The sequence below is a fragment of the Cervus elaphus genome, chromosome 20 (genome assembly GCF_910594005.1).
Source record: "Cervus elaphus chromosome 20, mCerEla1.1, whole genome shotgun sequence".
Lineage (NCBI taxonomy): Eukaryota > Metazoa > Chordata > Mammalia > Artiodactyla > Cervidae > Cervus > Cervus elaphus.
The window spans coordinates 37,352,670-37,483,260 of NC_057834.1; the positions used below are offsets into that span (position 1 = coordinate 37,352,670).

General features: G+C 48.4%; 6 protein-coding genes and 1 long non-coding RNA gene across 18 annotated transcripts in view; 2 read left to right on the forward strand and 5 right to left on the reverse strand.

Moving 5' to 3' along the window:
• BCAN (brevican) overlaps nt 1-5,160 on the reverse strand; it is a 17,836-nt gene extending 12,676 nt beyond the window's left edge. Inside the window, exons 1-3 of one of the 3 annotated variants that reach the window (XR_006335717.1) lie at nt 4,834-5,160; nt 807-917; nt 1-117 (exon numbers count right to left, since the gene is read on the reverse strand). The exon at nt 1-117 is cut by the window's left edge and continues 258 nt beyond it. Coding sequence is in view for 2 of the 3 variants with exons in the window: in XM_043876972.1 (XP_043732907.1) it covers nt 1-117; nt 807-897 (208 nt within the window). In the remaining variant the exon portion in view is untranslated. The remainder of the gene's footprint in view (nt 118-806; nt 918-4,833) is intronic. The other 2 variants (XM_043876972.1, XM_043876971.1) reach the window with 2 other exon arrangements.
• A 12,620-nt stretch (nt 5,161-17,780) lies between these two features.
• Nucleotides 17,781-23,203, reverse strand: HAPLN2 (hyaluronan and proteoglycan link protein 2). Of its 3 annotated transcripts, none has more exons than XM_043876977.1 (7): nt 23,050-23,203; nt 22,439-22,500; nt 20,014-20,124; nt 19,456-19,700; nt 19,143-19,259; nt 18,818-19,000; nt 17,781-18,406 (listed from the first exon to the last, which is right to left on the reverse strand). In XM_043876977.1, exons 1-7 carry the CDS (start codon nt 23,176-23,178, stop codon nt 18,126-18,128), a joined length of 1,128 nt encoding a protein of 375 aa, XP_043732912.1. In that variant the 5' UTR covers nt 23,179-23,203; the 3' UTR covers nt 17,781-18,125. The 3 variants fall into 3 exon arrangements, with proteins under 3 accessions (XP_043732912.1, XP_043732913.1, XP_043732914.1); XM_043876978.1 differs by having other exon boundaries at nt 22,439-22,497; nt 23,050-23,197; XM_043876979.1 differs by lacking the exon at nt 23,050-23,203 and having other exon boundaries at nt 19,456-19,809; nt 22,439-22,502.
• A 996-nt stretch (nt 23,204-24,199) lies between these two features.
• On the forward strand, nt 24,200-47,818 carry GPATCH4 (G-patch domain containing 4). Of its 3 annotated transcripts, XM_043876975.1 has the most exons (9): nt 24,200-24,206; nt 26,375-26,380; nt 43,153-43,233; nt 43,682-43,755; nt 43,863-43,955; nt 44,050-44,136; nt 45,758-45,849; nt 46,082-46,132; nt 46,632-47,818. In XM_043876975.1, the coding sequence occupies exons 3-9, from the start codon at nt 43,155-43,157 to the stop codon at nt 47,368-47,370; spliced, it is 1,215 nt and encodes a 404-aa protein (XP_043732910.1). In that variant the 5' UTR covers nt 24,200-24,206; nt 26,375-26,380; nt 43,153-43,154; the 3' UTR covers nt 47,371-47,818. The 3 variants fall into 3 exon arrangements, with proteins under 3 accessions (XP_043732910.1, XP_043732911.1, XP_043732909.1); XM_043876976.1 differs by lacking the exons at nt 24,200-24,206; nt 26,375-26,380 and adding an exon at nt 38,904-38,909; XM_043876974.1 differs by lacking the exons at nt 24,200-24,206; nt 26,375-26,380 and adding an exon at nt 40,102-40,210 and having other exon boundaries at nt 43,120-43,233.
• On the reverse strand, nt 44,458-50,572 carry NAXE (NAD(P)HX epimerase). 2 transcript variants are annotated; one of them, XM_043876981.1, is made up of 7 exons: nt 50,345-50,572; nt 50,107-50,215; nt 49,861-49,971; nt 49,670-49,783; nt 48,789-48,936; nt 48,252-48,460; nt 44,458-46,108 (listed from the first exon to the last, which is right to left on the reverse strand). In XM_043876981.1, exons 1-6 carry the CDS (start codon nt 50,524-50,526, stop codon nt 48,258-48,260), a joined length of 867 nt encoding a protein of 288 aa, XP_043732916.1. In that variant the 5' UTR covers nt 50,527-50,572; the 3' UTR covers nt 44,458-46,108; nt 48,252-48,257. The 2 variants fall into 2 exon arrangements, with proteins under 2 accessions (XP_043732916.1, XP_043732915.1); XM_043876980.1 differs by lacking the exon at nt 44,458-46,108 and adding an exon at nt 47,704-47,940.
• Nucleotides 50,573-54,264: 3,692 nt separating this feature from the next.
• Nucleotides 54,265-61,902, reverse strand: TTC24 (tetratricopeptide repeat domain 24). The gene is made up of 10 exons (XM_043878971.1): nt 61,197-61,902; nt 60,803-61,006; nt 60,044-60,172; nt 59,795-59,907; nt 59,357-59,455; nt 56,545-56,642; nt 56,297-56,397; nt 55,602-55,698; nt 55,279-55,434; nt 54,265-55,182 (listed from the first exon to the last, which is right to left on the reverse strand). Exons 1-10 carry the CDS (start codon nt 61,900-61,902, stop codon nt 55,101-55,103), a joined length of 1,785 nt encoding a protein of 594 aa, XP_043734906.1. The 3' UTR covers nt 54,265-55,100.
• A 4,641-nt stretch (nt 61,903-66,543) lies between these two features.
• IQGAP3 (IQ motif containing GTPase activating protein 3) lies at nt 66,544-105,816 on the forward strand. 2 transcript variants are annotated; one of them, XM_043878972.1, is made up of 38 exons: nt 66,544-66,623; nt 68,822-68,909; nt 72,698-72,854; nt 73,491-73,568; nt 74,791-74,867; nt 75,615-75,682; nt 75,773-75,886; nt 76,119-76,297; nt 76,740-76,827; nt 77,393-77,556; nt 78,313-78,400; nt 79,943-80,106; nt 81,530-81,687; nt 83,382-83,503; nt 83,606-83,769; nt 85,085-85,175; nt 86,286-86,453; nt 86,547-86,686; nt 86,795-86,965; nt 90,341-90,424; nt 90,589-90,660; nt 90,762-90,831; nt 93,602-93,810; nt 94,509-94,661; nt 94,955-95,118; nt 95,452-95,676; nt 96,525-96,665; nt 98,101-98,185; nt 98,615-98,847; nt 99,208-99,340; nt 99,442-99,544; nt 100,090-100,216; nt 101,473-101,560; nt 102,330-102,542; nt 102,994-103,160; nt 103,451-103,552; nt 104,003-104,111; nt 104,791-105,816. In XM_043878972.1, exons 1-38 carry the CDS (start codon nt 66,587-66,589, stop codon nt 104,902-104,904), a joined length of 4,908 nt encoding a protein of 1,635 aa, XP_043734907.1. In that variant the 5' UTR covers nt 66,544-66,586; the 3' UTR covers nt 104,905-105,816. The 2 variants fall into 2 exon arrangements, with proteins under 2 accessions (XP_043734907.1, XP_043734908.1); XM_043878973.1 differs by having other exon boundaries at nt 76,749-76,827.
• A 15,303-nt stretch (nt 105,817-121,119) lies between these two features.
• Nucleotides 121,120-128,501, reverse strand: LOC122678331. 4 transcript variants are annotated; one of them, XR_006336058.1, is made up of 5 exons: nt 128,465-128,501; nt 128,185-128,266; nt 126,887-126,984; nt 123,171-123,258; nt 121,120-121,627 (listed from the first exon to the last, which is right to left on the reverse strand). It is a non-coding gene; the product is annotated as an uncharacterized LOC122678331 (long non-coding RNA). The 4 variants fall into 4 exon arrangements; XR_006336057.1 differs by having other exon boundaries at nt 128,185-128,491; XR_006336056.1 differs by lacking the exons at nt 128,185-128,266; nt 128,465-128,501 and having other exon boundaries at nt 126,887-127,335.
• Between the last annotated feature and the right edge of the window lie 2,090 nt (nt 128,502-130,591).

Here is a 130,591-nt window from a genome sequence, read left to right on the forward strand (position 1 = left end):
CCCGGCGGCTCGGCGACGGCCGCAGGTAGTGAACGTGGCATGGGATGGTGAGGGCGCCGCCCAGCACGCCCTGCAGCGGCGCGTCGCCCGCGATGCGCACGCGGAAGGCCCTGTCCTCTGTGGACGGGCGGAGCCGGCTGGAACTTCGCGCTGTGGATCTGCCGCGCCCCATCCCGGGGTTTCTAAGCCCCGCCCCAGGATCCCGACGCCCCGCCCTCGGGTTTTCGTAACCCCGCCCCCCAGGAACTCAAGGCTTGGGCCGTGAGTCCTGCAAACTCACCTGTAGGTCCTCCAGGCCCGCCAGGCCCACCCCTCAGGGTCGACAGACCCGTCCACAAAGTCTCTCAGCTAGTTTTGCCCCCAGAGCCTCCCGGTACCACCCTAGGATTCCTGGGCCCCACTCTGGGTCCTTAAACTTCACCCCTGGGTCCTGCAACCCTCTTCTCAAAATTTCCCTAGTCTGTTCCCTTGAGTCCCTTTCTGGATTTCTCCCAGTTCCATCCCTGTTCTGCCTCGCAGCCCCACTCATCGTGCCCGGAGGGTCCCCCATCCTCCACCCTGGAGACGACAGCCTTGTACCTAGTGCCCCACCCCAGCCCTACTCCCCAAATTCCATCACCCTATCAAGGGCCCACAAATCATCCCTGATTTTCAAGTATCCCTGCGTAGGCCCTCCTCCACAGTGCTCCCAGTTCCTCCCTGGTCCCTCGGGGCTGACAGAGGTTGCTTAGGGCTGGACAAGAGGCTCCTTCCTATCACAGGGGAGATGTAGGAGACAAACAGTGACCCTGAGTGGGGTTGCTTACCTGAGCTGTCTCCTTCCAGAGCATCAGCCAAGGCCGCAGGGATCCAGGCCAGAACCAGGGTTGCCAGGAGGGGCAGGAACAGTGGGGCCATGCTGCAGGATGAGGGAGGGACTGGAGGAGGAAAGACGGGGTTAGACCTCAGGATGGGCTTCTGACTCCCCACCGGATCCACATGGATCATACATATCCTGACTCCAGGAGCCCACTGTCCCCACCTCACTATTTATTAACACTACTTCTGATCCCTGTCTCCCCCCAGGGGATTCTTATTCAGAACCAAGACCTGGGTGCTGTCAGCTCACCATGTGACTTCAGGCAAGTTCTTTACTCTCATTAAGCATTTATTTTCTTACTTGTAAAGGAGAACCATTTTTACCACTTCACAGGTTGTGATGAGGATATGTGCTTTGAGAATGCTTTTCATCGAAAAAGAAAAACAACAAAAACAAATAAACCCTGCATAGAGTAAGAGCTCAGTAAATGCTTACGGCATATAGCATAATGGCAGATACTAGTATGCTTAGAGTCCCCTCTGTCCTTCCCAGGGCCAGACTTCTTTGAACCCTCCTCCTCCCACAATATCCATCCAACCTTTCCTTCCTATACCTTCCTCCCTGAGTACTCTACCCACCTAGCTTCCTCCAGGAAGAGTTCCTAGACTAAACCCAGGCAATATACAGCTTCTCTCCAGTCTAACCCCTCCTTGACCTCCCCCCTCTACACTGCACCATTACTTATAAGGCAACTCTTCTCTTTACCCCCCAGCATCCTCCACCCCCTCCTCCTTGGCTGCCTTCTCTCTCCTTCCCAGCCTTTCCTTTCTGCCTGGCACGGGCTTTCCCACCGGATCTCCTGGCTCAGAAACCAGCTGGGACAAAGCCCCTGTCTCTGCTAGTCTGGCCTCCATCCAGCCTCTTCCTCCCCCAATTCCAGCACCAGGCTAAGGGGGATGTGTGAGAATAAATGAGAGGGACCATTTCCCATCTGCTCTTGGCCATCAGAAGCTCTAAGAACTCAGACTATTCCTCCGAAGATCTCAAGGCACTTATTACACTCTCATAATGGATGGATGGGGGCGGGACATTGAGAAAGGGGCTCAGAGAGGGATAGGGTTGAAACTGAGTCCCCAGTGAAACCAAGTCAAGTACCAGGCCAGTGTGCCCCAAGGAGGGAAGGCTGCAGAGCCAACTTCATTTTTAATGGTTGGCCTAGCCTCAAAAGAGCATGGAGTCCCAAACTGCCATGGAATAGGCCAGGGGTACAGCAGGAGAGATGAAGGTTAGACTACAAGCAAGACTTCCTAGACATCAGGCTTCTTCCCACCGGCTACTCTCATCTTCCCTGACCAATCAGGCTCTACCCTTGTATATATATCCCATTTCCTGAGGCTGAGCTGATAGGAAATTACCCTCTTCTCCCAGATCCTCCCAAAGATCCCAGATCCTCCTAAGGACACCTCCCCACCACTGTGATCTCCATTTTCCCCAGTGTGGCTGGGCATCATTTCCTTGGGGTCAGAGGTGGGGGTGGAATGGCAGGAGCCAGATACCCAGAGCCTCTCTTTGACCTTTGAGAAGGAAGAGGTTCTTGTTGGGACCCAATCAGAGGATGCTGGGAGCAGCTCTGGGCATGGGAGCACTTGAGAGGACTGCTTTCTGGGGTTGGGGTGGGGACCATTTGGCATGAACAGGCAGTGCCTGCCGGGTGCTTGGGAGACTCTTTTGCCATGCCTTTGAGCTGTGCCAGGTCCTGAGCTAGGCCCCTCTCTGGCGCCTTCCCTCCCCTCTCCCTGGGCTAGAGCTGGAGCTGCTCAGAGCTCTTTGACGGGCGGCCCAGAAACCCATATAGTTGGAGCCACTCTGGGACCAACACCCTAGAACCTCCTTTCAACCCTGTTATGTAGGTGGGGGAATGAAGGGAGAAAGTCTGAAGCTGATGAGGACCTGGATGCGCTGAATCATGGAGTGTATCCCACCCCTACCTCCAGACTGGGAGTCACTGATTAGCAAGGCCAAGAGGTGGCCCTGATTGTGTGGTTCTCAGGAGCAGAGAGTTCTACACACCTCCCACCCCCTCACCAGTCCCACTAAGCTTGGGCCTCAACCCCTTCCTGGAATAGCTAGGAGTCCTGAGAAAACTTAAGCATCCCCTCTTTTGGTCCCAGACTTAGACTCAGGGATCCAAGCCTTAGTCTCCATCCCACACATCCTCCCATCTCCATTCCATCTTCTCATCCTCCAGAGCTGGACACACCACTCCATCTCTAACCTCAGGAGCTCAGCAGTCTTCCTGTCCCTTCCCCTGATGCCACACCACTCCTCTGCTCCAGCTTCTGGATTTCTGCCCTTGTTTTGAGTTTCCCCAGCTGTTCAGGAAACTTCCCTCATGTTACATTACCATTCCTGTCTGACTATGGCTGTCTATCCCCTCACAGGCTTCATAAACCCAGTCCACAGAGAATCAAGACCAGGCTATGTGTGCTGTATGTGTGCACCCAACGCCCACCATCTCCATGCTGAATGTCCACCGGCTGGCAGTTCAAGGTCTGCCCCAAAGGAACTGAGCTCCAGGGCTCAGCAGTCAGCAGGGATGCACAGGAGGCCAGAACTTTGGTCACCTCAGGAGGGAAGCTTTCTGCTATCCCTTTTGAGGCCATGTGAGGGGCAACAGGAACCTACACAATATCAGCGAGGCCTTAACAGGGCCTACAGGAGTAATTGCAGTTATTGTAAAAAATAGGCCTATTTATTGGAAGCACAACTAATAATATGATTAGCAACATCACCAGCTGAGCTACTGTGTAGTATAAAATCTGAATTGTGGGTGATGCTGTTATCAACGGCGAAGTTAGCCATGACAATATAGGCACCGGTGATACTTGGGGAGGGTCTGTGGGCAACAGTGTCCCTTGATCTCACTGGTATTATCTGGAATAGGAATAACACAGATACTAATGGTGCTAATAAAATTGATGGCAAATCTTAGTCCTGTTAGAACCCAGTGGGCTGAGCTATTCCGATAGGAAGGGAGTATGGAAGTACTTGACGGGGGAGGGGGGTGCTCCCCAGCCCAACAGCAGTGCTAGGAAGGAAAAGAGGAGTGGTAACTGGAGTTCCAACTGACAGTTTCTGACCATCTACCTGAGCCAGGCCTCTTAACTAAATGCTTCCCATGTATGCCTGTTTGCGTGCTAAGTTGCTTCCAGTCCTGTCTGACTCTTTGTGACCCCATGGACTGTAGCCTGCCAGGCTCCTCTGTCCATGGGATTCTCCAGGCAAGAATTTTGGAGTGGGTTGCCATGCCCTCCTCCAGGGGATCTTCCCCACCCAGGGATCGAACCTTTTTCTCTTATGTCTCCTGCATTGGTAGGCGAGTTCTTTACCACTAGTGCCACCTGGGAAGTCTTTTCCATGTATAACCTCAACTTTAGGAAAAATACTCTTTAGGCATTACATCAATGAGGAATCCGAGGTTCAGGGAGGTCAACTAACTTGCCCAAGGTCACTTAGCAAGTAAGTTGGGATTCCATTTCCAGTGGACGCCAGGACCACCCAATACAGAGGCTCCTGTCGGCTGTCGCGCGAGCTACCAGGAGGTACCCCTAGGGTGGCCCGCCTCGGCTTCTCCCGCGCTGCTGCCTGCACCGTGGGTACCCAGTGGCGGGGGAAGAAGGTCGGAAGTCTCGGCCGTGGTGCTGGGACTGGAGCCCGCAGCAGGGAAGACGCGAGAACCCAGAGGGGCGTTCCCATGAGCCCGCGGAGTCGAGGGGGCTGCGGGTTAGACTGCAAGCAGCAATGGGGGTGCCAGCGGCAGAGCTGGAGATGGCAGGATGGCAGCAGGGGCAGCGGGCGCTCCGAGCTGGCCGGCAGCGGACCTCGCCGAGGAGTCAGGGGTCTGCAGGGTGAGTGCGCCGGGGCCGCGGGAGGCAAAGGCTGAGGGGTTGGGGGCGCGGACCACAGGGCAGCCGCCGGGAGCGCCCTTCTCTCTCCCTCCCCTGTCTGGGAGGCCGGGATGCCGTCACACTCACCTACCGGCAGGCAACAGAGGACCGGGGTGGGGGTGCGGCACCCGCGAAGTTTGCCGCCTCCCCTGGGGGTCTCCTCTGGGTCCACGACTCGGTCCTGCAGCTGCAGCCGAGACTGCGGCGGGGACTGCGCGGGCGCGAGGAGAGGCTGGGCCCGCAGGACGCTCGGAAGAGGGCGCCGGGGCCGCCGGGCGCCGCACAAAACCCCCTTTCTTTCCCCCCGCCCCCGCCCCGCCCTTCCTCGAGGCCGCCCCTGCCCCCAGGCTGGGAACGCAGGGGGCTCGGAAAGATCACGCGACCCGCTGCCTTCTCTGCAGCGGTTCCCGGCGGCGGCAGCCGCGAGAGCAAGGACGAGCGAAGTAGGACATCGTCCTGGGGATGAGAATCCGAAGACTTGGAGTAGGGAGGGAGGGAGGGAAGGCAGAAGGGGCGGGCAGGGAGCGCTCGCGATCTACAGGATGATGTTGCAGCTGGAGGGATGGAAGTTAGACTGTCGGAGGGACTTCCCGTTTTTCAGGGGGAGAGGAGGAGGGATTCAGCCAGTAGAGAAAAGGATGAAGGGAGAATGGGAGGGAGGCTTTGCTCCTGGAGAGACATCACACGTATAAGTGGGGGAGGGAATCTCTTTTTTGGAGGCAGGATCAGGTGCAGGTGACCTTAACCACCTCCCTGGAGGAAGCTCTGATTGGGTTTTGTTCTCCGTGATGCTCCCACTCCCTGCACAGAGGAGGAGCTGACTTTGCAGCTGGAGGGATGGAGGTTAGGCAGCAGATTCATGGGTTAAGGAAAGCAAGTCAGGACCTCTCTAGACATGGAGGAGGGGACGTGGCACTGAGCGGACATTACTGGTCATGCAAACCAATGTGCAAAATGCAGGCGTTGCTGGGAGCCCAGAGGGCCCACAGGCCAGAGCTGTCGCTGATGAATGCACAGCCTGGTGCCAGGGGGTGGGCCTTGAGAGCTGCCCAGCGGCTGGGGACTCCTCAGCGCCCAGAATACCAATGACACCCCCTCCACAGCTCCAGAGCCTCTGCTTCCCTCTTCTTTCCCAGGCTCTCTCTCCCCTTCCCTCCTCCCTCCTGGGATTCCAGGCAAAGTCCATGGTACAGACTGTGGGTAGGACAGCCAGATGCCTGGATTCTGTCCCTTGGATACCAGGGATGGCATCGAGGATAGATTGTCAGGGGCTTTGATCCCCACAAACTCCAGCAGCACCTCCAAAATATCCCAAGGAAAGTGGGCTGCCTGTAATGCAAATGCAACCTCAAGGCAGGTCCCTTGCCCATCCAAGTCACTTCTATATGGGATTCTGGACTGTACTCTATTGGATGCCCCAAATGCCCCACTCATCACTGCCTGGGCTGCCATTCTCTGTGCTGTGGACTTGGCTCCAAAGGTCTTGAGAAACTCACAAAACAAATAAACAAAAAACCCTCAAACAGAAAACCCTCCTCTCCAAATCCTTGAGGACCTAAAAGGTATTATTTTAGCCCTTCCCCAGAGACCCATCTCCTGTAGAGACAGGGCAAGAGAACCAGGCCGTAGCGGGTTGTAAGGTCCCTCAGTAAGAGACACACCCCAGGCAGGGATGCAAAACTGATGGGGACACAGCAATGTACCTGGGGAATCTGGGGAGAAAGAAACCTCAGTTCATCCATTTCATTAAACAAATACGAACTGAATGTCCACTATGGACCAGGCACTATTTTAGGTCTTGGGAATGCTGTCCCTTGTTTTCTAGTGGAGAGGAGGGGATCTGAGAAGGCCTCTGGGAACAGATCTGGGCAGCACCTGGGTAGTCCTGGGACCTCCTTTTGCTCTCCTCAGACCTTGCATCCCCGAGCTGAGAGACAGTCTCAGCACTGGTGCCTGCATCCAGCCTAACCCCCACTCAGGCTCATCTCCACATGGGGCTTGTTGGAGCTTGAGCACAGTCAGGCAGAGCCAGGCAACTGAGTGGCTGAAATTCAATCCCGGTGGTGGCTCACATGTAACCACAATTCTTGCCTCGGGGAAACCTGGCTGTGACCAGAGAAGGCAGAGAAAGTGACCTTCCTCGCCACCTACCCTTGTGACTAGAAATGTGGGCACACATTTTGGTGCCCTGGAGGAGTCCAACCTCCAGCAGCACCTGGGCCTGGACAAGGGCTGGAACCAGACAGTCTGTTCCAAGAGGCAGACCCCTGGTGGGAAACCAGACCTGGTGAGAGAACAGTCGGCCACTGCTGTAAAGATCTTGATGAGAGCAGCACTCTGGAGTCATGGGCACTGAGGTCAAACTCCTGTACCACCATTTGCAGTGAAACCTTGGAAAGGTCTTTGTTTCTGTGGAACATTTCTTCTTGTGTACAACAGGCTGAATGGTATCTACTGCACTGGGTAATATCTACTACATGGGATGGGTAAGGGAGGCACCTGACCCATAGCTTAGGCTCAGCAAAATCTAATTTTTTTTTTCTTTTTTAATTGAAGTAGACTCATTTTACAATATTGTGTTAGTTTCAGGCGCACAACAACACAATCTAAAATCTAATTATTTTCCTTTACTAATCATACACATAAACTGTGTTCTGCACCAGATCTCCTGGCCGGGAGGTCAGAGGGCCACTCCCCTGCGAATGGGGTAGAGGGCTCATTATTTGAGAGAGGAGTACTTTCCCAGGGGAGGAAATGTGCACCCTCCCAAGACTTTCCATTATTTCCAAATGTGAAAATTCATACCAAAGTCTAACCTTGCCCTTGATCTGGCAATTTTTGATCAGGGACTTTCTTTACCTGCATCTTGAGCCATGGCCATGGGACAACCACCCCCCCACCCACCCTGCACCTACTGCCCATTTCTATCCTCTTTCTAAGAAGAGATGAGAACCAGGACTTCCCCTTCTAGGAAGGGGAAGAGAGGGATCCTCAGGGACTGACTGGAAGCAAACAGGATTAATGGAAGCAGGAAGACTGAAAGTCAGTTTTCAGGTAGAACTTTCTGCCCCAGTAACAGGAGGAGCATGTCTCCGGTAACCTTAGTATCTTCTGATGAGGAAACTGAGACCAGAGTGGTGAAGTAACTGTTAGGGTCACAGGGCATGTACCTGATTTGACCAAAATCAAGTCTCCAGACTCCCAGGCCCAAGTTCTTGCCAGAAACTGCAGCTGTCTCTCTCAGGGGAGGGAAAATGGGGGAGGTAGAGAGAAGAGAGAAGTGAGTGGGGGGCAGCCCTCCTCCCTGTCCCACGTGCAATCCAGCTGGCTGTCTCCCAGACTCCTGGACCCTGGAGAGTTTTCCAGTCTCTCTGGATGAGAACAATCTCCAGACCACTCCCCCCAACCCCACCCCACCAATATCCTCCATCCAGGATAAAGCTGAGGCCATGACCCAAGTTCAGGAAACAGAATCTCCCCTCTCCTCTCCAAGTTCTAGCATCTCAACTCCCCCCATCTCCTGTTAGCCCTGGGCCTTCCTCACTGGACTGTCAATCACAGTCACAGTGGCTACTGAGAGAGCTTGTCCTTCCAGCTTCTTGAACACCTGCCCCCACTTTCCCAGACTTGGGGGTGGGGGCCCAAGCAGCTTGGTTCCTCTCTGAGGCCCTGCACATTGCTCGGGCACCTGGATCCTGTGCCATGGGGACATGGGAGTGGGGCTGAGACGGGGGACGGACACAGTGCTGAAGGCTGGCACAGCTGTGTTTGGAGAATAGGGGCTTTGATAGCTTCTGAAAAGGGCCAGGAAGCACGGGACCCCAGCCCTAGCGAGGGAGGGCACAGGAATGGGCTCCTGAGGGCTCCTGCAGCTGACTGTGGCTGGGAGGGGAAGTGGGGTGGTGGGGAGACAGTGCGGGGACCTGCAAGCTGACAACGCTGTGGGAGAGACCCTGCGACGTGAGCAGGAGCCAGCTGTCCCCCCTGAGTTGACGGACCCTCACTTTGAGGGCTGCAAACTCGTGTTCAGAGGACACCACAGCTGAAGGAACTGGAAGCCTCAACCCTGAGTACTTCCAAACCTAATTCTCGAAAAAAAAGTCCATGCCATCTGCAGGCTCCCCGCTTCCCCTCTCCCACCCCTGATGGGGAGAGACAGCTCACTTTTTCTATTCTGGGGCAGGTAGGTACTCTCTGAGTCTCAGTTTCTTCACTTTTAAAATGGTAATAACATTTTATTTTATGGTTTTGATGTTGGAACCATATAATTTATATATATGCTTTATATAATTAGAACAAACAAATTAAACTGGAAGGAATTAATTTTAAAGTAAATGGAGGAAAAGTGATGCAATCCCTAAAATTTTAAAACAAAATGAAGCAAATGCACCTAATTATATATATGAAGTTGGAGGCAAAACTACATAGAAGAATTTTCTTTCAAGTGATTATAACACTCAGCATTTTCTGTAGATCCCCAGGAACAAAAAGAACCATGGAGATATCTTACTGTTGGCATTATTATTTTGAAAAGTGCTATTTATGGTGATAAAGCAAACAAGTAATTATAGTAATGGTGTTCAGAAATAAGATTTTCAGTGTAAGAAAAGGAAAATTAAGCAAAAATTGCTCATCTTAAAACCGAATTGAAAGAAAAAAAACCGAATTGAAAATAACAGCATGAGCTCATGATTTACATATCTATCTTCTGAGAGAAGTCTCCTGAAAAGACTCAGAAGCAATGACAAATCAATAACAGTGAATACCTCTTATGTCCAGACTGTGGTCTCTAAATAGTACTTTTCACTAAAAGGAACTCTTTGGAGAAATTCCAGGTCTGGGGCAGGAGAGTTTGTTATACTTGAGAATAAGGAAGTTATAGGGCTCAGGTCAAGTTCATGTGAAAAGGAGCCAGTAGCCAGCTTGAGAAGATTCCCACTGGCCAGAGACGAAACAACATGGGCACTAAGCTGAAATGGCTGGAAGAGGTTGAGACACGTGAAACAGACAGAGTCTGTGAATTTATAATGATGCTGCAAAATAGGATCACTGGTCACCTCTGGATTGTGATAAGACATCAACTCAATTTTGAAAATGAACAGGGTACAGCAGATCCTGTTGGTGGCCCCATCCGTCTGCCCTTTGCAACCACCTTGATAGGCCAAAGGCTGCTGACTGCCTAAGGATTAGTTTCTGATGCGCAGGTACGCCTGGCTAAGTTCATCGCAAGTCAGAATGGCCCTGGCAACCGCCCTCCTTCAGTGACAGAGGGCGAGCTGACAGACTAAAACCCAGCCCCTTGCCTCTCAGGAAGGAACACTGTGAGGCAGGTTCCTCCCTGAGCTCCCAGCAGCTGTGAGCTTCAGCTGTCCTCAGTCATCACCTCCCCAATTGTATTTACTTAATTATTAACTGGATTCCTCCCCTTCCTACTAAGGTTTCCCTTTCCTATTAAGGTCTGGGAATTTTCAGACCCCTGAGTCCTGAGCACGCCTGGGTGGGCACAGCTCCAACCCAGTGGTGCATTTGTGAGTGGGTGTGAGTACATGCAGAGACAGGAGAAAGCCGTGTGAGCCGGAGGCCCGGCCCCACGTAACCTATCTCTGCTGCCTCTCTCTCAGCTCACCCGATCACCTTGTGCGGTTTGTCTGTGATTAGAATTCAGAGGAGCAGAAAACCTATGCCTGGACCATGGCTGGGTCACCGTGACATATTGATGGGAGCTGAACACGGGCTGTCACCACACTGCAGCCCCACCCACGGGTGGTCCTGAAAGACGGTGGTGAGGGAATATCCTCCCAGGGGGTTGTTTCAAGCAGTACACTGGTCATCTACTTTGCGGGGAGAGAGGTGACTTGAAGGAAGTATATACACGGACTCTTGAGCATGGCAAATGGCTTGTTGGTTGATGAGGCCAAGAGAGGGCAAGACTGGAAGGTTGGCGGTAAGGAAGTCTAGGCAAGAGCCATAATGGATGGACCTACAGGAGTGGGCATTGTGTCTGATGGCCGTTCCATCTAAGGGCATTCACTGCAGAGGAGACATTGAAGAGCTAGGGGGACAGAAGGACTCCAGTAGATAACAGCCAGCCTTTGTCCTCCACCATGCCAGGGCTTGCACAATGGGCCTGTGAATGGAGTAACTGTGGTGATGAATATGGAGACTAGATAAGGGCTCACCAGCGTGGGCTCCCTGTCACCAAGGCTGATCTAGCTGCTGCCAATGCTGGATGTTCAGCCTGTCAGCAGCAGAGACAGATGTTAGCTCAACATGGTACCATCCCTCAAGGACACCAACCACTACTGGGGAGCATATTGATTACAGCATACCTCTTTCAGTCTGGAGGTGCGGAGCAGTTACTCCTTACTGGGATTAATGCATATTCTGGATATGGATTTGTTTTTCCTGCCCAAGTACCTTGGCCATCACCAATATCTATATCCAAGGACATAAAGGAAAGGGTTTATCCATGAGACGCCATGTAGTATCACCTCTAACCAAGGGCATCTACTTACAGTGAAGTAAATGTGCCAGTGGGCACAGGATCACAGGGTCCACTGACCCTACAGTATACAACGTCTCTTTGAAACTGCCAACCTAATAGTACATTAGTGTGGCCAGCTTGGGTAAAATGTCCTCTGGCATTGGGGTACTGGCTTTACAATGAAGTATGTGTATTTTGAACCAGTGGCCATTACATGGTGCTGTGTCCCAGTTAGCCAGAAATCGTGGGTACGGGAACCAGGATATGGAGGAAGCAATACCCCCTCACCAGTGACCCACTTAGGGAATTTGTGCCTCCTGTCCCTATAAATTTAAGCTCTGCAGGATTAGCAGTCCTAGTTCCTAGGGCAAGAGATGCAACTACCAGGTGTCACAGGAAGGGTATCACTAAACTGAGGGCTGTAGCAGCTTCCGGGTCAGGTTGGACACCTCATGCCAACTGACCAGTAAGCAAAGAAAGAATTCTATTGGCAAAGATGCTTGATCTTGATTATCCCATGTCCAGTGGTAATCACGAATAGGCAGTTCCAGCAATGTTGGCCTGTTAAGGGCATGATAATGAAAGACTGAGGCCTTCGGGGATGAAGGTCAGGGTTTTTCCATTGTTAAAGCCTCATAGACCAACAGAATGAATGGTAGAGGAGGGAGATGTTGAATATTGATTACAGCCTTGGGACCAACTGCAGAAGCTGTTTGTCCCACTAACCCTCCTGTTGTAAGACTTTCTTTTTAAAAAATTGTATGACCGCACCACAGGGCTTGTAGGATTTTAGTTTCCCTACCAGGGATTGGACCTGGGCCCTAACAATGAAAGCGCTGAGTCCTAACCACTAGACTGCCAGAAGAATTCCCAATACTCTCTTTTTAAAGAGTTAGAAATTGTGATCAGCTACCACCTTGAAGAATCAGTGAAGGAACAAAGTGATCTTGTTATGGAGACACAAATGGGTCTGAACAGTGCAAAGGGTGGAGCGTGGCTGTGGATATCCTTCGCATTCATCCCTGGAGAGGAAGCCTTCTGGGAGAGCATCTGTGACTCTACCTGGGGGTGTTTTCTTCTTTCTGTGGGAGCCTGCCTGTGCTCAGGGCTAGCCAGGAATGCTAAAGGGTTAATGCTCCCAGAAGCAGCCCTCAACTTTCAGACAGGAAGTTGACCAGTAATACAATAAGTCCTCTACATACAAATGAGTTCCATTCGGAGAGCACTTCATAAGTCCAATTTGGTCATAAGTCCAGCAAAGTTAGCCTAGGTACCCAACTAACACAATCGGCTATACAGTACTGTATTGTAATAGGTTTATAATACTTTACACACTAATTATATGTACATAACAAACAAACACAAAAAATAAAGATAACATTTTTAACTTTATAGGACAGCACCTTGAAAAGTACAGTAGTATAATACAACAGCTAGCATACAGGGGCTGGCATCAAGTGAACAGGCAAGAGGAATTATTGACTGGAGGAGGGAGAGGAGGTGGGAGATGGTAAAGCCGAAAGATTGTCAGCAATAGGAGACAGAGGGCAAGCCACAGTTTCACTCTCACCTGATGTTGATGGCATGGGTTCTGGTTCCTCTATGGTGTCAATTCTATCTACCCTCTTGAAACAACAATCCAGTGATGAATGTTTGCATTTTTGAAAGCTTACAACTTGAAGGTTCGTATCTGGAGACTTACTGTACTTTAGTTTCTTTGCCCCTCAGGTGGTATTTCCTGAGACAGGTTCTATACCGCCTTCCAGAATTCCCAAGCAGGATTCAGCCCCAGTTGCTCCACCAGCTCTATCACAATTTTTCATCAACTTTCTCTCTTTTCCTGTCTCTCTTTTTTAGTCTTCTACCCGTGCCCCTTGGCATGACCTCCCAGATAAACTCCTTGCACTCAAAGTCTTGACTCACATCTACTTTTAGGGAACCCTGTTGTCTTAGTCAGTTCAGGCTGCTAAAATAAATTACCATAGCTGGGGTGACTTAAATGTCTCACAGTACTGGAGGCCAGCATATCTGGTGTCTGGTGAGGGCCTGCTTCCTGGTTTGCAGACAACTGTCTTCTCATTGTATTCTCACATGGCAGAGAGCAGAGAGAGGAAACAAGCTCTCCCAAGTCTCTTATAAGGGCACTAATCTCATCATGAGGGCTCCATCCTCATGACCTCATTATCTCCCAAAGGTCCCATCTCCAAATACCAGCACATTTAGGATTAGGATTTTAACACAGGAATTTTTTGGAGCAGGGAGACACAAACATTCACTCCATAACACCTATCTAAGACAAATGAAAGAGAATCAAACTTTTAAAAATGTTTATTTACTTGTTGCAGTGTGCAGGCTCAGCAGTTGAGGCACGTGGTGCGGTGCAAGGGTTTTACTTGCTCCCACAGCATGTGGGATCTTAGTTCCCTGACCAGGGATCGAACCCGCATCCTCTGCATTAGAAGGCAGATTCTCTCTCTCTTTTTTTTTTTTTCATTTATTTTTATTAGTTGGAGACCAATCACTCTACAATATTGTAGTGGTTTTTGTCATACATTGACATGAATCAGCAAATTCTTAACCACTGGACCGCCAGGGAAGTCCTGAGAATCAAACATAATCCTACCCTCCTGAATGGCTTATCTGTCAGGTTAACAAAATACTCGATAAGGGACATTTTTCTTTATAGACAATTCACGGCTGATAAGCAAAAGAGGAATGACAAAATTAGAACATCTCCATTCGCACTCCTGACAAAATAATGGATCTAGAAAGTGACCGTCAGTCGCCATTAGATAAGAAGCTGAGGAGTGTAGTGGGTTAAATGATGGCTACAAAAAGATATGCCCACATCTTAATTCCTGAAAACTGCAAGGGTTAACTTGTTTCGAAAAGGGCCTTTGTGGGTGTAATTCATTACATAAATTCACTCCTGAAATTCGGTTAATGTTTTTGAGAAGGGATCACCCTGGATTCGCCAGGTAAGGCAAATGCAATGACAAGTATCCTAATGAGAGACAGGAGAGGAGGAGACACAAGAACTGGAAAGGGAGGAAGCAGAGAGTTCAGTGAAAGTGAAAGTCGCTCAGTTGAGTCCGATCTTTGCCGCCCCATGAGCTATACGGTTCATGGAATTCTCCAGGCCAGAATACTGGAGTGGGTGGCCATGCCCTCCTCCAGGGGATCTTCTCAACCCAGGTGTTGAACTCAGGTCTCCCACACTGCAGGCAGATTCTTTACCAGCTGAGTCACCAGGGAAGCCGAGAGATTTCAGCGATGCAGCCAAAAGAGCCCAGGAATGCCACCCGCCCCCAGAAGATAAAAGAGACAAGAAAGAATTCTCAGAGCCTCCAGAGGGAGTGAGACACTGCTAACACCTTTAGTTTGGACTTCTGGCCTCCAGACTGTTGTTAAGACAACACTTCTGTTGTCTTAAGCCACGAAGTCTGTGGTAGTTTGTTACAGCAGCCATAGGAAACTAATACAGTGAAGAACTTTATAATGAATGGGTCAGACTCACACTACCTGAATTTACTGATCAATCTTAGCACCACTATTCTAGTCCAACAACCAGACACTATGTGCCTCCTGATGTGATGGAGGAGGAAATACACAGTTGTTGTTCAGTTGCTACGTCGTGTCTGACTCTGCGACACCATGGACTGCAGCATGCCAGTTATCACTTATGAAATATTCCTGGGGAAAAGAGTGAATTTAAGCTTAATCAAACTTCCAAATATAATTACAGGGGGTGGAGGAATATATTTAATGACACTTCAAGGATACACTCAGCCAGATCCAGAATGTGGGAAACTTGACAGGAAAGTGACCTAGTTTCATAAACAAGCAAACAAGATGGCATAGAAAAAAATGAAAGAGGAAGAAGTGTTATGGTTTAAAAGATACTTAACCAAAAAAAATCAAATGCAATGTAGATCCTGGTTTGAGCAAATAAACTATAAAGTTTATATATAAACTTTTTATATATATACTTTATAAAGTACATATAAACTATAAAGTTTATATATAAATATAGTTATATTTTTTAGACATTCAGAAGCAAGTTATTATGAACTAAATATTAGATGACATTAACTTAATTTTATTGAGGAATTTGTTAGTAGAATTATGATTTGTAAGTCACTATATATTAGAAATACAAACTGAGTATTTACAGGTGAAATGATATGCTGTTTAATATTTGCTTTAAAATACTCCAGCAAAAAGCAAACACAAGTGAGAAGACTCAAGAGATAAGAATTTTTAAATCATCAAACTGGAAGATGGAGTCATTTGTTATTCTATTCTCTCTATTTTGTGTGTGTTTTAAATTGTCTATAACAAAAAGATAATAGTAATAGCAATATGAAGAGTAGTTGTAAGAATTCATGGTTAGATATTTTAATGGGCAAAGAAACAAAGCTTTGCAGCAAATGAAAAGCTTCTCCCATGACCATTTCTCATATACTGAAGAAAAGCTATCTTCTTACAGTCTGAGTTGCGAGGCCTCAGATACTGACTTTCTGGGACTCTGACTACATAATGGGCCAGAACTTAGAAACCTAGAAGAATAAGGGAGTGAGTGACTATCAGTATGTCCCAGAATTTAGACTGCTCTCCTTGCTGCTGGTGGTAGACATGGGTGCTGTTTCTGTTCACCAGGTACTTCCAATTCTTTTAGGCCCCCTTGTGGCGGAGCTGGGCTCTGTGATTAGTTCTGGAGAATAAGTTGTAGACAAGACGGGTGTCCCTGGGACCTGTAGCTTTTAATTGCTTGTATAAGACCCTCTAGAGCTCTTTTATTTTTTCCTTCTGGTATGGTGATTGATGGCATATGACATGGTGGCTTCTCTATCAATCCAGATAGATACCTGAATGATTAAAATGAGAAGAGTCCACTTGTTGACCACCACGAACGTGTGGCCCAATTAAGAAATAAATCTTTACGTTTTAAACCACTGAGATTCGGGGGTTGTTTGTTATCAAAGCATAATTTAGCTCATCCTGACTAACTACTGCTGTACAGCGACAAATTCCACAGCGACAAATTCTTACCAGCTACCTGGTAAGAACCTGAATAATAATTATCATTGTTACTCTGTTACCATCATTCATTAATTATTAACGGTACCACTTACTGAGTGCCTCTTATGTGTATCAGGCATGTATACCCAGTCCATGCATTGTCTCAGTTACTGCTCACAACAAATTCAGGAGGCAGTTATCATTATCCCATGACCAAGATGAGAAAATCAAAGCTTAGGCACTGTCACAAATATTTCATTTGCTATATGACAATTATTGAAGATGATATTCATTCAATCATTCTTTGTCCCTCATATAAATTCTCATGGGATCAATTCTCTTATCAATGATTGCAAGAATCCTCTTGGGAAGCCATTTTACAACATGGATCAAGCATCACCGAAAATTCATACTCAAAAAAAAAGAAAGAAAGCTCTACTCTTTGCTCCAGTCCTGATTATTCTCTAGCCCAGGCTTTCTGTGGTGTAGTTAGATTGCTTGAACAGGGAATTTCCTAGCAGTCCAGTAGTTAGGGCTCCCCACTGTTCACTGCCTGGATGGTGGGGGAACTGTGGCATGGCCCAAAAAGAAAAAATTGCTTAAACAGAAATAAGTAAATAAAATACACAATATACGTTAAGGAAAATGAATTAATGACATTGGAGCTTGTCTCTTGAGTTACAGGTATGTTTCTTTTAGCCTGATGTGATAAGAGTGTTCCCTGTTCAGTTACCCCTTTTGCCCTGGCGGCCATGGCGGTGGTGAATGTAAACCAAATGCACAACCCCCTGAAGTATTAGCCCTCTGAGGACCTTATTGTGTCAGAGTGCCACCTCCTCCTTCCGTTTATTTCCTGTCAGTTGTAACAACGGAGTGACTTTCCTGCCTTTAATAGTAGTCATGCAAACTCTTCTGGGAGACTGGCAGGATACAAACACATTTTGAAATATATTTAGGTCCACCTTCTGTCTGTTCTGTGGTGCCCAGGGGCTAGGCCTGGGGGTTTGGAGCGCGCCTAGCCAGTAACCTTAGGTAGGGGTGTGGCGCCCCCGCGTGGTGCCTGGCACAACATCACTTTGAATTCTATCCAAGGGTGGCCGCCCACGGTGTGTCCAACTCTCCTAAGGTCTTGCGGTGCCCTCTCCTCCTTCCAGTAGGTGGCTCCATGGTAAAGAATCTGCCTGCAGCGCAGAAGAAGCAGGAGACACGGGTTCCATTCCTGGGTCGGGAAGATCCTCTGGAGGAGGAAATGGCAACCCACTCCTGTATTCTTGCCCGGAAAATCCCGTGGACAGAGGAGACTGGCAGGCTACAGATCATGGGGTCGCAGAGTCGGACACGACAGAAGCGCGTGAGCACAGCACAGCGCCTCGAAATCCCTCCTCTTGCAGGCTCCTCCCTCGGGGGCAGTAGCCCCTCGTTTCCCTCTGTATTCCGAGGCCCTGGCTCAGCACGCTGGATCCAACGGGATCCCCCTCCACCCCCGCGCCCCCAGCCCCCCACCTCAATGACAGCTTCACCCAACACAAAAAGTCCTCAGGTTATTTTATTGCCGGATAGAAGTCAGTTAATGCCCCTTGGACGCCTCTCCCGTCACCTAGCCGTGGCTGCGTAGTCTGCTGTGGGGTGGGGGGGCGCGAACCGCCTCGAGTCAGAGGTTCGAAGCTGCTCACTACCACCCGGGGCGCCACCACGTCCCCTCCCCGACGCCGGGCCAGCCGGGATCCTTGGCCCGCAGCCTTCGGTCGAGAAGGCGGGTCAGGAGGAGCTGCTCCTCGTCCGATGGAAGGGGAGGCTCTCGGGAAAGAGGCGAGAGACCCCCGCCACGACTCCCAGGCTTTGTCGCGCGCGCTGGAGGGGGTGCGGTGGGCCCCTATTCGGAGTAGCAGTAGGTCCCATAGGCCGCCTGCTGGGGTCTGGGGAAGCCGAAGCTGCGCACTCCGGGATCCGGGAGGCCCCCGCAGCGCGGCCGAGGCGTCGTGATGGGGAAGCGCACGCTGCCGTCCGCCAGCCAGCCGCCGTCGCATTGGTCCAGCCCGGAGAACTTCCAGGCGGCATAGAGGTGCCCGACCTTGGCCACCATGGCCCCGCGCCGTCTGCAGGCCGCGTGGGCTTCAGACAGCGTCAGCCGCCCGGGCACGAAGAACACGTGACCTGGGAACCGAAGCAGGTCACCGACCGACCGAGAGCAGGGCCGGCCGGGGCGTGGCGGAATTCAGACTCCCAGGGCGCAGAGTCGGGATGGGGGAGAGGGGCAGGTGTGGATCGGTGGGTCCGAGCGTGGGTAGGAGGAGTGGGAGTATAGAGACTGGGGGTGCGGGTGAGGTTGTAAAAGACAGGCTGGAGGCTGGGTGGGCAGAGTGACGGAGGGGCGAGGCCTGCAAGGGACCACGGAGTTGGCCGGTAATCTCAAGCCTCTGGCCTTCTACCTTCCCCGCCGCATTCTAGAGGCCCGAGTCCCGGCCCCGCTCGCCCCGCCCCCCGCCTCCTTCTCAGGTGGGATCCTCCTCTGTCCGGCGCGGGTCAGACCCCGGCCGCGGAGGATGGCTCGCCCCGGCCCCTTACCTGACAGCGCCGAGGTGAAGCAGAAGGCGTCGTAGCGGTCGCGCTTCCGGTCGCGGGGCCCGTAGCTGCGGATCCCGGGCCGACCTCGGCCACCGCAGGGCGCGCGCGCCGTGAGGACAGGGTAGCGCACGGAGCCCTCGAGCAGCCAGCCCGCGTTGCACCAGTCCAGACCCTCGGTCCACGCTGGCGGGAGATGGCGGGGGCGGAAAGGGGGTCGCGGGATTAAACGCGTCACAGGCGGGAGCCAGACCCGGAGTTCGCCTCCCCTGGGGTCCAGGCGACAGCTCGGAGGGAGCCTGGGCGGTCCCCGGGCTCGGCCACTCACCCTGGTACAGCTGGGCGTAGGTGGCCAGACGGCCGTCCTGCTCCTCGCACGCCTGCTTCGCCTCGTAGTAATTGAACTGGTACCGGCCCCGGCTGGGCTGGTACGGAAACACCACACCTGGGAGTGGGGGGCAGACAGCCTGGAGAGAGCCGGCAGAAGGAGAGGGGCAAGGAAGGGCGGTGCCGCCCGGGGGAAAGGGCTGGGGGCTCCGGGAACAGGGACAGGGAGAGGCTGCAGAGGAGTCCCGGGAGACCTGAGCCAGACGGCAGAACCACCGCCAGAGAGGAAAGCGGCAGCAACCGAAGGGCCTCACCCTCCAGGCGCAGGGTCAGCGCCACGCTCTCGTCCTCGATGCCGTTGATGAGCTCACAGCGGTACCGGCCCTCGTCTTCCAGGCGCACGCCGGCGATGACCAGGGAGGCGTCCAGCCGATGCCCTCTTCGCATCCTGGCACGCCCCCCCAGGGGCCCGTAGCCCCGGGCGTGCAGTCCGTTGGTGATGAGGATGGGCGTTTCCCGGAGGTCCCCGGGCTCCACTTTGCTCCAGCGCACCTTGTAGCTGGGAGGCGGGGCGCCCAGGACGCAGGGCAGCGTGGTCGTAGCCCCACGACGAGAGTGAATGACCTCGTGGATGGGGGGCAGGAGGTAGTGGGGGCCAGGGTGGGGTGCTGAGCAGAGGGGGCCACAGTGGCAGGAACCCCCTGACCCCCACTGCCCCAAGTGCCTGTCCAAAGCCAGCGTTCCCCAGACTCTCCCAAACCTCTCTCCATTGCTCACTCAGAAATGACTTCTCAGTCCCTGAGGACCTCCAACAACCCTTCCCACTTTCCCCACCACTGTTCTCCAGATTCTGGGCCGAATTAAGGTCTTACCTTGGTCCCCCAGGGCTCTGTGGAAGGTGGCGAAGGCCCAAGGGAGAAGGAAGTGGCAGAGAGAGGGGAGACTGATCCTGCCTTGCATGATGGGAGTCAGCCCAGCACGGTCTGTGGGGCACAAGGTTGGGCATTTCTTAGCACTAAGGGAATGGGGTGGGGAGATGATGAACTCCCGTCGGGATTCCTCAGAGGGGACTGTTCATCTGGAAGCCAGGGCGGCAGATAAAGGGGCTGAAACTGTTAGCAAAGAAAGGCGATGGGGGAGGGGCAGTAACAAACTCTACTCACCCATCCCCACCCCGCCAGGCCTCCTGGGCCCATCCTTTTTCCTCTCTTGTCCCGTCAGTCAGCAGGTCATGATTGAGCCTTCTCTACCTATCCATTTTCAGCACAAGTGCTACTTCCCAAGTCCTCCCTTCTGGATTGCCATCTCTAGTCTCTTATCTTCACCCAACACCCATTCTCCATCTGAAGCCAGAGTAAATATGATCTAGTCACTCTCCTGCTTAAAGCAGTGACTCCTTGTTGCCATGAGGATCAAATCCAGCATCCTAACCCAACTTCCAAGGCACTCTGTGATCCAGCCTCTCAGGGCATCTCCAGCATTGCCCCCCACCCCACTTCTCACCACCTGTGCCCTCGGCTCTATGCTGCAGACATGTTCTGGCTCCAACACAGTCCGAGTTCACCCTCACCTTCCTCTTACAGGCAATCAGTTTGGGCGTCACCTTCTCTGGGAAACCTTTCCTCTCGCCCCCACTTCATCACACTGCAGTGCACTGTGATCTACCACTCTGGTTTTCCTACTGCTCCTGACTTGGAACTTTTTTCCTTAGAAGTATTTCTATTAGCAGCTAAATTAGCAGTGTGAATTTGAAAGTTAAATACATCTGCATATGTAGACTACATCAGTGAGCTTTCCAATAATTATAAAGTTATAAAGTATAAAATTATAAGGCTACTAAAAATTATTTCGAACACAGCCGTCTATTTCAGTAGTTGATTTCCCCCCTTCTTTATCTTATCTATTCTTTATCACCTTGGCCATTTTTTTAAATAATTGGGCTAAAGACCCTTTAACCTAGTTTTATCCCTTTTTAAGATCTACTTCCTGGGCTTCCCTGGTGGCTCAGAGGTTAAAGCGTCTGCCTCCAATGTGGGAGACTTGGGGTCGATCCCTGGGTCGGGAAGATCCCCTGGAGAAGGAAATGGCAACCCACTCCAGTATTCTTGCCTGGAGAATCCCATGGACGGAGGAGCCTGGTAGGCTACAATCCACGGGGTCGCAAAGAGTTGGACACGACTGAGCAACTTCAAAAAAAAAAAAGATCTACTTCCTAATCACATGACTTTGAACAAGTTGCTTAACCTCTCTCTGCTTCAATATCCTCATCAGTAAAATGGGGGGGGGGGGATAGTAGCACACCTACCTCACTGAGTTGTTGTGGAGTTAGACGAAGTAACATACATAAAATGCTTAAATAGGTCCTGATATCTATGGATAATAAGTGCTATGTATATGCTAGTTGTTATCTACAACTGCCGGCATAGATTCTGGCACACAGTAGATGCTAAATAAATATGTGTGTTAATGAATGAGCTCACATGAAGGACTTTTGGGAAGAAGAGCGGGGACATGGCAAGAGGAAGGAAACTTTGAGGAGGACTCGGAAGGCTAAGGAGCCAAGCTCCATCTTCCTGATGGAGCTTCTGACCTTCCAGATGAAGGTCAGAGCCGAGTATGCAGCAGGAGACAGAGGTTAGGTGCAGAAAGGACTTCCCAATGGTTAAGAAGAAAAGCATCTGCGACAGAGAAGTCAGTGAGAGAACATGTCTCCTGTACAGGACAACCTGGTAAGCACCTGGTCGAGATAGTGGGAACTGGTAAGAGAGAGTGGGAACTGAGATCAGTTGAGGGATACATAGTAACCACAGCCAGCACCAACACATTAAAGTTAAATGTGCCTGAAACTGCTCTAAGCCCTTTTCAAGTACACTTTTATATTTACTCCCCTTAGCAATCCTATGAGTTAGGAATGATTATGAATCCCAATTATACATGCTCAAAGGCGCTCCCATGTCAGGATTCTTGAATGAGGTCACACAGCTGTTAAGGGGAGGGGTTTGCTGGGGCTTGAATCCAGGCTTGACATGAGGTTCAAACTCTTAGTCACTGGCCTGTATTTCTGTATCTCAAAGCAAGCACACACATTCCTTCTTCATGTCCCTTACGGAGAATGAGAGAGTGGCCAACAGCGCCAGCGCCTACTCCCTGTTTTGTTTTCACCGATAAAGCTTTATTTAAGAGAAATAGTCAAAATTTTTATGGGATACTTTTAGATATAATAAAAAATCATTTCTCTGATAATTATTTTATGAACATTCTGATCAATAATATGCTGTAAGATACTTTGACACTGACCTGTTAGAAGTGGGCCTCTTCACAGAGATGGTGGGTGCAGTGATTGGCAGCTTTTTGTCCTGCTGGAGAAAGAGTTTCCAGGTGAAGGGGTTGCCTGGGCCCCGGGAGGCCCAAACACTTAAGAGCCTCAGGACTTGGGCCCCTAATCAGTGTGGTCTCTTCTTTCGAACCTTTGAGGAAATGCTTCTGCCCTGAGTTCAAAGAAGCCAAGGTACCGGAAACTCCCCCACTCATCATTCCACTAAGCCACGTTAAGTGACTCGGGTCCAGCTTTGTGACTGGGCACTGTGTCTGTGGAACTCACTGCCCTGGGCCTGGGGGAAGACACAGCATGACAAGGGAACCCACGAAGAGGGGTGGAGTGAAGGAGGCAACCCAGGAATAATTGCCTGAAATATTGCAGACAGTAGGGTGCCTCATTTCTTCTAGATGCTCTTGGACCAGAGAAGGGATGGATTGATTGGTGGGTATAAGGATGTTGGACTGCTGGGCAGGGGGATGAATTACAAATGAGGCTCAAAGATCTATGTGTCAAGTTCCAGCTGCCTCTGCTTTTCTATATGCGACTCCTCTAAGCAGCACCCCTCTCCCTCCCCCAACAGAGTCCTCACCTCTGCCCTCCGGCACCTGGGTGCGCATTGCCTATGGGAAGAGGCTGTCAAGGTGGGAACCAGACTTCCAGGACCTCCACTTGCTTCAAGAAACCTGACCCCTTCTGTCCAGCCCCCTCTGTCTGTCATCTGTCTGTCCTTTCCTTCTCTGTCCCCTCCCCGTCGGAAGCACAATTTCCCATTGTCTCCTTCTTTCCCCCTATTGTTGGATAACAGGGGCCCTTTCTTTATCCTCTGGGTAATGGCAACGAAATGTCAACAGCTGGGGATGTGGGATGCAGGACCGGCTGGCACACACCACCGGAAAAAGGGCCCGGGTAGGGGCGGGTTCAAAACAGGAAATGACATCCCCAAGGAGAAGAAAATGGGGAGAGGGAGAGAGAAAGTTGGTGAGAAGGTTGAAATGGGATCTGCCTTAATAGTCCAGCTGCAAGTCTCAAAAGAGAATTGGGGTAAGGCCAGGGAAGTGGCTGGGTGCCAAGGAGGGCAGAGTGACTAGTTAGCATTGCAATAGGAGAGGATGGAAATTAGAGAGTAAGGAGAATTTTTCTGTCTCTGGGAAGGACTTGGGAATTTCTGAGGATGGAAGACTTTGGAAAGCGCTCAGAGAGGTCATTTTATTTGTTCCCTAGTTCCCTACCTCCTCCTTCACCAGATGGATGAAGTTCTTAAGAGAAGGGAGATCCTTAACTTCCCCGAGTAGAGATTCACTTCTCTAAAATTCCCCTTTTTAGGAAGTTCTTTCTGAAGTCTAAACTCCTACTAGAGCTTAAGCTCATTTTTAAAACCTATTGAGATAGAATTTACATAAAACAAAGTGCAGATCATAAGTGTACAGCTCAGTAATTTTGACATGTGTACACACCCTGGAACTACCCAGGCCCAGGTCAAGATATAGAATCTCTCCAACAACCAGAATAGCCCATTTCTTTTTTTGTATGCTATCAATGCAAAGGGAGCATTCTCTCTGTAAATAGCCATTTCGAAAAGTTTCAAGCTTCAGATTGCCTCTTGGCCTTCTTTTTCCTCTGCCACCCAACATCAATGACTTCAAATGACCAATCCTACACTTTCAAAACTGGAGGGGGAAAAAAAAACTGGAGGGGACCTTGGCATCGTTAGCGTCCTCATTTACCAGGTGGAAGGGAAAGTGACTTGTCCAAGACCACACAATGCAGTTGTTGACTCAAGCCTAGAATGTTCTGCTTCTCCAGCTGATTCCTCTTCCATTCCTTTCCTCAACCTTTGGAGTCAGCTCCCCAGCTACAAGGTCTCCCCTGGGGCCACATTTGACAGCATGGTGCCCGCCAGGATGATGCTTTTTAGGGACTGGATTGACTGTCATCTCCTTCCTCCACCCCTTCCTAAACTCTTCCCTCTTCTTCCCAGAGAGAGGGACAAATGAGAAGAGACAAACAGCTGCCTGTCTCCTCTGCCAGGACACCCTGATCCCGTGCATCTGACTGGCTTCAGCCCAACACAAACAGCCTCCCACAGAGAGGGAGCACAAAAAGGCTCCACAGCCAATGGTTGTGTCTCTATTCTCCAGCTCACCTCTTTTTCCCATCACTTCTGAGTCGTGGTTTGGAAGTCTCTGGTGTATAAATTCGTAAAACGCTGAGTTTGGCAAGGAGGGAGGGTTAGAACTGTGATAGATGCCAGAGAACCCTTTGAGTATGGAATGAGAAAGGAACAGAGCAGGAATAAATATACCCTGAATAACCAAACTGTGTTGAGTTTGCTCAAGGTCACACTCATTCTCAGTTCTCCCGGAAAGACACTGCGAGATAAGAATGGGGTAAGATTCTCAGGCTTGAGATGGCATGTTTTCTAGCATCTTCTAAGGACAGGCCTTTGCCATGCTCACTGCCTACCAACCAGGATGAAGTGGAATCATCTAGGATGAGCCTGGAGTTCTGACACCTCTTTCCCTGACACCCTAGTCTCAGCCTCCACCTTCCAGGCTCATTCAGCTGACCAGTTTGCTGGATCTTTGGTGATGGCAAGCAGGGGCCCAGTTTTCTACGGGATTGTTGCATGGAGGGCTGGAGGAGTTGGCAAAATGGTACTTTAGGGGGCATAGCAGAGAGGGACCAGGTGTGCCTGGCGGGGCTTCCCTCTCCTTCCAGTAGAATTTACATTCACACCCAACCGCTTCCCCACCTCCCTGTCTCCCTGCAGCACTGTCTTCAGCAGACGTTGCAGGGCGGTCCCGTGCTCCTTCTCAGATGGCTGTCACCCTTGTCCTCCTGCCTGGGAGCCCCCAGGCCTCCCTTTTTTCCTAACCCAGGCTCAAGCCATTTGAGGGGCTGGATCCTGGCCGCCCTGCAGGACGTTGTGGGGGGTGAACCTGGGGGACTCAGCCTTGTGGAAAGACATGATTTCCTCTCAGGACACCTCCGTGTACTCTGAACAGTGTTTGTACTATGGTTAGAGTCAAGGGTGGGAAGGAAGGGGAAGATGTGGTCCCTGCAAGGGCCAATCTGAAGGGGGCATGAGGCCACGTGGCCTATTGGAAAACCTCTGGACCATGAATCAGGAATCCTTCTCCATATGCTGACTTCATATGAGGCTCTGCCAAGCTCCCGGAGCTTCAGTCTCTGTAACTGTCAAATGGGCACCACACCTGCCCAAAAGGGGCTGGCTGGGGTGAGGGTGATGCAGCAGCCTTCTACCAAGTGAAAGGCACGCTAGGAATGATGTTCATTGTTATAACAGTTGGTTCAAGTCAGAAAAGGGTTAGAAATGGGGAGAACAAGATGGGAAAGAGCTGAGACCCATTAGACCCACTCATCCTTGCACTAGCCACACTCTTCAAGAACAGGGGGGCCCCTCGTGGGGCTAGGGTCTGCCTAAACAGTGAGGGTGTCCCTCTCTATATTTCTATCTTACTCTGTTTCCATCTCTGTGGAGAATAGGAAGAGATCACCACCATGCCTCAGATGCCACATGGAGCCCTGACTGTGCCTCATCGCAGGCTGCCCAGCCCTGTTCCCTGTTTGTCATGCCAGCCCCTTGATGTGGGGCTCTTGAGAAGTGGACCCCACAAAGCCCACTTCAGTACTGATCAGAACCTGGAAATTAAAAGTGAAGATGTCGAGAGGGGGCAGCTGGCTGACTCTAAAAGATCTTGGAAGACTGCAGTGGGGATGTCTTGGCAAATGCTCAGGTTTGTCAACCACCTCTTTCCTTAAGGTGGTGTGGGTGGGGGGTGGGGCCAGAGTAGGGCTTTTCTGAAACCCCTCTTTTCTGAAGGGCTTCAGGATATAGAGAACTGTTTGAGCAACTCAGTAAATGAACTTATGAAGGTCTCGACCTTATGAAGTGCTCAGTCTAGTGAACTAACACCTCTCCTATCTTAGAGGTGCATGCTCAGTTGCTGAGTTGGGCTTGACTCTTAGTGACCCCATGGACTGTAGCCCGCCAGGTTCCTCTGTCCATGGAATTTCCCAGGCAAGAATATTCTAGTGGATTGCCATTTCTTTCTCCAATCTCAGAGGTAGATGAGGGTAAAATAAAATGATGGAAAGTGCAGTGAACAACAAAAAAACAAATATCTAGAAGCTATTTTCATGGTTACTAAGATTTAACAAGATTTATATTTTGTAAGATTTATATTTCACATATTACTAACCATGTTACCTACCCATCCTGTTTGTCACAGTCACTTCATGGTTGTATTCAAGTGGGCCTTCTTTTTTGGCTGTGCTGAGTCTTAGTTGTGCCACTCAGGAGCCTCGATCTTCATTGTGGCATGCAAGATCTTTAGCTGTAGCATGTAGGATCTTGTTCTTGGAGCAGGGATTGAACCTGGGCCCCCTGCTTTGGGAGTGAGGAGTCTTAGCCACTGGACCACCAGGAAAGTCCAAGTGGGCCATTTAAATTGTGTTTCTGTGGTGCAGCCACTATGGAAAACACTATGGAGAGTCCTCAAAAAACTGAGTTACCAAATGATCTAGCAATCCCACTCCTGGGCAAATATCCAGAGAAAACTATAATTTGAGAATTATAGTTCTCTGCAGCACTGTTCACAATAGCCAAGACATAGAAGAAGCAACTTAAATGTCCATCTACAGATGAACAGATAGAGGTGTGTTACATATATACAATGGAATATTACTCAGCCATAAAAGGAATGAAATAATGCCATTTGCAGCAACATAGATGAATATAGAGATTATCAAACTAAGTGCAGTCAGAAAGTGAAAGACAAATACCATATGTGAAGTCTAAAATATGACACAAATGAACTTATCTATGAAACAGAAGTAGACTCATGGACATAGAGAATAGATTTGTGGTTGCCAAGGGGGAGGAGGGCTGGGGAGGGAAGGATTGGGAGTTTGGTATTAATAGATGCAGACTGTTACATGTAGGATGGATAAACAACAAAGTCCTACTGTATAGCACAGGGAACTATATTCAACAGCCTGTGATAACCCATAATGGAAAAGAATGTGATAAAGCATGTATATATGTGTATAACTGAGTCACTTAGCTATACAGCAGAAATTAATACAACATTGTAAATCAACTCTATTTCAATAAAATAATTTTTTTAAAAAAATTGTGTTTTTGTCCTCTGCAAATTCCTTGAGTTCCCGAGTCCTCATTTTTATCATCCCTTCTCGTGCTCCCGGGCCTCAGGCTTGCTCTCTCAAATTCCTGCTTCTGTTCTCCTTCAAGCCAGCCTTGGTAGGATCTAACTCGATTTTGTACATAGTCTCACTCTCAGTCTCACGGGGCTCAAATTTAAGCCCAGAAGTAAGAAGATTTGCAGGTATTAATCAACCATTCTCAGACTCAAATGTGAATAATTTTGAAAAGTTAAGTCCCTGGACTTCCCTGGTGGTTCAGTGGTTAAGAATCTGCCTGCCAATGCAGGGGATCTCTGCAGGTTCGATCTCTGGTCGGAAAGATCTCACATGCTACGGGGCAACTAAGTCCATGTGCCACAGCTAGTGAGGTTGTGCTCTAGGGCCAGCGAGCTGCAACTACGGAAGCCCCTGCAATGAGAAACCAGTGCACTGCAATGAAGAGTAGTCCCCACTTGCCACAACTAAAGAAAGCCTGCATGCAGCAACGGAGTCTCAGCACAGGCAAAAATTTTAAAAATAAAAAACAAATATAAAAAAGCAAGCACCAAATTATTGCTTTATATTCTGCTACTTGACAGGTATAAATACTCTCACTGTATCATTCCCATTTTATGGATGAAGAAATTAATATCTAAAGAAAGTTACTAAATTGTTAGTAAGTAACCCAGGTAGCTCATCTCTAGAGTTAGTTAAGTTCTTCCCTTCTGTAGAAGAATAATTCCTCCAAACTTAGAAGAGGTAAAATGAAGATTGCTTCTTTTTGTTTTGTTTTGTTTTGATCATTAGGGCTTCCCAGGTGGTGCTAATGGTAAAGAACTCTCCTGCCGTTGCAAGAGACATAAGAGACATGGGTTTGGTTCCTGGGTCAGGAAGATCCCCTGGAGGAGGGCATGGCAACCCACTCCGGTATTCTTGCCTGGAGAATACTATGGACAGACAACCTTGGCGAGCATAGTCCATAGGGTTGCCCAGAGTCGTTTTGATTATTGGGGTTTTTGTTAGTTTGGGGTATTTTTGGTGTTGCTCTAGTGGACTGTCTAAAAGCTTGCTTGACACTCAACTGTTTCTCTTGGAGATTGTAACTTTGCTGTTGAAGTATATTTGATAAATAATCTACAATCAAAAAACATAAAACATTTACGGTCCTGTATAGTTAGTGGTTAGTCTTCCCTGGAGGCTCAGTCGGTAAAGAATCCACCTGCAATGCAGGAGACCTGGGTTTGATCCTTAGATTGGGAAGATCCCCTGGGAAAGGAACTGGCAACCCATTCCAGTATGCTTGCCTGAGAAATGCCATGGACAGAGGAGCCTGGCGGGCTACAGTCCATGGGGCCTTAAAAGAGTCGGATACAACTTAGTGACTAAACCACCACAACCATGGTTAGTGGTTAACTTGCTAAAGTTGATAAAACAATAGGGTTTTATTGCCCAGTAATGAAATTAACCACAAAGGTATTTTGGTTCTATTGTCCTGGAAAATTGACCAATCATATCTAAATTAGCAGCCTTATTTCAGTATTCCTTTTGTTTATTGACTATATAAATTGCCTGTTTCTCAAATGCTCTTCAAAGCAGCACCTTTGTCTTCTTCTAGTTCCCTCACTAATGAGTTAGGTCAATCTTTAATGTGTGTTAACAAATAACTTAGAGAAATGTGTTTTTCCACTTCTCAACTTCCCTATATCGGTGGCTGTTTTCCCTCCAACAGCGGATCCACTTGTAGAACTAGCACAGGATTGTCCTGTTAGCCTGAACCTCTCTGAGGGTAGGCTCCTCTGTTTCACCAGCCTGCAGAGGACCAGCAAAGGCACGAGGAGGAAGTGGCCATTCGCAGCAAGAGTGCCTTCTTGCAGTTAAGGCTACGAAGGCTGCTGCTCCAGTGGGCCACCATTGTTACAGCAATTCAATTTCATTAGGTACATCAGAGACATTATAATGCATCCATTGTGCTTCCTCCAGGAAGTCACCGCCTCCCCCAAATTTAACAGCTTTCTCACATGGCATATAGTAGGCATTCAGAAAATGTTGACTGAATAGATAGATAAAATTGAGGTCTTCTTTCTTTAATTTCTGCAAGCTTAACCAAAAGGCAGGGCATAATGTTAGAATTTCACAGGCTCTGGAATTTGAGCGTCTGGAGATAAATCTCAGGCAACCTACCAGCTGGATAACATTAGGCAACTTACCTTCTCTTCATTGTTTTCATCTGAAAATGAGGATAACAACATCAATAATTAGAACTGAGACTGACTCATATTGGAGAAGGAAATGGCAGCCCACTCCAGTATTCTTGCCCAGAAAATCCGTGGAAAGAGGAGCTTGGTGGGCTCCAGTCCATGGGGTCACAGCAGAGTTGGATACTACTTAGCAACAAAAGTAACAAACTGACTCATATAATGCACTCAATATATTTTAGTCCTTACCATTGGTAAGGGAAAGAAGTGTCAAAGGGAACAGAATCAATCAAAACACAGATACTGATTGATTGATTCTAAGGGATCACCTGATCTTAAGAACACACATACCATAAATGCATACAAGTCAGTGTTCTGCTTATTTTTATCACAAAATACAACAAAATTAATGTATAAACAGAATAAAAAAGAATTAAACTACAAACAAAGGAATAAAATGAAAAGTAAAATCCTTCCTTCTTCTTACCTCCTCCTGGAGCAATTGAACTATTGTTAAACTTCTTCTATAAAATGCCCAGAAAGTTTTAAAGAAACTACAAGAATGCAGATAAATAGAAATATACATCAGGTATATATTCTTTTTAAAACCTATTTGAGATCATATTATACAAACTGTTCCCTACTTTGCTTTTTTTAACCTAATAATATGTTGTGAGCATCTGTTCCTATTAGTGCATGACATAAAACTTCATTCTTTTCCATGTCTGCATAGTATTCCAGCTGTGATCCACACAAAGAACTTCAGACTGCTGAAGCCTAGCTGGAAGAATTTTGAACATAACCTTACACGCATGGGAAATGAACACAATTGTATGGTAGTTTGAACATTCGTCGGCATTGCCCTTCTTTGGGATAGGAATGAAAACTGATGTTTTCCAGTCCTCTGGCCACTGCTGGGTTTTCAAAATTTGCTGACATATTGAGTGCAGCACTTAAACAGCATCAGTTTTAAGCATTATTTTGAAATAGCTAAGCTGGAATCCCATCACCTCCACTAGCTTTGTTCATAGTGATGCTTCCTAAGGTCCACTTGACTTCACACTTCAGGATGTCCAGCTGTAGGTGGGTGACCATACCGTCATGGTTATCCATTAAGACCTTTTTTTTTTTTTTTTTTTGTATATTTCTGTGTATTCTTGCCACCTCTTCTCAATCTCTTCTGGTTCTGTTAGGTCCTTACCATTTCTGTCCTTTATCATATCCATTCTTGCATGATATGTGACTGTGTGGATCACAACAAACTGTGGGAAATTCTTAAGATATGGTTTACCGGATAACCTTACCAGTCTCCTGAGAAACTTATGTGCAGGTCAAGAAGTAACAGTTTGAACCTTACATGGAACAACAGACTGGTTCAAAATTGGGAAAGGAGTATAACAAAGCTATATACTGTCACCCCGCTTATTTAACTTCTATGCAGAGCACATCATGTGAAATGCTGGGCTGGTTGAATCACAAGCTGGAATCAAGACTATTGGGAGAAATATCAACAACCACAGATATGCAGATAATGCCACTCTAATGGAAGAAAGTGAAGAGGAACAAAAGAGTCTCTTGATGAAGATAAAAGAGGAGAGTGAAAAAGCTGGTTCAAAACTCAACATTCAAAAAACTAAGATCATGGCATCTGTTCCCATCATTTCATGGCAAATGGAAGGGGGAAAAGTGGAAGTAGTGACAGATTTCATTTTCTTGAGCTCTGAAGTCACTGCTAACATTGACTGCAGCCATGAAATTAAGACATTTGCTCCTTGGAAAAAAGCTACAACAAACCTGGACAGCATATTAAAAAGCAAAGATGTCACAAATGTGACAAAGGTCCATTTTGTCAAAGTTATGGTTTTCCCAGTAGTCATATACAGATGTGAGAGTTGGACCATACAGAAGGCTGAGCAATGCTTTTGAATTGTGTGGTGCTGGAGAAGAGTCTTGAGAGTCCCTCAGACTACAAGGAGATTAAACCAATCAATCCTAAGTGAAATCAAGCCTGAATATTCATTGGAAGGACTGACACTAAAGCTGAAGCTCCAATACTTTGGCCACCTGATGTGAAGAACTAGCTCTTTGGAAATGACCCTGATGCTGGGAAAGACTGAGGGCAGGAAAACGGGACGAAAGAGGGTAAGATGGTTGGATGGCATCATAGACTCAATGGACATGAGTTTGAACAAACTCCAGGAGATAATGAAGGACAGGGAAGCCTGGTGTTCTGCAGTCCATGGGGCCACAAAATATCAAACACAACTGAGCTACTGAACAACAACAACAAAGCCACATATAAAGTAAAGAGCCAATGGAAATTTGCTGTGTGATGCAGGGAGCTCAACCCGGTGCTCTGTGACAGCTTAAAGGGGTGGGATGGGGTGGGAGGTGGGAAGGAGGTTCAGGAGGAAGGGGACATGTGTACACTTGCAGCTGATTCATGCTGATGTATGGCAGAAATCAACACATTGCAAAGCAATTATCCTCCACTTAAAAATAAATAAATTAAAAAAAGTGAAGTCGGAATGAGTCATAGAATAATAATTTTTAAATTGGAGAACCACTTTTATTGCTTTCTTAAAAACTGATCCCACAATGAGGCATCTAATTGCAGACAATTTAACAAACATAAAAACATTTAAAAATGAAAATTCCTCTTAATCCTACCAAGCAGAAAGAATTAAAATTTTACATTTTGCTGTCTGTCCTTCCAAATTTTCAAGGCATTTTGTTTCTTACATCGGTTTGACTTTTTTCATGATTTAATATGCAATACATCACACAGCCAGCAGGTAGCAGGAGAAAGCTGCATGACCAGCACTGACAGGCCCTGCAGAGCGCTGGACTCCGCACTCGGCTGGCGTCCTGTGCCCTGCTAGAAAATCACCATTTGTTTAAGGCGGAGAACATTCTGAGATGGGAATGCTACGGCAGAGACTTTCAAGTTCTGGGGGCGTCTACCAGACTCAGAGCGCCCTTCAGACTCTTGCTTGCCAAGGCTTAGCTAAGCTTCAGTTCAGAGGGAGAGTCCCAATTCTCAGTGTTTTTCTTCTTGATATTTGCGGCAGCAGTGTCAAAGGAATGAGGTGTTTCTCTTTTCAGCTCAGTCCTTTTTCCTACCTCTACTCCCACTCATGTTGGTGTCTTTCATACTTCCCCCGTTCAAAATTTTTCCATGGCATTTTTACTGAAATTTTTCCATTTCATTTTTTAAATATTAAAAAGCAACCCAAGTTGGAAGTATCTGCTGTCTTGAAAACTTTACTCCTCTAGGCTGACTCTAGAAGTGGCAGCAAGCACTACAGAGGAAAGAAGACCTATTAGGTGGTTCTCTCCCTCATCCGTTCTCCCCACCCCCCACCACAACCAGCATGGACAGGCTCTGGGGTGTTCAAGCCCCTTCACAGAAGGAGACGCTGAGGCCAGGGAGAGACAGAGAGGAGAACTATAGGGACAGTGATGCCGGACTCAGAGAAAGGTCTTGATCCAGACTGGAGAGAAGCAGTGGCAGTGATGATTCAAAGAGAAATGTTTGTTAAGCAGAACACACACTAAACTGAGTCAAAGAACAACCGCCTATGGTGGACACCATTCTATTTCCTTTCTCTGTGCCGACTGGCCCTCAGATTACCTACTTACAAATAGGGAAGATTACGTACAACATGGGATTAGGCTGAGAATGAAATATATTGATGTTTGTGAAAATATTTCAAACTGTAAACCACTGTTTTAAATAAAATCCACTATTTTTAAATAGCAGAGCACTCTATGCAAGAAATTGTATTATTTTTATTGTTATAAATTCCAAATGGTTAATGGAGTAGGAAAATTAGAAACTGCCTAGGCCTGAAGATTAGGAAATACTATCAGCCTAAAGAAAAACTCTAAGAGACAGAAAAATATTATGTTAGGGAATTCCCTGGTGGTACAGTGGTTAGGACTCCTCACTTTCACTACTGGAGGACTGTTGGTTCAATCCCTGGTGGGAGAAATAATATCCTGAAAGCCTTGCAGCACAGTCAAAGTGCACGCACACACACACGTTCTACTAGATAAACATTGTCAGTATTTGTGATACCAACTTTTAAAAAATCCCCATGCTGTAGTTGCAACCACAAGTTCTTTCTCTTCCCTCAATCTTGCAGTTCAGTAATAGAATAAATAAATAAATGAGAAAAGGTAGAGGAAAATGTTACACAAGTTTATGCACCAAAGGTATTTGTTAGCAGAGTATGACTTTTATGACATTGTGCAGACCTAAAGAAGAGTAACCTAATACTTAGTTTTTAGGATTTCATTCTGCTCCAGAAATTTAGAAAGGAATTCAAGTGTTGGTCATCTCAGGGCCACACTCACCTCCTCTTGAAGATCCCCCTGTTACCAATCATGAAAAAAGTGAAAGTGTTAGTTGCTCAGTTGTGTCCGACTCTTTGCGATCCCAGGGACAGTAGCCTGCTAGGCTCCTCTGTCCATGGAATTCTGCAGGCAAGAACATTGGAATGGGTAGCCATCCCCTCCTCCAATCATATTTCTCCTTATATTCATACCAAGTTCCTTAGCACCAAGGAACTCTGATTTGTACCCATTTGCTGTTTTAAAGTTATTTTGCCTGATAAAATAGGTTAATTGTAGTAAAACTGAAATTCAGAAAAAAGTTATAAAAGAAAGGGACACACCCAACGTTCTTTCATCTCAGAATGACTGCCTATAACATGTTAGCATTCTTCTCTTGTTCTTTTACTGTATATATGAATTTTTTTAAAGGATAATTCACATACCATCAAATTTACCCTTTTAAAGTGTACAATTCAGTGAGTTTTAGTATGTTCCCAAGTTTAGCCATCACCACTGATTCCAGAACATGTCAAAAGAAACCCTGTATCCATTAGTAGTCACTCCATTTTTCTCTTCCCAATTGACCTATGTCAATGGATTTGCCTACTCAGACATGGCATGTAAATGGAATTAAATAGTATGTGGCCTTTTCTGTCTGGTTTCTTTCACTTAGTATATTTTCATAGTTTATCCATGTTGTGGAATGTAGCAATACTCTATTCCTTTTGATGACTGAATGATATTCCACTGTGAATTTACCATATTTTGTTTATCTGTTCATCAGTTGAGAGATATTCGGATTTTTTCCACTTTTAAACTATTATTATAAATAGTGCTTCTATGAACATTTGTGTACAAGTTTTGTACAGACCTATGTCTCCAGTTGTCTTGGGTGTATACCTAAGAGCGGGATTGCTGGATCATACAGTAATTCTACATTTAACTTTTGGAGGAACTTTCAAACTGTTTCCCAAGGCAGTTGCACTATTTTACCTTCCCACCAGCAGTGTATGTGAGTTCCAATTTCTTCACATCCTCACCAACACTTGTTATTGTTTATTTTAAAAATTACAATTATCCAGGACTTCCCTGATGATCTAGTAGTTACGACTCTGTGCTCCCAATGCAGGGGGCACAGGTTCAATCCTCGGGTGGGGAACTAAGATCCCACATGCCTCATGGCCAAAATACCAAAACATAAAACAGAAGGAATACTGCAGAAAATTCAGTAAAGATTTTAAAGGTGGTCCACATTTTTTTAAAAAGTCTTAAATTACAATTATCCTACCATGTGTGAAATGATACCGCATTGTGGTTTTCACTTCTGTTTCTCTGATAACTAGTGATGTTGGGTATCTTTTCACCAGCTTATTAGCCATTTGCAAATCTTCTTTGGAGAAATATGTATCCAAATCTTTTACCCATTTTTAAATTTACAAATATTTTCTCCCATCCTGTAGAGAAATGTTTTACTTTTTTTCTTTTTTTTTCCAGCTGTGTTGCAACGCTTGTGGGATCTCACTTCCCTGACCAGGGATTGAACCCCAGGCTGTGGTGGAATCCTAACCCCTAGGCCACCAGGGAAACTCCTTCTTTTTACTTCTTTATGGTGTCTTTTGGAGCACAAAAGTTTTAACTTTAATGAAGTCCAATTTATCTATTTTTTTCTTTGATTGCTTGTACCTTTGGATTCATATCTAAGAAACTATTGTTTAATCCACAGTTATGAAAATTTACATCTACACTTTAAGAGTTTTAGAGGTTTCACCCTAACTTTAGGTTTTTGATTCATTTTGAGTTAATTTTTGCACATGATGTGAGGTAGGGGTCCAACTTCATTTTTTGGCATGTGGCTATCCCATTGTCTTAGTATCATTTGTTGAAAAGACTTTTCTCTCCTCATTAAATCATCTTTGCATTCTCGTGGAAAATTAATTGTCCATAAATGTATGGATTTGTTTCTGGACCCTCATTTCTATTCTATTGATCTTTATATCAAGGCTGTGCCAGAACCACAGTCTTGATGATTATAACTTTGTAGTAAGTTTGGAAATTAGGAAGTGTTAGTCCTTCAACTTCGCTCATTTTTAAGAAAAAGGACCCCTGGCATTTCCACTTGAATTTTCAAATCAACTTGTCAACTGATGCAAAAATCCTGCTAGGATTTTGATAGAGATTGTGCTGAATCTGTAGACCAATTTGGAGAGTCAGTTCAGTTTAGTTTAGTTGCTCAGTTGAGTCCGACTCTTTGCAACCCCACGGACTGCAGCACGCCAGGCCTCCCAGTCCATCATCAACTCTGGAGTTTACCCAAACTCATGTCCATTGGGTTGGTGACGCTATCCAACCATCTCATCCTCTGTTGTCCCCTTCTCCTGCCCTCAATCTTTCCCAGTATCAGGGTCTTTTCAAATGAGTCAGCTCTTCGCATCAGGTGGCCAAAGTATCGGAGCTTCAGCTTCAGCATCAGTCCTTCCAGTGAATACCCAGGACTGATCTCCTTTAGGATGGACAGCTTGGATCTCCTTGCAGTCCAAGGGACTCTCAAGAGTCTTCTCCAACACCACAATTCAAAAGCAATTTCTCGGCGCTCTGCCTTCTTTACAGTCCAACTCACATCCATACATGAGTACTGGAAAAACCATAACCTTGACTAGACGGACCTTTGTTGGCAAAGTAATTTGGAGAGTACTGTGATCTTATTAAGTCTGACAATCCATGATCACAGGTATTTTTCCATTTATGTAGGTCTTCTTTTGTTTCTTTCAATGACATTTTGGAATTTTCAGTGTAAATTATTGCACTTTTTTGCTATATTTTGTTAAATTACTAAGTGTTTTATTTATTTTGATGCCACAGTTGATGAATTTTTAACATAGATGGCTCTTCCTATTTAGGGACCAGTTTGTACCTGCTTATTTCACTTCAATCATATCATAGACATTTCCCCAAAATTACTAAGAATCCTTCTTCAAATTCATTTTTTAAGACTATGTATTAGTGCACTGTATAGTTCCACTCTTTGAGCAAACTCTGGGAGATAGTGAAGGACGGGGAACCTGGTGTGCTGCAGTTCAAGGGGTCACGAAGAGTCAGACATGACTTAGTGACTGGGCAATAAGCAACAGTGGTTCCACTGTAAGTAATTTAGCCATTCTCCTGTTGTGGAAAATTTAGTTTCTTTACATTTTTTTTCCCATTTTATAAATATTCCTGTAATAAATATTTCTGCTGATCTTTCTATGTCTGCATTTCAGATTATTTTCTTATAAGTAGTAATGGCCCCTTCCACCATAAAAGAACACAGCAAGAAGTTGCCAGATATGAATCAGGAAAAGGGCCCTCACCAGAAGGTCATCAACCTAGTGCCTTGATCTTGGACTTCCCAGCATTCAGAACTGAGAGGAGCCAAGATGGAGTAGAAAGACCCTGAGCTTACCTTGTAAATAGTCATGTATTCTTGTTCTCTCATAATGACTTTTATTTTGTACAACTCTTGTGAGAAGTTTGAGACCCCCTGAAATTTTGAACTCCTGGAGGCCCATTTCTTCTTTTGCAACCCCACATAGCCCCCAGGGACAGGCCTGCAGGGGCCCTGACTTCTCCCCTTACCCCCACAGCACTGTGTTCTGACCCTGCCACAGCTCTCATCACTCACTGATATAAGCTCATGGTAACTTGTTACACCCCCACATGATCGAGAGGCCCAACAGAACAAGAGCTGGACCTTAGTCCTTGGTCTATAGAAGACCCTTAATAAATGTTTATCAAATGAGTGAGCCAGGCAGAGCAGGAGTTCAAGTTCCTAGGCCAGACTCGGAATCTTGAGTCAACAAGTTATATTGTTGTTGTTGTTCTGTTGCTTCAACTGAACAAGCCGTGTCCGACTCTTTGTAACCCCATGGACTGCAGCAGGCCAGGCTTCCCTATCTTTCACTATCTCCCAGAGTTTGTCCAAACTCATGTCCATCAAGTAGATGATACCATCCAACCATTTCATTCTCTGTAGCCCCCTTCTCCTCCTGCCCTCAATCTTTACCAGCATCAGGGTCTTTTCCAAGAGTCGGTTCTTCTCATCAGGTGGCCAAAGTACTGGAGCTTCAGTTTCAGCATTAGTCCTTCTAATGAATATTCAGGGTTGATTTCCTTTAGGATTGACTGGGGACTCTCAAGAGTCTTCTCCAACACCACAGTTCAAAAGCATCAATTCTTCGGTGCTCAGCTTTCTCTATAGTCCAACTCTCACATCCATACATGACTACTGGAAAAACCATAGGTTTGACTGTATAGACCTTTACAGAAAAGTGAGGTCTCTGCTTTTTAATATGCAGTCTAGTTTTTTCATAGCTTTTCTTCCAAGTAGCAAGCGTCTTTTAATTTCATGGCTGCAGTCATTGTCCGCAGTGATTTTGGAGTCCAAGAAAATAAAGTCTGTCACTGTTTCCATCTTTTCCCCCATCTATTTGCCATGAACTGATGGGACTGGATGCCATGATCTTAGTTTTCTGAATGTTTAATTCAACAAATTATGGCCATTAGGTTTTCAGAATGGCCAACAAAGAGTATGCTGAACAGAAATTGTGGGCTGAAAAAAAAAGAAAAGAAATTATGTGCTAAAAAGGGCCCTTGCCCTATTCATGAGTTTTCAAACTTCTTTTATGACCACAGTATAATATGTAATATTAGATAGACAGGGGAGATAGAGTGAGGAAATGGTGGAAATTGAAACCCTATCTATGGAATTTTCTCAGTGGCCCCTGAGACACTACAATAAAACCAAGTTTGTAAAGATGATTGCACTAGTCCAACATTCTAATTTTACAGACTAGGGAAAGGTTGCTCTTGAGCAGGAAAAGGACTCAGATCTGACTGCCATTCATGAAATGTTCCTCTATTGAATCCAACCTCTGAACAGTATATTTGAAGCATTCCACATCACTTATGAAAGCATCTAAAAGCCCACTAACCAAGATCCATTGTTTAAAGTATTGTTCCCATGTAGCATATTTTAAAAGTAAAATTAATTTCATGTTAAAAAAAAAAAACTTACTGGAATGAGGTAGTAAGACAAGCTCAGCAATTGTCACAAAGCTTGAGTGAAGCGGCAGCTTTTCTCTTTGAAGATCCTACGGGGCGCTGAATTACCGTAAATACTGATATAGGGACGCAAATAAGGAAAAACTTTTTTTTCCTTTCAGATTTTAGTTCCTGGGTGGCTCAGTGGACCCTAAGAACACTGTGGGGATGAGAGGATGTGCAACCTCTCTTGCTGACTTCTCTGCAACATGCTCTTTCCCTCTCCTGCTCAATGGATTCTCATATTTACAAGGCAAGTCTTTACTCCTCAACCTGTCATGCATTCCAGGATTTTGCCTCTCCAGTCCCACTCGAGCTTCCAACTTTGTTTGGGCTAGACAAAGTGCTCCTCGAAGTCAGGGCTCGTGTCTTATGCATCTTTGTATCACCAGTAGCAAAGAACAGGTCCTGGCACACAGTGGTGAATCAAAATGTGTTTGATGAACCTATTGAAACCTCTTACCTCCAGGATTTTATTTAAAAAAAAAAACAAAAACAAAACTGTCCCCGCAGGCTGAGTATTCATCCCCTGAATTATTAATCACCTCAGAGGTACTACCTCCTTCTTTGCCTCCACGAATCTCTCAGGCCACTCTCGATGCTTTCACCTAAAATTTTCCTTTCTCGTATTTGTGCCTGGGACTAGTCAATGTCGGACCCAAAGCTATTCTCCGCACCCCAATAGAGCCAAGTAGGACTGAAGTCCCTTAGCTGCTCGGGGCCTGCTGGGAGGCAATAAGTAGAATACCTTGCGAATCTCCAGAAATGGGCTCGCTCTGGGGCTGAGTTTCTATGGCAACCATACGGCAAGCCGGCCTCTCCGATACAGTTTCTCCCGGGACCACAGAGACGCAGTTCCAGTGTGCATCTCTATGGTTTCGTAGCCTAGAAGGGTCTAAACAGCACTTCCGGGAAGATGGCTGCGCACAAGTCACGTCTGTCACATGTTTCTGCGGAGAGGACCTCGCAATGATGGTAAGGGGCTTCAGTCCCCCGAATGGTGACTGTCGTCGCCCGGGCTCAGGAGCAAATGTGACAGAAGGGGAATAGTTTTACCCAAGTGAAGCTGCGGTCGGAGGGCTGGAGTTTTAACCTCAACAGGAAGAAACCCTAGGGAGAGGAGCCAGCTCTTTAGAACCTCTCTAAGAGTGGTAGCCCAGGGCCCCTTCTCCAGAAAACTCAGGTTGACTGGAAAGAGAACAGTTCTGAAAATGTGCTCACAGCCTTCGCAAAGACTGCGGAGCACAGTCTGGGATCTAGCTTCTCTCCACAGCTATCTGTTCTAGGTCGGTTAAGGAAATTTCTCCCTGTGTTATTCAGTTCAACAATTAAGGACTGAACGCATTCAGGAGCTGCATTAAGTGCACCAGGGGTTGGGGAATAGGACCAAGCATAGGCTATGGTATATAATATAATTTCGAATTAATGCGACAAGGCATAGGCTGTGGTAAGTCTTAGAGTTTAAAGCATAAATGGCTATGAGCCTGTGTGTAGTGATTGAGAACACCAGTTCTGGAGTGCCCGAGATCCTAGATCCGCTACTTAACCAGCTATTTGATTTGTGCAAGTAGCTAAACTTCCCAATGCCATTTCTTCAGTTGTAAGTTACAGTAAAAACACCTCCTGGGAATTCCCTGGTAGTCCAGTGGTTGGGACTCTGCACCTTCACTGCGGAGGGCTGGAGTTCAGTCCGTGGTTGGGGAACTAAGATCCTGCAAGGAACCCGGGGCAGCCAAAACAAAAACCCAGAACACCTCCCAGTGGGGTGGTTGGAAGGATTAAATGAGATAATATGCGTGAAACAGTTAGCAACAGGCTGCCATTGAATAAATGCAAAAGTGTTAGTTGTTCTTGTTATAATAGATCAGAAATAACTTCTGAGAAGAGGCAGCGTTTTGAAGCCCTCAGTGTTTGAATTTTATTTCTCTTGCCGTATCAAGAAGCAGGATAGGGCATTTCCTCACTCAGTGCTTCTCTGTTGGGACTCCAGGGTCTCAATTATATTTTCAGGTAATCATCCTTCAAAGTAGAAATGTGAACAGAAATGTGAGTCACCCTAAATTTGTTACTTTTCATATCTAACCAGACTAGTCATCATTCTTAAGCTTAATATGTAATGTTTAGGATGGGTAGGTAACTTAACGACGTGTCTTATTTTTTTACTAGCGTACTTAGTAAACCTTCTTAAACACAATTGAAAATTTTAGCCTTCAAAGTCCTCACTTGGGGAGGCTAGAGGATTAATCCAGTAGTGCCATTTTTGTTGTTGAGTTGCTAAGTTGTGTCTGACTCTCTGTAATCCCATGGACTGTAACCCGACAGGTTCCTCTGTCCATGGGATTTTCTAGGCAAGAATACTGGAGTGGGTTGCCATTTATCCATGGGATCTTCCCAGACCAGGGAGCAAACCTGTGTCTCTTGTATTGGCAAGCAGATTCTTTACCACTAAGCCATCAGGGAAGCCCCAGTTTTGCCATTAATCAACTTTTAAAATGGTTCTGCAATGCCTCTAATAAGTGATCTTAATAGAAAAGTTAACTTTAGTAACTCAAATCAGCAGTGACTGTCTTAGTTTTGAATGTCTTGTGCAATAAGCCATCTTAACCATTTCAAGGCAAATTTTGATATATAAGTTGGATAATGGCATTGTGGAGTCCAAGAAGGAGGAACACCTGAATGACTATAAAGAAATGCAACTACAGTGGGCCCTTGAACAGCATGAGTTTGAACTGCACGGGTCCACTTATATGTGGATTTTTTTCAATAAATACTACAGTAGCACCACCGTGGTTAGTTGAATCCTGGCATGTGGAAGGCTAAGTATAGAATTGGGGTTTTGGTATCAATGGCAGGTCCTGAAACAAGTCCCCCGCTGATAACTGAGGGATGACTGTAGTTGGGAATGTAATAGAAACAGGGCTACTAGTCATGCCTCCTGGGCTCATATTTCCAGCTATGTCTCTTACCAGCTGTATAAGAAACCAGGCAAGAAACCGAGACTTGATTTTTCTCCTCTATAAAATAAGGATAATATCTGTCTTACAGAACTGTCAGGGTTAAATGAGACAGTATAACAATGTGTGTAACCCCCCTATTAAATAAAGAGCACCTTTCTAAGCTGGACAGTTTCAAAAGGGGTGCTCCAACAAGACTGAAAGACACTGGTGTTGTAGCCCCCACACCAAGTAAGAGGACAGTGTAAATGCTGGGGCACAGGCATAGGATACAGGCTGTATTAAGTACTGCTGTCTTATAACTGGAGGAGGAGATGGCAACCCACTCCAGTATTCTTGCTGGGAGAACCCCATGGGCAGAGGAACCTGGTGGGCTACAGACCAAAGGGTCACAAAGAATCACACAACTGAGCACAGACAGATATAACTCAGGTTAACGAACATCTTGTTGCTTTGCTTTGTTTTTAACATGGTAATAAATCATGGGAGATGTTATCAGGTAGCGGTAAAGAGTGGGAATTCTGCAGAACAGCTGCCTGAGTTTGAATTCTACGTGCATCAGCTGTGTGACCTTGAGCAAGTCACCTAACCTCTTTAGGCTTTAGTTTCCTCATTTGTACGAAAGCATAGTAATACTTTCCTGAATGCAAAGTTTAGGAAATCTTCCTGGACTGGGACGATTACATGAAATGATCCATGCAGAGCCTTAGCAAAGCCCAGCGTGTGGTGAGCTCTCCATAAATTTAGGTATTATCGTTAATACCAGTCCTCCTTGACTTTCAGCATGTTGACCCCTCAGTGGTCAGGGAGCTCCCCAAGAACCAGTCCTCCCAGCTCAGTCTCTGCTCCAGCTCCAGCAAAGAATTCTTATAAGAGCAGTCAGCATGAATTTGGTGCATGATTTGAGCACTTTCTCCTTTCCTCTTAAAGGGATGACAGTGACTGCTTCTTCTCCAGTGAGAGCCATGAGTATCACCCCCGAGGTCAAGAGTCGGGGGATGAAGTTTGCTGAGGAGCAGTTGCTTAAGCATGGATGGACTCAAGGTGATTCCCATGGGGCCCCTTCCACATCCAACTCCCTCACTACCCTCTGCCCAGGGGGAGAGGCATTATCCTGGGTTAACCTCTAGGTAGTCTGTTCAACGGAAGAGGAAAAGTTAAAGAGAAAATTTGCAGAAGAAAATTGCTGATATTTTCAGAAAAGGGAAGAAATATGACTGTGGATAGCGAGAAGGAAGTGGCTGAGAGAACTGGGAGTGGGAACGAGATGACCTCTGTCCTGAGAGAATTATGGGAAAAGAGAGTTTGGGCTCAAAGACATGAAGACCGTATGGAGAGGTGCTAGAAAGAGTGGAACTGGGAGGGTTTCTGAGGACAGGGCATGCCCAGTGCTAGGTGTGGGGAATGACAAAGAGTGGCATGTGCCAGGGTTGCTTTGTGAGGGCTTAGGGCAGGCAGTGGAATAAGCCAGGTCATTCACTGTCTTCTGCAGGCAAAGGCCTGGGCCGGAAGGAGAATGGTATCACCCAGGCCCTCAGGGTGACGCTGAAGCAGGACACTCATGGGGTAAGACTGGACAGACTGCGGGAGGTCAGTGGGGATGGGAGATGGGGGCCTTGAAGATAGGGTGAGGGAGGGGAATGACAAGTCCTGAGTTCATACTTCTCTGGCAGGTGGGACACGACCCCGCCAAGGAGTTCACAAATCACTGGTGGAATGATCTGTTCAACAAGACTGCAGCCAACTTGGTGGTGGAAACCAGGCAGGTATGAGCTCTAATAGTAGGCATGTGAAACACGAGGGCCTGGGACACATGGGGTGAGGGAGACATGGTACCCACTCACACATACTTCCCCACAGGACGGAGTACAGATAAGACGCCTGTCTAAGGAGACCACCCGTCAGGATCATGCCAAGCCCAACTTGCTGTATCAGAAGTTTGTGAAGGTACTAGAGGCTGGGGGTGAGAGGGCCCATCCCTTTCCCTTCCCTGGTCTCTTGGGGTCTGAACAATTCCCTTGCATGCCCTACCTGTTCTCAGGACTGTCCTAAGAGTAGGGTCCTGTGACTGTCCTCACTGTTGCTGACCTAGACTGCCCAGATCCTCAGCAAGAATTGAAATCTTCAGGCTGCATGGATCCCTGCCATCTGCTGAGGGGGCTGCAACAGGGAGTGGGAGGTGGGGGACAGTAGGAGCTGCCAGAGGAGAGCAGGGAGGGGACATCTATTTCAAAGGACTTAGAAGCCAGAGGAGACCTGAGAGATTATCGGACCCATTGTCTTTTATTTTGCAGATGTGGCCGGCAGGGGGGAGGTGGCTCACCGAAGAGCCCACAGGTGGCTAGTAGCAATAACAGCCTGTTCTAGCCAAGGACTAGAACCCAGGTGTTCAGACTTCCCTTTTCTAGCATGCCAATGGAAGGGAGCTGACATTTAACGATCTTCTCTTACATGCTTAAGGGCTCTACGTGTTATCCAGCAGATCTTTCCCATTCATCTCTGTGGCCATCTTCTGCCCCAGTTCAGACCATCATCTCCTGCATTATTTCTTTCACAGCCTCATAACTAGCTAGGTTTCTCACTGTAGTCTCAATCCCCATGCCAATCAGTTCATCCTCCACAAAGCATCCAGAGTGTTCTCTGTCAAACACAAGTTTCACTGTGTCACTGGCTCCTCCTTGTCCTTGCCTTCTTTCCTATCGTGTTTCTCGCCACTTCTCAGGACCTCTATCTACACTTTAGCCAGATTGATTCTGAATCTTTTTCAGGTACCATGTTTTTTCACCTTCAAATTTTTGCATATGCTCCCTCTGTCTGGGACATTCTGCTTCCTTTACCTGCTGACCTTTTCCTTGTCTTTCAAAGCTGAGTTACTTGTAGGAACTATTCCCCAAACCCTGAAGCCTGAGTTGGGTACCCCTTCTCTAGCAGAGATAATTGTTGTTTAGTCATTAAGTCATGTCTGACTCTTTTGGGACACTATGGACTATAGTCCGCCAGTATTTTGTTCATAATTGCCTACATTCTGCCACATCTCTTCCCTGTTAACCACGTAGGGTCCATGTTGGCTGCACCCATCTCATTCTTATTCCACTCTGTATCCCCAGCCTTTTAATCCATAGTAGGTTCTTAACCTGGTTAAACAAAGAACTGTGCATAGGTGTTGGGCCAGGGTAGGGGGGCGCACAGGTTGTGAAAAGAACCATCTTTATTGTCTGTTACTAGAACCATGAGATGACCACCAGGGGGCACTTGTCCCACAGTGAAGACCTGATGACCCAAGCCCTTGTCCCTCCCTTCTTGTTCTGCCCACTAGCTAGCTGGCTGTGGGCCAGGGAGCCAGGACTGCCCCTGCCCCACCCATTCCCAACTGCAGCCCACTTCCTGCCCAAGTTGACATATGCAGGTTGGCACACCTCTGTGGATATCTGTAAGGAGTGATGTTGGGGGCTGACAGATTTGTGCCTCTGGCTATTTGAGATGGTGGTTGGGGGTGGTTTCCAGAAGGGAAGTGGGATGATGGTGGTGTTGAGTGGGCCTTGTCCATCCCCGTGATTCCTCCTTCTAGACGGCCACACTGACTTCAAGTGGGGAGAAGCCAGACAAGGACTGGGAAAGCTTCAGTGATGACGACAGCCAGGAGCCCAAGCCTCCAAATGTGTGAGACTTCTTTCTAGTGCTGGGGCACATGGGAGATGCCTTCAAATCTCAGAAGAAAGGACCAGTATAATGCTTGACTGTGGTCTTCTTGGGGGGTGGAACTGTTGTACTAATCTTTGGCACTTCCAGGTCCTGAATAGGAACTCATTGGTGAATGTTTTAGAGGGGAGGAGAGGTCAAGCCTTTCCACCAGATCCATTTGTAATTCCTGATTCCCACCCCTCTCCGACAGTCTGACCGATGAGATGCTGCTCCAGGCCTGTGAGGGACGAACAGCACACAAGTGAGTAGTGGCTGGCTTCCTGGGCTCCCTTCTTTTCTCCCCATCACAAGCCCACCATTGAGGGTGGCCTGTGCCACTCTTTTCACCCCAGAGGAAATGATTCCTACTCTTTGCCCATTTCTGAAGCTGCCTGAAGACAGGTAGCTCCTCCCTACCAACTGTCCCTGCAGTCTCAAAGATTAGGCCTCTTTTCCCTGATAGCCTCCCTCTGACTTGCTGCTGCTGCTAAGTCACTTCAGTCGTGTCCGATTCTGTGCGACCCCATAGACGGCAGTCCACTAGGTTCCTCTGTCCCTGGGATTCTCCAGGCAAGAACACTGGAGTGGGTTGCCATTTCCTTCTCCAATGCGTGAAAGTGAAGTCGCTCAGTTGTGCCTGACTCTTAGCGACCCCGTGGACTGCAGCCCACCAGGCTCCTCCATCCATGGGATTTTCCAGGCAAGAGTACTGGGGTGCCATTGCCTTCTCTGCCCTCTGACTTGGGCCCCATCTATTTCAGGGCTGCCCGTCTTGGGATCACAATGAAAGCTAAGCTTGCTCGCTTAGAGGCCCAGGAGCAGGCCTTCCTGGCTCGGCTCAAAGGCCAGGACCCTGGGGTCCCTCAACTGCAGTCTGAGAGCAAGCCCCCCAAAAAAAAGAAAAAGAAAAGGAAGCAGGAACAGGAGGAAGAGGCTACAGCAACTGAAAGGAGTGCAGAAGAGTACTCAGAACACACTGACGAGAGCATCAGAAAAAGCAAGAAGAAGAAAAGACGGCATCAAGAAGAAAGAGTCACAGATAAGGAGAGCATCGCTATAGAAAATGAGGACGAGACCACAAGAACAGGTGGGCTTGGGGAATTGAAAAACAGAGAGCACGTTGACCGGCCCCTCAGGAAAAAGAGGAGGAGGCAGTACCGTGAAGAGGAGAAGGTGGAGGTGGAGGTCCTGGGTAACGAGGGAGGTCAGGTCAGTGGAGTCAGGACAGAGGAAGCAGAGAGAAGAGTGTACACTGAGCCATGTGGCAGAAGCAAGAACAGGCAGCAGCATGAGGAAGATGACTTGAACACAGAGGATGAAGGAGTTGAAGAGGCTCTTGTAGATAGTGGGACCAGAGAAGCAGAAAGCAGATCGTGCAGTGATCAGAAAAGGAGGAGAAGCAAGAAGAAAAGATGGCAGCATCAGGAGGAAGTCTTGGATGGACCTGGAGTCAGCACTGGCCAGAAAGCAAAAAAGAAGAAACAGAAGAAGAGAGACTGAAGGCCAGGTCACGGTGGGGCCCGACTGATGCCTCTTCAGGAGTTTAAGCCTTGGCGGCCTGAGCTGATGCAGGTCTTACGCACCCTCTCAGTGAGGAGTCCCTCCCGAGGAGGAAATAGCAGTGGAACAGCAGTCCGCTGAGAGGACAGTGCTAGTGCCATGTCTGAGTCGAGGGAGAGGCAAGTCCCCCTTACAGCATCCAACCCAGAGATGGTGAACTCAGGCACCTGCAGGGGCCAGGCAGCTAAGGGACCAGGATGCGGGGAGCTGTGGCACTGGGAATGCGGACATCTGAAGAGACATCTTGGCTAAAAGAAGCTGAAAATGTAGATCTATGGAAAATATACTGATTTTTTATTTTGAAGGCTAAGAAAAACATGCAAATTCCGCCCATAGGTTGCCAGTTTCTAACTATACCAAATTGAATAAACATCAGCTTGTTCTTCTAGCCTGTGGATAAGTTGCGACTGTCATCTCCATTCTCAGCCCGGGAAGGTCCTGAATACAAATTAGTTTCCTTAGAGGCCTCTGAAGAAATTCCTTCTGTTAACGTCTGGTAGTCTTGCTATGCTGTTAAGTGAAAGGAGAGAGTTCAGAGAACCTCACCCAGCTCCCTATCTGCATCCCTAATAAGAACTCTGTGTGTGTAAAGGACGCACACCTCACCTAGGAGCCTTTTTCAGCATCTGAAAGTCAACTGTCATTGCCCCCAAATGCCATAGAAACCTCTCTTGCATATTGTTCCCCCAGAGAGAGTGCACCACCTCTCCAGTGTTGCTCTCTGGCTATGCCATGTCTTAACCGTTCTTTCAGAAGAGCTCCCAGGACTCACAGTTCTGGGGGAGAGGCACTAAGTCTTTATTGAAAAGAATGCCCCCCACCTTCTCTCACTGCAGACGATAGACACATTCGGTGTCAGGGTAGGGTGGTAGGTTCAGCTGGTACTTCTTTTCCAGAGCAGGTGGCACGAAGCGACCCCCCAGGTAGTGGTAACGACCAGTAAACTGGGTTGCAGACTTTTTGGGTGCTGTCAGGGAGATGAGCAAGTCTGGCTGGATCCCTCCAGAGCTTCCCTTCTCCACGTCCCATCCTGAAAAGAAGGTGGTAGTCAGAGCAGAAGGGACCAAGATGTCCAGTCCCCTTCCACACCTTGCTCTGCAATAATCTTAAAGGAGTGGGAAGCCCCCTGGGTCCCCACCTGAGGAAATCATGTCTTGGAGCTGCACATACTCCTGGGCTCTGGTCTCACAGTCAACATGTAAAGGGCATTCCTAAACTCTTTGTTCCTCAGCCCTACTTTGGCTATGTTCTGCACCTCTAGACTCTGTCTGAACCTTGAATCAGGAGCAAGAACTCCTAGGTACCTACCTCAAGAGAGGGCAGAGCCCTGATCCCCCCAACCTCCTTGGACCCAGCACCTGAGGGAATGTCGATGCTGGCAATGGGCACAGTGAGTCCATTCAGAACGCTCAGGATGCTGCGGAATGGCTCCCGAACCTCACCCGTGAAGCTGAAGCCAAAGATGGCATCCACCACCAGCTCATACAGTTCATCAATCAGCATCGGCTGTGGTAGAGCAGGAGAAGATGTCAGAGCTAGCAGCTTCACAAAGAACCCTTAACAGGAAAGGGCTGTCCTCTGTACCCAAAGACCATAGGCACAGGGAGAATTTTAATCTCATTCTGAGGCTTAGAGTTCATTGCAGGTCACTGATTGAGGCCAAGCGGTGTCCAGTCACATTTTCTGCTCGGAGTGTCTGCCAACCACTGGAGAGGCTACAGTGTGGGACAGCCCGAGACTTAGAGTCAGGACAGACAGGCTCTGGCCTTGCCTCTGCTGTGAACTGATTTTTGACTCTGGACAAATCACTTACCTTCTTTTGCATCTCAGTCTCTTCATCTGTAAAATGTGCTAAGGAATTTTAAAATGTTCTCAAGTTTCCCACTCCTAAATCCATTGTCTGAAGAAAGGGTTTAGGATAAGGTAGTCACTTCAGTTCCCAAGAGGGGCACATAATGTTTACCGAATGCTAGGGGAAGAGGAATTGGCTACAGCGTGGAGTGACCAAGGGAGATTAAGGGGAAATAAAGCTTTAGAGAGGGGGTTGCTGGCAGCTCATAAATGGAGCACACCCTATGACACCAATTCCATTCAGGTAGCATGCTTTAGGCACCTTCTGTGCCAGGCGCTCTCCATGCCCTCTAAGAGTGCTCTGGAGAGGAAGATTCATAAGTGAGCTCAGCCTGGAAAGGTGAGGGAAGAGCAGGACACAGGAATGCAGTGAACTGGAGCCACCTACCTCTGGGGGCATTTCACCAAGGAAGGGGATGTCCATTTTCTGGCACTGCGTCACCAGTGCAGTGAAAAGTGGCTTGTTAGGCCTTTTAGGGTAATAGATGGTTGGCTGGTAGCCCTGTGAGGAAAGGAAGGGGGTAATTCAAGCCCAGGTCTTGGAAACTTCTCCCGCACAGCCCTTCCCCATGTACTCACAAAGAGTTTGAGGTGTCGAGCACAGACCAGCCCATCTCCTCCATTATTCCCAGGGCCACAGATGACCAGGACGGTAGGGGGGCTCCTGGACAGGGACGTGGGGGGATATGCCTGAAGGCAGAGTCAAAGGGGATTCAGAGGGGCTTTGGGCAGTGACAGACCAGGCTTGGCCTGGCCGTCCCTCCCCTCACTCCTTGTGCCTAGGCCGGGGGGCTTGCCCCAAAAGTCGAGGGTTGTGCCACTGACCTTGGCAATGGCTGTGGCACAGCTCAGACCGGCCAGCTCCATAAGTTGGTCCACGCTGAACTGGTACTCATTAAACAGCTCCTGGTCCACGGCTTGGGCCTCCTCCTGGCTGAGGAAACCCACGGCCTGAGTCCCCACTCCTCAGGTGTTCCCTCGCGCGGGCGGCACGGCCGCCCCAGGTCCCGCCCCCTTGGGTTCCACCCAAGTCCTGCTCTTGCCCGCCCAGAACCTCGCCTACCTCAGATACTTCACTGCTGAACTCGCCATGACTTCTGAGTCCCCGCGGCCACCCGAGATCAGCCGCTGCGGCACCCACCAGGTGGGTCCTGCGCGACAGGAGCCGGCCTGGACTCTGACGCGCGACAGGCGCGAGCCTGCAACCAGCAGCCCGAGCCCCAGAAGCGCCCGCAAACCGGACATGCAGCTAGTCGGGAGGGAGCCCTCTGGCCCGCCCGGCGCATGCGCAGTACTTAGCCCTGCCCCCGAGGGGCCGGGCCCGCACGCACCCTTGCCGGAAGCGGGCCTAGGACGGGCAGTTCCGCCGCTTCTCGTCCTGTTACTGTGCGCGCCAACTCCCCGGGTGCCTTCCCACCCCGGCCCCCCTCCGCCAGGGCGTCTTGTCTTACGGTCTGGATCCGAGCCCATCGCCGGAGCATTTTCATACTGCCTCACAAATGACCCGAAGTGTTTGCTCTCAAGCGCCCGTCGATAATAATTCTTCGTTTCATGTTTTTGTGTAGCAGTTGTGTTACTGCTAAGCTGTGTAGCATAGCAGTTAACCCGGGTTCCTGCCCTACCCCTTACTGAGTGAACTTGGCTCTCCAGATTTGTTTCCTGTGTATAAAATGGGATACGAGTACATACGGGGCTATATTCCACGCAAAGCCGTAGACAGCGTCAGGCACATAGGGCTCAATAAGTTAATGTTCTTATTAACACTACTAAGCGTTTCATATAACTTGGGACCCCTCTCCCCACTAAATTAGCCTCGCTTATCTCTGCTTACCTGGCTTCCCAGGTAAAGAACCCGCCTGCCAATGCAGGAGAAGTAAGAGAGGCGAGTTGGATCCCTGGATGGGGAAGATCCCCTGGAGAAGGAAATGGCAACCTACTCCAGTATTCTTGAATTCATGGACAAAGGAGCCTGGCAGGCCACAGTCAATGGGGTCACAAAGAGTCAGACACGACTTAGCGACTAAACAACAGGACTGAGGGGGGTGTTTTTATGCTAGTTTATTCTTTTTCTGTAACATGAATTCCATTCCTGGCTAGTTCACTGAGAAAAGCAAAAACCCCTACTACCTTAAAAGAAAAAAATTATTTATTTCGGCTGTGCTGAGTCTTCATCGCTGCCAGAGGTTTTTTTCCTTATTCACAGTGAGGGGGACTATACTCTAGTTGCAATCATTGGACTTTTCTTTGCGGTTGCTTCTCTTGTTTCAGAGTCCGGGCTTTAGGGCACTCAGGCTTCAGTAGTTGCGGTTCCTGGGCTCAGGAGTTGTGGTTCCCCAGCTCTAGAGCACAGGCTCAGTAGTTTTGGCACATGGACGGAGTTACTCTGCGGCATGTGGGATCTTTCTGGACCAGGGATGGAACCCATGTCTTCTGCATTGGCAGGCAGATTCTTTACCACTGAGCCAGGAGAGAAGCCGGAACCCCTCCTACTTTTAACTATTCCTCTGATGCTGTGCAATGCTGTGCTTAGTCACTCAGTCGTGTCTGACTCTGCAACCCCATGGATTGTAGCCCACCAGGCTTCTCTGTCAATGGGATTTTTGGGGGGCAAGAATATTGGAATGGGATGCCATTTTCCTTCTCCAGGGAATCTTCCCAACCCAGGGATGGAACCAGTGTCTCCTGTGTCTCCTGCATCACAGATTATTTAGTTACCCACTGAGCCATCTGGGAAGCCCATTCCTCTGATAGTCTCCTTTTTCATTACAAGAGGCTTATGATCTCCGATGGGTTGTAACCTTGCCTTCATCATTGTTTGTTTTACATGTCTGATGTGGAAAATCGAATGTATCAGACTGTGATTGTGATGGAAAATTGTTTTGGTTAGACTATGTTTGTGGTTTACTCATCCTTGGTTTTTAGCTTATTCATCTTAATTGAAATAGAGTTTACATTACAATTGCATAATCTTATCTAAGACTTCACTAATTTTGTTTTATAGCTTCACCAGTATATAAGTAGCTTCACTTTTATATATTAGTCATGACTTAGTGAACAACAAGACTCCCTACAGGCCTACTTGAGAAAATTAGTCAGTTCTGAAGATTCATTTCTAAAACACAGTGTGAAGCATGTTTCTTTGACATAGATAACATTTTGAGTATATGTACCCAGTGCTGACATGAGTCTTCTCATTTTATTCTTACAACTGTTATTATCCCAATTTTACAGATGAGGAAGTGAGAGTGTTAGTCACTCAGTAGTGTCCGACTCTTTGCAACCCCATGGACTGTAGCTGGCCAGGTTCTTCTGTCCATGGAATTCTCCAGGCAAGAATATTGGAATAGGTGCCATTCCCCTCCCCAGGGAGGGAATTTCTGACCCAGGAATTAAGCCCAGGTCTCCTGCACTGAAGGTGGATTAGGAAACTGAGGCTCAAAGATGTTGAATGATATGTCCAATGATACACTGATAACTGTCAGTGGAGATAGGACCCAAACAGCTTGACCTAAAGTCTGAAGTCTTAAGCATTATTCTATGCTGAAATGCCTCTCTAAATGCAGAGCTATATAACTGGAGGGTTACCAACTGCTGACTTCATTCAGATGAGATGTAACTATAAAATAATAACACAAAACATATCTCACCATGCACACTTAGAATTTATGAAACAACCAATGAAGGCTGTCTTGAGGAAGGCAGTGCCCAATCTATTCCACCCTGCTGCCTTTCACATTTTGGAGTTTACTCTGGAAAATGCCTTCAAAACCAATTTAAGAAGGGCATGTTGGGCTTCCCTGGTGCTCAGTGGTAAAGAATCTACCTACAGTGCAGGAGACACAGGTTCAATCCCTGATCTGGGAAGATCCCACGGGCAGAGGAGCAACTAAGTCCGTGTGCCACGACTACTGAGCCTGTGCTCTAGAGCCTAGGAGCTGCAATTACTGAAGCCCATGTGCCTAGACAACCCATGCTCTGCGACAAGAGGAGAATCCATTGCAATAAGAAGCCTGAGTACCGCAACTAGAGAGTAGCCCCTGCTCACCACAACTAGAGAAAAGCCTGTGCAGCAATGAAGACCCAGCACAGTAAAAAAATAAAAAAATTTTAAAGAAAGGGGGCATGAGGATTATTTGCTGAGTTCCAGATGCTCTGCCTATATTATCTAATTTGATCCTGTCCATCCGATGATGTATTTTTGTCCTTATGTTATAGATGAGAAGTTGAGTAGTAATTTTGAGAAGTTGAGAGAAGTAATTTTCCTAATGTAATATAGCTATAAAATGGTAGAGCCAATGATGGTTGATCCTGACCTAGTACCAATACTCTTGTGTAGCAGATGCTGCTACTTGTCCCTCAAAATCATTCTCCTTTCTTCTTTCTTCATTTAAAGGCAGTTTGATTGGCTTTGTTACAGTCAGTGAATCTACATCTCAGTCAAGACATCTCCAATGCCTGACAAGATAAAAAGCTCCATTGAGACAAGGAAGATTAACAAAACCTGGTTTTGTGCCTGAAACCTAGTAGGTCCTCTATCTACAAATATTTTAATTAATCCTTAAAAGCTAATTGTGAAGTAATTCAGAGTGCAGTAGAATGCCTCTTATCTGACACGACTAGGACTAAATTATTTTATTTCAACAAACGTTCATTTGCTGTCTGTCAAAGTGTGACCAGGGTCTTGCCTTTGAGGATAAGGCCAAAGATTGTAGTTATCCATCTTCTTTCTTGCATAAAATTCACCACTTACATATCACCTACCAGTTTGAAGTCTGCTTCCTTAAGTTGGAACAAAAAATTGATGGTATATTTAAAGCAATTTGAGTGCAAAATTCATCGAGATTTTTATGATTTCCCCCAACTTGTAATAGTCTCTCCGCTCACATCTAATTCAACAGTAGTTTTTAAAGTCACTCACCTGAATTGCGTCTTCTAAAGATTCAATTTAGTTGTCATAGAAACAGCTTGTTTTCACACTCTTAGTTCATCAGTTTAATTACAAACTACAATAATACATACAATTGGAATAAACACATTTGGTATCAAACATGAACAACTGTTGGTAAGCAATGGCTTAACTGGGGGAGTTGAACTGCACAGCATCCTAAAGGTACTCACTGCCTAGGTATGAATCTCAGCTTCACTTACTAGTTGTGTGACTTGGCAGGTAAACCAGTTAGCCTTTGTGCCTTCTTTTCCTCATCTGTGAAAGGGGATTCATCTGCTGTGAGGATTAAGGGAGAAGGCACTTGTGAAGCACTTACAACAGGGTGTGGCATATGCTAAGTGAGCAATGTTACAGAATACTGTTGTTGCAGCAGCTAGCAGCAGTAGTGCTGCTATAGGCCCGAGGGGCCCTGCATCCAGCATCTGCTTTTTTTGTGTGTGGCGGAAGAGGAGTGCATCAATAGTTCAGTTAAGGTGGATCTTCTGTAGCATGAGATCCCCATTTCCCATATGAGAAAATGGAGTCCGCGACCCTAAAGTGTCTTAAACAAGATGTCATGCTTTTAAGAACTGGCAAGGCCAGATTGTGAAGTTTGATGCCAAAAAGAAAGGGGAGAAATTTACCATCTGTTTTCCTTTTTTCTTTTCCCTATTGAATCCAAAAATCCCAATGAGAAGCACCCAGAACGCCTTGGTGCTGAGACTGCCAAGCCCTTGTCCAGCCTGCTCGGGGGCCCACTTGCAGACATTGTACTCCATGCCCATGCAGTGCTCACTGGAAATGACAGGGAAGGGGTTCAGTCCCAGAAGTCCCTGAGGTGTGTATGTTGGGTAGGTACTGCAGAGGCCATGCTGTGACCAACAGGGGATGGTCACATGATTATGCAGAAGCCAGACTCCATGGATCTCCTCTGAGGGTTCCTGCCCGGAGGTTTCCTGGGCTGTCTGAATGACCTGAAGGAGGCAGAGAGGGGGCAGTGGGAGTGACTAGGGAGAGAAGAGAAGGCAGCTTGCTCTGGCTCCAGCTTCTGTAACCCTCTCTGGCCCTACCTCTGCTGGTGGGCTCCAGGGCAGGGGGGGATACGCTGAAGCCGTGTGTTCCCCCATTCAGCAGGACTTGCCCTTTCGCAGAGGCCTACACTCAGGCCATGCAGGAGGCGGGGAACACTCTGGACCTCCAGAGCTGGCTGAAGGTTGTGCAGATTGCTAAAGGGCAAAGTCAGAGAGGCTCAAAGCACCATGTCCCCAAGCAACAGACCACCTCTTCCCCCAACTTGAACAGTGATCATGTTCCATTAAAGTCATCCAAAGTCACATCCCTCCTACTTCTTTTATCCATTCTCCAGGCTTCATCCCTCCTCCCAGGTACCCACCTATTGCCACGGGGCCCGCTGGGTACCAGAAGGCCAGGGTTCTCCATTCTGAGGGGGCCTTGGCCTCCAAATGAGAGATGGGCCTTGGGTCTTGGGCCTGGATGGAGAGAAACAAACACATTCATCACAGGCCTCGCTGCCCCAAGAACCATCATGGGGGGAAAGAGACATCTTTGGGAGAAGAACCAGGAGGGTGGGTATCAGGGGATGTTTTGGTCACTGTACACAGATGGTCCACCTGTACAGGGCAGGTGCTTGGCAAACTTGGGCTGACTAGATGGGAATGATTCACCAGTGTTACTGGCGCCTGGAGGAAAACACACTGAAAAGAAGACATCAGTGAATTCAAGTCACCAAGAAGCAGGGAACTCTGTCCTCAGAGTGCAAAGCCTTTGGGGGAAGAGACTAGTAAGCTAAGGTAAGAAAAGCATCCAGTGCCTGGCATGTAGTAGGTGTGGAAACCTTGGTGCTCCAAGATACGAAGTTCTAGATGTTAGGAAAGCCTCAGGAGCACGGGGGAAGAGGCAAATTCAGGAAAGGGTTTAGGTAAAATGGTCCAGGGCCTTGAGAGAGCAGAAAGCGGGGAGGGCTGGTCCTGGCCTTGGAAATATGACAAGTGGGAGGGTGGGGTAAAGGAAGTAAGAGCACTCCCATTTGGGGGAAGGTGATGCTAGAAGCAGCTTCCTTAGACTCACCCTCCAGCCTTGGTGCCCAAGATGTCGTGGGAACATTCGCTGACTCTTCCTCCTTCTCCTCGTGGCCTTCCTCTAACTCATCTTCCCACCCACCGGAAGATCTGTAGAGGTAGGAAACAGGGGGCAGAGTGGTACTCTGGCCAGGTCCCCTCCACCCCACGTCCCACCCACTGTGCCAGGCTGTGACACCTCCCAACACACCCCCGAGGCCACATCCGTCCCTGAAGCTCTGCCTCCACCCTGCTTACCTATGCTGCACTCCTGGTGTGCCCCTGTCTACCCTGGCTGGGGTCCCTTCCACCAGGCAGGTGCCACCTGGAGCCGGGGATCTCCCTGGAGCTGAGGTCTAGGAATGAAGAGGGGTAAACGGGATCAGTTTGAGAAAAATGGCCATTCCAGCTGTGGTTGTGGTGTGAATGTATGTTCCTTCCACACACAATGGGCCCAGAGAGACAGAGAAGTGCAAGAGACAGCTGGGCTGTGCCTGTGTCTAAGGATGAAACTACAGGGCAAGGCCCTTTGTTCTGTTAAGGTCCCCAGTAGTAACTCTTAAGTTAGAACTCAAGCTCATGGACTATCAGACCTGGCCAGAGCTTGATGACCACCTCATCCTTCCTGGGGCCTCCAGGGACAAAGCCACAGAAAGTTGGTGACCAACTTCAGATAGAATCTAGGTCTTCTGGCCCCTAATCCAGTCATCTGCTTATACCAAGATAATTTTGCAAACTATAAATATGATGTCCTACTCTTTCAAGTAAAGTGTTAATCATTCAGTCGTGTCCAACTCTTTGCAATCCCGTGGACTGTAGCCTGCTAGGTTCCTTTGTCCATGAAATTCTCCAGGCAAGAACACTGGAGTGGGTAGCCATTTCCTTCTCCAGGGGATCTTCCCAAGAGAGGACATCAGTTCAGCTCAGTCTCAGTCGTGTCTGACTCTTTGAGACCCCATGGACTGTAGCACGCCAGGCTTCCCTGTCCATCACCAACTCCCGGAGCTTACTCAAACTCATGTCCATCAAGTCCATGATGCCATCCAACCATCTCGTCCTATGTTGTCCCCTTCTACTCCTGTCTTCAATCTTTTCCAGCATGAGGGTCTTTTCCAGTGAGTCAGTTCTTCGCATCAGGTGGTCAAAGTATTAGAGCTTCAGCTTCAGCATCAATCCTTCCAATGACTATTCAGGACTAATTTCCTTTAGGATTGACTGGTTGGATCTCCTTACAGTCCAAGGGACTCTCAAGAGTCTTTGTTTTCCAATACCACAGTTCAAAAGCATCAATTCTTCAGCGCTCAGCTTTCTTTATAGTCCAACTCTCACATCCATACATAACTACTGGAAAAACCATAGCTTTGGCTAGACAGACCTTTGTCAGCAAAGTAATGTCTCTGTTCTTTAATATGCTGTCTAGGTTGGTCACAACTTTTCTTCCAAGGAGCAAGTATCTTTTAATTTCATGGCTGCAGTCACCATCTGCAGTGATTTTGGAGCCCAAGAAAATAAAGTCTCTCGCTGTTTCCATTGTTTCTCCATCAATTTGCCGTGGAATGATGGGACCAGATGATCTTAGTTTTTTGAATGTTGAGTTTTGTTTTTTTTTTCCCGCCCGCCCCCTAATGTTGAGTTTTAAGCTAGCTTTCTCACTCTCCTCTTTCACTTTCATCAAGAGGCTCTTTAGTTCTTCTTCACTTTCTGCCATAAGGGTGGTGTCATCTGCGTATGATGATATTTATTGATATTTATCCTGGCAATCTTGATTCCAGCTTGTGCTTCATCCAGCCTGTCATTTCCCATGATGTAGCCTGCATAGAAGTTAAATAAGCAGGGTGACAATATACAGCCCTGACGTAATCCCTTCCCAATTTGGAACCAGTCTGTTTTTCCACGTCCTGTTCTAACTGTTGCTTCTTGACCTGCATACAGATTTCTCAGGAGGCAGGTAAGATGGTCTGGTATTCCCATCTCTTGAAGAATTTTCTACAGTTTATTGTGGTTGACACAGTCAAAGGCTTTGGTGTAATCAATAAAGCAAAAGTAGATGCTTTTCTGGAACTCTCTTGTTTTTTTGATGATCCAGTGGATGTTGGCAATTTGATTTCTGGTTCCTCTGCCTTTTCTAAATCCAGCTTGAACATCTGGAAGTTCATGGTTCACGTACTTTTGAAACCTGGCTTGGAGAATTTTGAGCATTACTTTACTAGTGTGTGAGATGAGTGCAATCGTGTGGTAGAAACATAAAACCTAGCAATCGTGTGGTAGAGACATAAAACCTAGCAAATAAATATGACAAATATTCAAGCATAATTTCAATTCCTGGGGTAAGTAGGTTGCCTGAGAAATCTCAACCTGTTGAGAGACGATGGGAGGTAGAGAGGGAGGGAGGAGGAGTTCTGAGAAGGAGGGGCGCAGGTAGAGACCCACAGAGAACTGTCCCCTAGAGAATGAGAGGAGAGAGAGAACATTCTTGGAGCACTGCTCCCATCCTGTGGCTCTTTTGGGAACTGCAGCCAAAGACAAAACCACGTCCTGCAGGTTTGGCTCAGTTATCTTTGATGGTGTGTGTGCAAGTGTGCTCAGTCATGTCTGACTCTTTGGGATTCGATGGACTGTAGCCCACTAGGCTCCTTCTGTCCATGGGATTATCCTGGCAAGAATACTGAGTGGGTTGCTATTTTCTCCTCCAAGGGCTCTTCCAAACCCAGGGATGGAACCTGTGTCTCATGGGGTTCCTGCATTGGTAGGCGGATTCCTTACCACTGAGCCACCTGGGAAGCCCCATCTTCAATGGCAGCCTTTGGCCTTCACCCACTGGGCTAGTTACCAATCAGCCAAAGCCCTGGCACAGCCCTGGTGCTGGGGACGTGCCACAATCCCCCACCCACCGCCCCACCCCCAGGTGGCCTCTGGAAAGTGGTATGTGTCCCCCATGCAGGCCCTGGGGCAGATGAACACAGACGAGCAGTCAAGTGCAGCATCCTTGACATCAGCTCCACGCATCACCACCCCTTTCTCTGGGTAACCTCTCCCCACCCCCTACTGCTTGTCTCGGGTGTCATCTCACCAGGGTGTGAGTCGGAAGCAGCCCACCCCGGGCCAAGTGGGTCCTTATGGCATCTGTCAGCTTGGCCACCAGCCGCTCTCGCACAGAATCTGACTCCTTCTGGGGAGAGAGTGGATAATGGGGTAGTGGGGAGAGCCTGGGTTTTGGGACCGGGGAAGAAATAGAAAAGGAGGACGGGAGGGGCCTTTGTCTCCTCTCTTTTCTAGCCCATTCCTGTGCCTTTGCCAGCATCCTGCCACTGCCTACCCAGAACCGTGGACAGAGGTGGATTCTTCCTCACAATAGTGTCCCAGGACCCAGCACCCCATGTGCCCAATGCACATTTGATGAGTGAATGGATGGTGGGGAGAGACAGGAATATCAGCTGGAGAAAGCATGTCAGGAGAGCAACTGGAGGGCCATTGGGAAACGGTTAGATTCTGGGATGGAGGATCTCACCGGACACCAGGCCAGCGCTTCCTTATAGTACTTCAGAGCCTGGTCATGCTGTCCCAGTCTGGCTGCAGCAGCCCCCAGGCCCTCACAGGCCTGCCATTGCCCCTTCACGTCCCCTGAGGAAGACAGTCTGAGAGGTCCTCCCCGGCTCCCAACCCCACCGACCCTCCCCTCCAGAGGTCCTCCCCACCAGCCCCAAGGATCCTCAGGCTTTGCCCCACCCCAAGCCACCTGCAAACCCCTCCCCCTCACCAGCGTCCCGGGCAGCCTGCAGAGCATGTAGGTAGTTGTCTCTGGCGGCCTTGTGGTCTCCCAGCTGGCTCATTGCAAATGCCAGGCTGCCAAAGCTCCAGCCCTGCTCCCTCCGCTGCCCCACAGAGCCTGGGGACAGAGCCCGGGGACAGAGCCCACCCCATCCTAAGAGACGACTTGGCCTGCTGGGGCATCAGAACTCTGCCCCCACCCCAACGAGGAAGGGAGGGTTGCCAGGAGTCCTGCTGCACAACCACGGCACACCTCCAGAGGCACCATGAAGGCTTGAACTCTTGAAACCCAGCCTGAGTTTTGGCCTGAATGCCTCCCCAGGCTACTTTGAGCCACATAAAAACCCAGGGAGGCAGGCAAGGCAGGTATTAATAGCTCCATTTTTTATATACATGCAACCTGAAGCTCAGAAAGTGAAAATAATGTGCTGAAAAGTCACACAATCATTTAGAAGCACTGGGCTCCACTTCAGGCCTCCCCTTCCAGCCAGCTTCTTCTCTCTGCCCGTTGCTGCCTTCCCAACCCCAGGCCTCAGCCTCTGGGCCCATAACCCTCTGTCCTGCCTGGCTGTCCCATCTCCTGCACCCTCCCACCCCCACTTTCTCTTCCCTGGTTCTGGACTTCCCAGTCTAATTAGTTCTAAAGTATAACCATAATTAGCTCTAGAGTTCCAGCCCTGGGGCTTCAGCTGGAACCCCACTCCTAGCCCCTTGGTCTCAGCCTCACTCCCCAGTCCCTGGTACCCACCGTGCAGGTCGGCAGCCTTCTGGTGGAACTCCCGGGCTTCCTGATAGTTGCCGAGGGCATTGTGGGCCATCCCAAGGTTCCTTAGCACCGTGGCCTCCTCTCCTGGCTCCCGGCACAGGGGCAGGGCTTGCAGGAAGGCCTCTACCGCTAGCGGGAACAGCTGGAGCTGGGAGTAGCCCAGGCCTAGATCGTTATAGAGCTGCCCTAGAGGGCATGGCCAATGTCACTGATCAGATGCTGCTGAAGCTGTTCTGGTGCAGCCCCTGTCCCACTCTCCCAGGGTTCCCCCAGCCCCTCCCAGCCCTCAGAAATGCCTCTGCTTCCACCCCATTTCTCAGTCTCACCCGGTCTGAAACCCCCCAGATCCCGCACCTTCTCAGCCCCAAGGCCTCACCCAGCAGTCCCCGCTCAGTGCTTCTCTCAGCAAGCCTCCGACTTTCCTCCAGCACCTGCATGACTTCACTCACCCCATGTTGCCCGCTCTTCAGCATACAGCCTGCTGCAGCCCCTAATGCCAGGGCTGAAGCCTGGGGCTGCCCCGCTTGGGCATAGGCCCGGCTCGCTTCTCGCAGGCAGTGGGCTGCTGGCCCAGGCTGTCCCAGAGCCCGGTAGCAGGCTCCCATTTTTGCCTGGGCTTGTCCCTGGTCACCTAGTGGCTGGTAGAGGCACAGGGCCTTGTGGTACCAGGCCAAAGCTTGAGGCAGGTCACCCAGGGCATGGTAGGCCAAAGCCACATTGAAACACTGGTCGCCATGACACCCGCCCGGGGCCGTCTCTTGAGGCTGAGCGCGTAGGAGCAGCTCAAGGCCTCTGGCTGGGTCCCCAGTCTCCACGTAGGCAGCCCCCAGGTTGAAGGCACAGGCCCGGAGAACAGGGGTGTCTCTGGTTTGTGGTGACCTGGAAGCCAGGAGGAAAGCCCTCTGGAAGCTGGTCAAGGCCTCATGGTTCCGGCCAGCCAGTAGGGCCCTGTGGCCAGCCCTGGTGAGGGCTGGGATGGTGGCCTCTTGCTGAGGCCGCTTTCTTTTCTTCTTTTTCTTCTTGGAGCTTGAGGATGAGAGTGAGGGTTCTTGGGGGGCATCCTCAGTATCGAGGGAAGACATAGTGCTGACAATAGGGAGCAGAGTGGTCAGTGTGTTATCCTTGGTCCTCCAAAGGACCACGGTCCCTCTACAGTAGTTCAGCTCTACTTCTGCCCTGGTGTGACCCTCAGGGTTGCAAGGATTTCTCTCTGCCATCTCACTTTGCTTCACCTATCCCATTGGACACCACATCAGCTCTCACTCTAATGTCCTGACTAATTGTTCGTCCTCCAAGACTCATTTTAAGACAAGGAGGGGGCAGGGCACACTCTTTAAAAAAAATGACTTAGCCTGAGGACACAACATAGACTGATTAGAACCAACTGGGTCCAAGATGGCGGACTCAACTTCCACTTGACCTTGAGCCTCAGTATGCTCTCAGTGTAACACACCACAGGTGCCATGATGGTTCTAAGGGTGACCACAAAATGTCAAAAAGTGGGTGGTGGCCCAATTCCTTGAAATCCCCACCCCTTTTCCAAAACAACTGGAATACTCCTCCCAATCATTCGCCTATGTAATCACCTCAATACTGAGGATACCCACCAAGAGCCTATGTAAAAATTGACAACCCCACACACTCTGTCTATGGAGTGTGTTTCTTCCCTGACTAAACCTTCTTTCTTTTTACTATGGCTCAACATTGAATTCTTTCCTGCCTGATGCCAAGAACACATACTTGGCATCCACCCCAGGGACTTGGACATGGGATGTGGCCATCCTCTCTTGAACCACTCTCTTTCTTGCAACAATTTCAAGTAACAGCTTCCTTCAGAAAGCCCCTCCCCTCAACCAGCTGGGTCCTTCTTCTGCACTCCCATAGTGCTTATCTGTACTTAGGTCTTTTATGGCATTTTTCACACCGGGTTAGGGTTGTTGACTTTCTTAACCATTTCCCCCACTAGATTTGGAGCAGCTCGAATGTTCTAAAACAGTAGATTCTCAACATATGTTTACCGAATGAGATGAAAAAGTTGTGGACATGGATGATGGTGAAGGCTGCACAACAATGTGAGTATACTTAATGCTGCTGAACTGTATGCTTAGAAAAGGTTTAAAATGGTGAATTTCATGTTACATATAGATTTTTGCCACAATGAAAAAGGTATACTGAATGAATAAATGAATGGATGAACGAACAAAGCACATACAGGGCCTCTGCTCCACCGTCTCCTTCACTCTGTGCATCCAAAGACATCCACTCAATCTACATACTCCTGCTGTCTAATCTCAAGGTAGAGTTCAAGTCGGTTCAACAAAAACTCAGTGAGCTCCTGCTGTGTGCCAGGAGCCGTACAAGGCACTGAAGGTACAAAACTGACGAGGCCATGTAATTGGCAAGAGGCCAGCTTTCAGGAGCAAGGCTTCTGTGTCTCCGTTCACTGCCTGCTCCCTATCTCAAGGGGAACTTCTTTCTCCCCTGCCTCCTTGATTTTCTGTCTGCTTGCTAGTTTTGGTCACCTAACAACCTGCTGTTGTCTCCAGGGCACTGTTAAACCAAATACATTTCTCTCATCAGCATGTGTTTCTCGTTAATATCTCTCCCCTAGAAAGGCAAAGCCTTTTTCCTGAATTCTTCTCCCAAGAGACAGGAAAAGGAGTGGAAAAGGCCCAAGAGCTGAGTTCTCAGTCCCTCCCATGTTCTTCTTCTTCTTCCCTGCTGCTTTTTTTTTTTTTTTAGGAGAAGCAAGCAAAGGTGATACATTCTCTTTTTAAAGAAACTACCCCTGCTCCTAACAGCACCCAGAAATTCTGTCTCTTTGAGGCCCTTTTTCCTGGGCATTCCTGGCTACCCCCACCAGACCTTGGGGCCCCAGGCACAGGCACCTTACCTTCTTTGATCTTCTCTGTAGCTGACTTTCTGGAATGGTCCCTCTGGCTAGGGTTACCTCTCTCAGCTCTTAGCTCAGAGCCCCTGGGGTTACCAGACAACCAGGTACCGCCCTCAATGCCTAGGGGATTCTTTGATTGACAGCTCAGATATCCTATCTTAGTGCTGAACTCTGCTGGTGCTTGGGCACAGATACCTGGATTTATTTGCCCTTCCTGCCCCATCTCTCCCGACTCGTGCAGACACATGCTTCAAGTCCTTCACTTCAAGCAAGAATCAAAGCAGCAGGGCTTGTTGCTAGTTATAGGTTCAAAGATCATCTATCACATTCCCTCATTTCACAGAGCAAGGGACCTCTGAAGAGCAGGTGTGACTTGCCTGAGGTCACAAAGCAGTCATGAGGCTGAGATTAGAGCCCAGGTTTTCTGATTCTGGGCTAACTAGCCTAAGGTCCCTTCCACTAACCATGATAACCGTGATTGCAAGTTTTAATGAGGTGTGGGTTGTCCCAGCAGTGAACCCTTTCACACACACACGAACACACTCATACACTGTGCTTCTGTGTGGTAGTTTTACATTTGGGAAGAGGGTGAAAAGTTGATGGTCAGGAAAGGCCTGGAGATCAGAAGAGCCTCTCTGCCCCCGGACTCCTTTTCCCAGCTCCACTGATCTGTAACCTCCAGGTTCTGCTTAATGAGAGAACAGCAGGACCCAGGAAAACAGGCACCTACTGCCCTAACTCACCAAGGGTGGCCTGCATCAGAAAGCAAATGTCCTCATTTATCTAGGAGAAAGGCCTCTTTTAAGTAGAGAGGCCATGGCCAGAAACACAATTATAAGGAAGTAGTTGGGCTCACCTGCGTTTGCCAGGCAGACTTGGTTGAGTGCCTGCCGTGTGCAAGGCCAGTGCTGTGTGCCACAGATAGTGCCCATGCCCGAGGTGGGCTCTCCTGGCTGCCTGCCGCTTCTGCCCATGGGCTGGGCCTTCAGGATGCTACCACAGCATAACCAGAGTCAAATATGCTGCTCAGTCTGTTGCTCACTGAGCAGCCTCTCTTAAGGGAAAAAAAATGATTTGGGAAGGGGGCAGGGACTGAAACTAATCTCACCAAGTTTCCAATGACCTCTTAATAATCTAGTGATCATTTCTGGATCATTTTTCTTGTTTGATTCCCTGCTGTATCTGACATATCCTTAGAAGTCTCTGTTTACATGGCTCCATGAGCCACTGTGTCCTGGCTCTTTCTCCTGTGCTAACAACTCCTTCTCCATCTCCGTTGCTTGCCTTCTGTCCCCTTCTTCTTCTTCTTTTTTTTTTAATTTTAATTTATTTGGCTGCACCAGGTCTCAGTTGTGGCATGCAGGATCTTTGATCTTTGTTGTGGCATGTGGGACCTTTAGTTGCAACGTGTAGACTCTTTAGTTGCAGCATGTGGGATCTAGTTCCTTGACCAGGGATGGAACACCCGGGCCCCCACTTTGAGAGCATGGAGTCTTAGCCAGTGGGCCACCAGGGAAGTCCCTGTCCACCTCTAAAATACCAGTGTTCCCCAACACTCTGCTCTTTGCTCCTTTCTTACTTTACACACTCTTCCTCAAACCCTTACTTCACCCAGTCCTCTGAATTTTTTTAATTGAAGTATCATTGATTTATAATCCTATGTTAGTTTCAGCATAGTGATTCAGTATTTTTGCAGATTATAACCTACCATGTGCTGTGCTTAGCAGTTCAGTCATGTCCGACTCTTTGAGAACCCTTGGACTGTAGCCTGCCAGGCTCCACTATCCATGGGGATTCTCCAGGCAAGAATACTGGAGTGGGTTGCCATGCCCTCCTCCAGGGGATGTATTCTATTATAGGCTATTATAAGATATTGGGTATAACTTCCTGTGATATACAGTAAATCCTTGTTGCTTTTCTGTTTTATGTATAGTATTTATATCTGTTTCTCTCATACACTTAATTTGTCCCTCTCCTCTTTGGTAACCAACAGTCTGTTTTCCATGTCTGTCAGTCTGTTTCTGTTTTGTATATACATTCATTGTATTATTTTTTTTATATTCCACATATAAGTGATATCATATAGTATTTGCCTTTTTCTGTTTGACTTATTTCACAAAGCATTATTATTTCACTGCTCTTAACAACAGCAATTATCTGCTCCCTCTGTGTATCACTGACCTCTGAGTTACTTGATTATGTGTTTATCACTCAAAGCAAGTTTCTTTAGGGCATTAACTGTGTTTGTTTATCTCTACATTGGGCTTCCCTGGTGGTGCTAGTGGTAAAGAACCCGTCTGACAATGCAGGAGACATAAAAGATGCAGGTTAGATCCCTGGGTCGGGAAGATTCCCCGGAGGAGGGCATGACAATCACTCTAGTATTTTTGCCTGAAGAATCCCATGGACGAGGAGCCTGGCGGGCTACAGTCCATTGGGTCGCAAAGAGTTGGACACGACTAAAGCGACTTAGCACGCACGCATCTCTGCATCAGCACCACCTTGTTCAGAGCATAGCACAAAATAGGCCCTCAAGTTAGCGAGACCAAAGAACACTATAGGAACGGGAGTGGGGTTAATGGGAATATTAGGGGGAAATGAAAATAGCAGGGGCAGGAGCAGAGGCTACTTGAAATAAGACGATTTAGCAGCGAAGAAGCCCTGGAGAAATAGCGACCCAAAGCAAGAACGGGAAGGGTCCTCCCAGCCTTGAGCTGTATCCTTCTTCTTACCTGGTGTCACACCTCCGAAACCTGGTACTACAAATCCCAGAGGCCCCTGCGGCATAGACCGGAAGTATCCTGTCCGCCTGTGGCAACGGTGAGGGGCGGTGGCTGGGCGGCGGGAGATTCAAACCTGCTGGGAGGAGGAACATGGAGCGGAGAGGAGCGGGCCCGGGCCGGGCGATCTGTGAGTGCTAGAAGGGGCCGAGTAGGATCCGGTTGTGGTGCCACTGGTCGGGGACGCGGCGGTCCTGGGAGAGGTTGGGGCTGGGGCTGGGGCTGGGGCTGTGTTGGTACCCGCTGGACAAGGGGCAGCCGGACTGTGTTCAGTAGAGAGGGAGCACCCAGTTCGGACTCTGGCGGGCAGGAGTAAAGCTGTGAGCTGCGAAATGCTCTGACTTCTGTGTCGCGTTTCAAAGCTTACAAAGAGTTTTCTCCCTTATTCCCAAATTCTGGGGCTCCGGGGCTGGGAGAATGTAGGTGGTCTGGTTGGCTCCTTAAAAATTCAGCAGTTCATACTTGCCAAGCCCTGCCAGGGGACGGGACGCCTAACAAGACTTGGGGGACTTCCTTAATTTTTTGGTGCTTCTTTGAGACAATGCCTCTTAAACTTTATGGTGTCTGTTCTATCCCAGAGCGTCAGCAACAGTAGGTCTCAACTTGTGTCCATAATCTGCATTTATAACAGGCACCACTGGGCTTCTTCCATTAACCCCACCTAACTGTGATGCGGGTAGTCCATGTACCACATTTTCAAAAACACTGCTTTAGAGTGGGGTCAGAAAAATGGAAGTGCAGAAAGGTTTTCATCTGACCTGAGTGAAAGCAAAATCTTCTACTCCTTTCCCTTCTTCTCCATTTGGATTCAAAAAGCAAAGTCCATGTCTCCCGATCAGTTGAAGGAAAGCTAGTTTCAGACCTGAAAAGAACAGGAAAACTGATTTTTTTTTTTTTAAGACTCTGTGTATGTACAAAGTCCCGCCCACATCTCACAGTCCTCAGTTCATAACTCTGAAGTGGTGTCATTCACTTACTGGTTTATTTTCCATGCTTAGCAACCAACACTCGTTCCTTGTACACCCCCTCAGAGGAACTGGTGGATTTCCTGCTGTTGGCCAGTGCTTTCAAATCTGAACAAGGAGGCGGGTGTGTGTGTTTTAACTTGCTTAACTACCAATTCAAAGAAGCCCTGCCCCTCCCCCAAGTCATATCACAGGATAAGCAATAGAAAGAAAAGAGATAAAGACATAAAGTGCTGAGTCAAAGACAGATTTGCTAAAATCTCTTTTCAAGTTCTCTGACTTTATTTTCTTGGTGTGTATATGTAGCTTTCTCTCATTTTGTCTGATTTTGTATTGTTTTCCCTAAGGAACCTGATGGATGGGAGAGAAGAGTTAGGGGAAGGATAAAAGGAAGCTGGGGCTAAGGCAGAATGTGAATGCTGCCTCATTTAAGGGATTTCCTGTTCTTGAGTTTGGGAGTCAAATTATTGTCTGCATTTTAGTTAGCTTGGAGATTATTTTCTTCCTCAGGTGACCTATACCAAAAGGGAGAGTAAATACACCTTTGTGATCTTTTAAAATTATCTGTCATTCCATTTAATCCCCAATTGAGTGGCTTTTTTTTCACATGGTACTCTCTGTTGAGTTGCCTTTCCTTCCTTTCTGCTTGGATTTCCCTGGTGGCTAAGATGGTAAAGAATCCATTTGCAAAGCAGGAGACCTGAGTTCAATCCCTGGGTGGGATCCCAGGGATCCCCTGGAGAAGGGAATGGCTACCCACTCCAGTGTTCTTGCCTGGAAAATCCCATGAACAGAGGAGTTGGTGGGCTACAGTCCGTGGGGTCAAAAAGAGTCAGACAGGACTGAGCAACTCAACAACAACTTCTTGAGAGTAGGGGTCCACTAGTCTAGTGCGACAGACAGGAGGTATTGAATGAATGAATGGTTGCTGAATGATGCATCTTAGTTGGTTCTGTTAACCTAGTCTCTGGGAGAGTACATGAGGAGGATGACAGAAGTCCAGTTCTTGGAGAACTCAGAGCCTAATTAGGGATAAAATGAGGAGCTAAGTTCTCAGCCACGGAGGGATCTGGACATCCCTGAAGGGAGGTACTGAGGGAAGGGCTATGAAGTTGGGGGAAGGAGGAGGTCTGGAAGATGGCTGGAGAGGAAGATGGCTGGAAAGGGAAGGATCCTCCCTCTGTCAGGGTGCTGACTAGGATATCTTCACTGAATGGGAGCCGATTGGAGCCATTGTCCTGGGAACAGGGGGACAGGCATGTGGGAGCTGCCTCCAGTCTCTGAGCAGAGTTGCCTAAGAAAATCTACTAAGAAGAACCTGGCTACGGCCCTCTGTCTAATACTCCCTTCTTTGACTGCTCAGATGAACGTCTCACAGCGGAGGAAATGGATGAGCAGAGGCGGCAGAACATCGCCTATCAGTACCTGTGCCGGTTGGAGGAAGCCAAGCGGTGAGCAGAGGGGCTGCCTCTTTCTGGCCTCCTTTTCCTCACCCCAGGCATCTGCCCCCAAAGAAAATGGAAAAAGACAAGAGTCCATTCTGTGGGAAAGGGAGAGTTGAAATAGCATCTTTTATTTTTTTAAAGACTTTATAGAGCCTATTTAGGTTCACAGCAAAATTAAGATAAAGATGCAGAGATTTTTCATATATCCCCTTCCTAGAAACATACTTAGCCTCCCTACCATCAACATCCCCCACAAGAGTTTGTTACAACTGACAAACCTACTGTGACACAAAATCTCTCAAAGTCCATAGTTTGCCTTAGAGTTCACTCTTTGAATTATAGGTGTTCTATGAGTTTCAACAAATATATAATGACATGTATCCTTCCATAATTATAGTATCATAGTTTCACTGCCCTAAAAGTCTCTGTTTCACATACTCACCCCCTCTCTCCCACCCCACCCCCAATTCCTGGCACTGACTCATCTTTTTACTGTCTCCATAGTTTTGCCTTTTCCAGAATTTTTCTTACCTGGAATAATGCAATACGTAGCCTTTTCAGATCGATTTATTTTTACTTAGTAATATACATCTAAGTTTCCTCCATGTCTTTTCATGGTCTCATAGCTCATTCATTACTAGTGCTGAATAATATTCCATTATCTAGGTGTACCACAGTTTATTAATCCATTCACCTATTGAAGGTCATCTTGGTTGCTTCCAAGTTTTGGCAGTATGTTTTGCAGATGTAAGTTTTCAACTCCTTTGGTTAAATACCAAACCGCACAATGTCTGGATCACATGGTAAGAGTACATTCACCACCGAATGGCTTCCCATCAATGAATGAGAGTTCCTGTTGTTCCATCGCCTCAGCAGCACTGATATTGTCAGTGTTCCAGACTATGACCATTCTAATAGGTGTATATTCGTATCTCATCATTGTTTTAATTTGCATTTCCCTGATGACATATGATGTGAAGCATCTCTTCAGATTCTTATTTGCCATATGTTTATCTTCTTTGTGCATCTTTCTTTTCTTTTTTCTTATGAGAGGAGAATAAAGTTTATTAGAGTGGGAGATGCTGTTAGAACAGCAGGCCGGCTCAAGGGAGAGCCAAACCTGTACATCTTTCTTGGTGAGGTGTCTGCTAAGATCTTTATCCCATTTTTCAGTCAGGTTGTTTGTTTTCTTACTATTGAGTTTTAAGAGTTTTTGTATATCTTGGGTAACAATCTTTTATCAGATATGTCTTTTTTAAAAATAATTATTTAATTTAATTTATTCATTTTTGGCTATGGGATCTTAATTTCCTGACCAGGGATCGAACCTGGGCCCTGGCAGTGAAAGGACCAAGTCTTAATCACTGGGCCACCAGGAAATTTCCTCAGATGTGTCTTTTATAAATGTTTTCTTTTGTAAATTTTTTATCCCAATCTGTCATATTATTTTCTTGACATTGCCTTTTGTAGAGTAGAAGGTTTTAATTTTAATGAAATCTAGGTTATTAATTATTTCTTTCAAGGATTGTGCCTTTGGTGTTGTATCTAAAAAGTAATTGCATACCCAAGGTCACCTAGGTTTCCTCCTATGTTGACTTCTAGGGGTTTTAATACAGTTTTGCATTTTACTTTGAAGTTGATGCTCCATTTTGAGTTGATTTTTGTGAAGGGTGTAAGGTCTGTGTCTAGATTCATTTTCTGCATGTGGATATCTAGTTATTCCAGCACCATTTGTGGAGAAGAATGTCTTTGCTCCGTTGTGTTACCTTCGCTCCTTTGTCAAAGATCAGTTGGCTATATTTACGTGGGTTCTCTTTGGTTCCACTGATCTATGTGTCTGTTCAGTCACCAGGACCATACTGTCTGATTACTGGCTAAGTCAGGTAGTGTCAGTATTCCAATTTGTTCTTCTTCAATATCATGTTGGCAAGTTTGGGTATTTTGTCTCTCCATGTAAACTTTAAGAGTCTCATGCTCTACCAACTGAGCTAGCTGGGTGCACCTCCTTGTGAACTTTAGAATTGTTGTATGGACAACCACAAAATAACTTGATGGGATTTTGATTAGGATTGAACTGACTTATACCTCAAGTTGGGAGGAACTAATATCTTGACAATATTGCAGCTTCCTATCCATGAATATGGAATATTTCTCCATTTATTTAGTTCTTTGATTTCATCATCAGTTTTGTAGATTTCCTCATGTACATTTATACCTAATTTCATTTGGAGGGGAGTGCTAATATAAATAGTATTGTGTTTTTAATTTTGAATTCCGCTTGCTTATTGCTGGTATTTAGAAAAGCAATGGAATTTTATATATTAACCTGGTCTCCTACAACCTTGCTATAATCACTTATTATCTCCAGGAGTTTTTTGGTGTCATCTTTCAGATTTTCTGCAAAGACGAGTGTGCCATCTGTGAACAAAGACAACATCACATCCTTTTATTCCCCTATATACTTTAATATATATCTCTGTATATGGACATTTGCCTGCATAACCACAATGCCATTATAATATCCACCTCAGTTACCCATTAATCCTTGAAAGATCAACACTTAGGCCATATTCAAATTTTCTTGATTGTCTAAAAAATCACATATTTTTTTACAGTTGACTTATCCAGTTAAGGATCTGAAAGAATTCATATATTACATTTGGTTGTTATGTACTATTAAGTCTTCTTTCATCTAGAATAGCTCACCTCCCCTTTTCAGTTCCTTATGTCACTGACTTATTGAAGAAACCGAGTCCTTCGTCCTGTAGAACATCCTGCATTCTGTCTTTGTCTATTCACTTCCTGCCTCACTCAACTTGTTCCACTCTACCCCATATTTCCTGTGAATGGATGTTGGCTCTAAAGGAAGGATAAATGCTTAATCTTTTCCCTTCAATCAATAGTGTAATTTTAATGTTCTCCCAAAAAGTAGGTAGGATGGGGTAGATAGGAAATCAGGTGTCTGTGGCAGAGAAAGCACAAAATGAGGTGTGACTTGCTCTATCTTTGAAAACAGATACTTTCCTATAGGTCCCAAAATGTGGAGGAGGAGCCCACATATTGGGCTTCTGAGATGGGAGCCCTTATTCTCTCCCTTATACAGTCATCAGTCATAATAATACTTGATATTTACATTCAAGGTGTTTTCACATTCATTAACTCATTTAATCATGGCAGCTGCCCACTGAGGTGGGTAGTACAGGTGGTATCTTCATTTTGCAGATTATGCAACTGGAGGCTCAGAGAGGTGAATTTGGGAGATGATGTGGAAAGCAGGTCTCCTTGGTTCCTTTTTGTCTGTTTGTGCTGCTCCCCTTGCTTCAATCCTGGGGGCTCCCTACTCCCCTCTTCATCATCAAAACTGGGTTTTGGGCTGTGTAGACATGACCATTGTGTGCCTGGGTTCTGAGAACATGCGGAATAAGAGAAGTGAGCAGGTACAATTTGGTTCAGCACTCAAATGCATAACCAGACTGAGTGAGGGGTTATATCATGTAACAGGTAAGAGACTGTTTAAGCCTCACTGAAGATGGGCAGCTTCAGTATCTGTCAGGGAAGATGTATGGGGCAGGTGGGGGCTGAGGATTGGCCAATCCAGGTGTTTGAGGCTGCTTGGAAGACTGTGGAAACAGCCAGGCAGTGGGCAGAGGTGGGTGTTGGGGACAGGGCAGGAGCAGGAGTCAAGAGAGGGTGAGAGGCTGCTTAAAGGGAGAGAGGGAGGGAGGAAGGTCCTGGGATTGGATGAAGTGCTGTGGGCTGCCCGAGGGGCTCACAGGCTGCTCTCATGCTCTCAGCTGGATGGAGGCCTGCCTGAAGGAGGAGCTGCCTTCCCCGGTGGAGCTGGAGGAGAGCCTCCGGAACGGAGTGCTGCTGGCCAAGCTGGGCCACTGTTTTGCACCCTCTGTGGTTCCCTTGAAGAAGATCTATGATGCGGAGCAGCTGCGGTACCAGGTGGGGAGCAGAGGTCTCTACCTTCTACATTCTTCCTCTCAAACTCCCTCTTCCCAAAGCTGTGAGAGTGGGATGACCATATAATTTATTGTCCAGACCTGGCTACTATTGAGGATGAAAAGGATGCTATTAATCTTTGCACCAGAACAGCAGGTTTCAATGGGTATCTCCCAGCCAGGAGGTGTGTATTTTCCTTAACAGCAAAGGGCATTTGCTAGGTGGGTTTTGAGAGGCCCTGATATGAAAACCTCCAAGCAGACTCTTCTACCTACAGTCTACACTAAGAGGCTGTGGGCTTTACCACCTTGAAGGTACTTCCAGGGCATGCCCCCCCTTCCCTGTGTTCTAGCCAGCCCAGCCTGCCTCTCCTTCCCGTCCCAGCTCTGGACTCCCCTTTTCTCAGAAGCCGTATAGCTTGCTAATCCCATCCCTGTGCCATCCTTCCCAAATGCCCAACTGGGTCATCCACACCTGGTGGTTTCTATCTGTGTGTCTCCATCCTGGGGGCATGGGAAATCCATAGGGCAGGGTCCTCTGCCCTCACCCCTTGAATCTTCAAGTTCTGGTCTGGACTCTACCCATAGCCAACCCCAGGAACTGTGGAAATAGATTCTCTTCTCTTTCCTTCCCTTTCAGGCAACTGGCTTGCATTTCCGTCACACGGACAACATCAACTTTTGGCTGTCTGCAATAGCCCACATCGGTCTGCCTTCGGTAACACTCATCTTTGCTCTTTACCAGCACCCCCACCACACACATGCTTTATCTCCCTGGGACCCTTCAGTGTTCATCTCCATGTGTCTTTGAACCTTGTTACATGGTCTCTGCCTCTATTTCCCTGTTGGTATGTCAAGTGAAGGGAGGTGAAGGCTCCCTGGCCCAGGCTGCATTGTCCCCATTAGTCAGTGAGGCCCCTGTATAATGCAGGAGCTGGGCCTTATGTTGACTGGCCATCTTTCCACCAGAATTTCATAGTGTGAAGCAAGGACACACCACATCTAGGTGATCGACTTGGAAGCCTAGGCCAGGACCCCAGCTGGACACATGCTCTGCGTCCTCTCACTCTGACTCTGTTTGTTTCTTACCTGTAAAGTGGGGATGGTGATCCCTCCCTATCTACTGTATAAGGTCGTTACGAAGGTCGTTTGATCTCTTTTTGTAGATTGTAAATTAAGGCATGGTAAGACTATGCTGTGTTTTTCTGCACTATAGGAGAGAACTATAAGACAAGGAAATGGCAGTTAAGAAAGAAGCTTTAGTGAGAGGCAGAAACAATAGAAACATGTATCCTCGGTGAGGCCAGAATGCCTTTAAGTCCCTAGATTTGGTCCTTTCTTATGTATCTAAGGTAACCGAGATGTATTGAGGTTAAACTTCATTACAGTCATCAGGTGGCATGGGAAATCATGCCAGGGGTGACTTAGCTCTTAGAGGGGACCCCGCTGGTTAGAGACCTCTGGCTTGGACACAGTGATGGCACGTCCTGATCCTGTGTGGTCCTCGGCAATGTGTGTCTCTTTGGGCCCTTTTTGGGGTCATGGCCAGCTCCTAGTATGCCCCCTTTCTGGTGAGAGTCCAAGGTGAGGGATAGAGGCTGGCTGTGTCTGTAGGATGAATAGAGGTACCTATTTCTCCTGGAGCATGTGGCCTGCATCCTGTAGACTTGATAGTCTGGTCTGATGTTTGGTTAATGTTTGGTTTGGTTGTGTGTCTGTGGCTGGGCCTCAGCTGGAGTGTGTCCTAGTGCCTTCGTTTACATTGAGTATGGGGATGAGTGCTGGCTGTAAAGAGTTGGGGAGATTGACCCAGAAGCCCCAGGCAACAAAGGAACACACATCCCAGGTCAGATAGGAAGACGCATTCCTCAGCCCCTCTTTCCATATCTGGTGCTGCTTAGAAGTCTCCAGTGGCAGTAATTGGATGGTTTCCCCTCCAGACCTTCTTCCCAGAGACCACGGACATTTATGACAAGAAGAACATGCCACGGGTGGTCTACTGCATCCATGCACTCAGGTGAGAGACCGAGACTTGTCATCTGGGTTCCTTGGGTGGATGCAGCCAAAGTCAGCTGCAACAAACACTGACACAGGAAGGACAGAGGGTAGACCCCAGGGAGCGCTTCTCAGAGTGATGTTTTCACTCTACCTAGTTTTGTTTAGATCTATGTATGTGCTGGAGGGCACCTTTACGTGTGATCTCTGTGGGTGAAGGGAAAAGGCAGGCAGCGAAGAGCCTTCAGCTTGTGACAGGGGTGCAGAGAAGTCTGATTAGGATGATCAGGAGGGTCACATGCTGTCACAGTCAGTGTGAAAAGAGAAGGCTATTTAGTCCTACTTACAGCCAGCCATCAGCAACCAGTTGGCTAAATCATAGAAAGTGATTGACCTGTTCCTGTGTCCACCATGTCATCTCCTCCTGACTTCATTTCCCGCATCCTTTCAGGTGACCATGCCTTAGCTCAGCGGGTCTCTGCTTGCTATGCCCTTTCAATCCTCTGTCTCCATCCAATGACCTGCGACTGCAGTGTGTCCTTCTCTGTAAAGCCTCCGCAATCCCCACAGACCTCCTATAGCATCTTACTTATCTGCTCCAGCATTGCCTTGGGCTGACTTACTTTGCCTATCTCCCTGTAAATGGGGGGTGAGTTGTGGGCAGGCACTGAATGGTCTTCATCTCTAAATTCCCATAGTATCTCCTGCAAACCTATTCTAGGCAGCCTGTCAAAATGAACAGGCCCCAATTCCTTCCATTCTTTCCCAGTCTCTTCCTCTTCCGGCTGGGATTGGCTCCTCAGATACATGATCTATATGGGAAGGTGAAATTCACAGGTAAGCCCAGCTCCTCCCCCAACCTCCACAGTCTGGGTGGGGTCTTGGGGGTTCGGGACCTGATGAAGGGCACCTGTGCTCTCATTGCAGCTGAGGAACTCAGCAACATGGCCTCTGAACTGGCTAAGTATGACCTCCAGCTGCCTGCCTTCAGCAAGATCGGGGGCATCCTGGCCAATGAACTCTCAGTGGATGAGGCTGCAGGTAGAGATCAGGCTCACCTGTTGGCGTCGCTCAGTGGGTATGGGAGGACTCTGAACCTTACGCCCCCAAATAAACTTTGGTTACCTCTCATCATAGGCAGGGCCATTAGGCTACCTGGCTTGCCTGGCCCTGTGGATAAAGGGTAATGTCAAAGTGGTCTGCAGCTGATTATACTGTAGCTGGACTGGGGTTTGTTCTGGCCTCCTGACCTTGTTTTCATGTCCCCTCCTAGTCCATGCTGCTGTTCTTGCCATCAATGAGGCAGTGGAGCGAGGGGTGGTCAAGGACACCCTAGTGGCCTTGCAGAATCCTAGTGCTCTGCTGGAGAATCTTCGAGAGCCTCTGGCAGCCATCTACCAGGAACTGCTGGCTCAGGCCAAGATGGAAAAGGCTGCCAACGCCAGGAACCGCGTAAGGAGACTTGGGTGGCAAGGGCCGAAAAGCTGGGTGGCCTGGAAAGTCTCTAGTGAAACCAGGATTCCTATCTGTCTTGTCTCTGAGTAAAGTTGCCTGGAGAAACTAACTTGTCAGTTACTATAGAGAAATAGGAGAGGAACTGAGGAGAATGATGAGAATTCAGAAGAGACGATGGAGGAAAAGGTTCTGGGGCAGGGCTGAGAGGTTGGAGTGTAGAACTGGATGATACTGGACTGGAGATTCCCAACGTTAGTTCAGCTCAACTGTGTCAGTACCGGGCAGCGGTGGAGGGGTTAGGTCACACAATTTCCCCAGATTTCTTCTACCCAGACTGATCTTTGGCTTTGAGAAGACCCCCAGAAGACCAAATAGTTATACAGGGAGGGAGGAGTAAGAAAGATTGAACTGGTTTTCCCAGGTTCCCCTCTCAATGTAGTTTTTGCAGAATGATGGAGAAAGCCAGGACATCTATGACTGCTACCTAACTCAAGCAGAAATCCAAGGCAACATCAACCATGTCAACGGTAAGAGGGACAGGCCAGGACAGGTTTGAGGGATTAGCCCCCACCCAGGGAGTTTTGAGGTTGGCTTCTCTCAGGCCAGAGGCCCATGACATCACTTGGGCCAACCTTTATTTCAAAGTCAAGGCTATATGTGTTCTTTACGTCTGTCAGTGTCTGGAGAAGCAATCACAGTCAAGGGGACTTCTGTTTGAATGGAGAGCCATGGAGAGGACAGAGGCAAAGGGGAAGGCCATTCAGGCCTTGTCGCTGGGGGCAGTTGGTCTGGGGTCCTTCAAGAAGAGAGTTTGGAGGATGGATGGATGGGGGTGGGGGATCAGGGCAGGAGAGGCTGCTTGAAGGCCCAGGATGGAGTGTGCACCTGCCTGTTTAGGTAAGGGTATCCTCAGGGTCTGGAGTGATGAGCTGGGGAGACCATGAGGATCAAGCTAAAGAGTTTAGGCTGGGCCCTAGGAGCCCAGGGGGCAGGGGTGGGGGTAACCCTGGGCAGAAAAGAAGCGGGCTGAGCCAGGAATGATGAGGGGTTGGCTTTCTCACACTGTCCCTTATGGAGTCTTGATCTTTTCAGTCCATGGGGCTCTAGAAGTTGTCGATGATGCCCTGGAAAGACAGAGCCCCGAGGCCTTGCTTGAGGCCCTTCAAGACCCTGTCCTGACCCTGCAAGGAGTGAGGAGAGACTTTGCAGACTGGTACCTGGAACAGCTGAGCTCAGACAGAGAGCAGAAAGCGCAGGTCAGGCTCTGTCTATGGCTCACTACCTTCTCTATCTGACTATGGACGGTGGAGAGCCTCACCACTGTCAGTTCTTTGTATCTAGTACGTGCTGACTTCATGCTGTGTGTGTGTGTGTGTGTGTTAGTCGCTCAGTTGTGTCCAACTGTTTGAACCCCATGGACTGTAGCCAGGCTTCTCTGTTCATGACATTTCCCAGTCAAGTATACTGGAGTGGGTAGCCATTCCCTTCTCCAGGGGATCTTTTCCCACCTAGGAATTGTACCCGGGTCTCCTGCATTGCAGGCAGATTTTTTTTACCATCTGAGCCACCAGGGAAGCCTATTTAAATGGTTAAATTACCCCAAAGTCTAATGGACCAGACTGATCAGCTTCTGCCCTATGAGAATCTCTCATACTGACCACGGGACCCCAGGGGGGCAGCCCAGTAGGCAGTGATATGCTCCGCCATTGCTGAGTTGAGGCTTCAAGTTAGCAATCTTATTTTCAATGCTGTTGACTTTCTCCCAGACACTATATTTGTGTTGCCTGTGTTGTTACTTCCGATGTTTGCTGGGTAAGAAAAAGCCAGAGGTTAGAGATGAGTTCCCAGGGCTGGGCGGGCCAGGCTAGTCTGCCAAAAGCGGGGGTGGGGGTGGGTGGAGGTGGGATTGCGGGTAGATGACTGGGTGGACCTGCGGCTCTCGCTGGCAGCTCCTGAAGCACATTCATGGCCCCAGGAGGACTCTCTTCTACTGCATCTCTTCCCTCTTCCAGGAGCTGGGCCTGGTGGAGCTTCTGGAAAAGGAGGAGGTCCAAGCCGGTGTGGCTGCTGCCAACATAAAGGGTGATCAGGAACAAGCCAGTAAGTCACCTCCAGACTGAGATCTGGTCTGGCTGTATCCCTGGTTCTTGGAAGAGTATGTAATTCCTTGGCTGGCTTCTGTGTAGAGCAGCGCAGACTTCTGCTCCATTTTCCAGCCGCCACCTAGTATGCCCTATTCTTGGCTCCCTAGAGGGATGCTACAGTTAAATTCATTAAGGCCTTGGAGATAATGACAGTCAGTTCTGCACCAGGCTCAACTCCTGGGGCAGGCAGTTTCCTTGTAAGCACTTGCCCTGTATTTTGACCGTTTCAACCTGCTTGTGTTCCTTTGGCTTCCAAAATATAGTGATGGCCCAGATGAGAGAGAAACTTGTGATGTAGCTCAGTTTCACTTAAAAATATGCTATACAAATATAATTCTTTAGTAAAAGAATGCGAGTTAGTGATTGTCTCCCTCCCAGGGGATCAACCTGGAGAGCAAGTGTGAAGAAAAATAGAGCCCCAAGCGTCCTGCAGAGGCCTGTGGACAGCATACCTGGCGCGAATGCTTGCCTCTGTCTGGACTTGCTCGGTCACCTTTCACGTTTGTCTGGCAGGCTCTGCAGAGCCCCCAGGTCACTCCTGGCTAGTGGCCTGCCTTATCGCTCAGTTCTTTTCCTCATGCCAGAGTAATCTGACAAATCTGATCTAATCTTCTTTGTTGAGCACCTTCAGACCTTCACGGGTTCTTCCATATTTCTCCAAGACTTGAGTCTCTTTTCCTCCTTCTCCTGGTATGTGAGACTTTCCGAGTATCTCTCCAACCCTTCTCTTCACATCCCACCAGCCCAGCCGAGTCAGACAATTTGTTCTTGCTTGATGGCCCCAGCCTTGCCCACCGCCAGGCCCCCCACATTGTCACCGATGGAAACCAGATGAAAATGTCCTGCAGAGCTGCCTCACAGCTTCCTCCTCTGTGAAATCTTCCTCCTCTCTCCCCTGAAGTCCCTCCTCCCCTGCACTGCCAGGGTACTAGTGCAGAAAGGAAGTACCTTTCACAGCAATGACAGCAATGCTGTGTAGTAATTCTGTATCCTTATTTTTTTCCAGTAGATTTTGTGCTCCTTGATGGCAATACCCATATCTGCCTGGCATTTTATAAGCCCCAGCATTTGAAAACTAAAACTACATTGATGCACCATGGCCCCTTTGCAGCCCAAATGGCTCTGCCTTGAAGCCAGTTCCCTGTTCCTCCGCACTGTCATCAAGATTCGGTCTCTGGAGCCTCTTGACCAACCTCATCTTAGCTGCGCTCCATAACCTCCTGTCAGTCTTGCGCTTGCCACCTTAGGAACTCACCTCGTCTGTGACAGCCGCTCCTTGTTACCTGCTGAGCTACTCAACTTCTAGGCCTGACAAATTGCTTCTTCGAGAACCTCTTCTTAAAGTGACCCAGCCCCTTTTCCTCCTGAACATTTAGAAATACATTTGGAACCTAGCAGAGGTTCAAAGCCATTTCCACTCAGAGATTGCCCCCAGAACCTATTTAGCTAGGAGAGTGGAAAGGGCCAGCCTCCACGGCCTTTCTCTCCTCCCTTGCAGTGCTCCGGGCTGTGCAGAGGATCAACAAAGCTATCCGGAGGGGAGTGGCAGCTGACACTGTGAAGGAGCTGATGTGCCCAGAAGCCCAGCTGCCTCCAGTGTACCCCTCTGCCTCGGCTGTGTACCAGCAGGAGCTGGCAGTGCTCCGGCAGCAGCAGCAGGGGGTAAGCCCTAGAAATGAGGGTCCAGCTCTCAGGTTCCCAAGCAGCTGGAGGGATCAGAGCAGTCAGTCCAGAGCACCCCCGAGGGCACTGTTAAATGCTGGCAAGTGACTAGGGGTGGGAGGTGGGCTACCATCCTTGCCATCCTGAGTATATTATAATAGCAAATACCTTTGAGCAGACGCTGCTTTAAACACTCATTTAATGCTAAAAGAACCCTATAGGATAAGTATTATTTCCATTTTAGAGATGAAGAAACAGATGCTGCGGTTAAGTAATTTGCCCCAAACGGCTATAGCGGGCACTGCTGGGAGTGCATGCAAAGCCGAGTGTACTTGAAGCCTATGCTTTTTACCACTCTGCTATCCCGCCTCCCCTCGTCCATACGGCTTCTCTGACAGTGAAGTGATAGGGCCTTCCCAGCCTGCTGGAGGAGTTAGAACACATCTGAGGGTCCAAGCAGAGACCGGGAGGGAGCTGTAGATGATGTGAACGGAAGACAGTTTCACAGGAGAATAGAGGGGGCAGAGCTTGGGGTAAACCTGGGAAGTCTTCTTGGAAGAGAGGAGTCTCAACAGAGAATCCTCCCCACAGCAAGCATTTACAGAGCCTCAAGTCCAGACACAGCACCTGGGAAGGGGATGGTCTCAGTGAATGTGAGGAAGTCTATGACAAGGAAGCAAAAAATAAGTCCTAAGAAGTAAAATATAGCGACAAATGTGGACTTTAGAGCCAGACTGCCTGAGTTAAATTTCAGCTCTGCCACTTCCCAGCTATGTGACCTTGAGCCAACTATTTACCTCCTCTGCCCCTCGATTCATGTATAAAGTTGGAACAATAATATGTTTATCTCATAGGATTGTTGTAAGGATTAAATGAGTTAACATCTGTGCTTAGAAATTAGCCTGGCATGAAAGTTTTAGCCATTATTATTATTGTTATTTGCAGCATTCTGTTTGTAGAGGACAGGAAGGGTGCTCCAGACAGGACTGAGCTCAGGGTGAAGACTGGGCAGGAAAGGGGCCCTTCGGTGTGTGGCATTGCACACCTCTCTCTGTGCCCAGGGCTGACTGCAGTTCTCACTGTGTGGTAGGGACCAGTAGAACTCACTGGTTGAGTGTGGGCTCTGGTATCTGGCAGTTAGGTTTAACTTATGTTACTTAACTATGGTCTCATCTGTGAAATGGAGATATTAATGGTACTTACCTCTTTGGCTTGTTAGAAAAATTAAGTGATAGTGTGCACAAAGTACTTATACATTGAATACGTCGTAAGCATTATTAAGTTTAATTATTAGTGAGTGGATTAGGCCATAGGGGTTTTGAGATGTAGACTCTGGGATGTGGGAGAGGCTTGGGGGCAGGAGGGCAGCTGGGCCCCCAGCCCTTCACCAGCCCGTGGAGACTCAGCCCTCCCTGTGTTGCAGGAGCTGGCCCAGGAGGAGCTCTTTGTGGCTGTGGAGATGCTCTCAGCTGTGGTCCTGATCAACCGGGCTCTGGAGGCCAAGGATGCTAGCAGCTTCTGGAGCAGTCTGGTGAGCCCCGCCACGGGCCTGGCCGAGGTGGACAGGGAGAACGCTCAGCGGTAAGAGAGGTGTAGCCGCATACTGAGGGAGGGGATGGGTGATGGAGAGAGTGTAGCCAAGACTCCAAGTTCTTGTGCTTGGAGGCTAGCCTTCTGCATGATGTCCTGTTCCTGGGCCCAGGCCCCCTCTCTGGGTCTATTTGCAGTTCCCTGACCTATATTTCTTCTGGGAGTGGTTGGGTTCATAGTCATTCCTCTTTCCTCCATTTATTTAATCTTTCATTGCTAATGTTTGAGTACCCACTCATGTGCCAGATACTAATCTAGGTGCTGGGGACAATAGCGAACAAAACACAGTTCCTGCTGTCATCTGACTTTGTGCTAGCAGAGGAAGAGAGGCAAAAAAGCAAATACGTTAAATGATTAGAAGCGCTATGGTGATAAACGGGCTTCCCTTTATCCTTTCCCTTTATAAACGGGCTCAGTCGGTCAAGAATCCTCCTGTAATTGTGGAGACCTGGGTTTGGTCCCTAGGTTGGGAAGATCCCCTGGAGAAGGGCATGGCAACCCACTCCAATATTTTTGCCTGGAGAATCCTGTGGACAGAGGAGCCTGGCGGGCTGCAGTTCATGGGGTCTCAAAAAGTCGGACAACTGAGCGACTAAGCATAGCATGCATGGTGATAAATAAAACAGGGCAGAGAGGATGAAGGATGTGGACCTGGTAAGGGTGGTTTGTGTCTGCTACGTGGTATGGTTATAGAAGGCCTCTTCGGTAAGAGTGTCATTTTGAGAGAGACCTAAATGGCATAAGTGATTGCCATGAGCTATCTGTAGCACAGACTCTGAAAAAGAAGTGTCCTTGGTGTGTTCAGAGAACACTGGGAGACCATGAGGTGGAGTGGAAGGAGGGGAGGAGAATAATGGGAGGTGAAGCCTCAGAGACCTGACCATGTAGGCCTCTGGTTTTTGCTCCAGGTGAGGAGGAAGCCATGGGAGGGATCTGAGTGAGGAGGGAGGTGATGCGATCTACTTTTAATAGGATCACTCTGGCTGCTGTGCCAAGAATCTCAACTATGGGTTAGAAGGGAAAAAGCAAGGAGACCCGTTAAATGTCTATTGGAGTAATCCAGGCAAGAGATGATGGAGGCTTGGCCTAGGGCCATGGCGGTGGAGGTGGTGAAAAGGAGCCATATTTTGGATATATTCTGAAAGCTGAACTGACAGGATTTGGTTATGTGGTGGATATGGAGTGTGAGAGAGAGTCAGGTGTGACTTCAAGATTTTTGGCCTGAGAATATTTTTGGAGCGAATATTTACCAAAATGGAGAAGACTGTGGAAGATGCAGACCAAGTGGGGGAATCAGGAGTTCAGATGTGAACTGCTCAGCTTGAGGTGAGTGTTAGACATTCCTGTGGAGATGCTGAGCAGGCCGATGGCATTTATGAATGGTTGTAGGTGTACTTTGGGGAGTCATTAGCATATGGTGCTTCAAGCCATGAAATTAGGTGAGATCACTTAGAATGTGAGTATGGCGGGAGAAAGGCTTGAAGACTGAGTCTTGGGATGCTCTGTGCTTGGAGGTGAAGGAGGAGGTAGCAGAGGAGACTCAGAAAGGGCAGCCTGTGAGGTGAGGGGAGAACCGGGAGAATGTGATGTCCTGGAGGCCAAGCGAGGAAAGTCCAGGAGTTTCCCCTGGCCTCTGGCTGGTGGTGCACATGCTCCCCCCTCATCCTCACTCACCTGGCGGCCAGGTACTTTGATGCTCTGGTGAAGCTGCGACAGATACGTGGAGTGGACGGGGCCTTCCTGAGCTGGAATGACCTACAGGCTGCAGTGAGCCAGGTCAACGCCCAGGTCCAGGAAGAGACCGATCGTGAGTGGAGTCCAGGACAGGGGGATGACGGCCCAACTCGGACAGCCCCACCCTTTAGCCGTAAGTCTGGGCCCTCCGCCCACCTCACTCTCCCTTTCCCAGAGGTCCTTGCGGTCAGCCTCATCAACGAGGCTCTGGACCAGGACAACCCTGAGAAGACCCTCTCCTCCCTTCTGCTTCCTGCTGCCGGCCTGGATGATATCAGCCTGCCTGTTGCCACTCGGTACCATCTCCTCCTTGTGGCGGCCAAAAGGCGGAAGGCCCAGGTGAGGTTTGGGCTGGCTGGGTTGGTCACCAGCACAGGAAGAATATCCCCTGCCCAGTATGCACCCTGGGAAAGCCAGTCTGCTGGACATGGTCCCTTCTGGGGGTGGGAAGCAGGGGGTTTCTGATCTGGCCTTGGGGAAGAAGGGCAGAGCCCCAGCTGACAGCACAGAGTGACCGGTGGGCACCTTGGGTGTGGGAAGGGCACAGGTCTGGGGGGCTGAGAACCCAGGCTGCATTCCCTGTTCTGACGCTCAGTGACCGTGTGACTTACAGCAAATCCCTAACGTCCCTGAGCTCTCCTTATACATCTGTAAAATACTACATGCCCTGGTCCTACCTCCCTACTGGAATGGGGATGAAAAACCAAGTGAGCTGATGAATGTGGCAGGGTTTTGAGCCTGTAATGCCCGGAGTAGGGCGTAGCATAGAGAGTGGCTGAGGGCTACTAGTCCTAAGCCAGACTAGCTGAGTTTGGATCCTGGCATCTGACCCTTCACATGTTACTTACCCTCTCTGGGCCTCAGTTTCCTCACCTACCAGCTTGTGATAATAATAAACTTACCTCAGAGATATAGGGTTTAGGTGCGATAATATGACAGGGACACCAGCTAATGTTGATCGAGTTCTCACCCTGTGCCAAATCTTGTCTTATGTACTTTACAAATGTTAGTTCATAAGTGCTTTAGAACACTGCCTGGAACACCAGTGCTCAATAAAATGTTAGTTCAGAAAGTTCATCTATGAATGAGGAGAGTGGGGAGGGAGTAGAGTCTGGGGTTGGGGCTGGGTAAATCTAGGGAGGGTACAAGCCTGACAGCGAGGAGGGCACAGGCTCCCTTGACCTGGGTGGCAGAGGAGCATGGGGAGGCATGGGGAGGGGAAGGTGGAGGTCAGGGTCAGGACTGGCCCGAGAAGCTGTGTGCTGAGGCCTACGGGAACAGGGAGGAGGAGTGGGCAGAGCCCATCACCCTCCGATGTGGGCTCTCCCTGGACATGGCTGAGGCACAAGGGCAGGAAAGGGAACTATTGGGAGCGTGGTGGATGCTGAAGGTTTAAGAGGGTTCTGGGGTGCTGTGGCCCAGCTGAGTTGACGCATGGCCTGAAAGCAGGGTGGGAAAGAACCCTGTGAGCCTGGCAGCAATCCAAGGGAGCCACACGGCTGTGCCCATGCAGGCCCCAGAGGGGCACAGAGGCTGCTTGTCCCCGTGGCTCCCCAAGTCAGCCCGCAGTTTGGCTCCCCTGGGCACCTGGGCTTGGAAACCTGGGGAGACCAGCCTGAGCTCTCATCGTATCCCATTGTTCTCAATTTGTCAGGCGACAGGGGATCCCGAAGCTGTGCTGTGGCTGGAAGAGATCCGCCAGGAAGTGGTTAGAGCCAACCAGGATACAGATGCAGCCCAGAGAAGTAAATGGGCCGGGGTGGAGGTGGGGGGCAGTACTGGAGGGGAGAGGGTTTGGGGGAGGCGAGGAGATGTGGGCTCAGTGGGAGCCCAGACAGTCAGGTAGCCTCCCCAGTCACCTCCTTCTCCATTTCAACTGATTTGCGGAGGCAGGCCAGAAAGAGAACAGGAGGGCTGCTGCTTTGACCATAGGATGGATTTCCTAGCAGTCAGCTGGGCAGGAAATCCTCTGGAGTCGAGAGCCCCTGGTCCACCCACTGCCTCCTATGCCTTCCTGTGTGCACTTTCCTCCTGCAGTGTGAGCGTGTGAAACAGGTGGGGGCCGAAAATCCATCCCATTTTCTACTGGCAGCTTGAGTTTGGGTTTCAGCAATTAGCTCTGGTTAGAGAATGTTTAGTCTCGAAGTTGGCAAAGAGGGGTTGGCTTTGAGGAAAAGTAAGGGCCAGGTCGGCACAGACACTGCCGTTCTTGTGTGGGATGCTGCTGATGTTAGTTCTCAGGGTCTGGAATCCATCTGTGTGTCTGTTAGTGACTGGAAGGCAAGGGCTGCATCAATTCCCCCCACTTCTTAGACTTTATTCTCCTCCTATGAAACTGTGCTGTGGTGTCTCTGACCATGTCTTGCCCCAGAACTTCTGTACAAGCCTTCCTTTTACCACGCTCTAGTCCAGCCCTGCCTTCCCTGGTGGCTCAGTGGTAAAGAATCCGCCCGTCAATACTGGGGACACAGGCTTGATCCCTGGGTCCGGAAAATCCCCTGGAGGAGGAAATGGCAACCCACTCTAGTATTCTTACCTAGGAAACTCCATAGACAGGCGCCTGATAGGCTATAGTCCATGGGGCTGCAGAAGAGTCAAACACGACTCAGTGACTAAACAACAGCCGGCCCCATGCTGCCTTCTGCCAGGAAGCCTTCCTGGATGGCTCCCTTTCCCTTTAAACACAGCTGCATGCTGCTGCTGTTCATCCGTCCATCCTGGGATGTCCTTGTCCCTTCCATCACACAGCATGATTTTGAGTCCTCCTTCTCTGGATTCCTTCACAACAGACAGGACAGAGCCTGTGGGAGGGGCTCAAGAGAAAATTGACCACTTCCTCTCTATACCCCTGTTAGTGGCTCTTGGTGTGGCCGCCATCAATCAAGCCATCAAGGAGGGCAAAGCAGCCCAGACAGAACGGGTATTAAGGAACCCTTCCGTGGGCCTCCGAGGAGTGGTTCCCGACTGTGCCGATGGCTACCAGCGGCTCCTAAAAGATGCCATGGCAAAGAAGCAGCGCCCAGGTAGTGGCCTCACCTTGCCTCTCCCCTTCTTGGCCAGCCCCAGTTACCTCTCATCTTCTCTGAGCCTTCTTTGCTTATTTGGCTTCTGCTTAGGAGATACAGCACTCTGGGTTCAACATGACATGAAGGATGGTACTACCTACTACTTTCACCTGCGGACCTTCCAGGGGACCTGGGAGCAACCCCCTGGCTGCCGCCTCAACACCTCCCACCTAACTCGGGAGGAGATCCAGGTTGGTGGGGCCCCTGTGAGAGAGAGGGCTCATGGATGGGAGGTTTCCTGGGGGAGAGGCTCCCACCCACCAGGACACCACAGGCCCTCTCTTCTTCTACTTCTGCAGTCAGCTGTCACCAAGGTCACCACTGCCCATGACCGCCAGCAGCTCTGGAAGGCCAACGTGGGCTTCATCATCCGGCTCCAGGCCCGCCTCCGTGGCTTCCTGGTCCGGCAGAAGTTTGCTGAACATTCCCACTTTCTGAGGACCTGGCTTCCAGCAGTCGTCAAGATCCAGGTAGCAGACTCTGGCCTTCTGAGGTGTCAGAGCTGGACTTCTCTGAGGTTCAGAGTTTCCTCCTGCTTCTTCTTTGCTGAGTGGAGTTGGGATGGTCTTTTGGCCTCTGTACAGTAGTAGTTAAGGGCATGGATGCTAGAGCCCAGACTACTTGGGTTTGAATCCCCTCTCCACCATGTTAACTAATTACTTACTCTCTCCCAGTTTCGTCATCTGAAAACTAGTCATCTGAAAGTTGTAGCACCGCTCTTCCAGGGTGTTATGAGGTGATATCTAAAGTACATTTAAACAGTATCTGGCAGATAGGCAAGAACATGGGCAAATGCTAGTTACTGTTGTTATCATCATACCATCCAGAGGGTATGAGAGCTGCTTTTTAGCTTCCCCACAGAGAGAGTGGAACAAGATTTAGCCACGACATCAGGGTTTAGACACCAGGAGGACTAGAAAGGAGTAGTGAAGAGATGGTAGTGGTGATTGTTAAACAGAAAAGGGATGGAATCCCTTAGGGAAAGAACTTCTACCTTTCTCTCCAGCCAACCCTTTCCATTTTTATTCTTCCAACCTTTGGGTGGTCCAGTGTAGCCTCTGAGACCGACCCGTAAGTCACTCAGGCACGAGGCCTTGGGCTGAGGCACTTTCCAAGCCAGGAACAGTGGGAGCTGAGCAAACAGAGGCCTCTTCAGGCAGACGTGACCTGGAGGGTCTCATGGCAAGGTGGGCTGTGTAAAGACTTTATTTCATGAATACCTCCAAATGCCCAGTATCTGCAAAGCATACCATTTGGCATTGGGCAAGGGCGAGAGATGGTGTGTGAGACACAGATGCGTGCTCACGTCTCTTCCTCTGCAGGAACTGGAATACATTGGGTGTTCGATGTTGTGGTAGTGGGGACACAAAAATAATAGCAGAGAACCCTGAGGGAGCCAGAGGCTCAGAGATGGGCCAATGCCCTCAATGAAGATATGGGGTATGTGGTCACTGAGAGTGCAGGTGTTAGATCCTGGGGCTGCAGTTTGCATTTTGGTCCTATTACCCTTAGGTACCTTACTGAAGCCCTTGCCAGCACCGGTTTCCTTATTCATGGTGATGGTTCTTGCCTCATGCTGATTGTGAGGGTAAAGCAGGAAAATTACATGTAGCATTTAGTGCGGGGACATGCTCTATTGGTGAAAGCCATTATGAGATGTTAAATTTTGGGGCATTGATCCCAGAACTCAGAACCTTAGCCATCAGCATTTAGTGTCTGAATCAATCCTCCTGAACGCAGCCTGGAATTTCACACCAGCTAAGGAGCAGAGAAGCCACACCAACAGTGGGAAAGGGGACAGAGTCAGAAGGTGAGTTTGCCACCCATCCTAGGGCTGTGCTGACTCTGGCCTGGGTCTGGGAGGCAGAGAAGGGAGGTGGGGCCGGAACCCCAGGCCACCTGCTCTCCAGCGAGGGAGAGTGAGAGTCAGAAATGGAGCAGCCTGGGTCTCCTGAGAGCTCTGACCCTGGCTGGGACCCCAGTCAGGGTCCTGAATTCTCACCAATCCAAATTGAGAGACCTTCTCTCTTGAAGGAGAAGCCATGTGGGGATGGGTGGGTGGTAAGAGCAGAGAGGAGACCCCTCCGTCTTTCCCTGTAACAACTAGCAGTATGTCAGGCAGTAGGGGAGTGGGAGGGGAAGGAGTGCTGAGAAAGGACATAGACTTAGGGCTCCCTGGGCTCTAGGCTCCAGAAGGGACAGCTGGTGCCATGGGGCCAAGCTACCTGTTTTATATCCTTTCCCAACAGAAGGATGGTGTAGGTCTTAGGGGGAAAGGCTGGCCAGGAGAGTTGGCTTTAGGAAAGGCTGGGAGAGCAGTTGGCTGAAAGGGGATGCTCTTTTTAAAAATGTTCTGGCTGTGCCGCATGGCATCTGGGATCTTTGTTCCTCTGCCAGGGATTGAACACGTACCCCCTGCACTGGAAGCACAGAGTCTTAACCACTGGACCACCAGGGAAGTCCCTGAAAGTCAATGCACTTGACACATTAAACCATGACATCATCAGCGGCAGAGTGTCCTCCAGGGTCTGAGCACCCAGGAGAAGTTTAATGTGTGCCTTAAAAGACAGGTATCAGTAGGTAGAGATAGGGCTGGGGTGAGGGCATAGACAGACAAAGGTATGGGGCAGCAGATTGTAAGGCATGTTTAGAAGAAAGTGAAATGTCTGAGGTGTAAGGAAGCAGGACCCAACAGACAGTCAGAGAGGAGTGTGGGGTCAGATGGTGGAGATTTCCTGGAAACTCTGGGGCTGTGAGAAGCATGGTCCAAGTAGTGTTTTAGGAAAATTCACACAAGCTTGGGGTGAAAGGGAAAAGGCCCACAGGAAGGACACCAGAACAGACGGGAGTCATGAGATTTGTGTCTTAGAGACCAAAGCGAGTGTGATTATTGAGGAGAGGGTCATTGAGACGCCTTTGTAGCAGACTAGTCAGCGAGGAAAGGCCATCAGCCTGACAGCTGAATTCCTGGGGACCTTGGAGGGAAGATTTGCTTAGGCCTGAGGTTCAGAGCTAAGTGGTAGAGTTGTGAAGAGAAGCGTGAGTTATGAGAGCATGAATGACCAGCTAGCTGCCCAGATGGCCACTGGCAGAGATGGTGGGCACACAGCTCTGTGCCGGCACACACTTTCCAGCCGTGCCACCATTCACGTCTCCAGACTTCGGATTGTGTGATAGTGTGTGGGTAGGTTTTTTTAAAACGTATTTATTTGGCTGCACTGGATCTTAATTGCAGCACGCAGGATCTTCGCTGTGTCATGCAAGGTCTTTCATTGCGGATCACAGACTCTCTAGGTGTAGCACGAAGGCTTAGTTGCTCCATGGCATGTGAGATGTTAGTTCCCTGACCAGGGATCAAACCCACATTCCCTGCATTGCAAGGCAAATTCTTAACTACTGGACCACCAGGGAAGTCCTATGGGTAGTATTTTTATGGGTGGATGAGTATGTCGCAGGGGATATGGTACATGCTGTGGTGAAGTTGGTAAGTGTATGCTTTACTGATATCTTTTAAGCTTGTGTCTTAACACTTGTTTCTGTGAGGAGGTGTTGGTTATGAATGTATGTTTGATTGCATAGTGCACACGTCAGAATTTGTGTGCGCGTGTACGTGTTTGCTGGGTCCAGGGAGGGTGGCAGAGGGCTTGAGTGGCTACATGCAGATATTTAGTCTTCCCCTTGAAGTTGGCAGTTCTTTGAGGACAGAGCCAAATTTGCCTCTCCATTCTCCTTTCCTACCTCCCCACCACTCTTTTCTGGAGAGTCCAGAATGAGGCTTTTCCCACAAGCTTTTCAGGACAGTCAGGACCAGCTGGGGTCATCTTTCTCCCCCTTCTGATTGGCAGGCTCATTGGCGTGGTTACAGACAGCGGAAGATTTACCTGGAACGGTTGCAGTATTTAAAAGCGAACACAAATGCTGTAATCAAGGTAGCTCCCGTGATTTGGGTGGGTTCCTGGCTCTCTTAAAGGACCCTCTGAAGACCATTTGTAGTCTTCTCACCTCCCATGAGCTCTAGAGGAGGCTGAATTGGCCTGGGTCTAAGGGCGGGCCCTGAGCCTGGGGCTCTGAGTCAGTCTGTCTCTGCCCCCAGATCCAGGCTTGGGCCCGGATGTGGGCAGTTCGGAGGCGATACCGGAAGCGTCTGGGCTACTTCCAGAAGAATGTGAGTGTCATTCTGCTCCCCTTGTCCCCGGACCCCACCTTTGTCCATGAAACCAGGGCAGGGGCCACCAACAGTCCTTTTTCCATCTGCATTCATGACAGGTCAACTCCATCGTGAAGATCCAGGCATTTTTCCGAGCCAGGAAAGCCCGGGATGACTACAGGATGTTAGGTAAAGTGCCTGGTTTCCCTCCTCTGTCTATGCAAGTGACTGTCCTTGCGAGCTTCCTGGCTTTCAGCAGTGAACGAGGCGGAAAGCCATACCACCCCTTAAACTGGGGCCGTGGAGAAGTGGTCTGACCTTCCTGAGCCTTTCTCTCACCACCAGCTAACACCTACAACCTTGAGCATGCACCATAGGACCCAAAGTGGGCCGAGGAGTGAGGAGGTGTGCTCCTGCCTTTGCCAGTCCCCCAGTTTGCTGGGAGTGGTAGGAGTCCCCTGCGAGTCAGGCAGGTCCAGGTATCCCTCCTGGAGCCACACAGCAGGTTAGGGGGAGGTACTAGTTGTCTGTGCAGGAATGTGGAACAGGGCTGGTGACAAAAGCCTCCCTGCCCCACCCCAGCAGCAGATAGCCTTATCACAGGAAAAGTCCCTTGAACCAGCTCCTGTCTGTACCAGGCTTTGATTTTCTTCTTCTTACTATGACACAAGTCAAAAAAGCAAAAAAGAAGAGAGAAGGGGAAAGGGAAGAAAAGGCTCTTCTCCCTATAGTTCCAGCCTTTCCCCACTTTGCCCTCTTCCCTGACCCATGACTCTTCCCCGGTTAGTGGCCCAACCCACAGGAAGGCAGACCTGGAGTCCTTTCTGCAGTCCTGGGGAACTTGAGCGGGTTCCATCTTCCTGCCCCATGGTTCCCAATAGTTGAATATCCCTCTAAAGTCTTACAGAGGTCCTTCAGGGCCCTCTTGATTCCTGTGTCAAAGCCCAGAAACCCAGCCTTGGAAGTCTGCCTCCCTTTGGTGAAGTGGACTAGTGGTCCATCTCCAGGTAGGCCTCCAACCCTGGGTTTCCTGAAGAGGTAGGCCCCTTTCCTTCCCGGGCCCGAGACTACGCTTCTGGGCTTCAGGGTTGTGTACACTGTCCAGGAATCGTCTCCTGCACCGCCTCAGTCCCTCCTCTCACCTGGCCCTGTGGCAGGGATGCCTGGGCACCTCTCTGACCACAGAAACTCGGCCCATTGGCTTCTGGGCAACTAGCTGCTTTTCCTTCCTTACCTCTCCCCAGCTTGGCCATTTCTGTTTTCTGTCTTGCTGTTGCATGAACACAGGTGCCCTGGAGGCATCCTTTATCTTCTTTTTCTTCTTTAGTTTATAGTTTTTCTGGAAGAACTTGTTTCCACACCCCACCCCCCCACTCCATGTAGGGAGCTGCCACTTCCTAGCCATGTGGCCCTAGGCAAGTTACTGAACTTCTTTATTGCCTCCACTTTCTCACTTATAAAATGGAGATAAGGATCAGGTCGAGTTGTTGTGAGGATCAAATGAGTTAAGTGCTGTATCTCCTTGAATTCAAGATGCCATCAGTTGTCTTTGGTTCCACCACTCTTCACTCCTCAAAGATCTGTCCTCCATGCAGTAGCCAGATTAGTTTATTAAACCTTGTGATCTTATCACTCTCCTTCTTAAAACATGTCAGGATGCCTCACTGCCCTGGGGATAAAGTCCAGCCTCCTAAGTGCAGCTCCCGAAACTCTCTGACCCAGCCTCTCCTGCACCTCTGGCCTCACTGACCCCCGCCCTTCCCCTCACCCCCTGCACCCTCCACTCCATGCTCCAGACATGGCCTTTGGTGGCACGCTTTTACTTTCCCAAAGGTCCCCATGCTTGCCCCTCGCAGAGCACTAAACCACACTGTAGTGACTTGTTTAATTGTCTGCTTCCTTCACTGAATAGCCTTTAAGGACCAGGCCTAGTTTTGTTCATCTTCCACATCTCACCCTTTTATTTCTTACTAGCTGTGTAGCCTAGGGCAAGTTACTTACTCTCTCTGTGCCTGAGTGATCCCATCAGTAAGTTACAGTGTATAAAGTATGTAAAGCACTTAGAGCAGTTTCTGTTCCATAGTGAAAACTGTATGTGTTCAGTCAGTTCAGTTCAGTCGCTCAGTCATGTCCAACTCTGCAACTCCCATGGACTGCAGCACGCCAGGCCTCCCAGTCTATTACCAACTCCCAGAATTTACTCAAATTCATGTCCATTGAGTTGGTGATGCCATCCAATTACCTCATCCTCTGTCGTCCCCTTCTCCTCCTGCCTTCAGTCTTTCCCAGCATCAGGATCTCTTCCAATGAGTCAGTTCTTTTCATCAGGGGGCCAAAGTATTGGAGTTTCAGCTTCAGCATCAGTCCTTCCAATAAATATTCAGGATATTTGTTGTTATTCCCTGTAGCTTAGCCCCGAGACTCTTCTTTGCTCAAATGCTCATTCCAAAAGAGATTCAAGGAGAATCCATCTAGCTCTGATCTCCCTATATTGTAAAACCCATTGTTGCGTGAAGGTCAGGCAGGGCTGAGTGGAGGCTGATAGGTGGAAGTGAACTCAGGATGAAGGATGAGTAAGTCGAGCTGGAATGAGTGGGGAATGAATCAGAATAGGGGGGCCCAAACTGAACTGAACTGAACAGAGGCTGCTAGGGCTTTGACTTGGGGGTGAGATGGCACTGAGATAGGCCCAGGTTGGGGTGTGGGGGGAGCCCAGGCAGAGGAAGGCAGCTTTTGTGTCCCCCCTGGTTATAAGACAAGGAGTTCAAAGACAGGACTGGCTGGGAGGCTGCCCACTGCCCTCCAAGTGCAGGCAGAACTATTAGAAAAGAACTGGAGTTGGGTACCTGCTAGCTTCAAGCAGCATGGACACTGAGGGTGGGGCTACTGGGGAAGAGGGCGGCGAGGAAGTGTCTGGTGAGGACATGTCTAATCCTGACACTGCTTCTCTTGCGGCCAGTCCACACACCCCATCCCCCACTCAGTGTGGTACGCAGATTTGCCCACCTCTTGAATCAAAGCCAGGAGGACTTCTTGGCTGAGGCAGAGCTGCTGAAGCTCCAGGAAGAGGTGGTCAGGAAGATCCGGTCCAATCAGCAGCTGGAACAGGACCTCAATCTCATGGATATTAAGATTGGCCTGCTGGTGAAGAATCGAATCACCCTGCAGGTGAGGGGCCCACCTGAAATCTAGCTAGCGGCCTCTGGAGAGCTGATGCTGGCCACTCTCTGGTTGCTAATCAGATATTTTCTGAATGTCTAGATTTTATCATCTGGCTCAGGTCCTTGTTCCAGCGGTCCTCTGCCCTTCTAGTCATTTGTTGGGGGCACATGATATAATGGAAAGAGCACTGGACATAAAATTGTAATGCCTGGCTCTGCTGACTCCTCGTGATGGGACTGGAGGCTGGTTGTTTAACCTCTCGGTCTGTTTCCTCATTAGTAAAGTGGGAATAATGAGAGTGCTCACCAGGGCAAATGTAAAAATAGATATGAAAGCTCCTTAACCTGTCAGTTACCACACATGTATGCTGTGATGAGGTAGAAGTGACGCAGCAATATCTCCACCTCAACTCTGTACAACAGGCTAATGAGAAGTAAGAGCAGGAATGAACAGACCTGGCGCCTCAGTCCTGCAACCCATGTCTCTTTGGAGACTCACCTGGTGAGAGCAGAGATGCCAGGTGGAGTCTCAGGACAGTAGGAGGCCCTTCCTCATCCGAGAACCGTTTATCTCCCCTGGCTCATGCCTTGAATACCTTGAACAGCAGAAAGCCCAGGCTCTTCAAAGCACTGACTCTAGACCACATGTTCTGTGTTCTGTGCTGGCCTGGATGGGTTGCATCACCTGCTCCCCCGCTCCGGCAGGAAGTGGTCTCCCACTGCAAGAAGCTGACCAAGAAGAATAAGGAACAGCTGTCGGATATGATGGTTCTGGATAAGCAGAAGGGATTAAAGTCGCTGAGCAAAGAGAAACGGCAGAAGCTAGAAGCTTACCAACACCTCTTCTACCTGCTCCAGGTGAGCAGAGGGCTTTGGGAGGAGACATCTGTATTCTCTCCTGAGGCCCTGGGACCTGAGGCCTTCATGTCTAAGCCCTTGCCTGCATATCAGGAGTCCTTTCCTGCCATCCTAATATTCTGTGCCCAGGGAAAGAGACTGCCTCCTTTCATTTGTCTGTAATGTTCCTAGTACCCCTGAGAAAGTGTAGCAGTGCTCTCTATTCCTCGTTCCAGTCAGCAAAGCCTTTCTTTCTCTGGTCACTAGTCCTTGAGGTACATTATCAGCCATTCCTATCTCCCCATTGCTTTCAGACTCAACCCATCTACCTGGCCAAGCTGATCTTTCAGATGCCTCAGAACAAAACCACCAAATTCATGGAGTCAGTGATTTTCAGTCTGTACAACTATGCCTCCAACAGCCGAGAGGCCTATCTCCTGCTCCAGCTGTTCAAGGCAGCACTCCAAGAGGAAATCAAGTAGGTTTTCCGGAAGCAAAAAAAATGGGAAGAGAAGGGATTAAGAGATGCCACTGTTGGCTCCTTTATAAGGTGACAATTTATTGAGGTTTGAAGGTAGAAATGGACTCAGAAGACCTCTTTTCTCTGCCTCCCATGGAGGCAAGGCATCTCTTGGGACAGCCCGGGGGGAGGACACGTGCTGACATGTTAACATCACAGCTGAGACAGAGGTAACAGGACTGTCCTTAAAAAGAGGGATGCCAACGCAAGCTTTAAATAAAATCTCAAAAGGAAAAGCAGCTCTTCTATACCAAGGCAGGAGACCAGCTTCAATGACCTCTTAATCCACAGGTCAAAGGTGGAGCAGCCCCAGGATATGGTGACAGGCAACCCAACTGTGGTGAGGCTGGTGGTGAGATTCTATCGGAACGGGCGGGGGCAGAGTGCCCTGCGGGAGATCCTGGGCAAGGTGATCCAAGACGTGCTGGAGGACAAGATGCTCAGCGTCCACACAGACCCTGTCCACCTATACAAGAGCTGGATCAACCAGACTGAGGCCCAGACAGGGCAGCGCAGGTGGGCAGATGGGCAGAGGGAGCGCTGTCTTTGATCAGCTTGGTCTTGGGCCTCACTGGGGAAGCTTGAGTGTGCTTTGAAGGTGGCATATAAATGAGCTTGCTGATTTATGCAAATATGACACCAGCCCTATAGGATGAAATAAGGTAGCCTTTTAGACCCCCTCTGGTAATTAACATGGAACTGATGTAAATGACACCGGACCTGGTGCGCTTAACGTGGAGTAAGCCCAGATGAATATGCAAATATGTATAATTGCTGTGTCAGTGCTTGCAAATGATTTGTCAGATATACTGGGAGCTGGGATAGGACTCCTTATTGATAGGCGTATAACTGAATATTCAGATTTATAGATGAATAGGCAAATGAGGTAGTGGAAGAAATAAATTGGCCTTCAGATTGGAGGCAGTAACTGAGGTGCATAGGACCTAAGGAGATGGAGCCACGGAGGAGAGTAGGCAGTGCTAGTGGCTTCTCTGGATGGCACACAGGCATATGGGGGCGGGTACTGCAAGGCCCTGGCCCAGCCTTCACCATCCCCACAACTACCAGAGTTGTACAGGGCAGCCCTGGTCTCCTCTGGTTCCCCTTGGGATCTTTCCACAGACCCCAGGCCCTCCATTTCCTCCTACACTCTTCCACCTCCCCATAGGTGCTTCATCCCTTCTTCCACCCACATCACTCTAGTCCTCTCTGAGTCCTTTCTCTTATTCTGGCCTAAACCCTGGGCTGCCCTCAGCAAGGATGTATGAGATCTTGTTGTGAGATGAGTTTAAGGGGTGGAGCCTCAGGAAGGGGAGACCTTGGGAGGGGTTTCTGGCTGATAGCTTGTCTCTCTCTGCCCACAGCCACCTCCCCTATGATGTCACCCCAGAGCAGGCTTTGAGCCACCCTGAGGTCCAAAGACGACTGGACATCTCCCTCCGCAACCTCCTCGCCGTGACTGATAAGTTTCTTGCAGCCATCATCTCATCTGTGGACCAAATTCCGTATGTGCAACAGCCTAGGCATGGATCTCCGGGGGGCTCGGGCATGGTGGGGAGAGCAGAGCAGTCCTGAAGGATGGCAGGCAGGAAGGGAAACTGGGCTGGGGTTGCTCGAGGGCTTCCAGGAGGTGGGTGGAGAAGGCTCGAAGCCCGTGCTAGAGACTTGTCCTGGATTATAGCACACATGGATCTAGTGGGCAGTCAAGACATCCCTGGGCCAGAGAAAGGAACCTCAAGTGATTATGGGGACATGTGATTGTCTGAACGTAAGTGGTGGAAAATATAAAATTTTTCAGTCTGTGGAGTCAAAAATAAGAAAACTTCACACCAGTAAAGCGCTTCATAAAAGTCCTTTCCTTTCTTAAAATTTAGTCAATAATTATTTTCTGAAAAGCAAATGATTGAAAATGTTGACAAGGTGGGTCTCCTCTAGATCGTCACTCAGCCAACCACCCTTTCTGGTACTCACTGGTGCCTGGGGCAAGGTGGGGATGCGGGAGAGGGGAGCCCACAGAGCTCATGTCCCTGCTCCCCAGACCTGGAAGACTGGATTAAGGGTTTACAATTAGGATTCAGAGAAGATTGTCCTAGGACTGATAAAGGAAAGCACACAGTGAGCTGTAAACTTCTCTCCCTGGCACCCCAGGAGGAGGCAATAGCTTTGTAAAGTATTTAATTAAATTTGTACGTGGCACATCCATAATAGGAATAATAATAATACGGTCCCAGGGATCGAACCCAGGTCTCCCACCTTGCAGGCAGATTCTTTACTGTCTGAGCCACTACGGAAGCCGTTTGAATTGTACTCTACCATTACTTTCACAAAAACAATTTTTCTTGAGCCTCACGAAAGCCCTAGGAGATAGAGAGGGCAAGAATGAACAGTGCCATTTTCCAGACCAGGGAATAAACTTGTAAGGGGAGCACAGTAGCCTGAGCTGACCTCTCTGGTTAGTGGTGGAGTCAGGACCAGATGCTTCTACTCCAGTTCGTTGTCCTCCTGGGCCTGCCTTTAGCCCAGACCAGGCCCTCACAGATGCTCTGTGATAACAGAGCCTCCCGGGCTGTCCTGGGGCGGGGTTCTGGCTGTAGGTGTCAGACACCTAACGTACAGGCTCAAGCTGCTTCTGTGGGGAAGGCAGGATGGACACTGGGATCTGGGGTGTCCCCAGGGGAGACTAAAGGGGGCCAAAGAAGAGGCTCTGGGGACAGGCTAGAGGCTCTGTGAGAGCTGGCCGGGCCCTGGTCCTGGGTGCTGACACAAGGGCATGAGGGAGGGACAAGGCCCAGAGATGTTTGGAGGAGGCAGCAGGGAGCTGGCTGTGGGAAGTGGAGGGCCAGCTCTGGTGTGGCTATGCCCAGGGCAGGAGAGGCGGGCACTCAGGCCCTCACGCTGGGGTGGGGGCAGGGCCATAGTGCACCTATTGCTTGGCCCCAGGTACGGGATGCGATACGTGGCCAAGGTCCTGAAGACAACTCTGGCAGAGAAGTTCCCCGACGCCACAGAGAACGAGATCCATAAGGCAAGTGTTGTCGCCCATCCCCACCTTGAGAGCCCTGCTTTGCCCTGATGTTGGCTGTGAACCCCCAGAATGAGACCAAAGGACCAAAAAAAAAAAAGCCTATGCTATAAAAAGCCAAGAAGGCGAATATTCTCCACCCTGTCAGTCAAGCCTGGCTCACCAACAGGGCTCAGGTGGCAGATGGGAAGGCGTTCAGGACAGGGGCTAACAGCAGACAACCCTGGGCCTGTCAGAGCGGGTTCCAGTCCCAGCTGTGGCGAACGTTTGCTGCGTGACCCTGAGCAAGTTGCTGGGCTGCTCTGGGTCTGTTTTCTATACAACGATGGGATTGACCCAGGGGGTCCTTCCAACCTGCTGAGCTGGGAGAGCGGGGCCGGGGCAATGGAGGTGGACCACAGGCGCTTCTACGGCCGTCTCCTCTGCCCTCAGGTGGTGGGGAACCTCCTGTACTATCGCTTCCTGAACCCGGCTGTTGTGGCCCCCGACGCCTTTGACATTGTGGCCATGGCAGCGGGCGGCGCGCTGGCGGCCCCCCAGCGCCACGCCCTGGGGGCTGTGGCTCAGGTCCTGCAGCATGCTGCGGCCGGCAAGGCCTTCTCCAGGGAGAGCCAGCACCTGCGCGTCTTGAATGACTATCTGGAAGAGACGCACCTCAAGTTCAGGTCTCGGTCCCGGCTTCCTGTTCCTCTCCGTTTCCTTCTTCTCCTCCTCTTCCTGTCTTCTTTTCACAAACCACTTCCTTTCACGCACAACTCACTCTCTCAAATCTGTGAGGAGGGGAGGCACAGAGGATAGTTAGTGGGCTGGAGGATAGACTGTTGGAAGGATTCCCAGTGAAAAGAAAAGAGGGCTATTGAAGGAAGCTGATTTGAGGGGGCCACTCGGGAGAGGTGAGGCAGCGGATAGGGGGCAGAGTTGGCTTGAGCAGCCACTGGCAAGGTGGGAGAAAGGCTGATGGGCACAGAACATGAGGGGGGAGCCGGACCGCCCCACCCTCTCACATGCTTTTCCTCTGGAGCTAGGAGGTTCATCTGCCGAGCCTGCCAGGTGCTAGAGCCAGAGGAGCGTTTTGCAGTGGATGAGTACTCGGACATGGTGGCTGTGGCCAAACCCATGGTATACATCACCATGGGGGAGCTCGTCAACACGCACAGGGTGAGGGCCTGTGCAAGCTCGGGGCAATGGGTGGGTGGGCTGGCCCTGGAAGGAGGGCCTGGCTCAAACTCTGTGTCTCCTTTACTCCCTCCATCCGGTAGCTGCTGCTGGAACACCAAGACTGGATCGCCCCTGATCACCGAGACCCCCTGCACGAGCTCCTGGAGGACCTTGGGGAGCTGCCCACTGTCCCTGGCCTCATCGGTGCGTGCCACCCTTGACACTGGGGCGGGCGGGCAGGTGAGCAGGGCCTTGGAAGATGCCCTCTCGAGTTTTTGTTCAGTCTGGGATGTGTGGCAGGAGGCTGGCTACACACTCCCTCTCTCCCTCTGGTCCTGAGATGGACGCAGACTGATGTAGCAGACCCTGTGCCATCACATAAATGTGATGTTAAGTCACGTGAGATAGGACAGAGGGATAATGGCCTGTTTTGGGTCCCAAAATGTGTCTCTGATGAGGGTAGATTTCAGGAGCTGTGAAATGGAAGGAAGTTGGCTTCCAGAGGCAGAAGGGCAGGGCAGGTGGGGACAGATAGAAGAAAGCCAGGAGGCGCTCCCGGCCTGGAGAGGCACAGCCCCAAGGACACAAGGGGTAGCTCCGTGGGTGTCAGCCCTTCTGCTGGTGCTCAGGGCTTGAGGGTTCAGGGTGGTCAGAGGGACAGTGGGAAGGCTTCCTGGAAGAGGGACATGTGGAGCAGCATGGCCCCATCTGTGCGTGTTCTAGTCTCTCTCCTTCCTCACCTGCCTCAGGGGAGAATGTGGCTACGGATGGGAACGTGGATCTGAGCAAGCTAGAAGTGTCCCTGACTCTCACCAACAAGTTTGAAGGACTGGAGACTGACGCTGACGACACCAACACCCAGAGCCTGCTTCTGAGGTGGGAGCACAGCCTCGGCCCCCTGGGACCCCCCGGGCCAGCGAGCCGCTCTGGAGCGGCCATCCTGCCTTCTTCCCGGCCTCTCTTACCCTCCAGAAAGTTCTCCCCAAAGCCTGACTGGCCTTCCCCTTCCTGCAGCCTCAGCTGTTTTCCCTCTGGCGGCCTCAGCTTTTGGCTCCGTGTTGTGGCTGAAGGCAAAGGACTCGTTAGGACATTGGCAGCATGGTTGTTTGCGTGTTGTGCTGTCTACCAAATGCTTGCCTGTTTTTATTGTTTGTTTATTTATCTGGCTGTGCCAGAGCTTAGTTGCACCATGCGAAATCTTCTTTGTGGCATGTGGGATCTTTAGTTGTGGCATGCGAGATCTAGTTTCCTGACCAGGGATTGAACCTGGTTCCCCTGCATTTGGAGCACAGAGTCTTAGCCACCGGACCATCAGGGAAGCCCCCCAAATGCTTTCTTACACTTCATTTAACATAAGGGACAAACAATGAGGTAGATGATGGTTTCCCTGCCTTCCAGTGGAGGAAAGAAGCTCAAGCTAAGTGACTTACCTAAAGTCCCAGGAGGTGAAGGAACTTGTATTCTAATCAATCCCCTGGCCTTGTGAACTGTGGTCAGGAGATGGGTGTGGAACTATTCAACCCCATGTCTGCAAATGTGAGGAAGGACCCCCGGTAGGCCCGGGCTGGTCATCTAGGCAAAAGAGGAGCCAGGTCACCACTTGGACCCCCCTGCCAACAAGACAGCCTTTCCACACATCCATTCACGGAATAAACCAATGAGTTGGGTGTTCAGCTCTGTCTTGCCACGGAAGGCCTTACAGCAGGGCCAGGCTAGAGGTGAACACACGTCAGAGGGCACCAAGAGGGAGGTGGGTGTCAGGCGCATGAGAACTCAGAAGGACATCTGGATAGGAAAATGTTTCACAGAGGAAGAACTGCATCCTTCAACCAAAGGACTCAAAAGAAGGTCATTTGTGGGAGGCGTTGTAGGCAGAGGACACAGAGGCATAAGAGAGTACAGTGTGTTCAGACGTGGTAGTTCGGTGTCACAGGCCATCGGTCCACCCGGGTCTTCCTCCTGGTTACGTTCTCTTCATAACACCTCCCCGCTTTGCTTTCTTTCCTTACCTCCAGCCATGCTGAGCAGCCATCATGCAGGGCAGGGCTACTTACTTGCAGCTCCGTCGCCAGCCCCAGGCCAGACCCTGCCCCATCCCTCACCTCTCCCCCATCACTCCCCTCCTTCCGCAGCACCAAGCAGATGCTGGCTGACATCATGCAGTTCCACCCAGGAGACTCCCTCCAGGAGATCCTATCCCTCTCGGCTTCCAGGGAGGAGGTGAGTGGCATGCTGGCTCCCAGGTCCTGTCTCATCCACCGCCCCCTCCAGCGTGGCTGGTTCCTTTCCCAGGGCCTTGTCCACAGTTGGCCTCAAGCAGACACCTTGCTCACCAGTCATGCGAGCTCTGGGGAGCTGAGGCCTCTGCCCTTAACCCCCAGAGACCCTCAGGCTGCAGAGTCCCAAGACTGCACCTCCTCCCTACTCCCCACTGAAACAAGAGTGAGCCCTGCAGGAAAACGAGTCCTGCTGCAGCCCTGCTGTCAGTGGTCGGAGGGGTCGGGGGTGCAGAGAGGCAGACTGGGCAGACTCCCTTGAAGAGCACCAAGGAGCCGGCGCTCAGCATAGGGAATGGGCCGCTTGAGGGCCTGAAGGCAGGAGAAGGTGATTAAGTGTGGGAGGCCAGGGGCAAGTTGGACCAGCTGGATTACAGGCTCAGCCAGGGTCTTCCCAGAGCACAGGTGTGGAGAGTAGAGGCATGTCCCAAAACCATGAGACAGAAGGAAGGAGATGCCCCCAGGTCCCCTGGAGCCATCACAAATCTCCACCGTTGGGAAGTCTCAGCCAGTGTCCACTGGACTCCCTTATGCCGTCCTCCTGCTGGGTCTCCTTGGGCCACTCGTCCTCTGTGCTGACCCAAGGGGCCCTTCAGTGTCTATGAAGTTGTACACTTTGATGTTCACCACCCATCCCACCCCTGGGGTGGGGACCCGTGGGTGGGGCAGAATGTCAGCACCCACTAGACCCCTGCAGCCTCTCTGCCCCCCAGGAAGCAGCCCACAAGCGGCTGATGTGCCGACGCCAGGCCTGTGAAGCCCAGACCCCGGAGCCTCTGCGACGACACCGCTCGCTGACAGCCCACTCCCTCCTGCCGCTGGCAGAGAAGCAGCGGCGTGTCCTGCGGAACCTGCGCCGACTTGAGGGCCTGGGGTTGGTCAGTGCCAGGGACGGCTACCAGGGGCTGGTGGACGAACTGGCCAAGGTAACGGTCTGGAGGGCGGGAGAGAATGTGTGTGTGTGTGTGCGCGCGCATGTTCATAGTGTCGACACTTCAAGGGCAGGCCTCTCCCTGGGAAGTGCCCACCCAAAATTGTCACCAGCCAGGGGAAGGCCAAGTGACTTCCAACGGCCTTTTTGAAGGAAAGGTCTCAAAATTAGTCAGGGAAGGGAGTGTTCTTAGAACGCTCTTTTACTAAAAAGCAAGCTTTGGAACTGTTACTCCTCAGTAGGAGGGAGGCCCTGAAACATCCTTTGAGGGTTTGGGGTGGGATCCTTGAGGTTGTTCTCCTCCTAGAGAAAACTGCCTTAAAGTCTTCCTCTTCCTGCTTGTCCTGAAGATCCTCACAGTAAGTTGTTCTTGGGCCTGAGTCAGGCCTTGAGGCTCTCCTGCCAGGAAGGGTCGACTCACCCCTCCCTTGGTCCCCCACCCCCAGGACATCCGCAACCAGCGCAAGCGTCGGCAACGGAGGAAAGCAGAGCTGCTGAAGCTCCAGGCCACTCTCCAGGGCCTGAGCATGAAGACCACCTTTTATGAGGAGCAGGGCGACTACTACAGTCAGTACATCCGGGCCTGCCTGGACCACCTGGCCCCCAGCTCCAAGTAGGTGCTCCCTTCCTGCACTCTGAAGGTGACCTATGACCTCTCCTCCCACCCATGTCGACCTTTGCCCCACTGTTTGCCAGCTTTGGAACAGACATCTCCCCCCCAGCACAGCGTGGTCCCTTCCTGACAGTCTTCGAGTCTCCCTCATAGAGTCTTGGGCTCAAGTGTCTTCCACCAGTGAGGAGTCTTCCTCAGGCTCTGATTGCTTCTACCAGCCACCGAGAGAATTAGTGTCTTTGGTGTTGAAGAGTTTGTTAAATGAACCGTCTGGGCCTTTTCTTCATCAGGAGTTCTGGGAAAGGGAAGAAGCAGGTATCTCTCCACTACACGGCTGCCCAGCTCCTGGAGAAGGGTGTCTTGGTGGAAATTGAAGATCTTCCCACCTCTCAGTATGTGTCTTTGGAGGGCAGAATGTCAGGCCCTAACCTGGGAGGCGGAGGGGGGATCTCTGGGCTGGGCACTGGATGGGAGGGGAGGAGAAGCATGGTCCCTGCCCTGAAAGAGCTATTAGGATGATGGGGAAGACAGGACAGCTCCTGACAGAGAGTGAAGGCAGTGGGCGTGGTCTGGCACAGTGCTAGACGCCCCAAGGCACAGGATGCTGGGAAAGCATCCTGGAAGAGAAAACAGTGTTTTAGGGCCAGCCAGAGAAAAGGGCTGAGGTGTGCTGAGCAGAAGTAAAATTGGAAGGAGGAAAAGAGAGAGAGGGAATGACACAAGGGAAGCCTGGCTCTGGGTGGCACGCAGCACTGCCTGGGTTGAGCAGCACGGGGTGGAAGAGTGGGGTGTGGCCCTGGTAAAAGGCAGTGGGCCCCTGTTTTGAATCCTGTTCTTGATAGTTTCAGAAATGTGATCTTTGACATCACCCCTGGAGATGAGGCGGGAAAGTTTGAAGTAAATGCCAAGTTCCTGGGTGTGGACATGGAACGATTTCAGCTCCACTATCAGGTGAGGGGACACTCCCATGAGCCCTCCAGATACCCGCTGGGCTTTAGGTGCTAGCCTGAAGATGGAAGGCTGGCCTGGCTTCCCTGGGCCTTGGATGATATCAACTTTGTTCCCTATCCAGTCCACATTGTCTGTTCCTGAAGACAAGAACGATGGTCTGTGTAGCCCAAGCCTCTCGGTCCCCGTGCCCTGACACAGACCCCTCAGCCAAGCAACAGGAGACCACTCTCCTGGTGGTGGTGGTGTCAGAGCAGATTAATATTTGACGCCCTATCCCATGTCAGCGGCTTTACACACTACCTCATTTAATCCTCTCCAAAGCTCTCCAGCATTATCCCTATTTTATAGGCTCTGAGGCTAAAAGGTTAAGAAGCTGGCCTAAGTCATAGGCCAGTGTTCAGGGAAGCAGTGATTTTAAATCCAAATCTTGCTGCTCTGCTGCTTCGCCTTTTAAATGATTTCAAGCCCTGGCTCTGCCTGAACTGACATTTGGTCCAGTCACTGCACCTTTCTCTTGGTCGTGGTTTCCTCATCTGCGAAGGGGTTCTCCATGCCCGCTTCAGTGGCCAATGCCACTGGATGACTCTGTACGGCTCCACGATGTCAGTGTTTTGTAGGCTGTGTGGGCCACAGTGAGAAGCCCTCCAACTCCCCTCCCTGCCCCTTCCCTCCCTCCCAGGACCTCCTGCAGCTCCAGTACGAGGGTGTGGCTGTCATGAAACTCTTCAACAAGGCCAAGGTCAACGTCAACCTTCTCATTTTCCTCCTCAACAAGAAATTCTTGCGGAAGTGACTGAGGCAGGGGGTGCTCCCCAAGCCCTTCTTACCTCACTGGATGCTTTTCTTAACACTAATGCACAGCTCCACTTTCCTGCAGACACCCAGAACTCAGGCCCAGGCAAGGCTCAAGGAGTCTCGCCCTTTCCCCAGCTGGGAGGAGTCTGGCTCCCTGGCCCGAAGGCAGGGTCTCTAATTGGCTCCAGTCTGGCCATGTGGCTTATAAGCCACAGAGCCCCATGATTTTCCAGCCTGATGGAAAGGAATGAACCCAGGGCTTGCCCTGCGAAGGCTACCGCTCTAATGTCTGCTGCCGTCCTCCCAATACGATAACTATTGTCCCAGCGGCCCGATTCCTGCTGCCTCCCTTCTCTCTACAGACCCAAGCCAGGGATGGGCTCCCTGTCCTCACCCCTGCTTCAGCAGCAGCATGTGTTCTATCCTGCTGAAGCCCAGGCCACTCTGCTGCAGTGATGCCTCACACCCTCCCACCCCTGACCCTCACCCCGGTTGGACAGCACTCATTAATGCCCACTCGGCCTTGTGACACACAGCGGCCTGGGCAAGATGACCCTCCATTAACCTCAAATCTCATTCTCTTGTTTACAGTCTGTTTTACATGTGGGTCACCAGGGTATTTATTCTGTCCTGTGCAACCTTAATCATGGCTTTTATTCTTTCTTCCTGAGCTCAGAGAAAGAGTTCCCATTTCCCTATTCAAACTAATACTCATGCCAATCTTTTATTCCTTGTATATAAAGTCACCTTGGGTCCCTCATGTTTAGATCTCATTATTTCAGCCTCATACGGTACAAAAAGCAGTCTTTCCCTTTTCTCTCTCACCCAACAGGATTCTTGCATCTGAGAGCTAACTTCCTGTCCTTGTGGCCCCTCTGATTTCAGTTTAATATAAACAGCTGTTACCTCCACATCTGTTGTTAACCCCTTATTTCATCTGCAGAAAAGGCCCCTGAGTTCTGGGATAAATCCTCCCCGGTGAGCAGGGGAGTCTTTCCTGCAGCAACCCCGTCACCTTTCTGCAGGCATCCGCTGTGCACCCTGCCTGCCTGAGCTCGTTGGTTCTTGATGAGATGTGGCGTTTATTCCTCTCTTCCCTCCCCCAGGGGACAGAGAGGAGGAAGAAATGCTTAGGTTTGGATTCCATTTTTATTGGCCACTCTGAAGACTAAAGCCAAGAGGAAGGGAAACCAGTCCAGGCTCTCCTCCACTCGTTTTGCACACATTTGCAGCAGGTTCTTTTCCTGAGCCTTGGATGACAACACCAAAGGCGCCTGAGCCACAGCTTCTTGGTATCGTGGGCTCTGCACCCTGACCCAAATCCCCTGTCCATGAGGAAAGCTCCCCCTCTTTTCCCCCTGGGTTTCAGGAAGCTGGGAGGAGGGGACAGTCTAGATGGACACCTGCCCTGCCCTCTGTACTCCCAAGCAGCTCCTACTGGGCAGGCACACGCACGTCTACCCAGTGCAGCCTGCCTCCCTGCGCTCCTTTGCGTCCTGTCACTAGGATCTGTCTTGCTGTCACATTCAGTCTGTCACATCCTCCCCCCGCTGCTTAACATGTCACAGCAAAGACTTCAAGTACCGCCTCACTCTGGGTGACAGTGACACGTACCAGTGGATCCAAGTTCCTACACATGATCGGTCATCGTTAAAAGACGTACATTCACCAAATGATTCCAACACTGTCCCGCTGTGACGCTCCCCGACAATCACAGGATCTCCGCCACATACACCACGTATAGAGAAGTCCCAATAGCTACTGTGATTGCCAGGATATTTACACACACGTACTACTCACAACAGCTACAATGGTAAGCAGTCACCATTTTCATTTAATAGATGATCAAACTGCAGTTCAAAAGGTCAGATAACTGCACAAAGCTCCACAGCTATAAGGGAAAGAAAGTCTTTAAACTCAGGTCCATCTGCTCAGATTTATATTGCCCTGTACTTTTCTCTTCTCTGAAACATTTCCACTTCCATCACCCCACACTCTCATGCCACTCTTTTCATTCAAGCCCACCCCACTCCACCCTAGTGTTGGTCCCTGATGAGCTTCAGTTCATCTTTTCCTAACTATTGGTGCCCAATCTGAGATACAAGCACTTAGTTCCGATGGGTGGGACTAGATACCAGTACTACCTCTTTGGTGGACAATTTTGCAACATCAGAAATACCAAGAGCAGGGACTTCTCTGGTGGTCCAGTGGCTGAGACTGTGCTCCCAGTGCAGGGGACCTGGGTTTGATCCCTAGTCGAAGAATTAGATCCTGCATGCTGCAATTAAGACCTGGTGCAGCCAAATAAATAAATATTTAAAATATATGCATATTTAAGTGCAGGGTACCAGGACAATTCAATCGGGAAAGAGTAGTCTTTTCAACAAATGGTGCCGGGATACTGGATATCCACATTCGAAAGAATGAAGTTGGGCCTGTACCTCACACCATAAACAAAAATTAAAACATCACAGACCTAGATATAAAAGCTAAAACTATAAAACTCTTAGAAGAAGCATAGATATAAATTTTCATGACTTTGGATTTGGCAGTGGTTTCTTTAGATACTGAAAGCAAAAGTCACAAGAGTAGATAAATTGAACTTCATCAAAATTCAAAACTCTTGTGCTTCAAAGGACATCTTCAAGGAAATTAAAAAAAAAAAAAAAAAACCCACAAAAGTGGGAGATGTTTTCAAATCATGTATCTGACAAAGGATTTATATCTACAATGTATAAAGAACTCGTACAACTCAAAAAGATAGCCCAATTAAATGGGCAAAGAATTTGAAAAGCCATTTCTCCAAAGAAGACACATGGATGGCTAATAAGCACATGAAGTGATGGTCAGGGCTCCTCTGGTCCAGTGGTTAAGAATCTGCCTGCCAATAAACACGGGTTCGATCCCTGGTCCGGAAAGATCCCACATGCCCTGAGGCAACTAAGCTCCCGGACCACAATTACAGAGCCTGTGCTCCGCAACAAGAGAAGCCACTGCAGTGAGCAGCCCAGGCACCACAACTAGAGTAGCTCCTGCTCGCCGCAACTGGAGAGAGCCCCAGTGCAACAGTGAAGATCCAGCACACCCAAAAATAAATAAATAAAATCTTTAAAAAAAAAAAAAGACTGTAAAGTCCCAAGATTATTAGAAAAAAATGATACTCAACATCATTAGTCATTAGCAAAATGCAAATCAAAAGCATGAGATACCACTTCACCCCCACTAGGATAGCTAAAGTACAATAGGTAATAGCAAGTGTTGGTGAGGCTGTGGAGAAATTACAAGTCATGTATTGCTAAGGAGGCTGTAAAATAGTGGAGTCACTTTGGAAAACAATTTGGCAGTTCCTTGCTAAACACAGAGTTACCATATGAGTCAGCAATTTCACTCCTAGGTATAAATCCCAAGAAAATTGAGAGCATATGTCCACACAAAAATTTGTATACAAATGTTTATAGCATCATGATTCTTAATAGCAAAGAAATGGAAATAGTCACATTGCTCATCAGTTGACAAGTGGATAAACAAAGGGTGATATATCCATACAATGGAATATTCAGCCATCAGAATGAAATACTGATATAAGCTACGACACAGAAGAATCTTGAAAACGTGCTACGTGAAAGTTAAACACAGGCTTCCCTGGTGGCTCAGTGGTAAAGAATCTGCCTGCCAATGTGGGAGACTCCAGTTTGATCCCCAGTCCAGGAAGGTTCCATGTGCCACAGGGTACCTAGGTTTATGCGCCACAACTACTGAGCCCGTGCCCTAGAGCCCATGAGCCTCAACCACTGAGCCCGTGAGCCTCAACCACTGAGCCTGTGTGCTAGAGCCCCTGCTCTTCATCAAAAGAAGCCACTACAATGAGCGGCCCACGCACCGCAACTAGAGGCTAGCCCTGCTCGCCGCAACTAGGGAAGGTCCACGTGCAGCAATGAAGATCCAGCACAGGCAAAAATAAATTAATTCATTTTTTTAAAGAAAGCAGAAAAGAAATGATGAGCCAGATCTGAGTGTACTGATGTGAAAAGCTCTCAATGGTACATGTTACTTGGAATGATATGTGAGAAACGGGGCAGTGGTCCACCTTTGGAGAGTAGGAAGTACCTTTCTGTGCTGTTATTACAGTGAGCTTCTACTGCTGCTGCTGCTGCTAAGGCACTTCAGTCGTGTCCGACTCTGTGCGACCCCATAGACAGAAGCCCATCAGGCTCCTCCATCCCTGGGATTCTCCAGGCAAGAACACGAGTGGGTTGCCATTTCCTTTTCCAGTGCGTGAAAGTGAAGTCGCTCAGTCGTGTCCGACTCTTCACAACCCCACGGACTGTAGCCTACCAGGCTCCTCCGTCCATGGGATTCTCCAGGCAAGAGTACTGGAGTGGGGTGCCATTGCCTTCTCCGGAGCTTCTACTAGTTTTATAGAAAAGAAGGCCAGCGCGTGCTATGGGTCTAGAACTGAGGGGTGAGTAACATGGAGGAGTGGCAGGACCCTTGTTCTAGAGCAGCGCTGCTCCAATAGGTGCTACAATCTGCACCTGGTCCGCTACTAGGACACATACAGAAATCGACAGCAAGCACTTAGAAACTCACAGCTAGTGGTTTTACCCATGATTCTAATGATAAAAAACTGAGATTATATTTTATAGGTCTCTTCATTTCATTTTTCTAGTAACTGGGTTTTTTCATATTTCACAAAAATATCAGTCGATAACAGATTAAAAATTTTAAGGAGTTACCCTTTACTACAGACTGTTTGAGAAGACCTGTTCTACAGGACATCTAGTCAAGTGACACAGAATGCATTAGCACTGATAAATTAAACCAGAGAGACTTAATGGAGTAGCTGAGATCACACTATATATGCAATTTTGGATTCTGCTATATTCATTGAGCCATGAAAAACATTCTCCATTTCTTTAAAATTTCTTCAAAACATTATGTAGGCCATATAGTTCATGTATTTATTTAACATTTGTACAATATCAGACAGCTTTCCATTATCATTAACACATAATTCTGCAATGAATATTTTTGAGTTCAGTTCAGTTCAGTCGCTCAGTCGTGTCCGACTCTTTGCAACCCCATAAACCACAGCACCCCAGGCCTCCCTGTCCATCACCAAATCCTGGAGTCCACCCAAACCCATGTCAATTGAGTAGGTGATGCCATCCAACCATCTCGTCCTCTGTCGTTCCCTTCTCCTCCTGCCCTCAATCTTTCCCAGCATCAGGGTCTTTTCAAATGAGTCAGTGCTTCACATCAGGTGGCCAAAGTATTGGAGTTTCAGCTTCAACATCAGTCCTTCCAATGAACACCCAGGACTGATCTCCCTTAGGATGGACTGGTTGGATCTCCTTGCAGTCCAAGGGACTCTCAAGAGTCTTCTCCAACACCACAGTTCAAAAGCATCAATTCTTCAGTGCTCAGCTTTCGTTATAGTCCAACTCTCACATCCATACATGACTACCGGAAAAATCATAGCCTTGACTAGACAGACCTTTGTTGGCAAAGTAATGTCTCTGCTTTTTATTATGCTATCTAGGTTGGTCATAACTTTCCTTCCAAGGAGTAAGCGTCTTTTAATTTCATAGCTACAGTCACCATCTGCAGTGATTTTGGAGCCCAAAAAACAAAGTTAGCCACTGTGTCCACTGTTCCCCCATCTATCTGCCATGAAGTGATGGGACCACATGCCATGATCTTAGTTTTCTGAATGTTGAGCTTTAAGCCAACTTGTTCACTCTCTTCTTTCACTTTCATCAAGAGGCTCTTCAGTTCCTCCTCACTTTCTGCCATAAGGGTGGTATCATCTGCATACCTGAGGTTATTGATATTTCTCCTGGCAATCTTGATTCCAGCTTGTGCTTCCTCCAGCCCAACATTTCGAATGATGTACTCTACATAGAAGTTAAATGAGCAGGGTGACAATATACAGCCTTGACATACTCCTTTTCCTATTTGGAACCAGTCTGTTGTTCCATGTCCAGTTCTAACTGTTGCTTCTTGACCTGCATATAGGTTTCTCAAGAGTCAGGTCAGATGGTCTGGTATGCCCTTCTCTTTCAAAATTTTCCACAGTTTATTGTGATTCATGCAGTCAAAGGCTTTGGCATAGTCAATAAAGCAGAAATACACATTTTTCTGGAACTCTCTTGCTTTTTCGATGATCCAGCGAATGTTGGCAATTTGATATCTGGTTCTTCTGCCTTTTCTAAAACCAGCTTGAACATCTGGAAGTTCACGGTTCACGTATTGTTGAAGCCTGGCTTGAAGAATTTTGAGCATTACTTTACTAGCATGTGAGATGAGTGCAATTGTGCAGTAGTTTGAGCATTCTTTGGCATTGCCTTTCTTTGGGGTTGGAATGAAAACTGACCTTTTCCAGTCCTGTGGCCACTGCTGAGTTTTCCAAATTTGCTGGCATATTGTATGCAGCACTTTCACAGCATCATCGTTCGGGATTTGAAATAGCTCAACTGGAATTCCATCACCTCCACTAGCTTTGTTCGTAGTGATGCTTTCTAAGGCCCACTTGACTTCACATTCCAGGATGTTTTTGAGTATAAGATCTTTATTTATATTTCTAAATATCTCCCTAGAATACTAGGACAGACATTGCTGATCAAAGAGTATGAACATTTTTAAAAATTAGATTTTTCCATGTTATAGTATATATTCATTGTACAAAATTTCAGTTCAGTTCAGCCACTCAGTCATGTCTGACTCTTTGCGACCCCATGGACTGTAGCACACCAGGCTTCCCTGTCCATCACCAACTCCCAGAGCTTACTCAAACTCATGTCCATCGAGTCCGGGATGCCATCCAACCATTTCATCCTCTGTCGTCCCTTCTCATCCTGCCTTCAATCTTTCCCAGCATCAGGATCTTTTCTAATGTGTTGGTTCTTTGCATCAGGGGGCCAAAGTATTGGAGTTTCAGCTTCAGCATCTGTCCTTCCAATGAATATTCAGGGTTGATTTCCTTTAGGATTGACTGGTTTGATCTCCTTGCACTCAAGGGACTCTCAATTTCAAAAGCATCAATTCTTCGGCACTCAGCTTTCATTATGGTCCAACACTCACATCCATACATAACTACTGGAAAAACCATAGCTTTGGCTAGATGGACCTTTGTTAGCAAAGTAATGTCTCTGCTTTTTAATATGCTGTCTAGGTTAGTCATAGCTTTACTTCCAAGAACGAAGTGTCTTTTAATTTCATGGCTGCACTCACCATCTGCAGTGTTTTGGAGCCCAAGAAAATAGTCTCTCACTATTTCCATTGTTTCCCCATCTATTTGCCATGAAGTGATGGGACCAGATGCCATGACCTTAGTTTTTTTAATGTTGAGTTTTAAGCCAGCTTTTTCGCTCTCCTCTTTCACTTTCATCAGGAGGTTCTTTAGTTCTTTGATTTCTGCCATAAAGGTGGTGTCATCTGTGTATCTGAAGTTATTGACAGTATTCCAGGCTGTCTGGCTCTAGGTGAGTGATCACACCATCATGGTTATCTGGGTTATGAAGATCTTTGTTTTAATAGTGCTTCTGGAAAATTTAGAAAATATTTAAAAGGCAAAAAACAAAGTGGAGAGGGGGCTTCCTTGGTGGTCCAGTGATTAAGAGTCCTCCTTGCAAAGTAGGGGCCATTGGTTCAATCCTTGGTCTGAGAGGATCACACGTGCCACAGGGCAACTGAGCCCATGCACCTCAACTACTGAACCCACTAAGCCCAGGTGCCATGACTACTGAAGCCCGCCCCTGGAGCCCCTGGAGCCTGTGCTCCCCAACAAAAGAAGCCATCGCAGTAAGAACCCGGCGCACTGCAACTGGAGAGTAGCCCCTGCTGGCTGCAACTATAGAAAGAGCAACAACAAAGACCCACCACAGACAAAAAATAAATAAATAAATAAATCCTTTTTTAAAAAGAAAAAAAGGTTAAAATAATTCATGATACCATCACTAAATGATAGCTACTTGTAACATTTTGATGCATTCTCTTCGATTCCAAATACGATTCTCAAATACGATTCCAATCGTATTTGTAATTAGAATAACACTATGCATCTTATTTCATTACCTGCTTGTTCCATTTAACACTGTAGACATATTAAATGGGATACACCCTAATTTACTTAATCCACCCACTATTAAATAACCATTTAGAGGGTTAGACTAGAGATCTCCTCAAGAAAATTAGAGATACCAAGCGAACATTTCATGCAAAGATGGGTTCAATAAAGGACAGAAATGGTATGGACCAAACAGAAGCAGAAGATATTAAGAAGAGGTGGCAAGAATACACGGAAGAACCGTACAAAAAAGATCTCCATGACCCAGATAATCACAATGGTGTAAGCACTCACCGAGAGCCAGACATCCTGGAATGTGAAGTCAAGTGGGCCTTAGAAAGCATCACTACGAACAAAGCTAGTGGAGGTGATGGAATTCCAGTTGAGCTATTTCAAATCCCGAACGATGATGCTGTAAAAGTGCTGCATACAATATGCCAGCAAATTTGGAAAACTCAGCAGTGGCCACAGGACTGGAAAAGGTCAGTTTTCATTCCAACCCCAAAGAAAGGCAATGCCAAAGAATGCTCAAACTACCGCACAATTGCACTCATCTCACATGCTAGTAAAGTAACGCTCAAAACTCTCCAAGCCAGGCTTCAACAATACATGAACCGTGAACTTCCAGATGTTCAAGCTGGTTTTAGAAAAGGCAGAGGAACCAGATATCAAATTGCCAACATTCGCTGGATCATCGAAAAAGCAAGAGAGTTCCAGAAAAATGTATATTTCTGCTTTATTGACTATGCCAAAGCCTTTGACTGCATGAATCACAATAAACTGTGGAACATTTTGAAAGAGAAGGGCATACCAGACCATCTGACCTGACTCTTGAGAAACCTATATGCAGGTCGGGAAGCAACAGTTAGAACTGGACATGGAACAGCAGACTGGTTCCAAATAGGAAAAGGAGTATGTCAAGGCTGTATATTGTCACCCTGCTTGTTTAACTTATATGTAGAGTACATCATTCGAAATGTTGGGCTGGAGGAAGCACAAGCTGGAATCAAGATTGCCAGGAGAAATATCAATAACCTCAGGTATGCAGATGATACCACCCTTATGGCAGAAAGTGAGGAGGAACTGAAGAGCCTCTTAATGAAAGTGAAAGAGGAGAGTGAAAAAGTTGGCTTAAAGCTCAACATTCAGAAAACTAAGATCATGGCATCTGGTCCCATCACTTCATGGCAGATAGATGGGGAAACAGTGGAAACAGTGGCTAACTTTGTTTTTTGGGGCTCCAAAATCACTGCAGATGGTGACTGTAGCTATGAAATTAAAAGACGCTTACTCCTTGGAAGGAAAGTTATGACCAACCTAGATAGCATATTAAAAAGCAGAGACATTACTTTGCCAACAAAGGTCTGTCTAGTCAAGGCTATGATTTTTCCGGTAGTCATGTATGGATGTGAGAGTTGGACTGTGAAGAAAGTTGAGCGCCGAAGAATTGATGCTTTTGAACTGTGGTGTTGGAGAAGACTCTTGAGAGTCCCTTGGACTGCAAGGAGATCCAACCAGTCCATCCTAAGGGAGATCAGTCCTGGGTATTCATTGGAAGGACTGATGCTGAAGCTGAAACTCCAATACTGGCCACCTCATGGGAAGAGTTGACTCATTGGAAAAGACCCTGATGCTGGGAGGGATTGGGGGCAGGAGGAGAAGGGGATGACAGAGGATGAGATGGCTGGATGGCATCACCGACTCGATGGACATGTGTATGAGTAAACTCCGGGTTTTGGTGATGGACAGGGAGGCCTGGGGTGCTGCGATTCATGGGGTTGCAAAGAGTCAGACACGACTGAGCCACTGAACTGAACTGAACTGAACTAGAGGGTTAAGTTTTGATATATAAAAGAATACTATGTTGCAAATTCCTTGTAGGGGGCTCTGTTGTCATTGTTCTCTCTGGGTCTTTTTTCCCCTTTTTTTAGTATCTTATTTCCCTCACCAAGGATCAAACCTGTGTCGCCTGCAGTGGAAGCACAGAGTCTTAACTACTGGACTACCACGGAAGTCCTGGATCTTTTCCTTTAGTGAACTGATCCTCCCTTCCTCCAGATGACTGGTGGGGTTAATGATTTGCAGAATCTGACTCCCACTGACCAGGACACTGGACTCAAGGTTCTAGAACAGACACAGACTCTTCCCCTCTGCCGTGAGAATTTGAATTCTGAGGGCGGCACCAGGAAGGGAAGCCAGTGGTGGCTGAGTCACCAGCTGGCAGCCCCTTGGAGAGACAGCCACCAGTTTCTGGCACTGGGATCCCCAGAAGGGTCAGCGCGTCATCTTTCCCAGCACAAGTCATCTAACCCCTTACAACCCTGAGTGCCCCTCGGCATCTCCCACCAGTCCCTGCTCGCTCAAGTTCTTCAGTGCCATGTCCATGTTTTATTATTTACAAAGATTCCTTCCTGATTCATCTTAGTACCAAATACTTATGCCTGGATTTATTTTCTCAGACTATATTCCTAGAAAAAAAGATGCTGCGTTGAAGGGTAGGCACTTTTTGTATGTGACCTAATGTCCTCCAGAAAATCAGTATCAATTAACAAAGAAAGAGGGCACAGAAAGTGAGAGAAAACTGGTACACCTTACTGGGGCCGAGAGTCCTGGATCCAGAATGAAGCCCAGCATGACTTTTGCCAATCAACCTAAACCCGCCCTCATGGGATTCTGAAACCTCTCAGTTGCCTTTCTACCACCATCAGTGCAGCATAGTGGCCCCTCCCTCTGCAAAGAACACACATTTAAAAAAATACAGGTTGCCAAGAGTTTCCTGGTGGTCCAGGGGTTAAGGATCTGCCTTGCAATGCAGGGGATGCAGATTCGAACCCTGGTTGGGGAACTAAGATCCCACACGCCTCCCAGCAACTAAGCCTGTGTGCCTCAACCTGAGGGAAACAAATAAATAAAAGAACTTAAAAAAAAAAAAAAGAAAAGAAAAAATAAGGATTTCCAAATGCAGTGTGGTCCCCTGGACTGGATCCAGGAATAGAAAATAGGACATTAATGGGAAAACTGGTGAAACTGAATAAAGTCTAGAGCTCAGTTAATAATAATATGTTAATGTTGGTTTCTCGGTTTTAGCAAATGTACCATAGCAATGTGAACTGTTAACTGTAGGGAATGACAGGAACCCTCTGTACTGTCTCTGCAACTTTTCTGTACATTTAAAACTATTCCAAAATTAAAAGTTTATTTAAAACTGTATCACACCAATTTAGAGTCCCACTAAGAGGGCATAGAAATGTTAGTCTTACCACAACCTTGCCAACAGCAAGTATTTTTAAAAATTCAGTCTCTCAGCAAATATTTATTAAGTACTGTCTATGTGCCAGGCACTATCCTAGGTTCTCAGGATCCATCTTTAAACAAAGCAGACATAAATTGATGCCCTCATGGTGTTGACATTGTAGCAAATAAGACAGATATTTTAGTCTGTTAGAAGCAAAAAGTGCTTTGAACAAGGATTTACTGTATAGCACAGGGAACTATACTCAGTTGCTTGTGATAAACTATAATGGAAAAGAATTGAAAAAAGAATATATATATGAATATATATATATATGTATAACCGAGTAACTTGCTGTACATCTGAAACTAACAAAATACGTAAATCAGCTATACTTCAGTTTTAGAAAAAGAAGTAAGGACTTCTCTGGTGGTCCAGTGACTAGAACTCCAAGTTCCCAATGTAGGAGGCCCAGGTTTGATCCCTAGTCAGGGAACTAGATCTCACGTCATAACTAAAAGTTTGCAAGCTGCAACAAAGACTGAAGATCCCACATGCTGCAAGTAAGACCCAGCACACTTCAGATAAATAAATTAAATAAATATTTTTTAGAAAAGAGAGAAAAAGAAGTAATTCTACTTTGGAAAAAGTAGAATAAGGAACAACACAGGTGAAGAGAGAATAAGGGGTGGGCTATGATTTTCAATAGGGTGATCTAGAGAGGCTTCATTGAGCAGGTGACATCACAGCAGTGACCTGAAGGAGGTGAAGAGGTAGGCCATGTGGATGTCTGGAGGAAAGGTCTGAGAGATACAGTGGAAGGACGGCCATACAAGATGTGACAGGGACCGAGCTCACCCCAAACCTCAATTCCTCTGCTACATTCCCCAGCCCCTTGCAGCTAGACAGGTCTGTAAGAACAGTTTGGACCAATGAAATGTGAGTGGAGGTGTAACGTGTGTCACTTCCAGGTTCAGGCAATAAAAATCCCACATGTGATTCTCTGGTCTTTCTTTCCCTCGTTGGTGTCTGCAGTCCAGATAGAGCAGTGACAAGATGATAGAGCCTTCATCAGCCTGGGACACTCCTGAGTGACTACATAGAGCAGAACCTCCCCCTGCTCACCAGTTTGACACGTGTCATGAGCTGAGTCACCAGTTGGTGGCACCCTGGAGAGGTAGCCAGGCACAGGCACCAAGACTTATTATGTTAAGCCACTGAGATTTGGGGAGTAGTCATCACTACACCACATCTTAGCCCATCTGGCCTGACATGGAAGGACTTGACTTTGGGTTAACTGACTCCATTGTTTCTTTAAAACTTCAAGCATGATTATTCAGTTTTCATTTCTTTGATAATTACTGAATATGGCTTTTGAACTATGGTGTTGGAGAAGACTCTTGAGAGTCCCTGGAGTGAAAGGAGATCAAACCAGTCAATTCTAAAGGAAATCAATCCTGAATATTCATTGAAAGGACTGATGCTGAATCTGAAGCTCCAATACTTTGGCCACCTGATGCAAAGAACTGACTCATTGGAAAAGACCCTGATGCTGGGAAAGATTGAAGGCAGGAGGAGAAGGGGAAGACAGAGGATGAAACGGTTGGATGGCATCACAAACTCGAGAGACATGAGTCTGAGCAAACTTTGGGAGATGGTGAGGGACAGGGAAGCCTGGCGTGCTGCAGTCCATGGGGTCACAAAGAGTCAGACACGACTGAGCAACTAAACTGTACTGAACTGAGGGCAGATTGTATCTTCTAACGTGGGCATAACAAATTCCCCCATCCCCCGTGCTCTTCTTACCATGGCATTGACACTGCACGCATTGAGAGGTGGCCTCTGTGTTCCCTTCCCTTGAATGTGGGCAGGCCTAGAACTACGCTGAAGATGAAGCTATGTGACTTCTAAATCTAGGTGATAAATGCTCTGGCTTCCATCCTGTCTTGATGGAACATTTGCTCATGCAAGCCCACTGCCATGTTGTGAAGAAGCTGAGGTGACACAGAGGAGTCAGGTGGGGGTGTTCCAGTTCACGTTCCCAGATGAGGTCCTCGCTGACAACTACACACACGAGGAGGCCTTTGGGACAACTCCTGCCGTTGTCTGTCTGCAACCTCATGAGACCCTACGACTGAACTGCTGGGCTGAGCTCAGTCAAGCCCAGAACCATAATGATGGTGAGGAGGAGGAGGAGGAGGAAGTTTTAAGCCACTAAGGTTTGTTTTTGTTTTGTTTTTTCAGATTATTGAATGAACTTAATCCATGTAAAATACTTGAAAGAATGCCTGACACATAACATGCCTCCAATAAATGTTACAAAAATTACCTGAAATTTCACCTCTCAGAGAAAATTACAGTTAAGATTCTGGTAAATGTCCTTTCCAGGAAACATAGCAGTTTACTTCTTCAATTGTATACAAATGAGACCAATCTCTACATGATGTTCTGAAACAAATGAAACTCAGTCTCTGTATACACACATCCCATCAGTTCTGCTTCTCTGGAGAATCCTGACTAATATAGTTTATTAGGTTGCTCGGCTCAAATGTTTATTGACTTTCTGCATTTCTTTTCTTTTTATCTTTCCTTTCTCTCAAAACAATTTATTGGAATATAGTTGCTTTACAATGTTGTATTAGTTTTCACTGTACAGCAAAGTGAATCCCCTATACATATACACATATTCCCTCTTTTTTGGATTTTCTTCTCATTTAGGTCACCACAGAGAATTGAGCAGAGTTCTTTGTGCTAAATAGTAGGTTCTCATTAGTTATCTATTTTATACTTAGTAGTGGCGTATAAGTCAGTCTCAATCTCCCAATTCATCCCATCCCCCTTTCCTCCCTTGGTGTCCATAATTTGTTCTACAAGCCACTAAGTTGTTTTGAAAAAGTTTATTTATTTGGCTCTGCTGGGTCTTATTGTGGCACGTGAGATCTTCGATCCTTGTTGCAGCATGGAAGCAGCTGCAGCATGTGGGATCTAGTTCCCCGAATAGGGATCGGACCTGGGCCCTCTGCATTTGACGCACAGTCTCTTAGCCACTGGACCACCAGGGAAGTCCCTCAAAACCACTAAGTTTTAAGGTGGTTTGTTACATAGCGATAGATAACTACAAGAGTGAGGCTGAACATTTTCATTATTCTTACCTAATATATTGAAGTCTTTTTTTTTTTTTTTTTTTTTATATTGAAGTCTTTTTACACGAAGATACCAAGCCTGCCTTTTCCCTTTCCAGATGACCGTGTGAAAAAGGATGAGGCAATGGATGAAACTACCAAAGATGTCCCTCAGAATGGACTCAGAACAAAAATGTTCTCAGAATAGCTGTTCAATTAACTCACACAGGCATTCAATAAATATTTGTTAAATTAATAAATATTCTTATCCATAGAAGGTGGGGAGATGGGGAGATAATGGTCAAAGGGTACAGGCCTAGTAATAAGAGGAATAAATCTGGGATCTAATGTATAGCATGGTGACTATATTTAACAACACCGTATTCTTATACCTGAGAGTTGCTAGGAGACTTTTCTCCTAGGAGAAAAGTGTGTGTGTGTTCTCACAAAACACACACACACACACAAATGATAATTATGTGAGGTTGTTGGTGGTGTTAACTAACCTTATTGGATAATCATTTTGCAATACACAATTATCAAATCATCACATTGTATACCTTAAACTTATACAATATTATATGTCATTATAGCTCAAAAAAGAGAATAATAATAATAATGCCCATATTTCTGTACCTTGTTTAAATATATTATAATCAATTTAATTCAATGTTTTCATGAAATTCAGATGCATTATACAACATTCCCTAGAAATACCAACCTGTTAAATAATTTTATTTTAAAAGGCTTACAGCAAAGTTTTACTTTTTCCTTTTCTTTAGTTTCCTTTTCATTAAATGAATAAAATAATGTATATTGCGTGGATGCTCAGTCACTCAGTCATGTCTGACTCTTTTCGACCCTATGGATTGTAGCCTACTAGACTCCTCTGTCCATGAGATTCTCCAGGCAAGAATACTGGAGTGGGCAGGAGATGCTAGAGCCTCGGGTTTGATCCTGGGTTGGAAAGAACCCCTGGAGAAGAAAATGGCAACCCACTCCAGTATTCTTGCCTGGGAAATCCCATGGACAGTGGAGCCTGCTGGGCTACAGTCCATGGGGTCGCAGAGAGTTGGACAAGACTTAGTGACTAAACAAGCATAATACATGTGAAGGTAAGCTAAAATATATTTGCATCCCATTTTCCCTAGAGATAGGTTTACTGATAGTTTGGTATGGCTTCTTCTAGATCTTCTTTCTATATATTTGCATTCATGGATACGAATTCTTTGTGGCAGAATGTATTTTCCAAAAATGGTCGTGACAATATTTCCCATCCCACGTGCTCAAAACCTTCAAAACCTGGCCACACCCCATCAGGTGGAGGCTCTGTCCTCTGTCCTACAGCCTGAGCGTGCCTCTCTGCCTGCCTCACTAAGGTGTGACAAAAGTGATGCGAGGTGACTCCCAAGGCTTGTCATAAGAAACAATATTGATTCCTCTCGGCTGTCTGTGTCGGGACACGTACTTCTAGAGCTGTAAGCCACACTGTAAGAAGTCTGGCTACCCTGAAGCCCCCAAGCCAGAAAGATCACAAAGATAGACTAGAGAAAGAAAAGATCATAGCTTTTCTGAACCCCACCTGCTTGAGTGTTCCCACCCCAGGTGCCAGACAGATGAGGAAGCTTTCATCCTAATCCCTGTCAGAGTAGGGCAGCGTGAGACTTGAATGAAAAAGCCACTAACCATTAGGTAATTGATTAATATATATATATATATATATATATATATATATACCTATACATGCTAATTTGCATAAATGACCTGCTATTACATCGATGTCTCTGAGACTTGTTTTTTTTTAATTTATTTATTTTTAACTGAAGGATAATTGCTTTACAGTATGTGCTGGTTTCCGCCAATATCAACATGAATCCACCACAGGTATACGTATGACCCCTGCCTCTTGAACCTCTCTCCCACCTCCCTCCCCATCCCATCCCTCTAGGTTGTTACAATTGAGTTTCCTGCGTCATACAGCAAATTTCCACCGGTTATCTATTTTACATAAGGTAATGTATGTTTCTTTATTACTCAGTACGTCTCCCCCTCTCCTTCCTCCCCTGGCACCACGTCCATAAGTGAGACTTGTTTTTTTGTGGGATCTTAGTTCCCCAACCAGGGATCCACTGAACCTGTGCCCCCTGCAATGGAAGGGCAGAGTCCTAACCACCGGACCACCAAGGAAGTCCAAGGCTTGCTTTTTTCACTGAGCAATTTCTGAGGCTGTTGTGCGTCCGTGGGCTCAGATCCATTCAATATTTTGTAAGGCTGTGCAGCATTCCATAGCATAGATATTCTATAACAGAGCATAGAGAATTTTCAAACATCTTTAGCTGTGGCCTGCTTCTTCAAAGGGAAAGAGTTCCTGGAAACTCACGGTTTAAAACAAGTCAAATAAGCTGCTGGTCCCAGCCAGTGCCTCTCCTCACTAACCTCCATACAGGGGGACGCCCCTGAAGAGACTCCTAGCTTTCGATGACATTTACAAATCAATCACCTTGTAGAGGGTCCAAGGACAGGTCAAGCAGTGCTTCTCCATCTGTTTGTTTTGCTTTAATTTATACTGGAGTATAGTTGATCTGGGCTTCCCTGGTAGCTCAGCTGGTAAAGAATCTATCTGCCTGCAATGCAGGAGAGCCCAGTTTGACTCCTAGGTCAGGAAGATCCCCTGAAGGGATAGGCTACTCACTCCAGTATTCTTGGGCTTCTCTGGAGGCTCAGATGGTAAAGAATCTGCCTGCAGTGAGGGAGACCTGGGTTCAATCCCTGGGTTGGGGAGATCCCCTGGAGAAAGAAATGGCAACCCACTCCAGTATTCTTGCCTGGAGAATCCCATGCAAAGAGGAGCTTGGCAGGCTACAGTCCATGGGGGCCCAAAGAGTTGGACATCACTAAACACAGCATAGCACAGTTGATTTAAAATGCTGTGTTAGTTTCAAGTGTACAACAAATGAATCAGTTATACACACACATATATACATTTTTTTTTTAGACACCTTTCCCATACAGGTATCTGTTGTTTTTTTGTTTGTTTTTTTAATTCTCTCTCTCTTTTTAAGGTACAATGGACATATAACATTGTATTAGTTTCAGGTGTACAACATAATGATGATTCAATATTTGTATATATTGTGAAATGACCAACAAAATCCATTATCTCATGTGGTTCCAATTTTCTCTTGTGAAGAGAAGTTTTTTTCAAATCACTCCTGAAATCTTGTTAAAGTGAACGTTGTGATGAGTCGTTCTGGAGTGGGCTGACCTCCTCAGCAGTGCTGACTGTCTCCCAGGTGATGCCCGTGCCCACTGAGTCAGGGGTTACCAAACCTCAGCTAGCTCCCGATGACTCTTGCTTTCCTTGCTCACCTTCCAAAGTGGTGGGGGGGTGGGGTTCAGGCCTGGAGTTTTGAAAACTGATCTTTCCCTCCTCCTAAACACTGGAAGCTCCTATTTTTTAAAATAGCTCCTTTGCTTCCCTTCTGTTCTCCAGGATTCCTCACAGACCGGGGGCCATGCTACCACACCATCTGTGCAAGGTCCCTCAATGCTGAACGTCATGGGGTGGAGACCGGAAGTCACTGAATGAATGGGCTATAGATGTGATTCTCACTTTTCCAGAACTTCAGTGCTTTCGTTTCCACTTTAAATATCTGCTTTAGGAGAGAAATGGGTAGAGAACAGGTGTTGGGAATTGTGTTCCCTCTGTCATCTGTCATCGTTACTCCGTCTTCTCCAGTAGAGGACTCTTTTTTGGCCCTTTCTTGACACTTTTGTTCTGAACACAACCTTCCTCCACCCTGCCGTGAAAGAGACAGAAACCTCTAACATGTTACACAAACCTCTGCCATGCGTTGAGCATCCTGGTATTATACCAACAGATTTGCACCACTCTGCCGTCTGGCCTCGGTTACACATGATCCTCTCCTTCTGTAGGGGATGGAAGGAGAGGGGCTTTGTAGCAAGGCACATTTACATTATGTATTGTAATCTTTGCAGTTAGTTTATGAGTATCACCCTCACGTTATCACTGAGGAAACTGAAGCTCAAAGAGGGTCAGTGACTCATCTAAGGTCACACTGCTAGAAATGACTAGCTGGGATTGGATCTCAGATTTGCCTGACTCAGCCTTCTCCCCAGGTTTTCTCCCCAGAAATCTGAGCAATTCCGAGGTCCCTGTGTGACCGTGCTGGGTCTCTCAGTGCCCTTTTCTTCCTCATTAGCAGCTGCAACACTGAATTCATGAGAGTACAGTTCCAATTACTCCCTGAGGTCTCCCCTCTGTGTGGAGTCCTGGGCCTCCAGTGTTCCTTCTTTTGGCAACAGTGAAACCATTTTCTCTCTGACCCTTGACTGGGCACAGACCGGCCTGGGTTGGAATCCCACAGCCACCTCTTGGACGAATATGCACACATTCCTTAAACTCTCTGGGCTTCAGTTTCATCCTCTGTAAAATAAGGATGATAACTGTATGTCAGATGAGCTATTGTAGGATGATGAGAAGAGGCCATCTAATGCCTTTCAGAGTGCCTGGCATCAGACAGGAATGAAAACAAAACAAAGCTTATACCCTTTCTATTCTTGATTTTTAAACTTTCTCATGGATCAGGACTAAGACAGCCTCTTATTGGCCCCTGAGTCTTCCCAGCAACACAGCCTTCCAGGGGCAAGTGGGGAGTGTGTGAGATGGAGTGATTTCCCAGCTCTTACTGAGAGCGGGGGTAGGGGGCATGGGGGAGTGGATGTTTGGTGGTAGGGGAGTGTCTTCCCAGGGGGAGCAGTGGTAAAGAATCTGCCTGCCAATGCAGGAAATGCAGGAGACGTGGGTTTGATCCCTAGGTTGGGAGGATCCCCTGGAGGATGGCATTGCAACCCACTCCAGTCTTCTTGCCTGGAGAATCCCATGGACAGAGGAGCCTGGCGGGCTACAGTCCATGGGGTCGCAAAGAGTCAGACACAGAATACGCACACAACAACAACAAATAATAACTGACAGCAAGAGGGGGCTGAAGCATACCCTGTTCCCTATGGAATTTGGGAAACATACCAGGACAGACCTCAGGAAGTTATTAACCAGTATGTGCAACATGTGTGAGTGGAGGGCAAGGGGGAGAACCAGAGTTTGGCAAGACACCAGCGGGCAGGCTGGCCCTCCAGAGGGGGTGCTGAGCAAGAACCTCCACGGTGGCCACCCCTCATCACTTCCCCAGTGCCCTGTCACAGGTGCTCAATGAACAATTGTTAAAGGAAGGTGCTCTTTGGGGACAGGGGCTGACTGAGCCAATGGAGGAAGCGCCAGAAGAGTGGTGAGTCCTGAGTCAACACCGCATAAGGCCTGAGCTACTTCCTGACAGACTTGTTAGAGGTGCGGTTGAATGAGTGACAGGGCTCAAAGGAGAAAGAATAAACTTTTTCCTATTGATGGTTGCTTCTGTCAAACTCCAGCCAACTTGAAAACAAATTTTAAGTAACAGAATGAAAATAATGAAATACAGTGGAGATCTTCAGTTTTGAGAACACAGATTTCCGGGATGAGTGAGCGACCCCACTACCACACTGCCTCTCCTTTATGGAGCCTCCATCAGACTTGGGAGGCGGACGCAGGTTCCACCAGACTCTCCATTCTAACTCCTGCCAAGTTTCTACCCTCTGGCCTATGCATTTCCACAGAAACTCCTTTTAGCGGATGCGGCAAGTATTTGACCCCTTCTGTCACCTGATGAAAAATGCTTAACCTGGTCTTTTGTCCCCTAGCTCGCATCCCCACAGCTGACTGCTCTCAAGAGACAGTCTGAGGAATATATCACAGACAAGTGCACACACAGTCACAGCACCCTGGAGAAGGAACACACACTTACACACTCATTGACATGTGGATTGACAGGTACCTCTCTCTTGTCTAACTCATGAGGAGGATGGGAGAGGGAGTCCTTGAGTCCTGTCCACCCTGTTCCCTTACTGTCTCCCTGCCTGCCCTGCCCCCTACAAACGGTGCCAGGGCCCCCTCCTATGCTGCCAGGTACTCAGCCTCTGGTTGCTTAGCAACGGCGTGCCTCTTCTCCCTATCTCAGCAACCTCTCCAGTAGCTTTAGTATCAGCCACAGCAGGGAGAGCCAGGCTGGACCTGACAGGGGCTGCTGCTGCTGCTGCTGCTAGGGAATGTGTGGAAACAAGTCCCCAGATAGGCCCAGGTTCTTTTTCAACATTCATGTTCCACACTGACTCTCAGAAAGTCCTGCCACCCTCCCTTGTCCCCAACTTCTGCCAGGCTGCTGATTCCCCCTCCCAACTGGACAGCTTGCCCCACTGCTGTGCTGTCTCTGCCCTGGGTCTCTTGATCTGCCTCATGTGATCTGTTCCTTTTTGGAGGTTCAAGGCCCCTTGTAATCCCTTGTAATCCTGTAACTCCACATCCACGGGTGTCTATCTCTGGGGTCTCTGTGGTTGTCCCAGGCTCTCTTTAGGCCCCTCCTACGTAGAATGAGTAACTGTCTGTCTCCCCTTCACTAACACTAATCCCCTCACTCCCCACCTCCAAAAATTGATCACTGTGATGACCCCATGTTGCCTTAGCAACCATGACCACACCCCTTGTTTTCACCTTTCCAGGAAAAGTCTGTGGTGGGAGGCGCCTCACAGAAATGACCCCCAGGCTTTCTGCACTCAGCCAGCCCCCACTTCAGGTTCAATGGAAACTGACATTGGACTTCTGGCCAACCAGAAGAGGACTAGCTCCAGAAAAGCAAGTCCTCTCTGCTGCTCTCCCTCCATCTCATCAGCTATAATGTCAGAGTCCCTGAGAGAAGCGCTTGCAGAGGTTCAGCACCTACAATGGGCAGGAACCCGCCCACCCAGAACAGTGCTGCCTAGCACTGCCCCAGCTGACAGAGTGCCTTCCCAGGGCATGGCGTCCATCCCCCTGTCTGTGTCACCTGGCTTGATCTCTTTACCTACCCCATCTCCCTCAGTTCCCGAGGCTCGGGTCTGACGATATCATCTGTGGGTTAAGAACCAGGACTAGGGAGCAGTCAGCAAAGAGATGGCTGAGAAAATACTTCCAGGGTAAAGGAAGATGGGGTGGAGCCCAGCTCCTAGGCAGGGTTGGGTTGGAGGGATGCTGAAATGAGGGCATGAGAGAGATTTAGGGAGGGAGGCCTGGATTCTGCCTTCTAGCAGAGGAAGCCAGCAAACAGCAGATGGAACTTTCAGGCAGGAGGCCGGACCGAGTGACCTCACCCAAACCCTGTGGTCTGCTGCTATTGCAACCTGGCGAGTCTCCCAGCTCTCCTGGGTCCCCAAGTGGGAGAGCTTTTTATAGTTCACTCCCCAACTTGGGTTTGAATAATTAAACAAGATGGACAGAAATAGCAGCCGGACAGCTAAGGCGGGTTATTTTCGGGTTTTCTAGAACACAGAGTGCTCCTGGGCGGCACCCCACCCCTGTAGGGGGTGGAGCCAGCATGAAGGCCGATGGTAGATTCCTGTGGGGGAAACCCACCCGCATCCCCCAGGGTTCCTTGGGGTGACAGGTTTGCTGTCAGCCAGAGGAGGGTCTCACCGCTTCTTCCTGGTCTTCAAGGAAGGAGAGGACTCTCTCGGCCTTCTGCTCATAGCTCCACCCCTGGCAGGAAGTCCCTTCTGTTGTCTGTCAGCCTTCTATTTCAGAGATGGTGACAGATATTGAAAATCAGATCGATAAGCAGCTTCAAGACAGACTGAATCAGGAGAAGGTGGCTACAGCTCCTCTGGCCAAGGAGCTGGAATCAGGTGATAGGAGGTCTTGTGTCCCTCTCCATCCCCACTCCCCATATAACTGTTGGGAAGCCTTGGGGGGAATGAGGGCTGTTGTGGAGGATGGGAGGCAGGGCGGGAGAGAAGAATTGAGGGTGTATGTTGGGGGAGGGGGTGGCGAACTAGGCTCCAGAGAAGAAAAGACCAAAGCTGGATTAGTGTCGGGGCTGAGAAACTCTGAAGAGGCAAGAAGCTCTCCTCTTCTAGCTCCCTGGTGTCCTGTGTTCCTGGCACATGCCCAGCCTGAGTTTGCTGGGACAGAGCATTAACAGCTGAGCTGGGGATGGGGAGTGGTGGGAAGGGCCCCCTCAGTTCTCCACTACAGACCAATCATTTGTGGCTTGTTTGCATAATACTTTTGGTTCAACCGCAGAGATTAGGGCCTCACCCCAACTCTACCCTGAGGCTTTAAAAACCTGGGGCACAGAGGGGGCACTTGTCACGTTTTCTTCCTTTAGATAACAATTTCAGCGGTGGGTTTGGAGGTCAGATTTCAGGAAATACTGAAATACTTATACTCATTCATTCGTGTTTATTCATTCAACAAACATTTCAAAAGCACCAACTGTTAAGTCTTGCCTTGTGTTGGTGCTGGGAATAAATTAGTATGGCAAGCTCCTTGCTCTCAAGAAGCCTGAAATTTAGTAGGGAAGATGGCCATCTTAAAACCTACTCTCCACCATTTTTGAGCGCTTACTATGAATTAGATACCATATAGGAACTTCGCAGAAATTGTCCCATTTAATCCTCTAACAAATCTGTGGTCTAAGCAGCATTACCCCCATTTGACAGTAGAACCAAGAAGAGATCTGTCCAAAGTCACTCAGCTTGTAAATGGAATTGGAACCTGTGTGCACGTGATTCCAAGTTCTGTGCTCTTAACCAGTGCCCTTGTTTGTGGTGGCTAATACATGGAAGAAAGATGTAAGTTCATTAAATGCCATGGATATTTAAAAGAGAGCGAGATTGTCTTTAGCTTTGGATATGTGCTATGCGTGGTTGGGTGGGGCAGTCAGGGAAAGATGTGTTTTTGCCCTGTACTTCATTCATTCTACAAATTCTTACACTGAGTATCTAGATACTCCGTCCTTTGCTCTTGGTGGCGAGGATTCTGAAGTGACCGAAGTCCTTGCGCTGTGGACATGCTCTGCAGGGATAGAAAAAAGGCTGAAATTATAACTGGGTGAGTCGTGGAGCCAAGTTGCCTTTCCCCTCAGAGTTCTGTTCTCTCCCAGGGACAAATACACAAATGGGTAATCTGGAGGAAAGGCCCGGCCGTCCTACTCTTGGAAGTCCTTCCTAACGTCTATCCAGCATTTCTTTCTGTTCCAATAGATTTCCCCACCTCGCATTTCATTTCTCTTTTTCAAGGCCAAATCTCACAGCAGTAACCCGGCAGGACGAAAGCGTCTGGCCCTTTAAGGCCACCTTCTTCCCCCCACGTGCCGTCTGGTTGGGCTGGCGACGCTGACGCACGCGTGACGTCAATGGCAGCTGGCGGAGTCTGGGCACGAGGAGCGAAGTTGGGATGGGGGTGGGGGGGCGAAAATCAGAGGGCGGTTTATTTGCATTTAAAGGGGCCACTCCAGGGTTAGCGCTCAAGGCTTTAAACATTTGTGTATTTGGAAAACTTTCCGTCTTGCGCTAGGAGGCAAGAAAAAGGCGTGGTACAGCTAAAGTCTGTCGTGACTAGAGTTTGCGCTGTCGATTATGTCCTTCCGCGGAAAGAGGGAAATAGTCCCTCGGTGCCTGGGCTGGAACCACGTGACCTGGAGGGGGCGGTGGGGGGGGTGGGGAGAGGGAAAAAGGGAGGAGCTGGGGAGTCGACTGTCGGGCTTGGTTTCAGCTGCCCCCACCCCCACATCCTGCCCACCCTCCTGCAGCTGCCACCACATCCTGCCCAGCCGGGGGCAGGGAACTCGTGTTGGGGGGCACTGACCCAGGACCCGGCTTAGGCACCCCGTCCCTGCCCCCTTCAGTTCCAGGGTGGGGCGTCTGCCCTTTGCCCCGGGCCTGGCCCCAGGCACCCTGGCACTGAGCTTGGGGCACAGCTCTGCCAACAGTCTTGGTCATCTCTCTGCCTGACTCCTCCCCGCGCCCTACCCCAGCCCAGAATGGGACTTGATCGGCCCCAGATCAGAGCCCCATCCCTGGCCTAGCACAGTTATCAATAGACAAATAGAGGTGTTCAATAAAGTTTTTTGTAATCTTAGTTACACAGCTACAAACACATACAGAGATTCATGCAACAGAATGCTGAGCGCATACCATGCCAGCCCCTGCAAAGCTCAAAGTTGAGTTAAACTGATGCCCTCAAGGAGCTCAAAATTAGTGAAAGACAGTAAATTAGAAACCAAGAATGCCAGTACAATGCATTGTGTACTGATGAGGTAGATACAGAGAGTACACTATACAGAGGTACAGGAAAACCCAAGTTCACATGGAAAACGTGTACACAGAAGAATCACCAGTATATTACGTGTGCTGATGACACAAGCAAGGTGGAAGATGTGGGAGAGATTGGGGACCTTTGCTGGGATTACTGGAAAACTGGGAGGAAGAAAGATCAGCCCAATGGAAAGGATGACATGGATGGAGGTGAGGATGGAGATTGTCCAGATGGCTGTGGAGAAGGCAAGAGGGGTAAGGAAACAGCCAGACAGAGGCTGAAACGGTGGTAATGGCGTCCCAGAGTTCCATAGTCAGGACAACAGTCAGGAGAGCAGCAGCCCTTGTGGATGAGGCAGACCTTTCCAAATTAAGTTGTACAGGGGTGTTTGGGGAAGCACGAATCAAGGGAGCTGCTGAGGTCCCTTTGCCATATAAATAGATGAAGATGATACTGTACAGAGGAGTTTACACACTTTAGAACCTTGGTGGGCATTTGTCTAACTCATAGGGGATTTTATGGCAACGTTAGGTGACTTTCCTCTAAGAAAGATGAGTTGGTAAAGGGAGAGAAAGATAAGGGAGACCCAGGCATCTGAACCTGTCTAGGCACTTTTCACCTAGTGCATCCTGGGATGAGTAGTCCAGGGGCTATAAGAAAAAGATATACTGAGTCATTTTCCGGAAGTCTTTATTATAGTCTAACTCGCAGCAGTACTCCCTAGATCCTTTCTTAGTTCTCCATGGAAATCAAGACCTCATGTTTGTTACTTTTCCTTTCCTATTAAGTTCTCTCTATAAATAAGTGTATATGTAAATTCTGTTCCACTTGTAACGTTAGCCTGTTCTACTCTTTCCTACTCTGTTTTCTACTGGATTATCATTTCAGCATCTCAGGGTCCAGGATACTCCGTCTCCTCTACTGAGCCTCCCTTCCTTTCTCTATCCTGCTCTTCCTGGCCCTTTATCACCCTCCCAGGTGACTCACCTACCTTCCTTCCTCATTCCTTTGTTAAGGACCCAACATTCCAAGGCGGGGAGGACCAGCTGGCCAATCACAGCCCTGACAAACCTGCCTCAGGCT

Bases quoted from the DNA above. Each gene is read 5' to 3' on its own strand.
- HAPLN2 (XM_043876977.1), bottom strand. From the start codon at position 23,178: ATGACAGACAGAGGGGGCTGGACAGAAGGGGTCAGGTTTCTTGAAGCA. The intron at 22,501-23,049 runs GTGAGGACTCTG...CTCTTTCTCCAG, and splicing joins CCAGGTGCCGGAGGGCAGAG to CAGGACAAAAAGCTGCCAAT. The intron at 18,407-18,817 runs GTAAGGGGCCGG...TTCGGTTCCCAG, and splicing joins CTTCACCTCGGCGCTGTCAG to GTCACGTGTTCTTCGTGCCC.
- GPATCH4 (XM_043876974.1), top strand. From the start codon at position 40,180: ATGTTTCTGCGGAGAGGACCTCGCAATGATG. The intron at 40,211-43,119 runs GTAAGGGGCTTC...TTCCTCTTAAAG, and splicing joins GAGAGGACCTCGCAATGATG to GGATGACAGTGACTGCTTCT. The intron at 43,756-43,862 runs GTAAGACTGGAC...CTTCTCTGGCAG, and splicing joins TGAAGCAGGACACTCATGGG to GTGGGACACGACCCCGCCAA.
- NAXE (XM_043876981.1), bottom strand. From the start codon at position 50,526: ATGTCCGGTTTGCGGGCGCTTCTGGGGCTCGGGCTGCTGGTTGCAGGC. The intron at 50,216-50,344 runs GTAGGCGAGGTT...GGGTTTCCTCAG, and splicing joins TCAGCAGTGAAGTATCTGAG to CCAGGAGGAGGCCCAAGCCG. The intron at 48,461-48,788 runs GTGCTGGGTCCA...CCTTCTTTTCAG, and splicing joins CAGCATCGACATTCCCTCAG to GATGGGACGTGGAGAAGGGA.
- TTC24 (XM_043878971.1), bottom strand. From the start codon at position 61,902: ATGTCTTCCCTCGATACTGAGGATGCCCCCCAAGAACCCTCACTCTCA. The intron at 56,398-56,544 runs GTAAGCAGGGTG...CTACCTCTACAG, and splicing joins ACACCAGGAGTGCAGCATAG to ATCTTCCGGTGGGTGGGAAG. The intron at 55,435-55,601 runs GTGGGTACCTGG...TTTGCCCTTTAG, and splicing joins AGCGGGCCCCGTGGCAATAG to CAATCTGCACAACCTTCAGC.
- IQGAP3 (XM_043878972.1), top strand. From the start codon at position 66,587: ATGGAGCGGAGAGGAGCGGGCCCGGGCCGGGCGATCT. The intron at 100,217-101,472 runs GTGGGAGCACAG...CTCCTTCCGCAG, and splicing joins ACCCAGAGCCTGCTTCTGAG to CACCAAGCAGATGCTGGCTG. The intron at 104,112-104,790 runs GTGAGGGGACAC...CCTCCCTCCCAG, and splicing joins GATTTCAGCTCCACTATCAG to GACCTCCTGCAGCTCCAGTA.